This window comes from Papio anubis, chromosome 1 (genome assembly GCF_008728515.1).
Source record: "Papio anubis isolate 15944 chromosome 1, Panubis1.0, whole genome shotgun sequence".
Lineage (NCBI taxonomy): Eukaryota > Metazoa > Chordata > Mammalia > Primates > Cercopithecidae > Papio > Papio anubis.
This window is the reverse complement of record NC_044976.1, coordinates 112,932,678-113,050,694: the sequence shown is the minus strand read 5'-3', so window position 1 is coordinate 113,050,694 and position 118,017 is coordinate 112,932,678. Positions and strand designations below refer to the sequence as shown.

Here is a 118,017-nt window from a genome sequence, read left to right as displayed (position 1 = left end):
GGCTGGAGAACTTGAGGCCCAATATAATTTCACTACGCTGGCCCAGTTTCTTCACTTACAAAATTGGAGAGTTGAATTAGGATATATCAGATTTCTCAACCTTAAGGAGATTTTTAAAAGAATAATATCAAATCTAGGCATTTTCAACTAACACTGGAATACTGTAATTTTGGAAACCTTGGTTTACTCTACGAAAGACTTATCACAATTTTTCTTCTTCACTTTTTTTTCTTAAAAAGGAGGCAGGGAAGGTAGGTCACTAACATGTGGCTGAAGCAAGCTTGGGAAAACCAATTTTAAATGACAGTATTTTTTCTAGCTAGGACAACTAGCAAGAGTATAAATAATTGTAAAATGTATATGAAAAAGAAAGAATTATGGACTTTGTATCTTTCAAACTATCACATCATATAGAGGCCTAGGTGATAGTTTGAGAGAGAAACAAAGTCCACAATTCTGTTTCTTTTTCATACACATTTTACAAAATTTTGTTCCAATATTTGACCCTCTAATAACAGAAAAGAGGAAAGGATGTTTTCTGGTGAGAACTGCTAAATAGCAAAATAAAGCTAAGTAGCAAAATAAAGCTACGGAAATAATGAGAAGGTACCTAAAGAAACTTAATTATTTGGAATATGAGGGAACGTCCTGTGCATCTCTGTGCTATTAAGGTTTCTGTTCTGATAAGCAATACTTAAGGTCACTGAAAGGCCAACATAGTTGCATGAGTTATTTGATATCCATAAATACATGAGAAGAGGCCAAGAGGCCTTGCTAGTGATCATTTTGCAAAACTGAGCATGTCCAGCTCCATGAGAGCACAGAGAGAATCAATGTCCAGTTTCCAAGTGGGAAGGGTATGCTTTGTAATACTTTTAAAAGTAACTGGGCGGTGAAATGTGACCCTTTACCTTAATAAAAGAGAGCTGGAACTTCAGGAACATACAAAATAGAGATAAACATTCTTTCCAGTTGCAAAAGGAATATAAGAGGGTTCAGATTCATGAACCAAGAGTTGAGTTGACCATTCTTATTTGCAGTTGTATTCTACCACATGATTTACTTCACACTTGCACCAAAATAGTCTATTATAAACTACTGATGTTGGTGGGGAGCAGGGGTGGGAATGGGGAATGGAGGGGAGGAATGAACTTAGTCTCTTACCTAGTATAAATTCAGATTACCATCAACTTGTAGAAGCCATATGAAGTAAAAATGGGTAGCACCTGCAATATTGGGTCTTAGAGTTGTATTAAATGTTTCTAAAGATAGAGGCATCTACGTGCCTGATAGGGGAGGATGTGGTTGTAGCTAGCAGTTGCCTACTAGCAGGCTCCTTTATTTGCAGCAGCCTGAAATACCCAGGTTAGGAAAGGCAATCTTCCCGAATGGATGCTGTGGACATGATACAATTGGCGCTATCGATACTTTCTGTAGGAGCTTGAAATGTGTGGATTATAATTCAGTCTGAAAGAAAACTTGCACATTATTTGAAAACATTTTCTTGTAAATCAATTCACATTTACAACTGAGACCCAACATTCCTGATAGGAATATTTTTGTAAATCAATGGTATAAAGTGTAAAGACATGTTGAAAGTTAGATCAAGCGATCTTTTAAGTGTATGCTTGTTTTGCCTGTGAAGCTGAGGAGTTTGACATTTACTATTAAAGTCCAAAATGAAACTAGCATGGCAAATGAAGTGATCCTCCCACCTTGGCCTCTGAAAGTGCTGAGATTCCAAGTGTGAGCCACCATGCCCAGCCTCAAACTAAATCTTGAATGAAAGCCTGAAATGAAAGAGATGAACGTGGAATTAATCTGGTGTGAAACTTGTTGGGAACTCCCACTTCTTCCCAACCTTTTCTTCACCCTACCTCCTCCTCCTTCCTTGAAGTTGGGGGACAAGGGAGGAGGAGCAGAACCACAGCCATTCAGCCTCTCCTAAAAGTCTCCTTTATACTCCAAGGACTGAGCAGCATGGCTTAAAAACTACTAGTGACTGTGCATGGTGGCTCACGCTGTAATCCCAGCACTTTGGGAGGCCAAGGTGGGAGGATCACTTGAGGCCACACTTGAGGCCAGGAATTCAAGACCAGCCTGGGCAACATAGCAAGACCCTGTCTCTACAATGTTTTAAAACTTAGCTAGCCCCGCACCTGTTGTAGTCCTAGCTATTCAGGAAACTGAGGCAGGAGGCTCACTTGAGCCCAGGAGTTTGAGGCTGCAGTAAGCTATAATGGCACCACTGCATTCCAGTTTGGCCCACAGAGTGAGACCCTGTCCCTAGTGGGGGGAAGAAAAGATTTAGTTTAAAAAAAAGATTTCATAAGTAAAAGTATAAAAACCACTTGACTTCACCAATCTACTTCTACGACTATCTATCAAAGTGGGAATCATTAGATCACAACCTCAAGTCTAGTCCAGATCCCAATATTCTATAGACACAATCATGTTCATTGCACTCTACATAATAGTGAGATGGTGTATAATATAGTGCTTAAGAGACCCCATTCTGGAGCCAGAATACCTTGCCTTGAATGCCCCTTCTACCACTTATTAGTTGTCTGACCTTGAGCAAGTCAACCTCTCCATACCTGAAGTTTTTCAACTGTAACATGGAAGAAATAATAGTTCTTCAAAAGACTATTGTGAAAATTAGATAAGTTAATATATAGTAAAAACATCATCAACAAGAAACAATAAGTTAGAACACTATCTAGCACTGTTTTTATTGCAGGGACCCCATAGTATGCCTCCCTCTCTCCTGTAACAGAACATAGTACACTGCTGAAGTACAGCTTGTTTTGTTTAAAGCAAATTGCTGAATTTCAGTTCCATTCCAGGGACAGGAAATAAAGTCAGTTTGTCTCACGGAAAAGGATGTGTCTTAAAAATTTGACTTCTTTATTTTTAGGCATGTAGGGGAAATTACTACTGACGGGAAAATGAGACTGAATGTAGTAAAGTACCATAAAATGCCTCATCATTCCACAGGTTTGGTTATGCTCCAAACCAAAACGCATTCCTTAAGTATAAAGGAATTGTTATACACCTCTAACAGGATGACAAAATCTATGGTTGCTGCTGGCAACTATGTTCCAGTTCTATTCCTAAACTGGAAGTTGTAATGAACTCAGAACTGCTCCCACTGAAGCAATGTAACAAAAAAAATGGAGCTGGCAGTTTACCGACAGTCACCCTCAGCCCCACAGAACCCTTTGGTATGCTGTCTTCTCAACCACAACTTACTGTGGTCATTGAGGCATTGAAGGATGTGGGGTGATGAACAAGTTGGAAAGAGGTGGGAGCCCCAGCAAGTTTCACAGCAGGGAGGGAGACCTGCTATAGCAGAATGGAGGTAAAGGCTTTCTGGACAATAAGGAGCCAAGCACAGCAATCTGTACCGTTCATTCCTGTACAAGGTCATCTACTTCCCGCAGATCCTCAGGTATCTCCAACTGAATGAACTACAAGAAATCTCTTATTTAAAAAGTACCTTTATAAAGTTGATATTTGGATCTTAGAATGATTTCCCCTAAAATAATGTTGTAAACAATGGTTAAGTCCCTAGGTTAGCTCCAACTGATGTGGTCCATCACATAGCTGAAATATCTGCACACCAATCATTTCAAAAGACATAAAAAATAGATGGGGGGCTAGGGGAGGGAAAACATTAGGAGAACTACCTACTGTAGGTGATGGGTTGATGGGTGCAGCAAACCACCATGGCATGTGTATACCTATGTAACAAAACTGCACGTTCTGCACATGTATCCCAGAACTTGAAGTATAATTTTTAAAAAAGACATAGAAAACAATATTTTCGCTGAAAACTAAAACAAAAATAGAATTAAATGAGCCTAGTTTATCTTACATGCTTATGCCTGAAGAAACGCGTGCTTAATTAGAGAAAAAGAATGAGTAGATAGATTTTTCCCATTAGAGGGAATTTCTGGGCGTTTTTCTTGAAGGTTGCAGACGATGATACAACTGAGATTTTTATTTTTGTTTTGCTTTAAATTCAGAGTTTGTTTCCTGGTGATAGAAATAATACTTGTTCATGGTAGAAAATGTACATAAGCCAAAAGAATGGGGTAAAAATCATCATCATCACACTACCCAGAAAGAATAAGAGTGTAAACTACTCAAGCTGCTTTCAATGCTTAGAGTGATATGTAAATTAATACTTTTCTTTTTTTACAAAGACAAGATTATACCATATATACATTGTTGTAATATTATTTTCACTAATAACATTTTGTGAATGTTTTTCATGTTAATATGTATTCATCTACATCATTATTTCATTGTGTGGCATTTTACTTTACGGTTATACCATGCTTTATTAAATCTTTTATTGTAGACATGTGGGTTTTTCCTGCCTTTTGACTATCATAAAGGTTTAGCTACAATAAACATTCTTGAACTACATTTTTGATTACTTACATGAAAATTTTCTTAAGAAAGTCATAAAAATAAAGGCACGGTGGATCACGCCTGTAATCCTAGCACTGTGGGAAGCCGAGCCAGGCAGATCGCTCGAGGTCAGGAGTTAGAGACAAGCCTGGACAACATGGTGAAACCCTGTCTCTACTAAAAATACAAAAATTAGCCAGGTGTGGTGGTGTGTACCTGTAATTCCAGCTACTCGGGAGGCTGAGGCAGGAAAAATCGCTTGAACCCAGGAGATGGAGGTTGCAGTGAGCCAAGAGCGCCCCACTGCACTCCAGACGAGGCGACAGAGCAGGACTCCATCTCAAAAAAAAAGAGTCACTGAATGTTTCCGAACTGAGAATATAATGATCAAGTGGTTTTTCAGAAGATTTAACCTGGTGGTATTATACAATATGGATTGGAGGCAAGGGAAATAATTAGGAATCTATTGCAATTATCCAACTTTGAGGTAACTAATGACTTATTGGGTAGAATTACATTGGCTTCTAATAACCAAAAAAAAACTGACTAATCAGTGACTAAAACAAATTTATTTTTCTTTTCTTTTCTTTTTCTTTTTCTTTTTCTTTTTTTGAGACAGAGTCTCGCTCTGTCACCAGGCTGGAGTGCAGTGGTGTGATCTCAGCTCATTGCAACCTCCACCTCCCGAGTTAAAGCAATTCTCCTGACTGAGCCTCCCGAGTAGCTGGGACTACATGCCGCCACACCCAGCTAATTTTTGTATTTTTAGTAGACACGGGGTTTCACCATGTTGGTCAGGATGGTCTCGATCTCTTGACCTCGTGATCTGCCTGCTTCGGCCTCCCAAAGTGCTGGGATTATAGGCATGAGCCACAGTGCCCGGCCATTTTTCTTATGTATCAAGAAGTCTGACTGGGCATGGTGTTGCATGCTTGCAGTCCCAGCTACTCAGGAGGCTCAGGCAGGAGGATCACTTGAGTCCAGGAGTTCTGGGCTATAGTAATCTATGCTGATCAAGTGTCCATACTAATTTCAGCATCAATAGGGTGACCTCCCAGGAGTTAGGGACCACCAAGTTGCCTAAGGAGTGAACCAGCCCAGGTCTGAAGCAGAGCAGGTCAAAACTCCTGTGCTGATTAGTAGTAGGATCACTCCTGTGAATAACCACTACACCCTGGCCTGAGCAACATAGTGAGACCCTGTCTGTTAAGAAAACATTCTTTAATTAAACAAGAATTCTAAATATGGGAAGTCCTGGACTAATATGGTGGCTTTAGGATGGCATCAGGGACCCTAATTCTTTGTTTCTGTTCGGATACTCTTTATGTGGCTCTAGTCCTGCTCACCATTTGTGTTAAAACAATGGTTGGTTTGGAGCCCCCTATCCACATATTTCCTTTTTCAGGCAAGAAGAAGAGGAAGGGCAAAAGGCAAAACATATGCCAGCTGAGCTGGTCCCTTTTAAAAGAATTTTTGGAGACATCCCACCCAGCAATTCTGCTTACATCACATTGGCCAGGCTGTGTCAAATGGCCACTTCTAGCCACAAAGGAATCTAGCAAATGTTGTTTTTTGGCTGAGCACATTAATGCTCAAATCAAATTTTTTTGTTTGTAAGAAAGGTAGGAAAAATGACCTTTGGGTAGGCAACAAGGGTATTTACACAATTGGAATGAGAAAATTGGAGGGTAACTTATATAAAGTTAGGAATTACTGAAGGAGGAGCAGGTTCATGGAGGAAGATGCTTAGTTTGGATATATCAATTTGTGGATACTGTTGGGAAATCCAGCTGAAAATGTAACAAAAAGGAGTTGGAAAGAAATGAGCAAATATTTTGGTTCAGTAACACCTTTGTAATGTGTTCCAATATTGTTGATTGAGAGGTTGGCCATAAGGCTAAACATTAAAATATTATTAAGTTTTGCCAACAAAAAGGCTTGTCCCAATTTTCAAAAAGAAATAGTTAATAGTAAAAAGATCCTTTGGTTTATACCCATAATTCTGCTGCTAATCTGAAATGCCAAGCTGGTCTTCAATATAAGCTGTTGTAATTTAAAATTTCTGCTGAGTCTAGCAGCGTACTTTCTTTACCTAGAAGTAACCATCAAATATTTAGTCATAACTGGCCGGGCGCGGTGGCTCACGCCTGTAATCCCAGCACTTTGGGAGGCTGAGGCGGGCGGATCACGAGGTCAGGAGATCGAGACTATCCTGGCTAACACGGTGAAACCCCGTTTCTACTAAAAATACAAAAAACTAGCCGGGCGTGGTGGCGGGCGCCTGTAGTCCCACCTACTCGGGAGGCTGAGGCAGGAGAATGGCGTGAACCCGGGAGGCGGAGCTTGCAGTGAGCCGAGATGGCACCACTGCACTTCAGCCTGGGCGACAGAGCGAGACTCTGTCTCAGGGGGGAAAAAAAGACTGTGTGTTATTGTGGAAAGAGCGTGAAATTTGGGTCCAGAGAGCCTTGGTTTTGCCATTTAGGATGAACAGAATGACTTTGAGTAAGATACCAGTCAGAGCCCCAGTTTTCTTATTTGGGAAACAGATATAAGGTATTACTTGCCTTACAGGATTGTAATTAGTATCAAATAATGTTTGCAAAGTGTTTTACATACAATAAAATGTTATACAAAGCAAAGCTATTGTTCCTGTTATAACAATAAGTAGAGAAGTGGTAACTGAACACTCTGGAGGACAGTTGAGTTTCTGTAAGACTTGAAGTAAATTTACCACTTAATTCATTAAACTGTCAACTGAATTTCTGCTAAGTCAGATATATTTCTAATAAAAACATGCATTCCTGCGCATGTGTGCGTGCGTGTGTGTGTGTCTGTTGAGAGCTTGGTGAATGTACCAGCATATTCACCAACCACAGAAAGCTGTTCGTGTGATGTGAAACCCTGAGGATCGTAGCTTCAGAAACCAAAAAGACTTCACTGTGTTTCACTAGGGTGGGAAATCACCATCAGTGGTCACATCGTGTACTACACTTGCCAAGGATCCAGTCTGTAGGAAGATTTAGAGAGTATTGAAATGCAGTTTTTGAACCACCACAGATAACTTCTAATCCCAAAGTAAAGACTGAAAGCTTCACCTGTTTTTCACTATCAAATGCCTCAAGCTATAAATAGGTCCAAAGCTCATCTCTCTCCACTTAGCAGAGAAGGGTCAAATTTCAGGGGGCAAAGCAAAATAATAAAATGAATGTCAGGATATTTTATAGTGTCAGTCAGTCACCCACGGTCTCCTCTCTCTTCTTTTCTACCGTGCTATCCTAGAATCAGGGATTTCAGCAACAATGCCTCTGTTCAAACGCGCAGGTAGGTGTACAAAGTATTTGGAGAGCTCAGGTTTTGTTTTTTTTTTTTTCATATGCAACTGTTCCTTTAGCTACCATATCAGCTTTGATCATTCTTTATTTGGGGTTCATGATAGCTTTAAAATACATTTCTGGAAAACACAAAATATTTTCAAGGGTTTTTTGTTTGTTTTTAGTTTTGGTATGTGGGTAAGTTTCTAAAACTGTTATCATGTATGTTGCATCTTTGATGATCCCAGTAGAAAATTCTGTGAAATATTTAATAACTAGTCTGCTAGTCTAAACAAAACCTGTGCTGCCATAGCTTTGAGACAGTTCCTACATAATGACTCTAGCTATGGTATTAGCTGAAAATCATGTACATGACAAAAATAACCCAATGTGTGTATTCCGATAGTTCATGAGAATAGCTTTCTGTTGTCCAGGTTTGTACACAGAGTAATTTTTAAAATAATAATGTTATAATTTTAAATGATAAAAGCAATACATGTTTCACATGAAATAGAAATTGTGCTGAAAAAATAAAAGTAATAAACATTCATTTTGAAAGTTGGGGAATTCAGTACAAATAATAATTTTATTTCTTATTTATTTTTTTGAGACACGGTGTCCCTCTGTTGCCCAGGCTGGAGTGCAGTGACACGATCATGAGTCACTGCAGCCCCAATCTTCTGGGATCTGGTGATCTTCCCACCTCAGCCTCCTGAGTAGCTGGGACTACAGGCACGTGCCACCATGCCCAGCTAGTTTTTGTATTTTTTGTAGAGACAAGGTTTCACTATGTTGCCCAGGCTGGTCTCAAACTCCTGGGCTCAAGCAATCTGCCCACCTCGGCCTCCCAAAGTGCTGGGACTACAAGTATTAGCCACTGCACCCAGCCAAAAGTAATACTTTTAAAACTCTGCACATCCATTATACAAAGATAGCCACTCTTAACATTTTAGTGTTTTTTCTTTTCAGTGTATCTTCTGTGCAAAATTAAAGAATTTTTTTTAAAAAGACACTGTTACGATTATATTGCACATGTAATTTTATATCCTGCTTTTGGCAGGATAATGTTTTGGCTTAACTTTACAACTTATCCATTTACCATGGTATCCCAAACTTTTCCTAAAAAACATTTTAAAAGACTGCATATTCTATTTTCTTAACTAATTCCTTAGGTTCTTTATGGTTTTGGGGGGTTTGTTGTTGTTGTTGTTTGTTTGTTTTAGAGACGGAGTCTCGCTCTGTCACCCAGGCTGGAATGCAGTGGCGCCATCTCGGCTCACTGCAAGCTCCGCCTCCTGAGTTTACGCCATTCTCCTGTCTCAGCCTCCCGAGTAGCTGGGACTATAGATGCCCGCCACCATGCCTGGCTAATTTTTGTATTTTTAGTAGAGACACGGTTTCACCATGTTAACCAGGATGGTCTCGATCTCCTGACCTCGTGATCTGCCCGCCTTGGCCTCCCAAAGTGCTGGGATTACAGGCGTGAGCCACTGCGCCTGGCCTCTTTATGGATTTTTATAAGTATAAATGTGTTCTGACAACAATATTGACACCTAAAGCTTTTTCCATGTTTAAGGATGATTTTCATAGGATAGCTTCTCAAATGGTTGTTTGGTAGGTGTTACTAAATTGTTTACCAAATGAGCTGTCAACATCATATGAGCGTTCCCATTTTTCTTCAGATATTTTTAAAAATCATATTTTATAGAGAGTGCCTTTTAAAAATGTTAAGAGACATATTAGAAAAGAAAAGAAAATGAAGAGCTGTATAAAGACCATATTCCTAAGCTTTCTGATGCCAAGTGTAGACAAGCTGGAAGACTGAGCTGAAATAACAGCAATCTACATGCGTCTACCCCAAAGCAGTGATTAATAGCCACCGTGATTACAGAAAGTTGTTCACATATTTTATCTTGTTTTATTTTACTTCATACAGCTGAAGAGAAACGTGAGTATTGCATTACTTTTGCTGCCATTTGTCAGAGTATTAATTAAAGAAAATATACTGTTCCTTAATTCAGAAACATGGCTATTTTTCAGCAGTGTTTATTAAATAATAGCCTTGAAAGTCAACAGAGATTCGTAATGACCATAGCTATCCCATAGCATAGCAAATAAGCTCATGGCTTTTCTGGATTCTAGTGTGCGTATATAGATAGATAGATAGATAGATAGATAGATAGATAGATAGATAGATTTTTTTTTTTTTTAAAGAAAACCTCATGTGGCACTTTTATTTATTTATTTATTTATTTAAAGATGGAGTCTTGCTCTGTAGCCCACGATGGGGTGCAGAGGTGTGACCTTGGCTCATCGCAACCTTCACCTCCGGGGTTCAACTAATTATCTTGCCTCAGCCTCTCGAGTAGCTGAGATTACAGGTGCCCACCACCACACCTAGCTAATTTTTGTATTTTGAGTAGAGACGAGGTGTTGCTATGTTGGCCAGGATGGTCTCGAACTCCTGTCCTCGAGTGATCCACCCACCTCAGCCTCCCAAAGTGCTATGATTACAGGCATGAGTCACCGTGCCTGGCTTTAAAAACCTATTTTAGATAAAACCGTAACTTTAGTTGTCTATTCCCCTCAATCTCAAATTAGACTTGTCCTTTTGCTGACTGATAGTAGGTTTGCCTCTGAATTCCTTTGGGAGATGAGATGTGGCAGATGAAAGGCCTACAACCTTGTCTTTCCTACACATTAATAAAGCACTGCTGAGAAACAAGCATGTTTTTCTGGACCTGTTGGGTTAAGAAGCAAGCATGATATTCCTCTTCTCAAGAGTCTTACGCTTCCGGTGTTAATGATAGTAATCTCCAACTTCTGGACGGTACTGCATAATTTTAAAGTATTTTTTGTGTAATCTTCATAACAATTCTCTGAAATTGACATTATTATTATTAACATTCCCCTTTATGATGATGAACACTGAGGCTCCCAGTTATTATGTGGTTTGCCCAAGGCCATCCAGCTGTCCTACACACATTTTCTTTTTTTATTTTTATTTTTCTTGAGACAGTCTTGCTCTGTTGCCCAGGCTGGAGTGTAGCAGCATAATCTCAGCTCACTGCAACCTCCACCTCCCAGGTTCAAGCAATTCTCCTGCCTCAGCCTCCTGGGTAACTGGGATTACAGGCACGTGCCACCACCCCCAGCTAATTTGGTATTTTTAGTAGAGACAGGGTTTCACCATGTTGGTCAAGCTGGTCTCAAACTTCCGACCTCAGGTGATCCGCCCACTCAGCCCCCCAAAGTGGTGGGATTAGAGGCGTGAGCCACTGCGCCTGGCCTATCTACTTATCTTTTGAAATATAAGTTTCATTTTTTCCTTTCCATAATCACCACCATTCCCTGAAATATGTTTCATTTGTTTGTTTGCACTCTGTTGCCCATGCTGGAGTGCAATGGTGCGAACATGGCTCACTGCAGCCTCAACCTTCTGGGCTCAAATGATCCTCCCACCTCAGTCTCCTGAGTAGCTGGGACTTCATGCATATGCCACCATGCTTGGCTAATTTTTGGAAAAAAAAAAAAAATTGTGGAGATGAGGTTCTCACTATGTTGCCCAGGCTCCAAAGTCTCAAACTCCTGGCCTCAAACAATCCTCCCACCTTAGCCTCTCAAAGGGCTGGGATTACTGGTGTGAGTCACCATGCCAGGCCCACTCCCCGAGGTATTTTTGAAAAGCAGAGCTCTTGAATTAGAGTCAAATTTCAGCTGTGGTTACATGAAGTCAAAACAAGTGGTTGATTCAGTGGAAGGAAATATCAACCATATAATTTTTGGTCATCACATAAGCTACTTCTCAAGAGTAGAGTTTCTACTTTTCAACTGTCTATAGTGGCTTAGAGAGATACAATCTTAGTAAAAACAATACTGTTTTAAAATAGGAAACAAATAGAAATGTGCAGTCCCAGACAATGAATGCTTGTTCTGGAAAAGCCAGATATCAAGCAAGTAGGATTTGGTTTCTGGGCATCCATTTCCATACTGTCCTTCCTGAGGCCTCCAGCACTATTGCTGCAGACCCAGCATGACTGACCAGTTGCATCATCCTCATTCTCATCTTCATAACCAACTGTCCTATTTCTATTTACCCTTCATGGTGCATGCAGCCTCTTCCAACTTCTGCTTGCCACTCTCCCTTGAGATGCATGTGCTTGCTCGTGATGCTTAGGAAGAAGTGACATTATTTCTGGGGATCAGTTGGCAGTAGGGTGTGGAGGCATTCTCAGGCCATCGAATGCATTTACTTGGTGTTCCATTTGTTCCTTCATGGATCATGGTGCTTGCCAAAGGACTACTGATAGCATCCAAGGATGCATTTCAGTTTCAGGTGTTTGAGTTTAACAAGGCAAATAGATGCATGAAGTTTGGCCAACATAGTGGGCTTCTCTGTTAACTTTGCTGTAACAAACCAGGTTTTAAAAACTGGCTGACCTGACTTATTGTTGGGGAAGTTATGAATCAATTCCTATCATCTCCAATGTACATTACATCACATACTAAGTCATATCATTTATCATCTCATTCATAGTCCAAAGCTAACCCCACACACCAAATGTCTGTTTGAACAATGCTACACATTACCTCTTTCAATTTAATCTGGTGCTTTACTTGTCTTAAGGCATTTCCACATACACTATCTCACTTCATGTCACAACAGCCTTGCCGGCGAGGTTGGGTAGGTATTAGTATTCCCGCTTTACAGATAAAGAAATGGAAATAGAGGAAGATGTAGGAGGTGTTAAGTGCAGAGCAGGGAGCTTGAACACATGACATCTACTTAATTTAGAATAGAAAATATGGACTTTTGCAGGTCTGTATAGACATTCATGGGTGGGGGCATCTTTCTCTCTGCATACAGTTTGCTCTGTCATCCTGTGGGGAATGTTTCTGTCTTCTACTGTTGCTCCAAATAGCTAGCTATTTGCCATTGTCATTATTGCTACCAGCTATTTGCTGGAAATACTAGGAAAAGTATTAGAGGTAATGATTATTCAGACAGGAAACACAGAGGATCTGGAGAACACAGTGGAACTTAACAGAAAGGCAGATACTTGATGGCCATCACCATCCTATATGATGACACTGGTTTTCTTTTCTTTTCTTTTTTGAGACAGAGTTTTGCTCTGTCACCCAGGCTGGAGTGCAGAGGTGCAGTCTCGACTCACTGCAACCTCTGCCTCCTGGGTTCAAGTGATTCTCCTGCCTCAGCCTCCTGAGTAGCTGGGATTACAGGTGTGCACTACCATGCATAACTAATTTTCGTATTTTTAGTAGAGACAGGGTTTCACATGTTGGCCAGGCTGGTCTTCAACTCCTGACATCAAGGGATCCACCCTCCTCGGCCTCCCAAAGTGCTGGGATTACAGGGATGAGCCACCGTGCCCAGAGACACTGGTTTTCTTACATCCTGAGGGTCTTGGGGTTATTCATTGCCAAACTAAGAAGCATCCTCTCCCCCCATTTTAAGAATGGGAAAATTAGGGTATATACAAGTAAACTTGGCCTTCCAAGGGTCATTCACTACTGAGGCCCATGTCCACAAGAAATGGGACTTCCAGTACCAGGTAGTAAATGTCAGTGGTCCCCTCGCTGCATACAGCAGCATATCACAAAGTTGTCTGGATTTGAAGAAAACAAGGTTTGATGTGTGAGAGAAACACAGTATCTGTCTTAAGTAGAAGAAAGGCCCTAAAGTACACATTTATTTCTCAGAACTACTTAGATCACTGGAATCACTGGTTCTCCTTAGCAAGAGAAACTCCAAGGACCAATAATCCTATCCACATCTTTAAAACCATCGGAAAAACTCCACCAACCTAATGGGAAGAACTGTGCTGCATGGTTCAAACCATGAAATCAAACTTAGCCTTGCCAGAAACAGGTGATCTTACATGAGGTGCTGGTCCTACAAGAGCCCAGTCTCATCTTTAGGACCATCTTTAGGACTATTCTGATATGTGCTATGAGAATCTGACCCATGTTTCTGAGAGCATATTTTCAAGGTACCCACACAGAAACCCACTAAAAGGAGAACAGGCACTGAGCTCTGCGGTGTTTCAGGGACCCTGTTTGGAAAGCAGGGGAGCCATGCACGCAGCACAGTCCCTGTCTCATGCCTTACACATAGCAGAAACTCTCAGATGACTTTTGAAAAGGGGCTTGAACACTAATGTGAAAACCTCTTTTAGAAATTGATGATGCAACGCGCAGCTTTGCTGAAAAAGTGTTTGCCACTGATGTCAAAGATGAAGGAGGTCGTCAGGAGATTTCCCCCTTTGATGTGGATGAGATCTGTCCAATTTCTCATCGTGAGATGCAAGCACACATATTCCATCTGGAGACTCTGTCCACCTCCACAGAAGCCAGGAGGTAAGTGGTGTAAGCGGAATGCTTAGCATATTGGCACCTAAGGAGGGGTATCTGCCAGGGAAGATACGGTTTAATTTATTCAAATGATGTTCAATTCAGAGGAAGAACTCTGCCAGAGTTAGAAATTCCTAAGGCTGGGCACAGTGGCTCACAAGTGTAATTCCAGCACTTTGGGAGGCTGAGGTGGGTGAATGACTTGAGGACAGGAGTTTGAGACCAGCCAGGTCAATATGGTGAAACCCTGTCTCTACTAAAAATACAAAAATTAGCCAGGCACGGTGGTGCACACCTGTAGTCCCAGCTACCTGGGAGGTTGAGGCAGGAGAATCACTTGAACCTGGGAGGCGGAGGTTGCAGTAAGCCAAGATCGCCCCACTGCACTCCAGCCTGGGTGACAGAGCGAGACTCTGTCTCAAAAAAAAAAAAAAAAAAAAAATCCTTTTCCCCCCACACTGGATATGCTAGAGTGAGTAGAGAGAGAAGCCAATGATGAAAAAAGAAGAAAGCAGTGGGCCTCCTATCTCGTTCACATCTCCCTTGATTGAAGCCTCCCTACCCATCTAAGCAAGAGGACTTCGAGATACCATAGAATTATTTCAAACCAAAGTGGGCAAATGGCTGCTGTGAACATATTCAATTTACACACAACGGTTATATAAACTGGGACACAAGAGCCTCCATCTTCAGACTCTGTCCCTAGCCAACCTTAGTGTTATGCTCCCTGGCGTGAATCCTGCCTTCCAGTTAGTCTGACCACCTCCTGGCCTTAGGAATACTGCTCTCTACTTCTGCCCTCATGCCCTGCCCATCCTATGTCTGTGATGCATACTTGCTGCCTCCCCCAAGCGGTCTTTGAAAATCCCTCTCCACCAAATCTATTTTCCTTTATTTGAACCACTCTAGGATTCACTACCGGCCACACTTTAGTCCTCAAACCTCAAACCTATACTAACCACTTTGTTGGAATCCTCTCCTTAAGTCCTCTCCCGATCCCACCAGCTTCATGGGGAAAAGACTATTCTGCTGTCTTTCTCTTGGTTTTACATCTTTAAGGAAAGAAGAGCAATCCACCTCCTTTGGTGTCCCCCATAGGACTTAACACAGGACTTGGGTCAAAGCAATAAACTTGGGTCAAACTCAACAAATACTTGTTGATTTGAGAAAATAACATTAAATACCTTGTAAGTTCCAGGTACTCTGCTAGGCATTTTGTACACATTAAATCTCATAGAAATCCTATAAGGTATTCATTTTTGCACCATTTTTTTAGGTGGGTCAATGGGAGCTCCTTTATCCATGTTTAAGAAACATGAATAAAATGATACAGGTAGTAACTGATATAACCTGTGTTTTCTGTAGTACCTAAACTGCCTGTTCAGCTGGGAGTGGATTGCCTGGGAAGAAGGGTGTCATGGTGAAGGTCTTCTAGGATTGCTAAGGCTCTTCCAAGGTAGACCAGGGACAGGGGCACACTGTCATGTGTCTTCAGTGATTTCTCCTCCCACTATGCTTGGATCCTGTTTCTGATACCCAACCACATTTTAAATTTTACTTTTTGTCCTCAGAATAAAATAGTATAGAGAAACATCTATCTGTCACAGTGAAATGCCTGATGAAGACAAAATTAACTCTTACTTTTAAATTTCGAACCCAGAAAAAAGCGTTTCCAAGGACGGAAGACTGTTAATTTGTCCATTCCACTAAGTGAAACATCTTCCACCAAACTGTCCCACATTGATGAATACATTTCCTCATCTCCAACCTACCAGAACGTGCCTGATTTTCAGAGAGTGCAGATCACTGGTGACTATGCCTCTGGGGTGAGTTGGTCCTTGCCACTCAGACTTAGCAACCAGGAAGCCATTCAGCTTGACAGTTCTAGTGCCTTACCTTCTTCTCCTTCCTGTTGAGAAGGTGTTAGCTCACCTGTACTTTGTTACACTTCATTATTGCATTTCACTACTAATATGGTATGTCTTATATTTCTGTTGTTTTTATCATCCCACATAATGTATCCTCTGTCTCATTTGCTTGCACATGGAGAATATGGAGTAGAATGCAGTGTGTATGTTACAGAATACAATGGACAGATTTTGGCAAAAAGGATCAAAGAGAGCAGTAGAGTGGTCAAATCTCACTGATGTTATCATAAATCAGAAAAGGGAGCCTCTGGGGAGGCACGGAGACTCTGGGGAAAAGAAAGACCCCAGCAGACCTAGGATAGTGAGAAGGGTTGCAGATAGCATAAACCAACCAAAGAAAACAGATCCAGAGAAAGAGAGAGGGAAGAGAAAAAAGAAGGAATCAGAGAAAAGAAGGAAGAGGAGAGAGGGGTTAGAGAATCCTAATGAGGCTATTGTGTTTTGAGGAGCTGAACTCTCCAATTTCATTGCAGATGGTTACATAGTAGATCATTCCTTGGAACAGAGTCTAGTATGCCACAGGGATAGTAAAGGCATGTCACAAGCAACTTGACCTGCTTGTCTCATCCAGAACAGTTGGTCAATTAATAAATCTCTGCCACGGGGACTTGCAGAATCAGCATCATATTGGTGAAACTGCTGTGCAGCCATCAGTCGATGCTCCAAATATAGTTTTAATGACTAGTGCTGGGTCCCCTTCTCATGTAACTGACCCACTTAGGGTCAGTCCTAAGATACTTAAAAGTAACAGAGCAATTAAATGCACCTCATTCTTGCTTACTCATTTTCTGTATAACATGGGTGCTCTCTAAATGTCAGGGGGTTTAGGCACTAAATAACTAAAAAGAAATGCCTAATAGAGATGAGTACAGGGGAAACACAGTTTGGAGGACTCCAGAATTCAAAATAACGTAAAAATTTGAAGATAAATGTCATACCTGCATGCTTGATAGAAATGAAAACAACAGGCTGGGCACGGTGGCTCACGCCTGTAATCCCAGCACTTTGGGAGGCCGAGACGGGGGGATCACGAGGTCAGGAGATCAAGACCATCCTGGCTAACACGGTGAAACCCCATCTCTACTAAAAAAATACAAAAAACTAGGCGGGCGCCTATAGTCCCAGCTACTCCGGAGGCTGAGGCAGCGTAAACCCGGGAGGCGGAGCTTGCAGTGAGCTGAGATTCGGCCACTGCACTCCAGCCCGGGCGACAGAGCGAGTCTCTGTCTCAAAAAAAAAAAAAAAAAAAAAAGAAATGAAAACAACAATAAAAACAAAGAAGTTAGGAGGACGAACAAAATGTACAGAAGTCAAGGAGTAGCTTCCCCTCCTGTGAAAGCTGGAAGGCACCTGAAACCTTGACCTGGAGACTGGGAAAAACGAAGTATGTTGCTGTACCTGTTGGTTGAATGTGGGCTGCTGAGCAACACTCTACGCTCTACCTGATTGTAGTCTGTACCCAAATTAGTCTTCACCCTTGCAATTTAAACAGAGAGGCAAAGGGGAAACCAGGGCTCAGTTCCCAAGATCATTAATTCCTGCTAAACACTTGATTCAATTTAATCAGTCTTTGTTGAGCATCTATTCTGTGCTAGGCTTTGTGTGCTGAGAACATGAAGGTGAATAAGACCCAGCTCTCGTTCTTGAGGACCTGACAGACTAGTGGCCTATTAGGTGGCAATGAGCTACACATGCCATTGGAAGCATGGAAGCAGACCCCCAGACCTAGCACCTGTGCCAGACTCTTTTGGCCAAGGTCAGCTGGTCTTTAAAATAGTTAAACTAATTCAGGATCAATATCTGGACCTTAAACTATTGGGGACAAGCATATGTTAGTCCCAGAGTAAAAGTCTTTGGGTTCTGATAATGAACATTCAGTGATTTCAAGTTATAACTACTTGGGCACGCCTGCCTGGCCCAGTCAGGAGTTGGGAATGGGGACAGGGGAAATTTCCCGCAGCTCTAATGAGGCTTTCCCCTAGAATCTCTCAATTTTTACCCAGAAATAAAATCATCTAAAAGACTAACTTCTCACACAATGATGTTGTGATCATCATAGCTGAAGAAGGCAGTGCATGGGTTTGAGAGATTTGTGACCCCTTATTCATCCCAAAATATTTCCCTCACTGACCAAGTGGTTTGAATTCTCACAATTTGAGTCACATAGTCTTTCAGTTGAGGTATTGTCTTTGTTTTGTTTTGTCTTTTTGAGATGGAGTCTCGCTCTGTTGCCAGGCTGGAATGCAGTGGCGCAATCTCAGCTCACTGCAACCTCCACCTCCCAGGTTCAGGCGATTCTCCTGCCTCAGCCTCCCGAGTAGCTGGGCCTAAAGATGCGAGCCACCACGCCCGGCTAATTTTTGTATTTTTAGTAGAGACGGGGTTTCACCATGTTGGCCAGGCTGGTCTTGATCTCTTGACCTTGTGATCCACCCACCTTGGCCTCCCAAAGTGCTGGGATTACAGGCGTGAGCCACCACGCCCGGCCTGAGGTATTGTCTTGTACTTAAAATATTCACACGCACTTGGAAGGAAGAAAGTATATACCATGTTAGAATGGATTCTTTTAATCTTATTTGCTAGATAATCCCTGCTATGTAACAAAAACCAAAAACAAATACAGGACTATAAGGGAAAGACTCGTAGGACAGGTAAGTTTGGTACAGACGAAAAAGCTAGAAAAGCTTCAGGACCTGCTCTGGGAGGGAGATTTTGGTCCCAAGTCAATGAAGAAGCAGCAAGGTGAGTGGTGAGGCTCAGAATGGGCTGCGATACACAGGAGAGCTGGGAGGTGCCAAGGATAAGCTTTACTAACTTCTCAGTTTTTCATGGGATAATTCTGATATGCTGAGTTTTTTTTTTTTTTGCAGGTTACAGTTGAAGATTTTGAAATTGTTTGCAAAGGTCTGTATCGGGCACTATGCATACGTGAGAAATACATGCAGAAGTCATTTCAGAGGTTCCCTAAAACCCCTTCCAAATACTTACGCAACATTGATGGTGAGGCTTGGATAGCAAATGAGAGCTTCTATCCAGGTAACAATTCTCTTACATAATGTATGAAACATGTCTTTTATTTAAACTATTAAATATTAAATTTAAAATATGCCCCTAGATTATAAGTAATCTAGTCTAAAAATACCATAGTAATAGTCATCTTTGGCCCCATTTCCTCATGCGTCCAATCACTTGATTCAGTCTGCACAACATCTTTCTGAACTTTTTCTCTTCACCATTCCCTAAACTGTCATTCAGGCTTAGCCTTCTCCTTGTCCAGATAATTACAAGAGCTTCCTAACTACTCTCCTAAATTTCAGTCTCACTCTTTTTTGGTTCATCTTTACTTTGGTGCTAATTTTTAAAACATAGATCTGAGCACATCCTTCTCCTGACAAGAACCTTTAGCTGCTCCTTGCTACCTATAAAGCAAAGTCCAGTCTTTAGCCTGGCATTTGAGGCCCACATCCTCTCGCCCCCTAACTACATTTTATTTGTTTGTTTGTTTTCCGAGACAAGGTCTTATTCTGTTGCCCAGGCTGGAGTGCAGCGTCATCCTCTTGGCTCACTGCAACTTCCACCTCCTGGGTTCAAGCGATTCTCCTGCCTCAGCCCCCTGGGTAGCTGGGATTACTGGCGTGTGCCACCATGCCTGTCTAATTTTTGTATTTTTTGTAGAGATGGGGTTTTGCCATGTTGGCCAGGCTGGTCTCAAACTCCTGGCCTCAAGTGATCTGCCTGCCTCAACCTCCCAAAGTGCTGGGATTACAGGCATGAGGCACCACACCTGGCCTGTTTATTTTTGAACTTGCACACTCAACCTATTTCTTTTCTTTCTTTCTTTTTTTTTTTTTGAGACGGAGTCTAGCTCTGTCGCCCAGGCTGGAGTACAGTGGCACGGTCTCAGCTCACTGCAAGCTCCGCCTCCTGGGTTCACGCCATTCTCCTGCCTCAGCCTCCCGAGTAGCTGGGACTACAGGCGCCGGCCACCACGCCTGGCTAATTTTTTGTACTTTCAGTAGAGATGGAGTTTCACCGTGTTAGCCAGGATGGTCTCGATCTCCTGACCTCGTGATCCACCCGCCTCGGCCTCCCAAAGTGTTGGGATTACAGGCGTGAGCCACCATGCCTGGCCCACTCAAGCTATTTCTGAACTTACTTTCTCTGCTCCATCTTTATACTCTTGGTTCCGGTTGGAAATAGTTCTCGTTCCCTGCATAGTTCAACACTTTCCTGCTCCTGGATTGCTGCTCTGCTTCCCTGTGCCCAGACTGTCCTTCCTCTCACTTACTCACCACTTGTCCAAGTCTCTAGAGCCAACCCAATCTTTCAAGAGGCAGCCTAAATACTATCATTTCTTGCCTTCTGGATAGATGTAAACTACATGTTCTGACTTTCTATAGCACTTTATTTACTTATCTCAGTTTTTACTTTCTGCCTTGTAGAAAGTTAAGTACATATTTTTCAACAATAAGATTTTAATAATTTTACAGATTTCTATTGTATAACTGGAACATAATTGACTTAATTCCTATTTTTAAGCAATTAAATTTCTGACTTTTTAAAACTTGTTTCTAAAAAGGGTACAATAAGCATCTTTATATACACATCTTCCTGTAATTGTCTCATAATTTTAGGATTACACTCCTAGAACTAAAATTTCTGGGGAGGCAAATACTTAAGATTTTTGACGCCAGGTGCGGTGGCTCACGCCTGTAATCCCAGCACTTTGGGAGGCCAAGGCAGGCGGATCACGAGGTCAGGAGATCGAGACCATCCTGGCTAACACGGTGAAACCCCGTGTCTACTAAAAATACAAAAAATTAGCTGGGCATGGTGACGGGCGCCTGTAGTCCCAGCTACTTGGGAGGCTGAGGCAGGAGAATGGCATGAACCTGGGAGGAGGAGCTTGCAGTGAGCCGAGATGGCGTCACTGCACTCCAGCCTGGGTGACAGAGCGAGACTCCATCTCAAAAAAAAAAAAAAAAGATTTTTGAACTTCCAAATTGTAATATTATTAAAGATTGCCAGTTCCACAACTTCCTGTCTGTAATTCCTTTTAATATTAAAATTGTATTAAACATGTCTCCAGTTTGGTAACTCATAACAGTGGTTTACCCATCCTCTATAATATTGACATTTAGTTTGTCTTGTCTTTATTTCCCCCAAGTTATGCTTTAATAATAATTATATCATTAATAGTGAGCTATTAATCCTTAAGTATAAGGATTTCAAAATTAATATTTGATGTAGCAACATGCTGCTTCACTTCTCTTAGGTTCCTTTTCTCCCAGTTTTGAATAGGAAATGCGCAGACTGTTTTGTTTTGTTTTTTTTCTATGCTATTTTTCTCACTTTGGCTGCTGTAGGCATCACTTGCGAACAGGAGACTTTCCGATGCCTTCCTTGGGCACAGCAGTGAAGAGGCATAAATGACCATACTTGTTGAAAGTAAAAGGATGCATTCTTAAAGGCTCTGACAGTGTGAAATATGTTCATGACTTCCTTAGGCTGAAACCGCTAGCAGTGGAAAGAAGGGAACACATCCACTTAATCTCTTCTCAATTCCTTTAGTAGAAATTGTATGTGCTTTAAAAGGTGGGAAAAATAATTCTCATAAGAATTATTACTCTTACAATAATAATTTATTTTGTATCTCTTTTTTACGTTAAAACCACTTTAGGTGGAGCACAGAGGATTCTTAGGAGAGTGAAACTATTCTGTATGATACTATAAGGGTGGATATATGTCATTATACATTTGCCAAAACCCATAGGCTTTGAGTGAACCCTAATGTGCACTATGGACTTTGGGTGATTATAAGGTGTTAATGTAGATTCATGTGTTGTAACAAATGGACCCTCTGATGCAGGATGCCTAGAGTGGAGACTGGCTGTGCGTGTGTGGGTGCAAGGGCTGTGGGGAAACTGCATTTTCTTTTTTTTCTTTCTTTCTTTTTTTTTTTTTTTTTGAGATGGAGTCTCACTCTGTCACCCAGGCTGGAGTGCAGTGGCACAAACTCACTCACTGCAACCTCCACCTCCTAAGTTCAGGAGATTCTCCTACCTCAGCCTCCTGAGTAGCTGGGACTACAGGTGTACAACACCACACCCAGCTAACTTTTGTATTTTTTAGTGGAGATGAGGTTTCACCATGTTGGTCAGGCTGATTTTGAACTCCTGACCTCAAACGACCCACCCACCTTGGCCTCCCAAAGTGCTGGGATTACAGGCATGAGCCACTGTGCCCAGTCTGGAAACAGCATTTTCTACTTAATTTTTCTGTGAACCCAAAACTGATCTTTAAAAGCCTATTTCAGAAAACACTCTAAATTAAGCCTAATAAAAAAGATTGGCTTAAATAAGCTAAACTCTATTTTTTTTAACTGTAGTTTGACTTTTATTCTTATCTCATTATCTAAGACCTAATAATATGCTCTAAACAGAAAGCCTTTGATGACCAACTTCAGTAAATAATGAAGATTGTTTGTAAGTAGTATATGGATTACTTTATGTAAACAGTTCTTCCAAATAAATTGAAAAATCATTCTTACACTAGATAACATATTGTTTTATTTTTCTTTTTTTGAGATAGGGTCTCCCTCTGTCACCCAGGCTGGAGTGCAGTGGTGTGATCTCAGCTCACTGCAACATATGCCTCCCGGGTTCAAGTGATTCTCCTTGAACTCTCTACTCCTAGCCTCCTGAGTAGCTGAGATAACAGGTGTGCACCACCACAGCCCAGCTAATTTGTGTATTTATAGTAGAGACGGGGTTTCACCGTACTGGTCAGGCTGGTCTCAAACTCCTGACCTCAGGTGATCCACCCGCCTCGGCCTCCCAAAGTGCTGGGATTACAGGCACAAGCCACCACACCTGGCCAACATATTATTTTTATAGTTGTTTTATGCTATGAAGTCACCTTTGAAAAATAATGCAAAAATAAAGGTTAGCTTAATTCCAGATAATTACAACTTAAGTACTGGATTCCAAGCTAAAGAGATGTTGTAGTATTTCAGATTTTGGTTATTTTTTTATGTGGTCGTTCATCCTATGTGCTAATATATTACTCTGTGCTTGATTGAAAAAGTCTTTACTCCTCCTGTGAAGAAGGGAGAGGACCCTTTCCGAACAGACAACCTTCCTGAAAACATGGGCTATCACCTCAAAATGAAGGACGGTGTAGTTTACGTCTATCCTAACGAAGCAGCAGCCAGCAAAGATCAGCCTAAGCCACTTCCTTATCCAAATCTGGACACCTTCTTAGATGATATGAATTTTTTACTTGCTTTAATTGCTCAAGGACCTGTGTAAGTGTTTAGCGAGACCTAAACAACTAGTACTATGACTACTGATAGTAAGACTAAGTGTTTACTAAATGCTTACTATGTTCAAACACTATATTAAACCCTTCATGCACATTGTTCCTTTTATTCCTTACACTTGCTCTGTGAGGTGGTTATTTTCATAATTCCAGTTTTATGAGCTAAGACTTTGATGCGTTAAGTAACTTGCCAAAAGTGACACAGCTGGCTGAGCCAGGATTTGCGCTTGAATCTGCTGACCCCAATGCCAGGGCCTTTAACTTTGAACAACACTCTCTCCACGGAGTTTTAAGATATCTTTCCAAGTTCTCCCTCATTATTGTGTCCAACATTGTTGAAAAGATTAAGCCTTTGGAGCCCACTACTTCTCAATGAGATTAACTGAAGAGTAAACTGAAAGGTTTGTTCCAATAATTATTTCCTAGGAATGATAAAGGTCCTGATAGTTTTGAAATTGTGACTGTTTTCCTTGAATGTCTGAAACTTTTTGGAGTTATCTAATTTTATTTTTCACAGTAAGACCTATACCCACCGGCGTCTGAAGTTCCTCTCCTCCAAGTTCCAGGTCCATCAGATGCTCAACGAGATGGATGAGTTAAAAGAGCTGAAAAACAACCCCCACCGAGATTTTTATAACTGCAGGAAGGTAAACATTTTAGTTGCTCCGAGGTAATTCCTGGGCAAAAGCAATTCAATTATTTATTGAGAAGCGCAAGAAAACAGTGTGTTTCTGATTAATCTAAGATTTCTACAGGTTTGGTGGATTTTAGTAAAAGCAGATAACAGATTATGTCTAATGGGTTAGAGTTAAGTGCCATTTCTACTGTTTTCCCCACAGAAAGGTTTGCCACATTTTTGGCATAAAAAATTATAGTTATCATCAACAACAAAAATAACAACAACAACAAAAAAATCAAAAATGACCATTCTAGCATTTGAAAGATCTTCCCTCTAGTCCTTTTTCTTTGAATTCCTGACTGTAAGACCTTGGAGGAAGTGACAACATATTTTCATTTCAGTCCTCATTTGTCAAATTGGGAACTACATCTGCACAGTCCAGTTCACATGAGGATTGTGAATATCAAATGAGCTAGCCTAGAGATTGTGAAACCCAATCAACTAGAAACACTTCCAAGATGTATTCTGACCATTAACATGATTACAAGGAAGTGGGAATAGGAAATATATTAGCAGAGATTCAGGCCCAAATCCTGGCTCAGCTGCCTATACAACTTTGGACTAATTACTTAATCTGCTGAAATTTCAGTGTATAAAATTTAGTTATAAGAATATCTACCTCATAAAAGCCATCACCGTGTCATGGCTTCATAATTTCAATCCTTTATCCTTAGAGGCTGAAAGTTATGGTAGTGACTTCACTTCCAGCTGTGTTTCAGGAGTGAAGAATGGTCCTGAAGAATGTGTGGATCAGACGTAGGAGGTAAATTGGATGCACAGATACACGGAAGAAGCAAGCATTATTATTGCATCTAGCTGAACCTTCCACATCCTCACATGGGCACATCACAGTTGTAATGAGTTTTTTATTGCTGGACCACCTCCACCAACTGTCAGCTCACATCCTCATTATTTACTTTGTCCCAACACAGTGGGATTTGCAGCACCATATCCTCTAAACAGAGTATCATAACTAAGGCTGATTGATGTTTTTTCTTTCTTTGAATGTACGTACAGGTGGACACTCATATCCATGCAGCCGCTTGCATGAACCAGAAACATCTGCTGCGTTTTATTAAGAAATCTTACCAAACTGATGCTGACAGAGTGGTCCATAGCACCAAAGAGAAGAATCTGACCCTAAAGGAACTTTTTGTGAAATTAAACATGCATCCTTATGACCTGACTGTTGATTCTCTGGATGTTCATGCTGTAGGTTGAAATGCCAATGTCAGTTTCACTCTAATACTCAGAACTTCACGTGTCTTTCTCCTACAAGCCCTCCCTTCTCAGAGCTCTTTTAACTGTCTTGGCTTGCCATGATGCCTGAAAGTACCACAGACAATTTTGAAGTTTGCTCATTGTCACCTGTCCCAAATTCCATTCTTGGAGCCCAATGCCCTCCCCCACTACCAGACCCCAGTTCTGCTTGACTATTTCCTAGCTCTCTGTGTCCAGACCGCTCTGGTAATAATACATTTCTGCAATTTTTTCCTGATTCAGGGACGCCAGACCTTCCAGCGTTTTGATAAGTTCAATGACAAATATAATCCTGTAGGAGCAAGTGAGCTACGGGACCTCTACTTGAAGACAGACAATTACATTAATGGAGAATATTTTGCCACTATCATCAAGGTGAGGAGGAACCAATCAGACCATGGTACTCAATCAAGAGTTGAAGAAAGGAAGAAGGGAAGGAAGGAAAGAAGGAAGGAAGGAAGGAAGGAAGGAAGGAAGGAAGGAAGGAAGGAAGGAAGGAAGGAAGGAAGGAAGGAAGGAAGGAAGGAAGGAAGGAAGGGAGGGAGGATGCTATCCCTGGGGCCAAACACCACACAAATGAATATAAGAATTTCTTCTGAAACATCCACTCTAATGATTTTTAAAGACCTCTATTCCTAAGGTAGAGAAATTAAGGGTGTGGTTTTGAGATTGATTAAGGACCTAGCCTTTTCAGATTCTGAAAGGAAGAGTTAGAAAAGGAATCTCCGGCCGGGCGCGGTGGCTCAAGCCTGTAATCCCAGCACTTTGGGAGGCCGAGACGGGCGGATCATGAGGTCAGGAGATCGAGACCATCCTGGCTAACACGGTGAAACCCCGTCTCTACTAAAAAATACAAAAAACTAGCCGGGCAAAGTGGCGGATGCCTGTAGTCCCAGCTACTCGGGAGGCTGAGGCAGGAGAATGGCATGAACCCGAGAGGAGGAGCTTGCAGTGAGCTGAGATCCGGCCACTGCACTCCAGCCTGGGTGACAGAGCAAGACTCCGTCTCAAAAAAAAAAAAAAAAGAAAAGGAATCTCCTCTCCCTAGACCCCAGAGGAACTTGTGGGAATTCCTGGCTTGGACTTCTCCCTTGGCTTTGCAGGAGGTAGGTGCAGACCTGGTGGAGGCCAAGTACCAGCATGCTGAGCCCCGCCTGTCCATCTATGGCCGCAGTCCTGATGAGTGGAACAAACTGTCCTCCTGGTTCGTCCGCAATCGCATCCACTGCCCCAACATGACATGGATGATCCAGGTCCCCAGGATCTAGTATGTACCTCTAGAAACTCTAGAGCCTGCACTTGTCTCATCTGCTTCAACTCCCCTGTATGAACAAGGAAAGTGTTGCCCATCTAGATAGAAATCAGCTTTGTTAAAACAGCATTCACTATTGGGTCCTGAATGCTTGGTTTTGTGCACTCTGGGTACAGCGCTCTTAACCACAGACAGGAGTTAGGAAGATCATTTCAGTTCAGTCCTCTAGCTTTATGAAGATCATAAATAACTTACTGAGAATGATTAAAACTAAGATAGAATAAGAACTATGTAGTTTGGTATACATTGTCTTTCACCTGGTCTTCTCTGTGTCAAGTCCATTCTTTCCCATGCTTATCTCTACTGGGATGTGGCTTTCTTGTATCAGAACCTTTACTACTGTCTGTCAATTGTCCCACCTACAAGTGCTCAAGTTCTCCACAATCAAAAAGTATTTATCAATGGTATTGCTGAGGATGTCATCTCCCTTTCATACCCCCTGCTGTCATTCATCACCTTCAGGGATGGCTTCTCTTTCCGTTTGTTCAGTATCATTGATCTTTTACCTAACTTAGGTGTTTATGTATTTTCTGGCTACCTGTCTTTGTGTTCTGTGTCACCTACTGCAATGCAAGAGTTTCATCCCGTCTCTTTAACCAAAAAAGTAATTTTTTGACTAGGATAATACTTCCTGTCTAATAGGCAGAGAGGCAGTAGGTGGTTAGGAGTACAGATTCTGGACCGAGAGTGGCGATACTTGAATCCTGGCTCTACCATTTCGCTGTGTTACCTTGGGTTAAGTCATATCACCCCATTGTGCCTTAGTTTCATCATCTCTAAAACAAGGTTAAAAACAATACCTAACTTATTGAGTTGTTACGAGGATTACATTAGCTAATATTTCTGGACACTTAGAAGAGTGGTTGGGATATATTAACTGCTCTATAAGAGTTTGTTAAATTGCAGACCAGAGGTATTCTTGGAAATCATTTAATGCTCACTGTCTTGTAGCTGCACACATATATTGAAACTTTTATGACATACTTGCTATATTCCTCTATGAGGACTTAGCTGTGAAGGTTTAGTTTTCTTATGACAAAGATTTGTAAAAAAGTTGGGGGAATAGGGTCCACCAAAAAATTTTTACTTCCTATGTGCAGCCCAAACTGAATCCCTCTCTGTAGGGGACCAAGAAGAATGTATGAGGAGCATGGACCTAGGATAGACATACCAAGTCTTTTCCTGTGCATGACATTCGGTCCTCTGGTTCCCTCATACTGGGGCTATCAGTCCTAAAAATCATTTTTTCTCCTAAATTCTCTTAATTCTTGCCTCTAGTGATGTGTTCCGTTCCAAGAATTTCCTTCCACATTTTGGAAAAATGCTGGAGAATATTTTCATGCCAGTGTTTGAGGCCACCATCAACCCCCAGGCTGACCCAGAACTCAGTGTCTTCCTCAAGCATGTAAGCATGACCCTTCAGGCCTTCATACTGCTGCTCATGAACCAACCTCCCTACCTGGTCATGACGAATTCTTGGTGCTTATCTCTTTATGTTTGGTCTGTGCCTTTGGACCTGAAAATTTGTGTGAGGACTGGGAACCTGCAGTTGGACTGAACCCATTGCATGACTCACTTTTCCTAACAGATCACTGGCTTTGACAGTGTGGATGATGAGTCCAAACACAGTGGCCACATGTTCTCCTCCAAGAGTCCCAAGCCCCAAGAGTGGACATTGGAAAAGAATCCATCTTACACTTACTATGCCTACTACATGTATGCAAACATCATGGTGCTCAACAGCCTGAGAAAGTAAGCAAGAGAGAACTGGAGCTAGGAGGGTCTATTTGACACAGCTCTTTCCACATATATTGGCACTAAAGGTGGTCAAGGGTCTTATGCATCACTGTGATGGTTCCAACTGGCCCAAATCAGAAATTTCCTTCTCTTAACTTTTTTCTTCAGTTTATTTACTTAGGGGCAGAGATTGATATTTTGATGCTTTCAATAACTTTCACAGTTCATTTTTTTGGGGGGGAAGTTTAGGAATTTATACTAATCATTGTGTAATTAATTATAACACTTCATATATTTTACCCTTCTTGATATATTTGGGTAAGGAATAAGTAGAGGAATATTATACTGGGGTTTTCTGGAAACATTTCTCCCTTAAAGTTTGAATAGAATAGAATATAATAAATGATGAGATGTTGATATTTGTAAATTTCCTGTTGAGACTGAAGGTATTTCCATCCAGGCAATCAACACTTGATTTACTTCCTTACCCCTCTATCCTCTGCTGCCTCTTTTTAGAAACTTTGTATTTAGGAAGAGTTAAGATTATGATTTGGGACTGTTTTGCTGAATCCTTTGGACGGCTTACTTCCTTCCAGAGTGTTCATTTTTCTACTGAATTTTCTTGTGAATCACTCCATACTCAGAACCTGTGATTCCAATAGCAGTTCTATTTCCCCAGGGAACGAGGCATGAATACGTTTCTGTTCCGACCTCACTGTGGGGAAGCTGGAGCCCTCACCCATCTCATGACAGCATTCATGACAGCAGATAATATATCTCATGGCCTAAATTTAAAAAAGGTGAGTTGGAAGCTCTCTTCTTAATTTTTACATTGGAGCTAGAGGAATCTTTTTTCCCTTAGCCAACCATACTGTCACAAGTCATTATCGACACTGGAATCATATTCAAGTAGAGCATAAAAGATTTTTTAGTTTAGTGCAGTTCATTCTACAGAGAGAAGTAAAGGGACTTGTTCAAGATTACCTTGCTAGTTGCTGTTAGAGATATGTTAACACAGATCTCCTGACTTCTAGCTTAGAATCCTGACAAGGGTAATAATTCAGAGATGGCCTGGCTTTCCTTAAGCTAGTTTTTGCCAGATTTCTTGTTATAGCATGCTTCAAGATGTTTTTTGTGAGAGTCAGAACTTTCTTGTAGAGAAAGGGGGAAAAAAAGAATGTTTCAAGGCAAAGTCTTTTGCCTGAGACAGACCATCTAACGTAGGCAATTATAGATTGAATAAACAATCTGGTTTGACTCACTGCTTCTGAAAATTAATGTATCCTAAATACATTTATCCCAAATAGCATTTACATTGAAAAACTCCTAAATTCTCCTTACTAAGGGACTTGAAGAACAAGTGATAATTTTGTTGAAAGCTGAAGCTTAAGGTAGATCATGAGATTGTAGTGTTTCTAGTTTGTATTTCTTTTTCAACATCTTTACGTATTTTTTCACTTTTCTTTTTCAGAGTCCCGTGTTACAGTACTTGTTTTTCTTAGCCCAGATTCCCATCGCCATGTCACCACTAAGTAACAATAGCCTATTTCTAGAGTATGCCAAAAATCCTTTTTTGAATTTCCTTCAGAAAGGGCTAATGATCTCACTGTCCACAGATGACCCAATGCAATTCCATTTTACCAAGGTATAGTATGGACTTGCGCAATACAAGTGTATTTTGCTGGACTGTTGTTTCCCATCCAGAATTTGAAAGTCAAATAAAGGTATTTCATTATTTTCTTTTGTGCAGGATACATATTATTTATTAATTCATTCCTCCTTTTTCCTCATTTAATAATTAACTGCAGGAGCCCCTAATGGAAGAATATGCTATTGCTGCACAAGTCTTCAAGCTGAGCACCTGTGATATGTGCGAAGTGGCAAGGAACAGTGTCTTGCAGTGTGGAATTTCTCATGAGGTAGACCTGTCCTCAAATGGCTTCCCTTCTGAGTATAGGGTCTGCTAACTTGAATACCGAAAAAGTAGTTGGGAAACACATGTGGAAAAATTGGCCCACGAATCACATGCAGTTACTATGGACAAGGACTAGAAGGGATTATTCTATCTCTTTGCCTATGCCTTTTGGGCAAGGGAAGTAAAATACACTTGATTTCTCAGCAGACTGTGAACACTGAGGCACTAGATGAGTGCTTTTAATGGTTTATTATTATTATTCTTTTGTCAGTGGCTAACATAAGGAAGGAATTTTTGTAAAGAATGCAATTATTGTCTATACCAGTGTGAAAAGAGACAACAATAATTCTGCATCCTTTTCTCTTATAGGAGAAAGTAAAGTTTCTGGGCGACAATTACCTTGAGGAAGGCCCTGCTGGAAATGATATCCGGAGGACAAACGTAGCCCAAATCCGCATGGCCTATCGCTATGAAACCTGGTGTTATGAACTCAATTTAATTGCTGAGGGTCTTAAATCAACAGAATAAAAAAAAAAATAAACCAAATAATAATATGAGTGAGAATTTCATTGTAGAGTTTGAATAATAATAGTTACCTGTTAATTGAGTCCCTACTATAAACCAAGGACAATATTAGATGTTCCACTGATATTATTTCATTTAATCCTTCTCACAACCTTTATAAAGTAGACATTATTATCTCCATTTTGGGGAAATTAGTACACTAAAGCTAATAAGGTTAATAACCTGCACAAGGATATACCTGGTGAAGGGTAGCAGTGGGAATGTAGGTTTCTCTGACTGTAGTCTCTATGACTTTCAGGCAAAATATCTAATAAAGCTGGGCAAAAATACAAGCAAATGACTTTTTGGGAGATAGGCTTCTGGTTTATAGAATGAAATTTGCTTAAGGCACTTAGAACCATTAAAAAGTCCTTTGACAAGGTATAAGTGAATAGTGGCTTTTTTAGACAAAACCAGAGGGTGTGCCTTAATATAAAAAATCAGTACTTCTGAGTTAGTATACTCAGGGAGAATTTATCTTACAAAAGGATTCTTAGCTTTAAGGATGTAATTGACAATAAGATTATAGTGAGCTAAACTGGTACATTTTAAATGATTTTGCTTACCAAAGTAAAATGCACATATAACTTTTAAGAAGCATGCATATTACTCAAGGTCAGGTGAAATTCCAAATGGGCAGATGATACTTCCACACATACAACTGTGTTGGCATCTAGTGGCTGGGCTGACATTTCATTCAATTTACTCAATAAACAATTATTGATCAAATAGCTAAATTATCAGGTACTATTCTAAATACCAAAGGTATACAGAATAAGACTTCATTCCTATCCTCTAGTTGTCCTCAGCATGAAGTTACAGTGTGGCTATAAGTAAAAAAGAGAATTTTGTGAGATGTCTTCAAAAGTTATGAACTTTTTTCTTTTTTATGAGACAGGGTCTTGCTCTGTCACCCAGGCTGGAGTGCAGTGCAGTGGTGTAATCACAGTTCACTGCAGCCTTGGCCTCCCAGGCTCAGGTGATCCTCTTACCTCAGGCTTCCGAGTAGCCAGGACTACAGGCACATGTCACCACACCTGGCTAATTTTTTAATCTTTTGTAGAGACACGGTTTCACCATGTTGCCCCGGCTGGTCTCAAACTCCGAGGCTCAAATGATCCACGTGCCTTGGCCTCCCAAAGTACTGGGATTATAGGCATGAGCCACTGCGCCCAGCCTGAACTTTCAAATGGAAAAAAAATTGAAAGCAAATTCCTGCATGTTTCTATATTCTATACAGGCAGCCATAAGCATAGGTGTAACCCTGACGGCATGTTTGTACTAGCTCTGGTGTAAGAATCTCTTCCTGATTTCTTAAGTTGAAGTTTTGTTTGTTGAGTATTTGTAAACCCTTTAAAGAACCAGATTTTATTTTACCTTGGCCTCCTCCTCATCAAAATAGTACAAATTGCTACATTAAACACTGTATTCTCAGACTTCAGAGGGCATGAACTACCATTATGTATATCTCCATCTTACCCATGAGAGGGCAGTACAATACATACATGTGAATTCATTTATTACATCTATAAATTTGGTTTCATATGTGATACTTGGAATTCAACCTGCCTCATTTTGCCAAATAATCTTCCTGAATGCAGAGGACAAAAAATACATTTCTGGGCTGGGTGCAGTGGCTCGTGTCTGTAATCCCAGCACTTTGGGAGGCTGAGGCAGGAGGATTGCTTGAGCTCAGGAGTTGGAGACCACCCTGGGCAACATAGTGAGACCCTGTCTCTACAAAAAAATAAAAACATTAGCCAGGGGTGGTGGTGCATGCTTATAGTACTAGCTACTTGGGAGGCTGAGGTGGGAGGATTCTTTGAGCCTAGGAGGTTGAGGCTTCAAGTGAGCTATGATTGGGCCACTGCACTCCAGTGTGAGTGACACACAGAGACCCTGTCTCAATAAATAAATAAAAAGATACGTTAGATAAGATTTTTTTTTTTTTTTTTTTTTTTGGTGGGGGAAGCCCATAAAGATCAGTGTTCAAAATTTACTACAAATAGTATCCACATTTATTTCCTAATTGGGACATGATTTTTTTTAAGTATGTCATTACTTTTTCCCCCCATCATGGAATGTAATTTCTGTTTTACTGTCTACAGGTCATAGTTTCACAGCTGTTTGGGATATGCTGCCTTTATTGTTTGGGTTAAGTTTGCTTGTGACAGTCATCTGTGATACGTAACTAAACACCTCTCTTTCTGGTAGTCTTCTATTTTGGTGCCTCTGTGTGAACAAATGTAGGAAGAGTTTGGTCACCAGACCCAAGAGGCTCTGGCTGGGTGGGGTGGGGTGGGGTGGGGCGGGGCGAGGCGAGGTGGGGTGGTTAGCGAGTGCCTGGGAAACAGGCTCAACAGATCCTTGTCCCGCAGCCTCGGTGAAACTGGGTTACAGCTTGCAGTAGGCACAACGCCATGCACATACCTGAGTAAGAGCGTGTTGCAGGCGGAGCGCTTAGGCATGTGTGTCTCAACAGGGCGTGGGGGCTGACCTCACGCACTGGGAGTATCAAGGCACCCCTGTTCTGAGATTCCAAGCCTGAGGTGCTGCGAGAGTTATTTGCTTCTCTTGACGTTTCAAATTGGCACCGTAGTGCAATTGTTTGCCCACTGAGGTCAGCCTAGGAAAGAATGCTTGGATTCCCTGATTAAGCCAGGCTTTATCTTGTTGAGTAGTTGTGAAGAGTAAACCTTCACATAAAGCGTAGGACCGTCGCCGTGGGCCCGATGCGACGGCAAGCGAAGGCGATGGAGCTCTGGCTCGAGGGCTCGGCCGGACGACGGTGGCACCGATCGCCCGCCTGCTGGAACTGCAGTGACCGAGGTCCTGGCAAGGTTCTGGCCATTCAGTGGACTTGAGGTGTGGAAGTTCCTCGCACCGCCGGCCGGGGCGGTGTTAGGGGCGGGCGTGGCGGGAGGGGTGGGAATAGAAGCCAATAAGAACTGAGTCTTGCCAAACCGGGCGGGGCTAGGGGTGGGGCTCTAGCCGGGGCGGAGCCTTTGGCAAGGCTTGCGGGGGCGGGACGGAGCGGACCCGAGTGAGACCTAGGAGACTAGCCTGGCCACAGAGACAGCGTTGAGGTCCAGACAGGTAGGAGTCGGGGTCATTCGGTGCGGGGTCTCAAGTCGCAGGGGCTTGGGACTCTCGGGGCGGTTGGCATCACCCCTCTGGGCGTCGGGCGCGGAGCTGAGGCGCCGCGGTTTAGTCCGCGGAAGGTGCGAGCCGGGCTGGCGGAGGTGGAGTCTCCGAGTCCCGCTGTCTCGGCACCTCCCCGGTCCGGAGGAGCAACCGGGTGTTGGGCCCAGCTTTGGGACGTGTACTCGTGGCCGCACGGGTTGCGGCGGAGCCTGGCTGAGGACCTCCTCGCTCACCTCAGGGGCTTGGGGACCCCTAGGCGGGGCGCCGCGCTCTGCTGGGGAAGAGGGAGGGAGCGCCCCACAGCCCGGGGAAAGGCGGGCTTTCTCCAAGATTAGCTAGTGAGCTTGAACTTCGACATGCTGGGACGATCCACTTCCAAACAATTTTTTGCTTTTTTTTTTTTTGGTGTTTTGATTCTTAACAGCATCTAATAAGCACAATACCGAAAGTTGTCAAGTATAATTTTAATTTAAAAATCTGACAATGGAACACCTAAGAGCATTTGAGTAACTAGTGCTGTATAGCAGTTGATGATTAGATTATGAGTCAAAAGGCTCAAGTCTAGGGCCAGAACCCACGGAACCAGATGTGATACCTCGGTCAAATTAACTTCCTGGGCCTCCGTTTCCGTAGCTATGAAACTGGTAAGTTCATGCCTATGGGCATTCTCAGGGCCAAGTGAGATGAGTGAGAGTATTCTACAAATCTCAGATATTTGAATGTGCGTGTGGAATGTATATATTCTGTGAAGCAACTACTAAGGTACATAGTAGGCGCTTTACAAAACTTTACCCTAAAGCTAGTGATTCTCCTGCAGTGTTTTAGATAAAGTGATAGATCCTTGCTTACTGTGTAAATAAGTTGTTTAAACTTTTCCCACAAAGTCACCATTGTTTGAGTGTGTTCTATTTTTAAATGATTGATGAAATTTTCTAGAATAGCGCAGTGGTGTTATCTATACACTGCTGCTGAATCATTTACCACGAAGTCTGTAGCAATCAAATAATCTACTTCTTTGCCTTAGCTAAATAGTTGTAGTTAAAGATGCTTGCTAAAGTAAGCTGGGAATATTGCTCCAAATCAAGACTTTCATTTGTTTTTGTGAATTGACGGGCTGCTTATAGGAAGATTTAAATGTTCCAAAATATTGTTAATATATGTTTTTTTCATACAGTCTTTATTATAGACGTTTTTATTCTTTACTTTGGATATGTGTGCAAGGGATTTTAGGGGGGAGATGGGAAATACAAAAGAAAATGGCAGTTTTGTAACCCGTTTTGCTGGGGATACTTGTAGGCCTGTTCTGACTTTGTCAGGCAGAAACCAGGAAATGTAGTAATTATGTGTCTTGGTCTTTCATTAGTTGGTGTGTGTGTGTGTGCTGAATGTGGCAGTGCGTTTTTTAAATGCAGGAATAAAGGAAGAATATTCATTTTTCTTATTGACAATAAGCAGTTTTCTAAAGCTGGAAATTATATTGCGTTTAAATGATCTGTAGTGAGTCTTAAGTTATAGGCAAGATTTTTAGGCCACTGGATACCAAGATCAAATTAAATGAAGTAGTAGAGGGAAAGTTACTAGTGAATGTAATTTTTGTGTATGTTGCTTTAGAAGTTTTACTTAAACATGTTTCAACAATTCAGTGGAGGATGGGTCTTTTGAAACTACTTTAAAACATGAGTTTTAAACATGTACTCCATGTATAAATTTTTCTGTGATTTTACAATTTGTTGATCTTGGAAGTCTGAAACCTTACATTTACATTGTTTTTTGAGGGCCTACTATGCAATAGGCACAAGATTATATTTATGTAAGAGCAGTATGTAATTCTTTTCATCTAGGAGATTCCATTCTACCAAGTGAGCTAAAATAAGTACCGAAAAAACAAAAGCTGTTTTTAAAGCGGATGGTGACAATAACGACATCGACTAACATTCATTGATACCTACTCTGTGCCAGACAGTATTCTAAATTCTTTACATGTATTAGCTTATTTAATCCTCACAACAGCACCATAAGAGATGTTAATTATGATCATCTCATTAAGAGGCATAGAGAGGTTGAGTAACTTGCCCGTGATTAGACAACCTAGATAGCAAAGGTAGAATTCAAATCAGTCATACTCCAAGGACCTGGTTGTAACCTTTGCACTATACTGAGTTTCAAATTCTGTGAGTGAGATACAAATGACATCTAATAGGTATTTTAAAAGGAGGTCTATAAAAAACTATTTCAAAAAGAAGGAAAGAAAGAGGAAAAAATAAACTGGTATTGCAATATATAGATGAAGGCATGTCCAAGATACGATTTAATTACAGTTTGTGTGTAGGAACCCTTTTTTTTGTTGTTGCCAGTGAATGACATGGTGTTGATTCTAAGCTCTCAGTCCCTCAGTAACAACAGTTATGGCATTATCTTAACAATATGAGGTGCTTATTTTTCATTAAAAAGCACCTCATAACTTCTTTCATTAAGAAGTTAAAAATATCTGTTCTCAGACTGTAAGTTAAGTGTTAGATTCAAGAAAAGAAAATGCTTCCCTATCTTCAAGAAGCTTATAACCTGACATGTAAATAAGTCCCTACAATTTTCAGCATGGTAAGACCTGTAAAGAAGTATAGATTTATATATGTTTGAAGAGATGCAAGAAAAAAAAAAAGAAGTATAGATAGAGTTTAACCACTGATGAGGAAAAATCATTCTACATGTGGTAGGGAGGACAATTAGAGAGAAGATATTACATTTGGCTTTGAAGGATGAATAGGAGTTTGCTGAAACTGGATCAGGAAACAGGTGATATGAATAAAGAACAGGGATAAGTGTGAAAGTGTATGGTATGTTTGAGGAATGTGTTGTAGTCCATTGTCACTGAAGGCCAGGGTGTACAGAAATGGGTGGTTGGGCTAAAGGAGATGGTGCCTGGAAATAAGATGAAAAAAGAAAATTGCAAAGCTTCCTTGCTGATTGCATTAGGATCACTAAAATTGCTAGGTAATGTGGTATTTCACTTCCCTTCACTTGTAACGATGAAATGAGTAATTAGTTCAGTTTGGCAGAATGTTTCACTAAAAAATACGGTGTTAAAGGTGCTTTTAATACTTTGAAGTACAAGATACGTTATAAGACAACATTACAGACTTAGGTAAGTAAAAAGTTAAGATTTAGGGCCAGACGCGGTGGCTCATGCCTGTAATCGCAGCACTTTGGGAGGCCGAGGCAGGTGGATCAAGAGGTCAGGAGATCGGGACCATCCTGGTCAACAGGGTGAAACCCCGTCTGTACTAAAATACAAAAATTAGCCGGGTATGGTGGTGCATGCTTGTAATCCCAGCTACTCGGGAGGCTGAGGCAGGAGAATCACTTGAACCAGGGAGTCGGAGCTTGCGGTAAGCTGAGATCGTGCCACTGCACTCCAGCCTGGCAATCTGTCTCAAAAAAAAAAAAAAAAAAAAAAAAAAGTTATGATTCAGAAAAAGAGGGAAAAAAGTCTTCTGGTGCTAGGTCATGAAGAGCCAGAGTATCATGCCAAGGACTTTGGACTTGATTCTAAAGACAATGGGGAGCAGTGAAGGATTTTAGATATAGGTATTTAGGAAAGATAACCTGAAGATGGTTTGGAGGCTGGATTGGATGGAGAGAGACAAAAGGTAGGGAGATAAGTTAGGAGGCTATTGCTATTGAAATAGTCCAGATAAGAGAGGATAAGGGCCTGGAGTAGGAAAATAGTAATAGGGATGGAGAGGAGAGGATAGATAGTGAAGGTGTAGAATTTGACAGGGCTTTAAAATCAGTTGGCTCAGAAGGTGAACAGAAAAGTAAATGACTTGGTTTTTTACCTTGGAAAACTGTTTGGATGAAGGGTCTTGTTTTATTTTTTAATGTTGGAGGAAGATAATTGTTTCCATTTTGAACATGTTGAGTTTGAATTATCTTTGGAGATGTCAAGAGAGGATCTAGAGTCCAGAAGCCAGACTAAAATTGGTGATTCAGATTTCAGAGGTAACCAGTAAGTGTTAATTGAAACTGTAAGAGCAGATGAAATTGCTCAAGGGAGCATACAGAATTAGAAGAGAAGAGGGCCAAGAGGGCCAGAATTAGAAGAGAAGAGGGCCAAGAATAAGTGACTTGCTTTGTATAAGTAGAAGGGAGTATTTATGCTAATTTTGTTCTATAAATTATTATAAAGCAATGAAATGGGTTTTACTTGAAAGTTGAACAACTTTTACATCCAAATGAGTCCTGTTCTTTTAAAATTTCATTTGGGAGTCACTAATTTATTCCAGAAGTAGAGATGCTCCTCAATTTTCGATAGGGTTATGTCTGAAAAACCCATCATAAGTTGAAACTGTTGTTAGTCAGCATATGATAAACTTACGACGGGTTTATCCGAATGTAACCCTATCATAAGTTAAGGACGGTACTGAGCACATACAACTTTGGCATCATCATAAAGTTGAAAAATCATTAATTTAAAACATCAAGTCAGGGACTATCTATATTGCCCAAAGTATTATTGGAGCTTCTCTTTGTAAAAAGCTTTATAGCAAATTCACAGCTACACAAGAACATTGATCTTCTGGCTTTATTATGGAATTATTTTTCTGTCTTTTTATTTGTGTGGCACATATAACTTATTTACTTTTTTTTTTTTTTTCCAAGAGACAGGGTCTTGCTCGGCCACCCTGGCTGGAATACAGTGATGCAATCATAGCTCACTGTAGCCTGGACCTCTTGGGCTCAAGGGATCCTCCTGCTTCAGTCTCCTGAGAAACTAGGACTACAGGCATGCACCACCACCCCCTGCTAGTTTTTGTTTTTTATTTTATTTTTCTTGAGACAGAGTCTTGCTTTGTTGCCCAGGCTGGAGTGCGGTGGCGTGATCTCAGCTCACTGCAACCTCTGCCTCCCAGGTTCAAGTGATTCTCCTGTCTCAGCCTCCCAAGTAGCTGGGACTACAGGCGCACACCACTACGCCTGGGTAATTTTTGTACTCTTTAGTAGAGATGGGGTTTCACCGTATTGATCAGGCTGGTCTCGAGCTCCTGACCTCAGGTTATCCACCCACCTTGGTGTCCCAAAGTGCTGGGATTACAGGCGTGAGCCACCGCACCTGGCCTGACCCCCTGCTAATTAAAAAACAGTTTTTTTGCCCAGGCACAGCGGCTCATGCGTGTAATCCTAGCACTTTGGGAGGCCGAGGCGGTGGGTCACTTGAGTCAGGGGTTTGAGACCCGCCTGGCCGACATGGTGAAATCCCATCTCTACTAAAAATACAAAAATTAGCTGGATGTGTTGATGCATGTCTGTAATCCCAGCTACTTGGGAGGCTGAGGCAGGAGAATCACTTGAACCTGGGAGGTGGAGGTTGCAGTGAGATGAGATTGCGTGATTCCACTTCAGCCTGAGAGACAAGAGTGAAACTCTATCTCAAAAAAAATTTAAATAAATAAATATTTTTCTTTTGTAGAGGTGGGATTTCACTGTGTTGCCCAGGCTGATCTTAAACTCCTGGGCCTAAGCACTCCTTCTGCCACAGCCTACCCGAGTGCTAGGATTACAGGCATGAGCTACTGTGCCCAGCTTTTTTTTTTTTTTTTTTTTTACCATCAATCAAAGCTTTAAAAGCATATTCCTATCCCAACACTGGATCTTTAGTTCTTGGAAATCATAGACAGAGCTTAAAAAACAACGAAAGACTGTGTCCCCATGCCTGTAATCAGCACGTTGGGAGGCCAAGATGGGAGGATCGCTTGAGCCCAGGAGTTCTAGACCAGCCTGGGCAACATAAGGAGACCTCGTCTCTACAAAAAATTTTTAAAATTAGCCGGACATGGTGGGACATGCCTGTGGTTCCAGCTGCTTGGGAGGCTGAGGTGGGAGAATTGCTAGAACCCGGGAGGCAGAGGTTGCAGTGAGCCGAGATCCTGCCATTGCACTCCAGCTTGGGTGACAAGACAGGAAAAAAAAAAAAAGACAGAATAACTATATGGTCTTCTAAGGCAAGGGTTAGCAAATATTCTGTAAAGGGCTAGATAGCAAATATTAATATTTGTGTGCCATACGGTCTCTGTCACAACTACCCAATTCTGCCAAAAAGCAGCCGTAGACAACACTTAAATGAGTAAGCATGAACTGTGTTCCAATAAATCTTTATTTATGGACACTGAAATTTGAATTTCATATAATTTTCACATCACAAAATGTTATACTTATTTGATTTTTGCCCCTAACCATTGAAAAATGTAAAAACCACTCTTAACTCAAGAGGCCTTGCAAAAACAGGCAGTGGGCCGGATCTGGCCCACAGGTAGGCCATAGTCTGCCAACCCTAAGGGATCTTCTTTGAAATACTTAAATTCGTAAGCTTGGTTTAGAAAAAAATCATGGTTCTTCGAAATTATACCTCCTGTTTTTAAATTCTAGTACATTTCTTAAAATAATTAAAACATTTTCATTCATCTTCCATTTCTCATTTAAATGGAAAATACTCCCTTTACTCATTTGGAACCTGAGATACAGAGAAATAGATTAACTTGTAGAGTCAGAATAAAGAAGTATGTTTGAAAAATATTTTTTGATATTCAATATTCTTTACTGAATCAATAAAACATTGATCTTTTTGCTTCGGTGAAAGTGGGGACATTGAAGCCTGGGTGAAATAAAAGACTTGAAGGGGTGTTCTTCACTGGTTCCCAGAGGATTAGACAGGATGGAATTTTTTTCTCTTTTTCTTCTTTGCCCTGAATGAATAATTTTTATCCTAAAGATAAGAAAACATGACAATGTCTCCACTTTATAAGCAGTATAGCAAATTTTAAGACTGAAGGATTAAGTAAATGATGGTAAGAGAAGAAAATTTAAAGGACTGACGTTTTCACATCTATCCCTGGTGTTTACCTTTTCCTTTTCCCTTTTCCTTCTTCCTTCTTCCCTCTTCCCTTCCCTTTTCTTTTCTTGGTCTTTCTCTGTCATCCAGGCTGGAGTGCAGTGGCACTCCAGTTTACTGCAGCCTCCAATCCCTGGGCTCACGCGATCCCTCCACCTCAGCCTCCCAGTTAGCTGGCACTACAGGTGCACGCCACCCAGACTTTCTAATTTTTTTTTTTTTTTTTTTTTTTGAGACAGAGTCTCGCGCTGTGTCACCCAGGCTGGAGTGCAGTGGCGTGATCTCGGCTCACTGCAAGCTCCGCCTCCCAGGTTCAGGCCATTCTCCTGCCTCAGCCTCCGAGTAGCTGGGACTACAGGCGCCCGCCACCACGCCCGGCTAGTTTTTTGTATTTTTAGTAGAGACGGGGTTTCACCATGTTAGCCAGGATGGTCTCGATCTCCTGACCTCGTGATCCACCCGCCTCGGCCTCCCAAAGTGCTGGGATTACAGGCTTGAGCCACCGCGCCCGGCCCAGACTTTCTAATTTTTAAAAAAACTTTCTGTAGAGATGGAGTCTTGATACATTATCTAGGCTGAGCTTGAACTCCTGGCCTCGGGATCCTCCCATCTCAGCCTCCCGAAGTGCTGGGATTACAAGTATGAAGCCATTATGCCTGGCCCCTGTTTTTGAGGAAGAAACTCAAGATTTTTTTTTTTTTTTTCTTATGAATCTTAGACTTCTGGTTAGTGGCGTGAAAATAGAGTTTTTAGCATTCAGTTCAGGCAATATTAATCCATTTATATTACTTAAAGGTTACTTATGCTCTACTTTTTAAAGTTAAATTTCTAACTTTCATAGTTTTCATGGCAGTGATATTTACAACAAAGGATATGGAGAGAAATTATTTGTTTTCCTTCAAGTTTGAATTCATAGAAATGACATGTTTGCGGATTTTTTATTTGGATGTTAAAATTCAGGACAGATTGGTGGGGGAGAGAGAGAGTTATTTTTGCTGCTGCTTAAAAGGGATTTGCATTTTTCTCTGTCTTTTCTTCTGTTGGAGTGAAAAAACAAAATCTCCCAGCTGTGTGGGATGTGTTTGAATTGGTTACTTAGCAATGTAAAGCATAATTTTGTATTTAAATATTTATCTGTACTCTTTGATATTCTGATTAAATAAGGGTCTATTAAGGCTGTAATAATAGAGCCTTCTGTGAGGAAATGACATAGCCTGCTGCACAACAGTATTTACTGAAAATTTCCTTTTCCCTGGGCCCTATTTAAACTATAAGGGGTAACTTGGAACAAAAGAGGAAAATTATGTGAATTAGAGTGATGGTCAGTTGAATCATGAGTGTAATGTGATAGCTATCGTTGTATAGTTATATTGACATAAATCAGGATTAAGCAAAGTGTAGGAGACTTTTATCTGCTGTTGTTAAAAATGGTGAGTTGTTGAACCAAATTTTATTTTTGAACTTTGCGTTCGTCAAGTGTGATATTTTCAAGAGTCTAGTGATAATTGTATTTTTAAATCAAACTAGATCAATTTGCCTTTCAAATTTGTTGTTTCATTATTAGAGGAAAAAAACAAAGTAAAAAATACAGAAGTAGGTGCAATAACTGGATCTGGAAGAACAAAACTGTTGAGGGAAATGGTCACCTGAGAAAAAGTATAATACTTTGAATGAAGATTATTTAAAATATGGCTTTATCAAATGGGCAAAATCTGAGTAAAATGACAGACCCATGTCTTCATATAATGTTGCAAATGAAAATTTAAAATCCTTAAAATTAAAAAGATTCTTGGAAACATAGCATACTGGACTTTTAAATAAGCCCTTCAAATGTTTTCAAAGAAATAAAAAGAGATAAAGTTATCTCAGTTTCCTATTTATTCAAGGATCATTCCTGAGAAAGATTATTGTCTCATTTAGTTGTATATCAGTGGCATAAGGGAAAAATGACTACACATCTCTTGAAAAAAGTATTCATCTAGAATTCATGGATATTGTGCTCATGATTTTTGACACTAAATGAGCTGGAAATTAAAAATTATACTTCTTAGTGATGACATATCTCTATTCTTTACCATTGTGGGACATTTCAGCAGTACTTGTAAGATGGTTAGAGTCTGGTACAGATTTTGCAGTCCAAATCGATGGAGTTGCTGATATCATTAAGTTGTACTGTGCTTTTAGGTAGTGAAGATAATAAGGAGGATTTTCTTGTGTTGTTTAAATTTAACCACAGCTGTATGGGCATATTTACAGAATTTTAAAAAATAAATTGTTGATCCTCAGAAATTAAACTGGGAAAAAACTATTAATTATGAGCAATTGAATAGCAAATGTGATTAGAAAATATAAAGCAGTTATTTTAAGCATTGTTTGAAGCTACTACTAACAGTGTTCCCTCCCCCTTGTCCAGCCTCCCATGCAAGTCTCACACTTGTGTTTTAGTGAGTATCTCCTCAAAGCACCTTCCAGCACTCAAGGGGAGGGAGGGAATTAGAGACAAACTTACAGCCAGTAGTCAAAACAATACAGCTGAAAGTATAGACATCCTCCTGCTTTCTTCTGACTGTCCAGGGCAGCAGGAAAGCTCCTTGGAGCTTTACCTCCAGCAAAAACAATAAGCTGGGTGTGGGTGAACATACTGCCCAGCAAGTCACTGCTGGGCTCCATTTCTGTCCTGTTTGTTCTAAGGGCTAAGAGTGCTGTTTGAAACTGCTGCTTTATATATTGCAAAGCTTTGGAATGCACAGAAAACTTTCTGAATCTCATGAATATATTGAAAGTTGTTAATTATATTAAAGGAAGCTTGCTGAGTAACCAACGTTTAAAATATTTTATTGAGAGTTAACTGTAGCTATTTACTATATCGTAATGGAGTTTGATAGTTGAGATAAGGAGCTAAGCAGATTTTATGAATCCAGAATTTTTCTAGTTGAGAGTCAATCTTGGTCAGGCATGGTGGCTCATGCCTTTAATCCCAGCATTTGGAAGGCCAAAGCAGGAGTACCACTTGAGCCCATGAGTTTGAGACCAGCCTAGGCAACATGGCGAAACCCAGTCTTTACTAAAAATACAAGAAATTAGCTAGGCGTGGTGATGTGTGCCTGTGGTCCTAGCTACCCGGGAGACTGAGGTAGAAGGATCGCCGAAGCCCAAAGAGTGAGGCTGCAGTGAGCTGCAATTATGCCACTGCAGTCCCTCCTGGGCAACAGGATGAGACTTTGTCAAAAAAAAAAAAAAAAAGAGAGCGAGAGAGGGAAAGGAAGGAAGGAAGAGAGGGAGGGGAAGGGAGGGGAGGGGAGGGAGGGAGGGGAGGGGAGGAGGGAGAGTAAGAAAGAATCTCATTGGGCAGATATTTTTCAATATTTTAGAATAACAAAATTTGCAAATTTGCTGCTTTTGGTGGTCTAGTGAACTACCTTTGAAGCTATATGCTGAAGGATTCCAAAAGACAAGACATTGTTATGGCAAATGACACTTGGTACTATTGTCTATATCTGGCTACTGTATCTTTCAAGCATCACTACTGCACCTTTGTTTATGAGACAGAGTCTAGCTCTATAGCTCAGGCTGGAGTGCAGTGGTGGGATCTCCACTCACTGCAACCTCTGCCTCCTGGGTTCAAGCGATTCTCCTGCCTCAGCTTCCCAAGTAGCTTGGATTACAGGCACCGGCCGCCATGCCTGGCTAATTTTTTGTATTTTTAGTAGAGACAAGGTTTCGCCGTGTTGACCGGGCTGGTCTCGAACTCCTGACCACAAGTGATCCACCCGCCTCTACCACCCAAAGTGCTGGGATTATAGGCGTGAGTCACCGCGTCTGGCCACTACTGCATCTTGAACATGGCATTATCAGTAAAGAAAGTTTGACCAAAATAAAATGTAGAGATATTGTTAGTTCTTATTACTATTACCAGACTTTTAGTTGTTATTTTCCTGAAGAGAAACCTGAAACATTAAAGAAAAATATTTGACCAAGAGATTCGTTTGTGCCCCATCACATCAATACACTTGATCTTAGCCAAAAGACTGAGAAGCAATGCATCACATCAATAATTGAGTTTAATGTGCACTCCAAAAAGAGAATGAATTCTTGCAGCTTAGTTCTTCATTTACTTTGAAGAATGATTAATTGGCATTGCTTATCATCATTTAAACAGTTTTAAAAATAGAGGCAGGGTCTCACTATGTTGCTCAGACTGGTCTTGAACTTCTGGGCTCAAGCAATCCTCTGCCTCAGTTATCATTTTGTATTAAGACAAAGTAACTGTTGCAAAGTAGTACTGCCATTCTTTCGCCCCTCTTGTGAGCTGTAGCACCTTTCTTCCATCAGACTTTCTCCTCCCTCTTCTGTGTATTTATTTTATCTTTCATTATTTTTTGCTGCAGTTTTAAAAAATATCGATTTTCCCCAACTTTAAAATGTTTCATTTGTAGTTGTGTCTCCTTTTTGTTTTTATTATCCCTCTTATTGAGTTTCAAATAAATGTTGTATTCATACTTTGTCCATTTCCTCACTAATTTTCTTTTTAATTTTGGCTGTTATGTGCCTTCACCATCCTTTAGAAACCATTTATTTAATGCCCTCTTAGCAAATGCAAGGATCCTTTCTCAGTCTTTATTCTCCTTACTTGTATGACACTGGTTTGCATCTTTCTTTTCTTTTTAGAATTTTTTTCTTCTCGTGATACTATCCTGGTTTTGTTACCCCTCACCAGCCTTTCTCCCACTCTTTATCTGACGCTCTCTTTTCTTCTCATCTATGGTCCCTAATCATGATGAATGTTCTCAAAGGTTTTTTTCATAACTCTTTGAAAACTCTCTGCTTAGGGAACCTGTGTATTCTTGCACCTTTCCCCCCCACACTTCCTATTTTAAACCTTCCTTCTCCTAAAACCTTTGGTTTTTGTATCTCTCACTTTACTCTCAGCAGATAACCGTGGCTGTTAAAATAGAAAATAGAACCCATCAGATGGAAAGTTCATCAGTGTATTAGCCGCTAAACCTGGAAATTTACCCGCACTCTTATCTTTCTTTTATCATTTACCTTCTGTTCCCGTGGAAGACCTGTCCGTCTTCCTGGCAGATGCTGATAATCCTTCCAGGTCCTGTTGGAGGCCCATGCTCTCTCTCCTTCTTGAGGTCTTTGCTTTACACCCTTGTTTCTTTTCTTACCTCCTCTTTAGCAACTCTTTCCCACTGTATTTAAACAAGATTAAACTTGTTTAGGAAACAAATTTAGAAAGCTTTCCTAGACTTCACGTTCCTGTCCAGCTCCACTCTATTGTCCACTTGCCTACTTGGATAAACTCCTTGAATGGATTGTCTACAGTTGATATTTGCATTCTTTTTTTCTCATCCAATTCTCAATTCACTTATTTTCCTTCAGCCTCCTCCATGCCACGGAACCTGCTCTTGTCCAAGTCCTAATGACCAACAGACACTCCAGTTTTTAATCTTACTTGACCTTTTGACAATGTATCTGTCATTATTGACCACTCTTTCCTTCTTGATAAAGTCTCTTCCTTTGGCTTCCATGATTCCACACATTGATAGTATTTCTACCATCTTTTGTCTACTTTCATGACCATATGTGATACATGAGGACTTACCTAAAATGTTTGAGAACTGACTTATTCTTGATTACCAATGTTTTGGAGTTTATAAAGCTTAATTCCAACAAAACATGATGATGTATAAAAATAATCTTAAAAAATAACATATGATAATAGAGTAATAAAGTAAAAATAAATATGGTATGGTAAGAAACAAACAAACGAAAGAAACAAATGAGTTTGAAAAGTTGACATGGAAACCACAGTGAGATGCTACTACATACCAGAATGGATAAAATTAAAAAGACTCACAATTCCAGTGTGACTGAGGAGTGACTGCAACCACTTACATTGCTGACGAGAGTGTAAATTAGTACAGCCTCTTTGGAAAACTCTGGCAGTGTCCACTTAAGTTAAACATATGCCTACTTGGCCAGGTGCGGTGGCTCAGGCCTATAATCCCATCACTTTGGGAGGCCAGATCACTTGAGGTCAGGAGTTCGAGACCAGCCTGGCCAACATGGGGAAGCCGCATCTCTACAAAAGCTAGCCAGGTGTGGTGGCATGCACCTGTAGTCCCAGCTACTCAGGAGGCTGGGGCAGGATAATTGCTTGAACCCAAGAGGTGGAGGTTGCAGTGAGCCAAGATTGCACCACTGCACTCCAGCCTGGGCAACAGAGTGAGACTACATCTCAAAAACAAAAACAAATAAAACCCAAAAACATATGCCTATTCTATAACCCAGCAATTCTACTCCTAGATGATACCCAAGAGAAGTGTGATTGTGTCTATCAAGATACATATAAGAATGTTTAGGCCGGGTGTGGTGGCTCATGCCTATAATCCCAGCAGTTTGAGAGGCTGAGGCGGGCAGACAAGGTCAGGAAATCGAGACCATCCTGGCCAACATGGTGAAAGCCCGTCTCTACTAAAAATACAAAAAAATGAGCTGGGCATGGTGATGTGCGCCTGTAGTCCCAGCTACTTGAGAGACTGAGGCAGGAGAATCGCTTGAACCTGGGAGGCAGAGGTTGCAGTGAGCCAAGATCACACCACTGCACTCCGACTGAGCGAGCCTCTGTCTTAAAAAAAAAAAAAAAAAGGATGTTTATAACAGGCTGAACACAGTGGCTCACTTCTGTAATCCCAGCACTTTGGGAGCCTGAAACAGGAGGATCGCTTGAGGCCAGGAGTTTGCGACCAGCTTGGACAACATAGTAAGACCCCATTTCTACAAAAAAAGTTTTTAAACAATTAGCCAGGCATGGTGGCACACACCTGTGGTCCCAGATACTTGGGAAGCTGAGGTGGGAGGATCACTTTAAGCCCAGATGGCTGAGTTGGCTGTGAGCCTTAATTGTACCATCGCACTCCAGCCTGGATGACAGAGCAAGACCCCATCTCTGAAAAAAAAAAAAGAAAAAAAATTGTTTGGAACGACTTCATAATAACCAAAACCTGGAAACAGTTTGCATATTAGTCAACAGGAGAATGGATAAATAGATATTGGCATTACCATTAAATGAAGTACTATACAGAAACAAAGAAGAAAAACTGACTGCTATATACAACAACATGAATGACATATATATTTTATGTTGTTGGTTTTGTTTTGTTTTGTTTTGTTTTGTTTTGAGACAGAGTCTTGAGTCTTGCTATGTTACCCAGGCTGGAGTGCAGTGGCGCGACCTTGGCTCACTGCAGCCTCCACCTCCCAGGTTCAAGCAATTCTCCTGCCTCAGCCTCCCAAGTACCTGAGACTACAGATGGTTGCCACCACACCCAGCTAATGCCCTTACTGTGTTTTACATGGCACTGTGAGGGATATGAGATGTATTTAATAACCATGTTACTGCAGTTTTACTTTTGTTGCTCTTTTATTGTCAAATGAGTTAAAATATGCAAAGAATATATAATTTTGGAATCTCTTCTGAAAATTTGAGAAATACATCTTCTGGCTTTTAAGCTTTAGAATGAAATAGAAAGTTACATCGTACAATTGTTATGAATGTGTGTTTTTTAAGGAAGTCTGTTATGTCTGCAGTCTGAAATTCCTGAAAATTGCATCTTTTTTTTTTTTTTTTTAAGACAGACTTTCACTCTTATTGCCCAGGTTGGCGTGCAATGGCACGATCTCAGCCCACTGCAACCTCCACCTCCTGGGTTCAATTCTCCTGCCTAAGTCTCCTGAGTAGCTGGGATTACAGGCGTGCACCACCATGCCCGGCTAATTTTTTGTATTTTTAGTAGGAACAGGGTTTCACCATGTTAGCCAGGCTGGTCTCGAACCCCTCACCTCAGATGATCCACCCATCTCGGCCTCCCAAAGTGCTGGGATTACAAGGCATGAGCCGCAGAGCCTGGCCAAAATTGCATCTTTTTGTGTAACTCTGAATTAAAAAAAGCAGGATACAATATATACACTGTAATTGCATCTGTATAAAAATGTGCTTAAAAAACAGGAGATATACCAAAATGTTTCAGTGACCATGTTGGAGGTAGTAGACTTACAGGTATTTTTCTCCTGTTTTCTCTGTTTTCAAAATTTCTAAAAAGTAGTAGTATTACTAGTAGTATTACTTTGTGACTTTTAAAACTTTTTTTATTGCTTCTTTTTAGCTTTTGGAAAATTTCTTCAACCTTTGAATACTTTAGTAATGATTTTGCTGCCTTTATTTTCCAGTGTCTTGCTAAGAGCTTACCAAGTTTGAATTTGTGGTTTAAAAACTAGGTTTTATTGGCCAGGCGTGTCGGCTCATACTTTATAATACCAATGCTTTGGAAAGCTGAGGCAGGAGGATTGAGCCCAAGAGTTCAAGACCAGCCCTGGCAAGACAACAAGACCCTGTCTCTATTTAAAAAAAAAAAAATTAGCCAGATGTGGTGGGATGCTCCTGTAGTCCCAGCTACTTGGGAGGCAGAGGCAGAAGAATTGCTTGAGCCCAGGGAGTTAAGGCTACAGTAAACTATGATCACACCATGCCTCTGGGCAACAGAGTAAGACTGGTCTCAAAAACAAAACAAAACAAAAACACTAGGAAAATACTAGGTTACATTAAAGTTGTTTTGAAGCAATTTGTATAGCTGCAAAGTTCTAGTTTGGGACAGTTATTTTTTACTTTGGAGGGGATTTTTAAAAGGATAATTAAGTGAAAAGTACCGGGTGCAATGGCTCACACCTGTAATCCCAGCATTTTGGGAGGCCAAGGTGGGCGGATTACTTGAGGTCAGGAGTTTGAGATCAGCCTGGCCAATATGGTGAAACCCTGTCTCTACTAAAAATACAAAAATTAGCCAGGCATGGTGGCAGGTGCCTGTAATCCCAGCTACTCGGGAGGCTGAGACAGGAGAATCATTTGAACCTGGGAGGTGAATGTTGCAGTGAGCCAAGATCACGTCACTGCACTCCAGCCTGGGCGACACGAGCGAGGCTCTGTCTCAAAAAAAAAAAAAAAAAAGTAATTATGTGAAAAGAGATATTTTATTTAATTATATGGGCAATTAATAACATTGCATTAACATAATTAAATTCTAAAAGTTTAATGTTATTAAAGTTAGTTTTACATGTAATTTTCCACACTGTGGCATTTTGTAGAACTTCTGCTGAAATTTCTCATTTGACTCTTGTGCCTAAGCTGTCTTTAACATTTAGCTACATGTCAGCTCTTTTTATCCACCAGGTGGGAGTCAGATACCAGTCCCTGTGTCTATGTACTTCCCTAAGTCTGGGCATATGCCTCAAGCACTTTGAGTGGTTATCTTGAGGTTTCAGTCCCTGGCTCGAGGTAGGCAAGAGGTACATCCCTCTTTCCTTATAGGAGGCAGGGAAACACACCACCTAGTTTCTTTAAAGAAGTCCTCTCTGTTGTCCCTTGTAATCCTCACAATTTAAGAAATTGTAATTCTTCTCTTATACAGCCTTGAGAAGGATAGTGAACTAATGTCAGCAGAGCCAATTTTTGGCAACCTCACTTTCTAAGCCTTGCACTTTTCTTAGAATGTGGGGGTATTCGACTTCTATTGTTTTGGTTTTGGCCTTTGAGGCCCTGCTGAAACTCGGAGAACACAGGAAAAGTTGCATTTGACATCCTGTTGCGTTAGTTTATATTATTGTTATGTCTACCAACTAACAAGTAATATAATATATAGTGGTTTAGTGCACAAACTTTGGAGTAAAGCAGAACTAGGTTTGTGTGTGTTTGGGTAATTAACCAGTTCAGCTTCAGTTTACTCATTCACAAAATAATAAAACTTGCTACTATTGTAGGTAATAGTAACTATCTGTTAGGGTTGTTGTAAGAATTAAATGGAGGCCAGGCGTGGTGGCTCACGCCTGTAATCCCAGCACTTTGGGAGGCCGAGGCGGGTGGATCACCTGAGGTCAGGAGTTTGAGACCAGCCTGGCCAACATGGTGAAACCCTGCCTCTACTAAAAATACAAAAATTAGTCAGACATGGTGGAGGGCACCTGTAATCTCAGCTACTTGGGTGGCTAAGGCAGGAGAATTGCTGGAACCTGGGAAGCAGAGTTTGCAGTGAGCCAAGATGGCGCCATTGCACTCCAGCCCTGGCGACAACAGCGAGACTCTGTCTCAAAAAAAAGAAAAAAAAAAAAAAGAATTAAATGTAGTAATGAAAGCAAGCAGATACATAGCATAGTGTCTGGCACAGTAAACACTTAATAAGTAATAATTATTTAAAATACATGCTAAACAGGTCAGGCGTGGTGGCTCACACCTGTAATCTCAGCACTTTGGGAGGCTGAGGCAGTTGGTTCACTTGAGGTCAGGAGTTACAGACCAGCCTGGCCAACATGGCAAAACCCTGTCTCTACTAAAAATACAAAAATTAGGCAGACGTGGCAGTGCATTCCTTTCACAAACATTACCTAATAGTATAAATAAGTGATTTAGAAGCTAACTAAATGGCTTGAGAAACCAGAAGAATATTAGAGAGTATTGTCACCAGGCTGTACAATAGTGGATTATTGAACCTGAGAGGCAGAGGTTGCGGTGAGTGGAGATCACCCACCTAGCCTGGGTGACAGAGCAAGACTGTGTCTAAAAAAAACCCACATTGTACTCCATAAACATATACAATTGGAATTGGTCAATTAAAAATAAAAATTAAAAAAGAAATAGTTCTTCCTTCTTCTGAGTAAACAAAGGAAAGGGTTGTTTACATTTTATATTCATACACTTTTGGCCACCTGGTTATTTTAGCAGACCCCTGAATATTCTCTCTCTCTCTTTTTTTTTTTTTCTTCTTGAGACAGAATCTCACTCTGTTGCCCAGGCTGGAGTTCAATGGTGCAATCTCGGCCCACTGCAACCTCTGTGCCTCCTGGGTTCAAGCAGTTCACCTGCTTCAGCCCCCTGAGTAGCTGGGCTTACAGGCCTGCACCACCACATCCAGCTAATTTTTGTATTTTTAGTAGAGACAGGGTTTCACCATGTTGGCCAAGCTGGTTTCAAACTCCCGACCTCAGGTGATCCTCCCACCTCAGCCTCCCAAAGTGCTGGGATTACAGGCGTGAGCTACCGTGCCCGCCCTAAATATTCTCTATTTACCTAGGTGAAATGGTGAACATTAAAGCTAATGCATGTGTAAGTTAGAATACCTTATTATGGACTCATGATCTCCCAGAGGTGCACAAGATTGTACGTTAGGATGTGAAAAAAACATTAAAAATGTTACTTGTATTCATTTTCATCTAAAAATAAATTAAGCCTTACTAAATATTTAATATACAGTTTGACACTGGTGCTTTCTCTGGATCAGACTTTATATAAGCAATGATCCCCAGGGGAAGAGTAGGCATTCCCTCAAACAAAACGGAGTTGGCGGTGACATCCTCACTTGTTTGTTCACTTTTAGCTGTTGCAACATACAGCAGTTCATATGTGTCCAAGTAGGTGGATTTACAGATTATATCTTAAATAATAGAATCATTATAATCCTTTGAAAATGAGAAGTGTCACAGTCATGAAAATATATCACATACTAGTTTTCTGATTACGTTATGGAAAAGTATTTTTTAAAGTTGCCAATCTTAAAGTAAGTCATACCATTTTCCTTTTCCAAAGAAAAGTGTTCTAAAATTGTTGATTTTCTGTAATGACAAGTGGTTGTCAGCAAAAAATTCTCTTAAACATGGTCAGTGTGTTCCTACAAGGTAAACATGATGTTTCAACAATGAATGAGAGGCCACGCGAGGTGGCTCACGCCTGTAATCCCAGCACTTTGGGAGGCTGAGGCGGGCAGGTCATGAGGTCAGGAGATCGAGACCATCCTGGCTAACACAGTGAAACCCCGTCTCTACTAAAAATACAAAAAATTAGCCGGGCGTGGTGGCGGGCGCCTGTAGTCCCAGCTACTCGGGAGGCTGAGGCGGGAGAATGGCGTGAACCCAGGAGGAGGAGCTTGCAGTGAGCCAAGAATGCGCCACTGCACTCCAGCCTGGGAGACAGAGCAAAACTCCATCTCAAAAACAAAAAAACAAAAAAACAATGAATGAGAAATTGTTTTTCTAAAGAAATATGATTTGCAGACAGAATTTGATATTTGGTAATATATCAATTACTACTTAATGTTGCCCAAAACAAAGAATGTGTTATCTTTAAAGCTCTCCTATCTACACACTTAGATTTTGAATCAGTTTGTTAAAAGTTTTTAAATATTCAGTTAGTTTGAAAGTACAGATGATAAACATTAGAGAAGATGAAAACTTAGTCAAATTCCAACAAAAATCCATACTTAATTTAAGGTAAATAGAATTGACAAATAAGTATTCTGATTCAGTCAGTGAAGCTCTTCTTTCATTGTCTCCATGTATTTGTGGTGAGTTGCCATTTTCTATTACTGTGGCATTTTGTATTAGTTTGCTAGGGCTGCCATGACCAAATACCGCAGATTGAGTGGTTCAAACACCAGAGATTAATATTCTCACAAGTCTGGAGGCTGTAGAAATCTAACATCAAGGCGCTGACAGGGTAAGTTTCTTGTGAGGCCTGTTTCCTTGGCTGGTAGATGGCAGTCTTCTCCCCGTGTCTTCACATGGTCTCTCCTCTGAATCTGTCTGTGTCTAGATTTCCTCTTTTTTTCTAAGAACACCAGTCATTGGATTAGAGCCCACCCTAGTCACCTCATTTTAACTTAACTACCTTTCAAGAGATCTGATCTCCAAATCCAGTTATATTCTGAGGTGCTGGGGGTTAGGACGTCAACATATGAATTTTCAGGGGACACGGTTCAGTCTGTGACACCCTTAGAACCAAGTATTGAAATAAACTGAATTTTAGACTAAATCTTTGAATCACTGTACCAAAAAAAAACCACGTTTCATCACATTGCTCTTACTCAAAATATTTGTAGTTAAACTTCAGTGAGAATGAAATGGTTATTATACCCTCCTTTTACATATTTAATTTTTACTAATTTAAACTAGTAAAATGGTTTTTAAAATCTCATACTTTTAATTTTTAGTTTCAGTATGCTTTATAATGTACATGATATTATAGTTTTATGTTTATAATTTATAAATAACTATATATAAATCAATTGTTTTCTTCATTGGAGACCCCTAACTTAGATATTGCCCCTTCTCAAAATGTCTTTCTATCCTGAAGGTAGTATGTTATGTGCTATTAAATTATGCTTTTCAAATTGCAACAATGTATATGACCTTAGAAAGCCATCTAAACTTGCTAAGCCTCAGTTTCCTCATCTAGAAAATGAAGATATCTTCCTCTAAGGATTGTTATGAGGATTGAATGAGATTATGCATATAGTGCTTGGCAAATAGTAAATATACAAAAAACATTCTTATTGTGGTGTGAATTATTTAAATAAGTTATTTTGGTGTTACTCATATTCTTAAACTATTCTAAGAAGCTTCCCGATTCTACAAATGGGGCAGCTTCAAATCGTTGGAGGCACTTAAAGTAACAGGCACTGCAAATTTTTCATCAGCCTTTTCCTTTTAAGCATTCTTATACTTAGGATTTTGTCATTCATTCAACAAATATTTACTGAGGGCTTACTGTATGATGCATACTCTTCTGGGTGCTGGGGATACAGTAGTAAAAAGGCTTACATTCCAGTGAGGGAGAGAAGTAAATAAGCAAATAAGTAACACAATTTCAGATAAATGATAACTTCTATGGCGAAAACATGGCAGAGTGTGGACATAGAAAATCGTGTTGGAAAAGGAGCTTTATTTTAGATAGAATGAACAGGGAAGGTGAAAATTGACTAGAAATAGAAAATGAGAGAGGAAGAAGTGATAGTGGCCTGGTTTAGTGTGTGAACAGTACAGATGATAAGTGGTGGGAGTTTCATTTGTTTTAAAGGTGGAGCTAACAGGAATTACTATTGGGTTTGTAATGGAGATAACACCTAGGGTCATGTAGCTGTGGCAAATAAACCCTCCAGTAGTACCCATTACAATCAGTAAACAGCAAAGAAAAGGAATTGTAGTCATTTGGAAGGTTTTATGAATAGTGCGGATAACCAACCATGTAACACAATCATGAAGTTAGCGTTATTCTAAGTCTTTGGCTTATGCCTCAAAATTCTGAATATAATCTGCATTATATCAGCTATCATTTTTCATTCTTTCATTTTAAAAAACCTGAAAAAATTTTCATGACAAATATCACAACAGACTTGATAGAACTGTTAAAAGGATTAAATTTACTTTTTAAAGAATCTTACATATTTCTTGATTTGCCAATAGGTAGAGTAATGACTTGAGAAATTTGTATTATGTGTTATAAGCAATATTAGGACTTTATTTAAAGTTTCTTTGTTATTTTGGGAACCATTTTTAGTTACTTATAAGGCTGTTTCCTCTGATAGGAGTGAGATAAAAGGCTGGTATCCTGTATGTGCTTGCTTTGAAGATTTGTTATTCAAGGAACAGTCAACAAGATGATAGAGGTTTGAAAAGTAGAAGCCTGTTTGACACTTTTTCCTCTATTAGCCTGGTCCTTTATTATTTGTTTTAAAATATGTTTAGCCACATTTAATGAAGAATCTTATGCAAGATATATTCCTGTGGGCTTTATTAAAAATGTATTGAGGCTTTCAATTAAATAATGTGTTAATGTAATAGAAAATTGAAAAAAGCAAATAATGTGAATAGTGCAAGTTCCCACCCAACTTCCTGAGCAGAATTTATGTTGTTCATTGTTTTTCCCTGACACAAGCCTTAGCATCCTCTGCTATAACAAGTTCAGGAGTGACATTCTGAGATTGAGGTTTACTTTAGGTCTTCTAAGACAGCATTGCAGAAGCATTTGCTTGTCACTATTCATGCTACCTCCCCTTCAGTCTTATCCCTGACTTTCCTCTTTTTCTAAGTGTCGCCAGCAAGAATGAGTGTTAAGAGTCTTAAGGTCATGGAAAAAACGTACACAGGTATTTGCTGTAAGGCAAATTCAGAATTGGAAAAGTATAACAATATGCAAATAGGTGTAATAGAAGCACACAGAAGGAGTGATTAACTCTGGGGAGAGGGCTAAGGAAGCTTTCACGGAAAAACTTTCAACTGATCTTGAAAGTACATGGTGTATTCAGAGAGAAATTTATAGTACCTGTCTTTTATTGAGCAGTTACTATATTCCAGTCACTGTCTTAAACATTTTATTTACTTTATCTCATATTTAATCCTCACAACCTTATAAATATCTGTATCTGTTGTGCCAAAGGATGTTAAGACATACATTCATTACTTAACTTCTTGGTGCCTTATTGTCTTATCTGTAAAATGAGATTTACAGTAGTATCTACCTCATGTGGTTGTTACAAGAATTAGGTGAGTTAATATGGATAAAGTTAGTAGAGCTATGCCTGGCTCATATTAAGTACTCAGTAAGTATTATCTGTAAACATTGTGATCATTCTACAGATAAGAAAACAAGCTTAGAAGGGTTAAGTAATTTGACTAATGATATACAACCAAGAACCAAAGCTGTTGGTATTTAAACTCTGTAACTCAAACATTCTAACTTTGGACTGCTAATAGTTCCAGACTATTTGGCAATATTGGAAAATATGTAGCTGGTGAGTAAGGCAAGTGGCAAGTATCAAAGCTCGAATTAGAGGGTGAAAGACCTTATATGTCATATTTAGGAGTATAGACTTTCTCTTCTCTCTTGCACACCATGAAATATTTACCTGTTTAATTTTATTGGCCGGGCGCGGTGACTCACGCCTATAATCCCAGCACTTTGGGAGGCCGAGGCAGACAGATCACTTGAGGCCAGGAGTTTGAGACCAGCCTGCCCAACATGGTGAAACCCCTCTCTACCAAAAATACAATAATTAGACGGGCATGGTGGCATGTGCCTGTAATCCCAGCTACTTGGGAGGCTAAGGTAGGAGAACCACTTGAACCGGAAGGCAGAGGTTGCAGTGAGTCTAGATTGTGCCACTTCACTCCTGCCAAGGTGACAGAGCAAGACTGCATCTCAAAGATAAATAAACAAATAAATAAATATATAATTTATACCAGAAACTAGTTTAGTGGCAAAATTATGATCATATTTTTGTATGCATCATAAAAATACAAGTTTTGTGTACCTGTGACATTTTAAAATAGGTTTAAAACTATACAGTTGGCTTTTCTCAATTGTTTCATAAATATTTGTTGGCTATTGTATTAGTCCATTGTGCGTTGCTATAAAGGATTACCTGAGGCTGGGTAATTTATAAAGAAAAGAGGTTTATTTGGCTTATGGTTCTTCAGGCTGGACAAGAAGCATGGCACTAGGATCTGCTTCTGGTGAGGCCTCAGGAAGCTTACAATCATGGTGGAAAGTGAAGGGGGAGGAGGCGTGTCACATGGCAAGAGAGGGAGCAAGAGAATGAGAGGACGTGCCAGGCTCTTTCAAATAACCAGCTCTTATATTAACTAATAGAGCAAAAACTCACTTTTTACCTTAGTGAGGGCATTTAGCCATTCATGAGGGATCCATCCCTGTGACACAAACACCTCCCACTCAACCCCACTTCCAACATTGGAGATCAGATTTCAGCATAAGATTTGGAGGGGACAAATATCCAAACTCTATCAGCTATATATTTGTTTTGCCATTATGTTAGTATTGCCTCTAATTGCTGAGTTCAAAGTGATTTTTTTTTCTTTTTTCTTTCTTTCTTTCTTTTTCTTTTTTTTTTTTTTTTTTCCAGAAAGAGTCTCTCTGTTGCCCAGGCTGGTCTCTTGGGCTCAAGCAGTTCTCTCACCTTGACCTCCCAACAGGTGCTGGGATTACAGGCATGAGCCACCATGCCCGGCCAAAGTGATTTATTCTGTTCACCTAGGAATGGCTTTCCTACCTTCAGATAATCTTTTTATCTCTTTCCTGCTCTCTAAAAAAGAGATTTTAGAAAGTTTTTTTTTTTTTAAGGAAGCCAAACATAAAAGGAACATATTCTTTCTTCAGAATTTCTGTTCATTCTCAACCTAATAATAGCAATCAGTAAGCAACAAATTGAGACATAGTACACAGGCACTCAAAACTATTAAATAACTTTAATAAAAAATCAAAGGCTATTATTAAAATATCTGCATGTGTTTTACTCTTTAACAGCAGTTGCTTGTTATGTTAAAATTGTGTTAAGTTTTGTGTTAAATTGTGATAAAACATTTTTAAAAATTATGTTTTTGTGTATTTTTCCAGAGACTGAGTTTGTTCTGTGTTGATATGTAAAAGCCTTCGGGTTTCTGAACAGTTTCAGTGCATGAAGTTGATCTAGCTATGGACTATTTTCTTTAAAGATTGGTGTCCTCACATCTTTTCTCTGAACTCCTGCTTAGCACTGAAGTGGACCTTAATGTCTCTAGAACAGATGCTTTCCACAACTTTCTGACCATACCTCACCATGGTCACACACACATGCACACACACACATCCCTGAAACAAACGTTTCTGAAGCAATACATGCAGTGTACTCTAATGTATTCTATTCTACACTATTTTGTTTCATTGACTTTAAGACTTCCATTTAGGATGTAGAAGGATGTAAAAAGACCTTTGCTCTGATAGTAACAAGAACATTCTAGACAAAATAAAAATCATATATTTCTCTGGGGCTAGTGACTAGCAGTGTATGCAAATAAACTTCCATGAACTGATTTTCAAAGTAAAAATAGCCCCTTGTAAATGAGCAGAGAGCCACAGGAACTTTTACACCTGGGACAAGCACATGATCTGGATTTGAGTAGCTCTGACATAGATGGTAAGACTTTATGAAATCAGACAAGCCTTAGTTAATGGTGTAAATTGTTGAAATTGAAATGTAGGTTGGAATCTGGAAGAATCTCAAATGGAAAAACAAACCACTTAGCCCAGGAATTATCTGCTGTGTCCTCTTTCTCCCAGCTTTTGCTAAAAAAGCAGCATTGAAGGAGGACAGGAGAGATACAAAAAATTGTGTAGTCCCACATATTATGCAGTAATGCCCTGCCAGAGTTGATTACAGAGGTGAACCAAAACTATGTGAAACTGCAGCCATGCTCTTTCCAGCTTAATATTGATAGGATTAAAAAGGCAGTGGTGGCCAGGTGGTTCATGCCTGTAATTTCAGCACTTCAGATTGCTTGAACTGGGAGGCCGAGGTTGCGGTGAGCTGAGATCACGCTATTGCACTCCAGCCTGGGCAACAAGAGCAAAACTCCATCTCGAAAAAAATTAATATAACGGGTGAAGAGATGGAGTGTTTCAAAATACAAATGAGAATATAAAGAAAAAAAAAAGAACCAAATAGAAAATTAAGAGCTGATAAATACAATAGCTGAAATAAAAATTCTTTTTTTTTTTTTTTGAGATGGAGTCTTGCTCCTGTTGCCCAGGCTAGAGTGCGATGGAGCAATCTCATCTCACTGCAACCTCCACCTCACGGGTTCAAGCAATTCTCCTGCCTCAGCCTCCCAAGTAGCTGAGATTACAGGTACCTGCCACCGTGCCTGGCTAATTTATTGTAGTTTTAGTAGAGGCGGGGTTTTACCATGTTGGCCAGTCTGGTCTCAAACTCCTGACCTCGTGATCTTCCCACCTCGGCCTCCCAAAGTGCTGAGATTACAAGTGTGAGCCACCACGCCTGGCCAAATGGCTACATCATATAGCAATCATATGTTAAATTTTGTAAGAAACTGTCTGTTTTCCAAAGCGGTTGCACCATCTTACACTAGCAATATTTGAGAGTTCCAGGTGCTCCAATCTTTTGTATTGTCATTCTTTTAAATTTTATCCATTCTAGTGGGTGTGTAATTTTAGAATCTTGTGTTTTAATTTGCATGTTCTTGGTGACTAAGGATGGTGTGCATCTTTTCATGTGCTTTATTGGCTACTCATCAATCTTTTGTAAAGTGTTCAAATCTTATTCATATTTTAGTTGTGTTGTTTGACTTTTTTAGTGTAATAATTGTTTACATATTCTGGATTTAAGTCCTCATGCAGATATTTTTTCCTAGTTTGTGGCTTGCCATTTATTTATTTATTTCTTGCCAATTAAGTCAAGTTGATTGATAGTGATATTCAAGTCTTTTATATATTTACTGCTTTTCTGTCTATATATTCTTTCTTTTCTTTCTTTTTTTTTTTCTTTTTCTTTTCTTTTTTTTTTTTCTTTTTTTTTTTTGAGACAAGGTCTTGCTCTGTTGCTTAGGCTGGAGTGCAGTAGAGTAATCATTGCTCACTACATCCTTGACTTCCCAGGCTCAAGCGATACTCCCACCTCAGCCTCCCAGGTAGCTGGGACTACAGATGCACGACACCATGCCCGCCTAATTTTTTTTTGAATTTTGTGGAGACGGGGTTTACTATGTTGCCAGGGCTGGTTTCAGATTCCTGGGCTCAAACGATCCTCCCACCTGGGCGTCCCAAAGTGCTGGGATTACAGGTGTGAGCCACCGCACCCAGCTCCATTTCATTTTTAAGCCAATGTCTTAAGTGAGCAGAAGGTTTTAATTTTGATGAAGTCCAGTGTATCCATTCTTTTTCTTCATGGTTAATGTGTTTTGTGTCCTAAGACATCTTTTTCTTCCTCAAAGTCATGAAGTTTTTTTCTTCTAGAAAAAGTGATCTATTTCAACTTATGGTTTATGATCTATTTCAACTTAAATTTTGTAAATGTTATGGGTAAATGTCGAGGTTCATTTTTTTTTCCAGATAGATACCTATTTGTTCCAATGCCATTTATTGAAAAGATTATTCTTTCCCCAGCTTTGTGGAAATCAATTGAGTATATAAACATGAGTTCATTTCTGGATTCTGCTCTTCTGCTGATCTTTTTGTCTATCCCATCAACTAACATACATTGTTGAGATTACTGCAGTTTTATAATAAGTCTTAAAATCGGGTAGCGTATGCCCTCCAGCTTTATTCTTTTTGAAAATTATTTAGGCTATTCTAGATTCTTTGCCTTTCCTTATAAACTTGAAAATCAACTTGTCAATTTCTACAGCAAAGCCTGCTGTGATTTTGTTGAATCTATAGATTCAACAATCTAGGGATTGTGTTGAATCTATAGATCAATTTTGAGATAATTTTTTATTGTAACAAAGTTGAATATTCCTAGCCAGGCCCAGTGGCTCACGTCTGTAATTCTAGCACTTTGGGAGGCTGAGGCAGGCAGATCACGTGAGGCCAGGAGTTCAAGACCAGTCTGGGCAACATGGCAAAACCACATTTTAATCTCTTCTAAAAATATAAAAATTAGCCAGGTGTGGTGGCACACACCTGCAGTCTTGGGAGGCTGAAGCAGAAGAATTACTTGAACCTGAGAGGTTGAGGCTGCAGTGAGCCGAGATCACACCACTGCACTCCAGCCTGGGCAACAGAGCAAGACTCTGTCTCAAAAAAAAAAAAAAAAATTGAATATTCGAGAACATTAATGTATAATATCTGTCTATGTAGTTATTCTTTTATTTTTTACTCTGCATTAGCTTGTCATTTTCAGTGTACACATCTTGAATCCCTAAGTATTTCTTTTTCTTTTGTTTTTTTTTGTTTTTGTTTTTGTTTTCGTTTGAGACAAGGTCTTGCTCTGCTGCCCAGGCTGGAGTATAGTAGCATGATCTTGGCTCACTGTAGCCTCCACCTCCTGGGTTCAAGCGATTCTCGTGCCTCAGCCTCCTGAGTAGCTGGGACTATAGGTGTGCACCACACCCAGGTAATTTTTTTTTTTTTTTTGATTTTTTTTTGTTTTAGTAAAGACAGGGTTTTACCACATTGCCCAGGCGGGTCTCAAACTCCTGACCTCAAGTGGTCTGCCCGCCTTGACCTCCCAAAGTGCTGGGATTACAGGTGTGAGCCACCACACCCGGCCACTGTTTCATGTTTTTATGCTGTTGTACATGCTATTTTAAATTTCATTTTCCAATTGTTTATTCTTAGTGTGTAGATGCACAATTAATTCTTCTATACTGACCATGTATTCTGAGACCTTGCTAAATTCTCTTACGAATTCTTATATCTTGTAATACAGATTTCTTAGAAATTTCTACATTTACAATCATATTGTTTGCAGGGGAAAAAAAAACCAAAACAGCTTCTTTTACAATCTCTGTGCCTTTTACTTAGTTTTTCTTGCCTTATTCATTATGTTTTTGTTGTTGTTGTTATTGTTGCTGTTGAGACAGGGTTGCACTCTGTCACCCAGGCTGGAGTGGTGAGATCTGCTCACTGCAGCTTCAACCTCCCAGACTCAAGCAGTCTTCCCCTATTCCCACCTTAGTCTCCTGAGTAGCTGTGACTACAGGCCCGCACCACCACGCCTGGCTAATTTTTGTACTTTTTGTAGAGACTGGATTCACCACTTTGCCCACGATGGTCTTGAACTGCTGAGCTCAAGCCATCTGTCCTCCTTGGCCTCCCAAAATGTTAGGATTACAGGCATGAGCCACTGCACCTGGCCTTTGTAAACTTCTTTTACAATGTTGAATAAAAGTGGTAAGAGGAGACATCCTTGCCTTTTTCCCATACTTAAGGAAAAAGTATTTAGTCTTTACCACTTATTGTGATATCAGCAGTGGGTTTTTTTATTTATAGATATTTTATCAGATTGTAGAAATTCTGTTCTGTTTCCGATTTGCTGAAAGTGTAAATTTTTTCAAATGCTTTTTCTTCATCTATTAAGATAATTTATTATTATTATTATAATTTTTGAGACAGAGTCTCACTTTGTCGCCCAGGCTGGAGTGCAGTGGTGCATTCTCGGCTCACTGCAAGCTCTGCCTCCCAAGTTCACGCCGTTCTCCTGCCTCAGCCTCCCGAGTAGCTGGAACTACAGGTACCTGCCACCACGCCCGGCTAAGTTTTTGTATTTTTTAGTAGAGACGGTGTTTGACTGTGTTAGCCAGGATAGTCTCGATCTCCTGACCTTGTGATCCGCCCACCTTGGCCTCCCAAAGTGCTGGGATTACAGGCGTGAGCCACCTCGCTCGGCCTATTAAGATAATTACATAGTTTTCTTTATCCCATAAACATGGTTACTTTTAATGTTAAAGCAACCTTGCATTCTGGTATCCTTTCTGTATATTTATTTATGGGTTTGATTTGCATATATATATATATAATTATTATTATTTTTTTGAGGTGGGAGTCTTTCTCTGTCACCCAGGTTGGAGTGCAGAGGCGTGATCTTGGCTCACTGCAACCTCCACCTCCTGGGTTCAAGTAATCCTCCCACCTCAGTCTTCCAAGAAACTGGGATTATAGGTGCACACCAGTATGCCCGGCTACTTTTTGTGTAGAGACTAATTTAGAGACAAAAACTACTTTTTGTGTACTTTTAGTGGAGACTAATTTCGCCATGTTCCCTAGGCTGGTCTCGAACTCCTAACCTCAAGCGATCGGCCCTCCCCGGCCTCCCAAAGTGTTGGGATTACAGGTGTGAGCAACCGCGCCCAGTGGATTTGCTAATATTTTAGACGGACTTTTGCATTTATGTTCATGAGTTATATTATTCTGTATTTTTCTTTTATAAGTTTTTTGCCCAGTTACCTAGTAGGGTAATGCTGGTCTCACATAGAATGAGTTGAAATGGTTTCTACTTCCTCTGTTTTCTGAATGAGTTTGTATATGATTGGTATTATTTCTTTTTCTTCTCTTATTTTTTGTATTAAGAGACGGTCTTGCTCTGTCACCCATGCTGGAATGCAGTGGTGCAGTCATAACCCACTGCAGCCTCAGACACTTTTTTTCTTCACTTTGCCTAGAGTTCTGTCAATTTACTAATGTTTTTAAAGAAACAGTTTTTTGTTTCATTGATTTTTATCCTATGTTCATCTATTTCATTAATACTCACTCTTTATTTTCCTCCACTTTCTTTGGGTTTACGCTTTTTTTCTTCTTAAGGGAGAACTTTAAATAATTGATCCTTTTGAAGATATTATTAGGTGTAATGGTGACACTCAAATTTCAGTACATGATGTAGAAGACTATGATGTTGAAAAGGTTGGTACATTTTGTGCAGGATTAGCAATGAGACCATTTAAACAAATGTTAAGGTAGAGCACCTAACCTAGAGAGAAATTTAAAATAATAATTTGAAACTTTATGAGGTAAAATGTATTCCAGTTTTTTTTTGGATGGAGTCTCACTCTATCGCCCAGGCTGGAGTGCAGTGGCACGGTCTCAGCTCACTGCAACTTCCGCCTCCCAGGTTCAAGCGATTCTCATACCTCAGCCTACCCAGTAGCTGGGATTACAGGCGCACGACACCTCGCCCGGCTAATTTTTGTATTTTTTATTTTTGGTAGAGGTGGGGTTTCGCCATGTTTGCCAGGCTGGTGGTGTTCAACTCCTAACTTCAGGTGATCCGCCTGCCTTGGCCTCCTGAAGTGCTGGGATTACAGGCTTGAGCCACCACGCTCGGCCATGTTCTAGTTTCAAATATCAAGAAGTAGTATCCTCACTTAGTGTTTTTAAACTTTTTTATTTTATAAGATTTATTTCCAAATAATTTGGGATTTTCCAGATATCTTTTTGTTATTGATTTCTCTTTCAGTTCCATTTTGGGCTAGAAAACATTCTCAGTATGATGTCAGTCTTTTAAAATTTATTGAGTCTTATTTTATGGCCCAACATATGGTCTACTGGTGAATGTTTCATGTACACTTGAAAAGAGTATGAATTTTTGGTGGCACGTGCCTATAGTCCCAGCTACTTAGGAGACTGAGGCAGGAGAATCGCTCGAACCCAGGAGGCTGAGGCTGCAGTGAGCCGAGATCACACTAGTGCACCCCAGCCTGGGCAACAGAGTGAGACTCTGTCTCAAAAAAAAAAAAAAGAAAAGAAAAAAAAGAAAGGAGTATGTATTTTATGTTTGTTGAGTAAAGCATTCTAAAATGTCAAGTTGATTGATAGTGATATTCAAATCTTTTATATATTTACTGATTTTCTGTCTATATGTTGTGTCAACTACTGTTGAAAAGTTATGAAATCCCCAACTAAAATTGTGGATTTGTCCATTTGGCTTTTTAGTTCTGATATTTTCTTGCTTCTTACATTTTTGAAACTCTTACTAGGTGCATGAGCATTTAGAATTGTTAGGTATTCTTGATGAATTGCCCCCATTATCTTTTTGTAATGTCCCTCTTTTATCACTGCTGTTATTTCTTGCTCAGGAGTCTACCTTGTCTGATATTAATGTAGACAATCTAGCTTTCTTATGATAGTGTTTACTGTTTGTGTCTCTTTAACAGATCTGTCTCTTTGTATTCAAAGTGCATTTTTTTATGAACAGCATAGAGTTAGGTCTTGCTTTTTAAATTAAATTTGATAATCTTTGCCTTGTGCTTAGAGCTTAACCTATTTATATACAATATAATTATTGATATAGTCAGATTTAAGTGTACCATCTTGCTATTCATTTTCTGTTTGTTCCATGTGGGTTTTTTATTATTGTTGTTACCATTCTTAGGGTTCCCCCTCCAACTCCCCTGCTTTTTTGGCATCAATTTTTGTTTAGAATTCCATTTAATCTTTTTTTGTTGACTTCTTAGCTATTCCTTTTTTTTTTTCTTTGTAGTTTCATTAGGGTTTATAACACAACTTTAACCCATCATTTTTAAATTATATATAAAGTACCACTTCATATCATATGTAAAGTGATTTCTTTTTTCCTTTTTTTGTCTTTTTAAAAAAATTTTTATTTATTTATTTATTTATTTATTTATTTATTTATTTATTTGAGCTAGGATCTTACTCTGTTGCCCAAGCTGGAGCATAGTGGCGCAATCTTGGCTCACTGCAACTCGCTTGCTTCAAGCGATTCTAATGCTTCAGCCTCCTGAGTAGCTGGGATTGCAGGCATGTGCCACCACACCTGGCCAATTTCTGTGTTTTTAGTAGAGACGGGGCTTCACCATTATTGGCCAGGCTGGTTTTGAATTCCTGACCTCAAGTGATCCACCTGCCTCTGCCTTCCAAAGCACTGGGATTGCAGGTGTGAGACACCACGTTGGCGTGAAGTGATTTTTAATTCAGTTCCATTGTGGGTTAGAGAAACTTACAACACCATACACAATTTTCCATTCCTACCTTTATGCCCTGGTCTTACATTTATTTCCACATACATTGTTGTAAATTTCACAGTGCATTATCATGTTTACTTTAGTCAAGTCATCTTTTAAAGAGATTAATAAGAAAAAATATGCCTTTTATATTTATCCACAAGTACCATGTTTTGTTCTCCTCATTCCTTTTTTAGATGCAGATATCTATCTGGTATCATTTTTTCTTCAACTTGAAGAACTTGAACATTTTTACGTGATGCTGCATACGAGTTAAACGTGCTGATATTTGCATTTAAAATGGGCACTAAATATAGATAAATGTAAAATTTCTGCTAATAGCATAATTTTCTTTTTTTACTTAAAACAGTGTTAAATAGAAAATAAAAAAACACCACAAGTTGAAAGCAAGGCTGCAGAAGAAAAGAAAAAGCTTTATGTGTACCTTTAAAGGCACTTTTACTACCTTTTGAACAGGGACCTTACATTTTCAATTTGTACTTGGACTCATGAATTATATCACTGACTCTGAATGCAGGTCTGCTGTTGACAAATTTTTACAGCTTATGTTTAACTGAAAGCATTTTTATTTTGCCTTCATTTTGAAGATTGTGTCTAGAATTCTAGATTTGCAGTTGCTGGGTTTTTTCCTAGCACTTCAAAAATTTTCCTTGTTTTCTGGCTTACCTTGTCTACCCTGTATATATATATTTTCTCTGACTTCTTAAAGAATTTTCTTTTTATCACTGGTTTTTAGCAACTTGATTATGGTTTGCCTGGTGGCTTTCTTTGTGTTTATCCTGTTTGAGGTTTGTTGAGCCTCTTGGATCTTTGGGTTTAGAGTTTTCATCAAATTTAGAAAATTTTCGTCTGTTTTTACTTGAAATATTTGTTCTCTGTCCCCACTCCCAACCCCTTCATTTCTGCGACTCCAGTTATATGTAGGGTAAAGCAAAACCACTTCATGTTGTCCCAGTGAAGCTCTGTTTTTCATCATTGTTTTAGCTTTTTTTCTTCACTTTGTGCTTCAGGCGTTTTTAAAAACAGGTTCTATTGCTACTTATTCAACTTTATTGGTCATTCCTTCTAAAATAACTAAAATCTGCTCTTCAACCCATCCAGGGAATTTTGCATTTCAGATAGTATATTTTTAAGCTGCAGAAGTTTTAGTTGTTGTCTTTTTTTATATCTTCCATTACTCTACTTATGTTCACGTTTTCCTTCAAATTTATGAAAATATTTATAATAGCTGAATTGAAGTCCCTGTCTGCCAATTCCATCATGTCTGTTGTTTTGGATCTGTTTCTTTTATTTTGTATTATTTTGGTTCTACTTCTTTTTTTTTTTTTTTTAGACAGAGTCTTGCTCTGTTGCCCAAGCTGGAGTACAGTGACGCAATCTCAGATCACTGCAAGCTCCGCCTCCCGGGTTCTGACCATTCTCCTGCCTCAGCCTCCCAAGTAGCTGGGACTACAGGCGCCTGCCACCACACCCAGCTAATTTTTTGTATTTTTAGTAGAGACAGGGTTTTACCATGTTAGCCAGGATGGTTTCGATCTCCTGTCCTTGTGATCCACCCGCCTCAGCCTCCCAAAGTGCTGGGATTACAGGCGTGAGCCACCGCGCCCGGCCCGGTTCTACTTCTATTGATTGATTTTTCTCCTGGGTATAGGTCTTATTTTCAGGTTTCTTTGTATGTTTAGTAATTTTGATTAGATGATGGACATTTTATTTTATTTCATTTTATTTATTTTTATTTATTTTTTGAGACAGAGTCTTGCTCTGTCTCCAAGGCTGGAGTGTGGTGGCACAATCTCGACTCACTGCAACCTCCACCTCCTGGGTACAAGCAATTCTCCTCCCTCAGCCTCCCAAGTAGCTGGGATTACAGGCATGTGCCACCATGCTCAGCTGATTTTTGTATTTTTAGTAGAGATGGGGTTTCACCATATTGGCCAGACTGGTCTCGGACTCCTGACCTCAGGTGATCTACCCACCTTGGCCTCCCAAAGTGCTGGGATTACAGGTGTGAGCCACCACGCCCAGACATTTTAAATGTTACGTTGCTGAGTGTCTGGATTTAGTTGTCTTCATGTAAAAATTATTGAATTTTGTTTTTGTGGATACTTAAATTTCATAAGAATCAACTTCATCCTTGTTAGGGTGGCTCTAAGATAGTCTTTACTCTAGGGTTAATTTCATCCTACTGGTAAATCATGACCTCTTGTTTTTCTACTGAATTACCTGGGCGTTCAATGAGGTTGCTCCTCTGTTGTTGGACTTTGAAGGTTTCCCAGAGCTGGGTGAACCCCGGGTTAGCTTAAAAATCCCCCATAGTTTTTCTTTCTCCACTAGTTGTTCATTGTCTAGCCTCATGTAGTATTACCCTATGCATTAACAGCTTAGTATTCAACCAAAGATTCAAGGGGACTCTATGTAGATTTCTGGAGCTTTTTCTCTGTGTTGCTCTCTTTTCTGATACTGTGCCCTGAAAATTCTGTTTGCCTCAGCCTCTCCATATTCCAATCTTGTTATCCTCAACTCAGTAAGGTTGCCATGTCTATTTGGGTTCCCCTTCCTGACCCTACTTTCTGGAGTCTCCAGGGAGAAAGCTGGGCCATCATAGAACCTGCCTCATTTTTCTCTCTTCTTTCAGGGATCACAATCCTAAGCTGTCTGTTATCCAGTATCTGAAAGCACTTATTTTATATATTTTTCTGGTTTTATAGTTATTAATGTGGGAAAGGCAAGCCTAGTTCAGCTACTCCATCATGGCCAGAAGTGAAGTTTTCCTGGTCCCTTTCATCATATTTCTTCTTCTTTTTTTTTTTTTTTTTTGACAGAATCTTGCTCTGTCGCCAGGCTGGAGTGAAGTGGCGTGATCTCGGCTCATTGCAGCCTCTACCTCCTGGGTTCAAGCGATTCTCCTGCCTCAGCCTCCCGAGTAGCTGGGATGACAGGTGTGTGCCACCACGCCCAGCTAATTTTTTATATTTTTAGTAGAGATGGAGTTTCACCGTGTTGGCCAGGTAGGTCTCGTTCTCTTGACCTTGTGATCCACCTGCCTCAGCCTCCCAAAGTGCTGGGATTACAGGCGTGAGCCACTGCACCCAGCCAGTTTTGTTTTTAATTGAGGTAAAATTCACTATTTTTACAGTGTACCCCTCAATTATTTTGTAAATCAGGTTTTAGAATGTTCCAAATTCTTCCAAGTTATTTTTCCAGATGCTTATATCTAATCAAATAAAATATTTTAAAAGACTTGGAGTGAGAAACTTGCCCTATCCAAGACTTGAATTAGTAAAATAGAGCATCAGTATCCTCTTTCCCAAAGATAATTTAATTTACTTGAGTGAATTCAGATTGGTTTCTCTTAATATGTTAAAAACACAAAATTCTATATATGATAGGTTATGTTATAAATTGTATTTTAAGCTGATAAACTACAGTTGGTATATTTCTTGGATGAAAATAAATACACAGAAGAGCAATAGAAAATAAAAAGAAAGGGACATGATTAAGAGTCATCTCAAAGTATGCTGTTTGAATAGGCTTCTAAAAATCATGCTTGGCCGGGCGCAGTGGCTCACGCTTGTAATCCCAGCACTTTGGGAGGCTGAGGCAGCTGGATCACCTGAAGTCAGGAGTTCAAGACCAGCCTGGCCAACATGGTGAAACCCCGTCTCTACTAAAAATATAAAAAACTAGCTGGATGCGGTGATGGGCACCTGTAATCCCAGCTACTCAGGAGGCTGAGGCAGGAGAATTGTTTGAACCTGGGAGGCAGAGGTTGCAGTGAGCCGAGGTTGCACCATTGCACTTCAGCCTGGGCAACAAGAGCAAAACTTCATCTCATAAAAGAAAAAAATCATGCATGAGTTTTTATGTTTATACTTCTATTGTTCAGGTGAGGAACTGAATGACCGCTGTTGTTTCTTTTGTTGAAATTGCCCATTGTGGTTGTGTGTGTTCTGCCTTCTCTTTTTGTGAGTCTCATCTGACTTCAGTAGTTTTTACTTTTTATTTTTATTTATTTTTATTTATTTATTTTTTTTGAGACGGAGTCTCGCTGTCTCCCGAGCTGGAGTGCAGTGGCCGGATCTCAGCTCACTGCAAGCTCCGCCTGCCGGGTTCACGCCATTCTCCTGCCTCAGCCTCCCGAGTAGCTGGGACTACAGGCACCCATCACCTCGCCCGGCTAGTTTTTTGTATTTTTTAGTAGAGACGGGGTTTCACCATGTTCGCCAGGATGGTCTCGATCTCCTGACCTCGTGATCCGCCCGTCTCGGCCTCCCAAAGTGCTGGGATTACAGGCTTGAGCCACCGCGCCCGGCCTCAGTAGTTTTTAATAGCTGGAAAAGTCTCCGACTCATTTTGTGCTATTAAAAGAAAAGACAAAATGATTCTTAAAATTGTTGAAACTGTTAGATTTTCTCAACCTCTATTTCTGTTAGAACTGTTAAAGCAAACTTGAGAAAGCAGTCTTTAGGACAAGTATGCAAATAAGTTGACTTTCGAAAGTTTTCAAAAGACAAATCTTGGGAGAGATCTAGGATTTGAAAGTTGGGCCAGCACTTAGGAGTTAGGATGTCCACCAGTAATGGAGGTTAAGGCAAGAAACTGGGAAGATGAGGAATGGGATGAGTAAGATCTCGCAGGCTAGGAGAGCCATGGGAGAGGAGGCACTGAGAAGCAAGGTGGCTCAGAATATAATTAGGTTAAAGGGACAGATGTGAAGTTTCTGTAAGAAAACAACTGAGGTGAGCAATTCTTATTTTTGAATGGGACAAAATCACAACCTGTATGTGAGAATAGGCAAGCCACATTATAAAGCGTGTAAGTTAATTTGGCAAAAATTGGAACTGTTAATCAGCTCTAAGACAGATTTTCTGTGTTATCAGTACAGTCATAGATCTAGTTAAAATTCATTAAAGTGTTTTCATTTTTGAAATAGTTCATTTTTTGAAAGCTATAAGTATTAAAGCATACATTTAGGAGAAAGTAAATACCTACCTATTTTATGAGAGTCTTACCTGCCGTGCTACTCTGTTCAACTGAAACACCATCAGTATACATCATTTATATTTGTGTGTGAATTCTGTAGATTTAGCCATGTTCCCAGTCATTTGACTTTTACCTTTTTTTTTTTTTCTTTTTATGAGCTGGGGTCTCACTCCATCACCCAGGCTAGATCACAATGCTGTGATCATAACTCACTGCAGCTTCCAATATCTGGGCTTAAGCAGTCCTCCTGCCTCACCCTCCCACCCTGTAGCTGGGACTGCAGGTACATGCCACCATGCACAGCTAATTTTATTTATTTATTTATTTAGTAGAGATGAAGTCTCACTGTATTGCCCAGGCTGGTCGCAAACTCCTGGCCTCAAGTGGTGCTCCTGCCTCAACATCCCAAAGTCCTGAGATGACAAGTGTGAGCGACCACACCCAGCCATGTTGCCAGTAATTTTCAAGTTAAAAATTGTTTTTAGCCCTGACAATTTTCATCTTTTTTTTTTCTCAATTTGAGCCATTCACACTTAAGACACATTAACCAGAGAAGAATAAAGAAAGGGTTAACAAGGACCACCAAAAACCTCCAGGAGCTTCCCAGGAGCTGGAGAAAAAAAGTCCTATCTTGTCTATAGTGAAGAAAACTTGAGTCTCAAAGACACCCTAAAATCCTAGGAATTCCCTATAAATATCAGAAGCAAGAAAAGAATTTTCAGTTTTAATAATCAACAGTAGCAGATTAGATCTTTAAATTGTATGCATTCGTTTTTTATCAAGAGTTCTGTGCAACAGTTGTGGTGTTTTGGGCTTTGGGTATAGTTATTATTTTCTCATCCACATGAGGTTAATTTCTTAAAGTTTTTTGGAAGTTTTTTTTGTTTTTTTTTTTTTTTCATCAGACTGTCACCAAAGTTTATTTGCTGGCAAAGCTGGTTTTCCCACAGATTTGTAGGTAGGAATGGTTTAAATGAAAATTGATGGAAGTCTTAGTTAGCAGTTGCTCTGCCAAGAATAACATTTTTGTGTGCTTTCTGTATGTGACAGTTTTGGTCAGCTGTACTGACAGAGCTGGGCTAAGATATTTTCCTGCCTGTTAATCAAGGCCACACAGACAAAGCTCAAGGAAGGATGATCCCTGCCTCAGGAAGTTTTGAATCAACTGCTATTTTTAACAAGTATACAGTAGAACTTGAGATCAGGTCTTTACTCAGTTGGTAGGAAAAGTTTTCCACTGAAGCCTACATATGAGGAAATGGTTTATGGGCCTGAATGAAGCCTCTGTGTGAAAAGAAGGAATGTGACAGTGGCTGTAAGTATTTGTGTTGATTTGGGTCAAGGGTGTGGTAGCATAGATGTGGGAAGTCCAGTCATCAAAATAGGTTATTACATTTTAAAGCAACTGATAGTTAATGGGCACTTTGAGTTGTCTTTCGTGTATATGGAATCCTGTGCTGCTAATAGTAAAGTTGAAATAGGCTATATGATGGGCTGATATTATTAATCAACGTAGGACAGGAGGAGGAAGTTGGCTATTGGTGTGTTTCCATGCTAACTGGCTCTTCCTGTGGACATACATAAATTTTGGGGGGTTTTTGAGATGTAATTCTGTGTGTATATATGCTCCTTATGATACTCCATTGCTCCTTGTTTCATTAAGAGAAGGTTTCATAAAGAATTAATGTATGCCTAGGTGCAGTGCCTCATGCCTATGATCCCAGCACTTTGGGAGGCCAAGGGGGTAGATTGCTTGAACTCAGGAAGTTCAAAACTAGCCTGGGCAATATGGAGAAACTCCGTCTATACAAAAAATACAAAAACTTAGTCAGGTGTGGTGTCACGTAACTGTAGTCACAGCTACTCAGTAGGCAGAGGTGGAAGAATCACTTGAACCCAGGAGGCAGAGGTTGCAGTGAGCCAAGATCACCATCACTGCACTCCAGCCTGGGTGACAGAGCAAGACTCTGTCTCAAAAAAAAAAAAAAAAAAAAGAATTAATTTATTACAAAATAATATTGTATACTACTATGTATAATTTTTTCTAAAACCTCATTCTACCTAACTTTAGGAAATTAAATATGGCAGAACATTAAAGCTGACAATTTGAAAAATGCCACAAATAATGTTTTGTTAGTATTATTATCTCACCATCTTAGGAGTGCCTTTATGTAGTTGAATCACTTAATAGATGACAGGTATGTTTTTACATGTGCAATGTATATGAATTATGTAGGAATAGGTGGGCAGTGTTTCAGTGGAGTTTTAAATTAGGAAATTATAAAATGTGTTAACATATTTTTGTGTCATTTTCACAGGATTATTCAAGATCAGGTTGTAGCCATTTTCAACAAGGATCACTGATCAAAATTGTTCTTTTTACAAAGAGATTTACAAGTTAAACATGAAGGGAAAATACTGGAATCATTTGGATTCTGACAGGATAAAAAATACAATATTTCACATTTACTTGTAATGGAACCTTTGTAAGATTAATCACTTGTCATTCACCCAGTTGGGAACATGGATGTTGGTTTTTCTCGTACTGCTGTTCAGACACTGTCAAGAAGCCACTGCAAAAATATCAAACAAAAAATTTCTCAATGGGAAGGAAGGGCTAATATATCTAATCCAGAAAAGTGGTGTCCAAAGGACTTTGGAGTGAGATATAACTGTCACCAAGCGATCCTTCCTAAGAAAAATCCTATAGCTGAGAGAAAGAGCAAAAACTTGGATGTAACCAGCTGTGAGAATGTAGGTCTGGATATAAATGAAGATACCAAAAGCCATGATCAAAGTGAGAATGAAAATAAGAAACAGGAATATGATGATACACACTTCTTTAAAAATGAATCAGAATCCAACTGGGTATGTTCTCGGGTCAAAGAAATTGAAAGCTATAAAGAAGATGTCTTAGATCCGGAGACTTCATTACCTCCAGGAAACTTCTATACCTCACAAATACTGTGGAAGAAAATAGAAGCACTTCCCCCAGATAAACTCTTAAATTTGGCTTTAGAACATTGTGACTCTTCAGAAAAAGAACTGAACTTCAGAGTTCTGGATAGTTCATACGGAATAACCAAGAGCTTAGAAAATATTTACTCTGAGCCTGAGGGGCAAGAATGTGGACCTTCCATAAATCCTTTGCCAAAACCTCGTAGGACATTCAGATATTTATCCGAATCTGGTGTTGTGCCGTATAAAGAAAAAAACTGTGACAAAAAATACTGTGAAAATAATTCTTGTGCACAATCTTCTTTGACCTCTTCTCAGGAACCTGAACCAAAGAAATATGGTGGAAAAATAAGAGGAAGATCTAAAAGGTATGTTTTTATCCTACAGATAAAGACTTGTAGGTATTTTCCTTACAGGATTATTGAGCTTCTTTTTCCTTTTCAAACCAGTTTCCATTTCCCAGCTTAGGTGGTGGCCCTGATTTGAACATGCAGGTGTTGATTAATGTGGAAGGAAAATAAGAGAAAAAAGTAGAAATGTAGTAATGTCTAAGATAATCTACTGACATAAGAGCATCGGAACACCTTCCATTTTATTAATATATCTTTAAGAATCTGGGCCAGCGCCGGGCATGGTAGCTCACTCCTGTAATTCCAGCACTTTGGGAGGCTGAGGCTGGCAGATCACTTGAGGTCAGGAGTTCAAGACCAGCCTGGCCAACATGGTGAAACCCTGTCTCTACTAAAAATACAAAATTAGCTGGGCGTGGTGGTGTGCACCTGTAGTCCCAGCTACACAGGAGGCTGAGGCAGAAGAAACACTTGAACCTGGAAGGCTGAGCTTGCAGTGAGCTGAGATCGTGCCACTGCACTCCAGCCTGGGTGACAGAGCAAGACTCAGTCTCAAAAAAACAAAAAACAAAATTAATCTATAGGAGCTGGGTGTGCTGGCTCAATCTCAGCATTTTGGGTGGCTGGGGCAGGAGGATCACCTGAGGCCAGGAGTTCAAGACCAGCCAAACACTAGACAGTGCAACATAGTGAGACCCTGTCTCTGTAGGAAAAAAAAGAGAAAAAATTAGCCAGGTGTGGTGATGTGTTCCTGTCGTCCTACCTACTTGGGAGTATTACTTGAACCCAAGAGCTCAGGCTACAGTGAGCTGTGATCACTTCACTGCACTCCAACCTGGGCAGCAGAATGAGACCCTGCTTCTAAAATAAAATAAAATAAAAATTAAATTAAATTTAAAAATTCTGTAGGGAAGCAGTAACATTCTTCCACTTCATTTAGGGCATGCTGGCCTCAGCCCTACTTTTCCTTACTAAGTGAACTTAATAAAGGAGCCCAATGTAGAACATGAATATGATTGGCTGCAAGCATCCAGTTTTCTCATGGTGTTTATAAGGCACAGCCTACTTCATTATTCTTAGATCTCTGATAAAACACCTTTGTAATTTTGCATACAAGTTCTGTACTTATTTATTTCTGTCTCCCATACCAATTTAAAGAAGATTAGAATTTTCTGTAATCCTAGCACTTTGGGAGGCTGAGGCAGGCAGATCACCTGAGGTCAGGAGTTCAAGACCAGCCTGGTGGTCATGGTGAAACCTTGTCTCTACTAAAAATACAAAAAAGAGCTGGGCATGGTGGCATGCACCTGTAATCCCAGGCGTAACATCCCTAGAGCAATGTAGAATCACTTGAACCTGGGAGGCAGAGGTTTCAGTGAGCCAAGATTGTGCCACTGCACTCTAGCTCGGGCAACAGACTGAGATTCTGTCTCAAAAAATAACAATAATAAAACAATCAAATAAATAAATAAAAATGTTTAAAAATAAAGAGAGTTTTGAAAGATATAACTTTAAAATATATCTATTTTCTTAAGGAAATCCTTTGAATTTGAGGATATTCAGCACTTTCGAAATCGGAACACACAGACGATTCATGAAGAACTTGGAAAAAATTCTGGGTCAGCACTTTATTACACACAGTCTGAGGACAATATCTATGAAGATATCATATGTAGGTGTTGACAACTTTGCAATTAAATTTGATGATTATGTATTTGGTGAAGCCTTTAATTGTAGGATGGTTTTTTCTTCTATAATCAAGCATATATTGCCCTAGGTTTTTCTCTTTAGCATGGAAACCTTTGGTGTATAAATTATTTTATTCTGTAATGAATTTTACAACTAATGTGATAGACTGCTCAGCTCATAAGTAGATTTTTATAATATAGCATTTTGAGAATTCTTTTAGCTCTGTTGGACACATAAGTGGCTTTGTAAACTTAAATTGCTTTAACCCACATCCCTACAGCAATGTCGAATAAGAAAGCTGAACATAGTTAGCTTTTTCTTTCTTTTGCTAGCTGTGGTTATCTTTGCATTTAGTTATGTTCATGTAAGCATTTTTTAAAATTATTTTTTAAGATCCCACCAAAGAAAATCCATATGAAGATATTCCAGTGCAGCCTTTACCTATGTGGAGATCCCCTTCAGCGTGGAAGCTACCACCCGCTAAAAGTGCTTTTAAAGCGCCCAAGGTATAACCAGATAATTAATTGAAGAAAACATTAGAATCTTATTCATGGTATCTACAAAAAGATTAAGGGTGTTTAACTGGGGCCAGAACTAAGAGGCACCGAAATGTAAGGTTTAATGTTGGTGGTGGTTTTTTTGTTTTGTTTTGTTTTGTTTTTGGGATAGCATACAGCCTTTTTTTTTTTTTTTTTTTTTGGTGGTTGTTTTAACACCTCAAAAATAATTGAATATATATGCCTTTAGACAGCCATGAACTTTTCAGTTCACTTTAGTTCCCACTTTCCCTATTAATCTACGTCAACCTATGACCATTAAATTACCTTCCTAGTCCCTGAAAGCATGCAAGACGCCTAGAAGCAAAGGCTCCCTAGAGTTCATAAAAACTGTGAGCCATTGTTTTCTGGGAATTTGATTACCCTGTAGTGGAACTTTGGATTAGAAACCTGAGAAACTTCTTTATAAATGGTGAGAAAGAAATTATGTTATCTTCATTTGAAATGATTTTAAATGAAATACAGGATAAATGCGTTTCTGGAATAGCTTTGACTTTGTATGATAACACAGGGATTAACTAGATGATGCTGGCCAGGCGCAGTGGCTCACACCTATAATCCCAGAACTTTGGGAGGCCGAGGTGGGAGGAATGCTTGAGCCCAGGAGTTTGAGACCAGCCTGGGCAACCTGGTAAAACCCCATCTTTACAAAAAAAAAAAAAAAAAAAAAAATTAGCCAGATGTGGTGACACGTGCCTGTAGTCCCAGCTGTTCAAGGGGCTGAGGTGGGGGGATCGCTTGAGCTCAGAGGTTGAGGCTGCAATGAGCCATGATCATGCCACTGAGTTCCAGCCTGGGTGACAGAGCAAGACCCCATCTCAAACAAACAAACAAACAACAACAACAGAACTAGGTAATCTTACCAGTACATCTTATCCTGTTTTAGCTCCCTCCCAAACCTCAATTCCTTCACCGGAAGACTATGGAAGTAAAGAACTCACAAGCTTATTTGCGGTCAAAGCTCACAAAAGATACCACTTTGCCGGTCACTTTAACGGAATGGAAGCTTTTCCGAGCTGGTGAAGTTGCAAACAGGAAAATGAAAAATCTTCCAAGGGTAAAGACTCCAGTGCTTTCATTCTTTGACCCTTACTTCAGCATTTCCATGAATGAGAATAAGTAAACTGTAGACTGGAATGAATAATAGGTTAGAACTGACCTACTGGGATTAGAAGACTTGGAAGGCAGCGTTACGTTTTAAATTTTTGCTCATGCTAGAAAAGTGCATGAATGGCTTTTGCCAGAGTTTCATTATGGATTTGTAAAGTTGATTTAGATGGGGACTTCACTTCAGTTACTTTAGCTCTCATTAAAATCATCTGCCTATTTCAAGGAAGCACCAGAATCTTATATAAAAGGGCGTTCTCTCAGGATGGCTTCAGTGTTGTTCTAATTCACTCATTCATATCATTGCCAAAGTGAGTTCAGTTTTGTGCTTGAGTTTACAGATTTTCAGTAACGAAAAAGTATATGCCATTTATTTGGGGCAAAAATTTCCAAAGAAAAAAACAAATCTATTACTTGGGAATAGAAATTATCAGCAATCATAATACGTAAATGACTTCTCCCTCAAGGGAGAAAAGGCGGTAAGTCTGTACATCATCTCTACTAGAAGCATTGCAACCAAAATGAAGAAATTGAGATTACTTGCAGATAGACATATATATTTTTTTTCTTACATGTTTACTTATTTTGTAGAGACAGAGTCTCGCTATATTACCCAGGCTGGTCTTGAACTCCTGGCCTTAAGCGATCCTCTTGCCTTGACCCCCCAGAGTTCTGGGACTGCAGGTGTGAGCCACTACACCTGACTGATAGACATTTTCTTTTAGGAGAAATACTTAAGGAATTATATGAAAAATTTTTAAACTTTCTCTGTTACTTTGTTCTGCTGTAATGCAGGGTGTTATCAGGATTGTCAAAATACTATGCAAATATTCTACTGTAATGAAGAAATCAGATCACTTAAATATTATTCTTTCTTTAATCCCATCTGAATTAGCTATATATGTTCATTTAACATGTAATTTTTTTTTTTTTTGAGATAGAGTCTTGCTCTGTTGCCCAGGCTGGAGTGCAGTGGTGCAATCTCAGCTCACTGCAAGCTCCACCTCCTGGGTTCACGCCATTCTCCTGCCTCAACCTCCTGAGTAGCTGGGACTACAGACGCCCGCCACCATGCCTGGCTAACTTTTCTGTATTTTTAGTAGAGACGGGATTTCACTGTGTTAGCCAGGGTGGTCTCAATCTCCTGACCTCGTGATCCACCCACCTCGGCCTCCCAAAGTGCTGGGATTACAGGCTTGAGCCACTGCGCCCGGCCTAACATGTACTTTTTGTACCTGATTTTAACATTAAACAAAAGTCACATCTATTTCTTGGGTTAGTAACTGTTGATTGATTCCTTGGGAAATATTCTATTCCACAGTTTAATTCTTATGATCAGTTTTCTGCCCCTTCCTCTTTACTATGTGAAAAGTTAAAGACATAGAGGTTTTTTAAAGCTAAACTGGGCCGGGCATAGTGGCTCACGCCTGTAATGCCAGCACTTTGGGAGGCCGAGGCAGGCGGATCACGAGGTCAGGAGATCGAGACCATCCTGGTTAACATGGTGAAACCCCTTCTCTACTAAAAAATACAAAAAATTAGCTGGGCATGGTGGCAGGTGCCTGTACTCCCAGCTACTTGGGAGGCTGAGGCAGGAGAATGGCATGAACCCGGGAGGCGGAGCTTGCAGTGAGCTGAGATCACACCACTGCACTCCAGCCTGGGCAACAGAGCAAGACTCTGTCTCAAAAAAAAAAAAAAAAAGAGCTAAACTGATCTTTCTTAGTGAAAAAAAAAACAGTAACTGTTTATCTTTCTGTGTATGATGAGGAATATTTTTTTAAAAAGAGGCTTAACTGCCAGGCATCTTGCAGTAGCTCCGTCCTCCGGTAGATCATGTTGGCACAACAAAGCAGCCTCCCACATGGTCAAGAAACGACAAATTGTGTGTTCATAGGGAGAAGAATGCAAACACCTTAAGGGACTGCGTTTAAGATGTGGTTCTTATAATGGCATTAACAAATATTTAGGAATCATGGATTATAGAGTTTAATGAGACCCAGGGAGGCTTTACAGCACTTCTGATTTCATGCCTCAATATTTTATGTATTATGGATCTCAAGTACTCGAAGCTTTTTCTGTATCTGATGATAGGTGATATGATCTAACTTTTCCCTTTCTAATATTTTTCTGAAGGTTTTCGGAGATGTGAGGAGAAAAAAATGATTATGAATTTTTAATTGTCAGGCAGGAACAAGCCATGACAGCATTTCTACCCATGACCCTCCTTGGATTAAATCTTGTTAGGATGTCCCTTATGCAATACAAAGTTTGGCTTTGGAGTATCTTGTAGAACAACATTCCATAAGAAAGTCCATTTTCATTTATTTCCCCTTTAAGGCCTCCAGCTGTCCCTGGAAGGGAAACTGCCTCACAGTTTCACCTCACTGATCTAGTCCATTTGCCTCTTCCCCACTCTTCCGTTCCTTCCCTGCTGTGGAATCCTGTGTCGGATTGTTTGCTAGAGTACATTTCCTACTGCCTTTATTGTTTGTGTTGTGTGTACAGCAGTATGATTTCCATCATTTCTTAGGAAGAATATTCTACAGTATTTCTTGCAACTAGGAGGCTCTTCTTCCTAGCTCATGACAGAAATTTAAATTTATCACTTTATCGCATAGTTTTAGAACAGTTCTCTTTCCTTTATACTTGAATATACTTTTGATTCTACTTTTCAAATGCAAATTAACAATTATGCTATTTTGGGTCATTATGTAACCCAAATATATATTTATTTCCATACCTCTTTCCTATAGCTCTTAGTACTTTTTAATTTTAGATTCTCTTATTTGTTTTCTGTAATGGTGATATTTAAGAACATTGGCAATTTTTCACTTGCGTTGCAGCGATAAAAATCTTTAAGAGCACAAACTCATCCAAAAATGTGGTAATAATCTGTGTATTGGAAGCATGTGTTTCTTACATGGTTTTTTGGGGGTGGGTGGTTGGCAGGGGACGGTGGTTTGCACTGGACTGATTCACTGCCTGTTGATTGCCAGGATGGCTAGAGAAACAAGGACAAAAGAGAATACAAGAGCATTTTTCTCGGGGAACTTTATTGGTTGTTATCATATATAATGTTCCTAACAATTGTAATTCTGGGCATTAACTATGTTAAATCAGGATTGATACTTAAGAAAAGCTTGGAATTTTAAGAAAAAAAGAGAAATATTTATAGAAAAACTAGTCAATTCCTCCTTTTAAAAGTACCTGTTGATCAGCTCTGAATCTCCTCTTTTTTACCACATTCTGTGTGTGTCTCCTGTCTCTCTTACACACACATATCTCTCCCAGCAGCAAAGAAAACTTTCTAATGAGTAATACTTATGAAATGGAGAGAAGCAATTATATAACAATTTAAAAATAAATGGTCTGGATTTTACTTGCTTGAGAAATAGATTGATGAGTGGAAGAAAAAACATAGTTTTTGTATTTCAGTATATTTGGGTCTCGTAATTTTATGACATATTTCTGAAATAAATGGTAATGTTAGTACTCTTAGAATATTCCCTTTGACAAAAGCTTTCTAAGTATGTTTATCCGCTCCTTGGGAAGAATTTCTGGGAGCAGAAATAACTGTGCCTCACCTTGCCTTTTAGATAAATGAGTGTTCCACTTCCTACTCCAGGCAAGTGAGAACTGGAGTTTAATAGTAGAGGCTTGATCACTATACAAAGGGCAATAGCCACATTTCCTGCATGTTGTGACATGGAGTGACAAGGAATCTAAAAGCCTGTGCTGGGTTCATACGACATCCTTTCCCATTTTCCTTCCCCATGTTATGTGGACTTGGTATTAGAACAACGTATCATCTAATTAAAGGTCATCATTTTAAATCCAAAATTCAAAAAGGTAAAGGTTTCTATTTATAAAATAGGTCTTTTCTCTGAATAAGAATCCTTAATAGATTAATATCATCAAACTGTGAAACTTTTGGGTGTTGGTCTTAATTTGTATTTTTCTGGTCTTTTTTCAGCTTGTATTAAAAATAGATGACATATTTGAATCTAAAAGAGGGAAGAAGAAGGTAAAGTTACATTCTTACACTGGAAAGGAATTACCTCCAACAAAAGGTAAGAATTGTTTTCTGTTTCAGCTATCCTGTAGCTGTCAGGATGTAAGAGGAGAATCACCATATAACTTAATGTTTGATATGTATTAAAAATTTTGGCTTAACTTTCCTGTTATCCCACTTAAGCATAAACTTCTTTAAGATAAGGGATTGTTTCTCAAATCCATTTTATTTAATTTTGTGCCAAGTAATAACTATTGGATGAACAAATAAAAAATGCAAAAATAATCATAAACCAATGATACTAATTTTCATAGACAAATTGAATCACTATTTTGTAGTCCTACTTTGATTTATAATCATTTATCTGTATAGACTCTTTTGTTGTAGGTATGAAAACATTAGTCTTACATAGACTGAAGGTATGTGGTACTCAACTTGTAATCATTTAATAAGTTTTATCCTGGCCAGGCATGGTGGCTCACGCCTGTAATCCCAGCACTTTGGGAGGCTGAGGCAGGCAGATCACAAGGTCAGGAGTTCGAGACCAGCCTGACCAACATGGAGAAACCCCGTCTCTACTAAAAATACAAAAATTAACTGGGCGTGGTGGCGCACACCCATAATCCCAGCTGCTCAGGAGACTGAAGCAGAAGAATCACTTGAACCCAGGAGGCGGAGGTTGCAGTGAGCTGAGATCACGCCACTGTGCTCTGGCCTGGGCAACAGAGCGAGACTCCATCTCAAAAAAAAAAAAAAAAAAAGTTTTATCCTTCAGATGCCTAGATAAAATTTATATTGTTAACTAAGAAATTGTCAATATTTATAATAAATCATTAGAACTTTCTTAAAAACTTATGCAAGATTCTTAACGCGGTTGTCTGGGAATATGGTTTGGCTGTGTCCCCACACAAATCTCAACTTGAATTGTATCTCCCAGAATTCCCACATGTTGTGGGAGGGACCCAGAGGGAGGTAATTGAATCATGGGGGCCAGTCTTTCCCATGTTATTCTCGTGATAGTGAATAAGTCTCACAAGAACTGATGAGTTTATCAGTGGTTTCTGCATTTGCTTCTTCTGATTTTCTCTTGCTGCCACCACGTAAGAAGTGCCTTTTGCCTCCCACCATGATTCTGAGGCCTCCCTAACCATATGGAACAGTAAGTCAAGTTCAGCCTCTTTTGTTTCCCAGTCTTGGATATGCCTTTTTTTTGAGATGGAGTTTTGCTCTTGCTGCCCAGGCTGGAGTGCAATGGCATGATCTCAGCTCAGTGCAACTTCCATCTCCCGGGTTCAAGCGATTCTCAGCCTCAGCCTCCCAAGTAGCTGGGATTACAAGCGTCCACTACCATGCCCGGCTAATTTTTTGTGTTTTTAGTAGAGACGGGGTTTCATCATGTTGGCCAGGCCGATCTCAAACTCCTGACCTCAAGTGATCCACCGCCTCAGCCTCCCAAAGTGCTGGGGTTACAGACGTGAACCACTGTGCCCGGCCTTGGGTGTGTCTTTATTAGCAGCATGAAAATGGACTAACACATCTGGCAAATATGTAGAATTTAGCAATTTTTGTTTATAAGTTCCTTAGAAACAACAGCTAAGTCATAGCAAAGGAGAATATTTCTTCTTTTTGCAGACTTTTAAAGATAGAATTTTCTTTTCTTTTTTTTTTTCTTTTGATATAGAGTCTCACTCTGTCACCCAGGCCGGAGTGCAGTGGTGTAATTTCAGCTCACTGCAACCTCTGCCTTCTGGATTCAAGTGATTCTCCTGCCTCTTCCTCCTGAGGAGCTTGGGATTACAGGCGCATGGCACCACACCCAGCTAATTTTTTCTAAGTTGAGATGGGATTTTACCATATTTGGCCAGGCTGATCTTGAGCTCCTGACCTCAAATGATCCACCTCCCTGGCCCTCCCAAAGTGCTAGGATTACAAGCATGAGCCACCACACCTGGCCAGAATTTTCTTTTTTTTTCTTTTGCTGCTGCTTTTTTTTTTTTGAGACAGTCTTGCTCTGTCTCCCAGGCTGGAGTCCAGTGGCACAATCTCAGCTCACTGCAAGCTCCGCCTCTCAGGTTCACGCCATTCTCCTGCCTCAGCCTCCCGAGTAGCTGGGATTACAGTGCTCACCACCACGCCCGGCTACTTTTTTGTATTTTTAGTAGAGACAGTGTTTCACCGTGTTAGCCAGGATGGTCTTGATCTCCTGACCTCGTGATGCGCCCGCCTTGGCCTCCCAAAGTGCTGGGATTACAGGCGTGAGCCACTGCGCCCAGGTATCTCTAAGTAGGTTATTACCGAGCCCTTAATTTATTTGTAGTCTATGCCTTATGGATTAGGAACATTCTAGTAAATTTGGCTCTACAACAAGCTTTTGAAGAGCCAAACAGTTTTTTGACTGTATTAATGTTGAAAAGAACAAAAAATCCTCCAACTTCTAGCCAACTTCTGCCGTCCAAAACAAAAGTAAAGAAAAAAGGAGCAGCCTCTACATTGTAACCCTTCACTTATGGCTCAAATAAAATAAGCATTTACCTTTCCCTACCTCTGACCAACTCCTCCAGTGCACCAGAGAAATTTCTCTCATGCCTGAGGATCTCCTGCCTTTATCATCACAGTTCTCAGATTTTCATTTTCTTTCTTAAGCTTTTGTCTGTATATCAACAATGCCTAATACAATAGATAATTATATTTACCTACTCTGAAGTCCCTGCTAGAGTTTACTGAATATATTCCAACCTGAATATTTGTTGATTTTTTTTTTTCTTTTCTGAGACAGAGTCTCACTCTGTCACACAGGCAGGGGTGCAGTGATGCAAACATGGCTCACTGTAGCCTCAACCTCCTGGGTTCCAGCTTTCCTCCCACCAGAGCCTCCTGAGTAGCTGGGACCACAGCCTCATGCCCACCACACCCAGCTAATTTTTAATTTTTTATAGAGACAGAATCTCACTATGTTGCCCAGATTGGTCTTGAATTCCTGGGCTCAAACGATCCTTCTGCCTCGGCCTCCCAAAGTGCTGGGATTATAGGCATGAGCCACCATACCTGGCCCTAAATATTTCTTAACTTTCAGTTTTCACGTATTACAAAAGGACTTACCAGCCTTCATCAATTCTGTCATTATAATTTTGTGTGTTGAAGTCTCATATTAAAAGTGGACTATCTGGTACTTTTTCGATCCCTGTGGATTCTCAGTAGATTTTTCTCTTGCCTCATTCATTGTCTTAGAATACAGGTCATCAAAACCCATAGATGAGAATATATTAAGCCAATTAAGTAATCTTTTATAAGGACTTTTCTAGTTATATTGCCTTTTCTCCTTTTCTTCTGTCTTTTCTTTCTTTCCAAGCACTTCCTAAGTTTCTAAGAGGTACCTGGTCCTAAGACTATAGATAGGACCAGGAGCTCACAGTGTTCGTTTCTTCCTCTGAATAATATGTTATAGCCACACTATACTTTTTGTCATGGTGGTTAATTTTGAGTTATAAAACATATGTAATATGCAGTATTTAAATAAGCGCTTTTTCTGTAACATCTCTTATGTGTCTTTCCCACCTAAGAATAGGCAGCATTTATTTTAATGTTCTCTTATTCCTTATTATAAAATGAAAAGCCAGAGTTTTCCAAACTTCCCCCTTGCACACTTAGAAAATTTCATGTGCATGCAAATACATTTTCTACACAAATACTCTTACACTATTCAGGCTTTGTATGCCTTCCTTTTTTAAAAAGCTTAATTAATGTATTTCAGAGCTCTTTCAATATCAACACATAGAGATCCACATAGCTGTACTGTATTTCATTGCATAGAAGTAAAATAATTTTATTTAACTAGTAGACAGTTTAGTTGTTTCTAACATTTTATTTAACCTGTGGATATTTAAAAGTGTGTGTGTGTGTACATAAAAATCTTCAATGCTGCAAATGTGTCTTTTACTTATATTTCTATGTAAGACTATTTTTGTAGAATAAGTTCCTAGAAGTGGGCTTAATCACAGAACATATGGATTTAAAATTTTGGCCAGGCATGGTGGCTCACACCTGTAACTCCAACAGTTTGGGAGGCTGAGGCGGGTGGATCACTTGACCCCAGGAGTTTGAGACAAGCCTGGGCAACATGACAAAATCCTGTTTCTACAAAAAATACAAAAATTAGCTGGGTGGCTGGGTGCGGTGGCTCACACCTATAATCCCAGCACTTTGGGAGGCCAAGGCGGGCAGATCACGAAGTCAGGAATTCGATACCAGCCTGACCAACATGGTGAAATCCCATCTCGACTAAAAAATACAAAAATTAGCCAGGCATGGTGGCACACGCCTGTAATCCCAGCTACTCAGGAGGCTGAGGCAGGAGAACTGCTTGAACCCAGGAGGTGGAGGTTGCAGTGAGCCAAGACTGTGCCACTGCACTCCAGCCTGGGCAACAGAGTGAGACTCCGTCTCAAAGAAAAAAAAAATTAGCTGGGTGTGGTGGCACACGCCTGTAGTCCCAGCCTACTCGGGGGGCTGAGGTAAGGGGGATCACTTGAGCCCGGGAGGCAGAGGTTGCAGTAAGCCAAGATTGTGCCACTGCATTCTAGCCTGTGCAGCAGAGTGAGACCCTGTCTCAAAAAAAAAAAAAAAAAAAATTGTAACTGCTGCCAAATTGTTCCACAAGCAGATTGTAACAGCTTATGTTTCTACAAACATCATTTGAAAATACCTCTTTCCCCATAATCTTCATCAATAAATACTATGCTTTATTAAAGCTTTTTATGGCAGTATCATGGTTGAAAATGTATGTCTTGTTTATTGTTTTAATTTACATTTATTTCATTATGAATTTGGGCAGTTTTCATGTTTATCAACAACTTACAAATCTTTTTCTATGAATTGCCTGTTCCCACCCTTTATTCCTTTTTCCTGTTGTGCTTTTTCTTCTTGATTTGTAACAATTTTTTGAACATTAAGAAACAGCCTTATATCTGCAATGTGTTTACAAATATTTTCCCAGTTTATCGTTCACTTTTTGAGTTTAATACTGACTTTTAAATTAGATACAAGTTTATATAATCAAACTTCACTTATGACTTCTAGGCCTTGTTTTTTTCTGATACATTTAAATGTTTTCCCTTTCTTTGCATTTCTATTTTGCTTTAACTTTTCAAACTTAATCTAGAAATGTTTCATTTATTTATTTTAAAAGCTGCTTTGTGTGTGTGTGTGTGTGTGTGTGTGTGTGTGTGTTGCCTGTGTGCTCAGAATTATACAAAACACTCCCTTGTGAAAACAAGATAGCTCCTTATCTCCAAAATACTTAAAATATGATTGGGGAAAATGAAAATAGTTCAAAGCATTATGAGTACTATGAGAATTTGGAGTAAAGAAAAAATCAATATGGACTAGAAGTAGTTTAGAGGCATCATAGAAGAGGTAGGCTGACTTAGTAATATCTCTCTCCTAGTTCTCATGGTTTCATGTTGTTCTAAATTTATAGTCTGGTTGGTGTTTATATTCTTGGTTAGCTCTCTTGGTGTTTGCCTTTGATACTTTATTTGGAATATACAGACAACTATGTGGATATAGAAATAGAATCCACTCTGAACTAGACTTCTTAAAACTGGTCTGAAATGCAATTAGTTTCTAGAATTAGGGATGAGAGGAGAGCTGAGGAGTGAAGTAGGGTGTGGGAAGAAGATGTAGTAGAGGAGTTTCCTCTTTGAGCCTTTTACTCTCTTTTGATAACTATCCCAACCTGATACACCCAAGTGGTTTGGAGACAGGCTCAGCAGCTTTATTATTCCTTACTCCAAGTCCCCAGGTTTGTGGGTTTACATTGTTCTCATCCTCATGTACTTCCTCCTGTTGGACAATACAAATGGAAACTCCTTCTCTCTTTTTCAGGTGAAACCAGTGGGAACGAAAGTGATGCCGAGTATCTGCCAAAGAGTGAGTGAGTCAATGGAGCTGCTCCTGTTCTTGTGATGATCATGGGTTAGGTGGAGTGGCACCTACCTTTGTGATTAAGCATGTTTTTCCCCACATGAAGTTCCATTTTGTAGGTGATTTCCTTATTTTCAGAACCTGTTGAGGTTTGGAGAATTAAACAGTCAGAATTAAACACTGTCAGATGTTTGACAGCATTTAAAGTCTCCCGTGGTGGAGTGAGGCTGAACAGTGTGGTTCTTATGATGGAGTATTCTTAGGGGAGCGGCAGAGAGCTGCATGTCCAGACATATATGCAGTAGTTTCCTGGCAGCCAAAACAGAGTGTGTGAATCATTCTCTGAGCAGTAAACATCTGATTTTTTTGAAACGGAGTCTCCCTTTGTCGCCCAGGCTGGAGTACAGTGGTATGAGCTCGGCTCACTGCAATCTGCTTCCTGGGTTCAGGCGATTCTCCTGCCTCAGCCTCCTGAGTAGCTGGGACTACAGGCACGCGCCACCACACCAAGCCAATTTTTGTATTTTTAGTAGAGACAGGGTTTCACCATGTTGGTCAGGCTAGTCTTGAACTCCTGACCTCATGATCCTCCCATGTCAGCCTCCCAAAGTGCTGGGATTACAGGCATGAACCACCACACCCAGCCAAATATCTGATTTTTTTATAGCCATTCAAGTGTAATTATTTAAGTAACTTTGATACCTCTGACATTGAAAAAGGAAACATCTATTTGTTATTTATAGGCATTTATATTCCAGATTATTGTACTGTTTACTTTCTAGTAGAATATAGAATGCATCATGCTTTTTTGACTCTATTTGTCCAAGCACTTCATGGTGCCTTCATCCTTCATCTAATGATGATGTTATCTAGTTATCACAGCAAGTTATCTACTTTCTATTTAAGCGACTGACATACTAAGCCGTGTAAAAAGTAGAAGACGTACATTATCAAAGCTGAGTACAGGGCAGTTCCACTTCCAATCTGACACCCTAATTTTATGATTAATAGTCTTGTGCTTCCTCCACTGGCCTGAATTGCTTCAGGTGTTTGATTCTGTAGCCTGACTGAAGGTGAAATTTAATAATCATCAGGTTCAGTCTAGATGTGTAAAGATGACTAATTTAGGGCTGTTACTACTGAGAAACAGGACCTAAAATTTTCTTGACTTGAACTCAGCCCTTTGACGTAAGTAATGTTTTGCCTAGAGCACTGAATGTACTGGATAATTCTGGGGAGCCATTCCCGGATGCAGTTTTTAAAATGTTCTTAATATTTTGATCTATAGTATAATTTATTTTGGGACAGAATGCATTATATCAAAAAGAAAGGAAAGACAATTAGAGGTTGAGTCTATCAGTGGCTCAGAATGACACATAAGCAAATCACTGGGACATGTAGACTATTCTGCAAGTCCACAGTTTCCTTCAGTGGGGACCACCCTAGATTGCTCAAAATTTAGAGATAAATGAGAATAGAGGATAGGTGCTATCCAGTTTTGATTGATATTGCTATGACTGTTTAAATAGTATGCTTCCATAATTTTATTATTTTGAGAAAGTCTGCTGATGGATATCTTCTTCCACTTAATATTTTTCTCTTGCGTCTAGCACCATTTACTGATACAAGCATATATTCATTGTTAGTAATATATGGCAAGGAGGGAAGGGAACTGGACAGTTTTTTCAATGTGAGGATAATTTTTGTGTTAATTTATCAAACTCACCCCTTTCTGTACTTAGGACTCAATTATTTTATCAAATCTCTGCCCCCTGCCCCCTGCCACCTGGCACCCTGTGATTTCATGGCATTCCCAGCAGTAGCATCTGTTGTCAGTCTAGCACTTTTTCGTGACATTTTCCATGTGTCCTGGTGTGATGCCATGGAAGATGGGATAGCATAGATTATTTGTTGGGACATACATAAGTATTGGTTGGTACATGGAATGTCAGTCCCATTGCTGGCCAGAAGTGGAATAAGGCCCCTGTGCACTTGTGAGGGTCTGCACCTATTCCCCCTAGTATGTCACAGCCCTAACAGATATGTCTATGCGTCAGATACTGGTTATTCAACATTCATTCCGCAGTGACTGTGTGAAGATTAATCCTGTGTGGGTCATGACCTCTGGTGCTGGAAGGAAGGTAGGGCTACAGAGAGAAAACATTGCTCCATGATTTCATTACAGATCGCCATAAACGCTTAGCACAACTGCAACAGTCTTCCAAGAGGAATCCTCACTACCAGACCTTGGAGCGGGATCTTATTGAATTACAGGAGCAGCAGTTGTTTGAACTTTTTGTGGTGGTGTCTCTACAGAAGAAACCATCAGGAATAAGCTATATTCCCCAGGTCATACAACAATTCCCCGGCAAGGTAGGTACAAGGAGGCCAAGAGGCATTCAGGAATGTTCCTGTGTCTCTGTGTACATTTATTTCCTGTCCCCTTGGTTTTTGTTATCTCAGCCAGTTTTTACCAGTACTTGTGGTAGGATCTGGTGGCTTTGAAAACATCTTATGTTAGGCAGGAGCTGCAACCCAGCAAAACAAAACAACTCATTTTCCTAGTTTTTTAAATTTTTGGCTCTGCCATTTAATAATCTTTAACAAGTTACAAAACCTTAGTTTTCTCATCCTTAAGGAGGGGAATAATAAATGTGACAGAATAGGGTAGTGGTTTAGAGCATGTACTCTGTGCAAAAGCTCTGCATTTCCCACTTACTAGTTCTGTGACTTTAAGAAGTTACTTTTCTTTCTCTTTTTTTTTTTTTTTTTGAGACAGAGTCTCGCTTTGTTGCCCAGGCTGGAGCGCAGTGGTGCATTTTCGGCTCACTGCAGCCCTGCAACCTCCACCTCCCAGGTTCAAGCCTCCTGAGTAGCTGGGACTACAGGCATGTGCCACCATGCGCAGCTAATTTTTATATTTTTAGTAGAGACAGGATTTCACCATGTTGGCCAGAGTGATCTCGAACTCCTGACCTCAAGTGATCCGCCCGCATTGGCCTCCCAAAGTGCTGGGATTACAGGCGTGAGCCACCATATTGTGTCTTCGTTGTTTAATTTGTAGAATGGGGGTAATCACAATAGTATCTACCCCTCTGAGTCATAGTGAGGATTAAATAATTTATATAAGGCACTTAGAACAGTGTCTGGCATATAGTAAGCTCAATATGATGTTATCCATTATTAGTAAGGATTTAGTGAGTTAATGTATATAAAGTGCTTAATGCCATCCCTGGCACATAGTAGGTACTCGATAAATGGTAGGTATTAATTTTTGGTAGCCATTATTATTAACAATAATATTTGATTTCTCTACCTTTTTAAAAATAAAATCATTCATTCATTCAAATATTTTAAAAATACCTAATATTTGCCAGGATTAGATGATGGGAGTACTACTGAAAAAGATCTTAGTCTCTGGTTCACAGAGCTTATTGAGCCTGTGAACCAGTTAAGCCCACAGACATGGTTGGGTTTCTTTTGCTTTGGATAGTGTTTGTGTAAAAGTAACAACAATAATTTTTGTTGCCAACATTTAACAATCAAATTTCACATACAAATCTGTATTTCTGCCTTTTCCTGAAAAACTGGAAAGAATGCCAACACAGCCTGCATTCCTAAGTGTCAGGAATGGGTTGAAGCTTAATAAGGAGCAGGACTTCAGAGCAGGTGACCAGTGTAGTTACATAAGGCCGTCGTCACTCAGAAGGGCCCTGCGTGTAGGGTTTAATGATCTACAGTCACCATCTTGAAATGCTAAATAATTTTAGCTTTGAATTTGTGTTTGTAAATGAAGTCTGATAGGAAAATTGGGCATGTGCCAAGGTCTTAAAGCCTGAGTTCATGCATGGTGTCACCTTCTGCTGCTTCCCTAGGATGAGTTCTCTTGTCCTGTTCTCCACTGCCCGATTCCCTGGGTCCTTTCTACCTCTACTCAGTGACTACTGCCACCTTCTCCCCCCGGCTGGGCACAGGCATTGGGAGGGTTAGGATCAGGCCAGCATTGCTCTGCAGCATCTCCAGGCAAGGCATGGGGAAGCTTTCCCAGGCCTGGGCTGGTCGTGGGTGACTTTTTGGGGGTTGCTCAACTGCTGTGGGTTGGAATGGTGGCCCCCATGGGAAGGGGAGATGCCTGGCTTAACTTCCCAACCCCCAGTGGAAACACAGAGTCTCAATTCTGCAGCTACCCGGAGAGGAAACCCAGTACCTCATGGGCCACTTGTGTACCAAATTGCAGACTACAGCACCTGGGTGTCTGTGAGAGTCTACACTCATCCCCCAGGATCCTCATGCCTAAGGGAGTGTGACGTTAAATAGCAAATAAAAACTCCATTACAGAGGCCACAGAAGAAAAGATGTTTTATGTTTAATTTTTTCTGCTTTTTGGACAAGAAGCTCCACATTTTCATTTTGCATTATGCTGTCTGAATTACGTAGTTTTCCTTAGTAAGGAGTGATCCCTTTAATAGGGACATTTACTCACTCTCCTGCTTATTACTTGGACCACTTCTCTCATTTCAGTTACCTGCTTGGCCACTTTAGGACTTTTGGGTTTATAACCCTGAGTTACATGTTTCACTAAAAAAGCTGATGAAGTACAACTGTACTGGAATCTAAGAGGCGTTTCCTGCATGGATTCTCATTTTCAAAAAGTCCTCAAAAATATCCCTACAGTAAATAATCAGTAAGTTTAATTTCTCATAAAATTTCTCAGTGTAGCCTGAAAGTACAATGTCACAGCACTGTTAAGTGACCCAGAATGGCTACATAGTTTGGATTTTTAAGAAATTAAAGGGACCGTGCACAGTGGCACATGCTTATAATCCCAGCTGGTTGGCCAGCTGAAACAGGAGGATCACTGGAGCACAGGAGTTTGAGGCCAGCCTGGGCAACATAGCAAGACCTCCTCCTCAACAACAACAAAAAAGAAATTAAAGGAGAGGTCATTTTTACTAGTTATCTGAAGGCAATATGGTAATTAGACTTCAGGGCTTGTTTTTATAGAGGACAGGTCATACTAATTTCTAAATGTCTGGTTTACTGAAATTTAGACTGTCACATAGGTACAGTACCAGATTTATGCAAAAGGGTCTTCTATGCTAAAATTTTACAAGAAGTTGCAAACCAGCAATTAGGTAGCAAAGATTCTATGCTAAAGGAAATGATTATATATGGGGTGGATTCTCAAAATAGTGTCTCTTATTTTTTATTTCTTTTTTTTTTTTTTTGAGATGGAGTCTCGCTCTGTCACCCAGGCTGGAGTGCAGTGGCCAGATATCAGCCCCCTGCAAGCTCCGCCTCCCGGGTTTACGCCATTCTCCTGCCTCAGCCTCCCGAGTAGCTGGGACTACAGGCGCCCACCACCACGCCCGGCTAGTTTTTTGTATTTTTTTAGTAGAGACGGGGTTTCACCGTGTTAGCCAGGATGGTCTCGATCTCCTGACCTTGTGATCCACCTGTCTCGGTCTCCCAAAGTGCTGGGATTACAGGCTTGAGCCACCGCACCCGGCCTATTTTTTTTTTTTTCGAGACAGGTTTCTCTCTGTCACTCAAGCTGGAGTGCAATGGCGCAATCACAGCTCACTGCAGCCTCATCCTCCTAGGCTCAAGAGATCCTCCCACTTCTCAGCCTCCTGAGTAGCTGGGACTACAGGCATGTGCCACCACGCCCAGCTAACTTTTGCATTTTTTGTAGAGATGGGGTTTCACCATGTTGCCCAGGCTGATCTCCAACTCCTGGGCTCAAGTGATACGCCCACCTTGGGCTCCCAAGGTACTGAGATTACAGGCATGAGCCATTGCATCTGGCCGTATCTTTTCTAAATAATATTCATCTACCATTTCAAAGCTTCTTTGATCATTGATTGGACAGTGTGTTGAGCTGACTAGGTTTTTGTTCTCAGTACATTGAAGAATGAATTTTTATCTTATGTCCCACGGTTCATAAAAATACTGGGTTCCCATTAGTTTGTGAATCCTGAATTAAGATATTTCCTCTTGATAGGAAACTTTTCACTAATCTCTCTTACAGTAGATGCTGAGATATCCACAGGTACCATTTCTCAGTAAAAATGGGATTCTTTGTTCTCAGTAACTGTTCTCAGTTCATCTTCAGTGATTTCCAGAACTGACTTTTTAATTTTGTTAAGCAGTACAAAACCATGCTGAGGCTTATCAGTAACTGCCCAGGCTTATCAGAGACCTTTTTTCCTGAGATGAGACTGAGTTTTTTATTTCTGTTCCCCACTTACATAGTATAATTCAAGTCACCTATTTTGAGGGTGTTTGAGGGTGTTATCTTTTTCAGGACGATCATGGCTATAAGCAGTCCAAAGACACAGAAGAGAGGCTTAAAGTTATCCCCAAATTTTGTTTTCCTGATTCAAAGGACTGGATGCCAACCTCAGAACTCAAGAGGTAAATGGGCGAATTTATCTAATTTATATTCATTAGAACTGCAAAAATAAATCAGAGTATTTGAGAAATGAGTAGAGCCATTAGTGAAGCTATGTGAATACTGTGGCAAGTCAAGGATGTGGTGGGAGGAAAGGAAGAAGCAGTATTAGAACATTTCCTATGTGGGGCTTAAAAAAAGAAAAACATGGAATAATTTCAGTGTCAAAAGGAAAACAAATTTGAGAGTCACTTCGAGGTTGCCAGTTCAACAACAACAACAACAAAAAGTTCTATTTTACGTGCAATCAAAAATGCTCCCAAGTGTACAGAAAGGAAAAAAGACTTGGATTTTGAGACTCAACCTAGAAACAGAGATAAAACAGAGCAAGGTCTTCATCTTCATTTTCTTTCTCCTTCAAATTAACAGAAGAATCCACAGCCCAGCTTTTATGTTCCCCTGTGGAACCTGTACAAAGGGAGGCTCCAGTTTGGGAAGTGTAGTATATTAAGAAAGGAAGTATTAAAGAATTTCTTCCAGGTATCTAGAAGAAATTGCTATTTTTAATTAATGAACTGTCATAATCTCTGAATTCTGCTTGTAAATATTAATAGATGCCTGCTTTGTTCAAAACTGTAATTATTGATGATGCCATTTAGTTTGAAAAGCTTGATTTGTTGAACCATATCACATGGTAATGACCTTCTGGATAATAGCCTCAGCTGTTGCTTAAATAGCTCTGCACTTCAACTTCGCATTGCCTCCAGACTAAGCTACTGTCTCTCATAAGCAGTTTAGCCTGATTGACACTGTCATCTCTCAGCCATCACTGTTGATGCCCTTGTGTTGTCAGTTGCACTGCTACCTTTATAAACAGCGCCTTTCATATTGACCTGGCTGCTCTGTGGCTGGCTTTCCCCCACAACGAGTTATATATGTTTATTCTAGAGTATTTGGGAAATACAGAAGAGTAAATAAAAAGCAGAAATTGCAGATCACTGGCAATCTGGTTACTCAAAGGTAATCACTGTAAATATTTTGTCATATTCCCTTCCAATCTTTATTTTTAGCCAAATACAGATATGTATATATTGTTCAGGTTTGGATTTAGGCCAGGTGCAGTGGTTCACACCTGTAATCCTAGCACTTTGGGAGGCTAAGGTGGGAGGGTCACTTGAGGCCAGGTTTGAGACCATCCTGGGCAGCATAGCAAGTCCCTGTCTCTACAGAAAATACCAAAAAGCTAGACAGACACGCTGGTGTGCAGTTGTTACTCAGGAGGCTGAGGCAGGAGGACCATTTGAGCCCAGGAGTTCAAGGTTGCAATGAGTTATGATTATGCCATAGTACTCCAGCCTGGGCAACAGAGCAAGACCCTGTCCAAAAAAAAAAAAAAAAGGAATGGAGGGAGGGAGGAAGGAAGGAAGGAAGATAATAAATATGTCTTCAGAAAATGAAGTTCTGTTCAGTGAGACCCAGTCTCTTTAAAAAAAAATTGGACTTTGCCAGGTGCTGTGGCTCACGCCTGTAATCCTAGCATTTTGGGAGGCCGAGGCGGGAGGATCACCTGAGGTCAGGAGTTCAAGACCAGCCTGGCCAACATGGTGAAACCCCATCTCTACTAAAAATAAAAAATTAGCTGGGTGTGGTGGCACATGCCTGTAGTCCCAGCTACTCGGGAGGCTGAAGCGGGAGAATTGCTTGAACCCGGGAGGTGGAGGTTGTAGTGAGTGGAGATGGCGCCACTGTACTTCAGCCTGAGAGACAGAGTGATACTCTGTCTCAGAAAAAAAAAAAAGGGGGGACTTATTTGATTATCGAGTCTGAGTTTCTTTCTTGGGCATATTTAGGTTTTCATTTGTAAATTATTAACGCATATCTTTTGCCCATGTTTCTAATGAGGAGTTGATATTTTCCTAATAATTTTTATATATTAAGGATATAATCCTTTGCCTATCACTGCTCTATACAGCCTCTCAGAACTAAAGAGAAGAATTTGGAACTGGGAAATGACATATCAAAAGTCTTTGTAGCTTACCTGTTTGACTAAATTGGGGATTCAACAAAAGGAAAATAAGACCAGGCGCAGTGGCTCATGTCTATAATCCTAGCACTTTGAGAGGCCGAGGCAGAAGGATTATTTGAACCCAGGTGTTTGAGACCAGCCCTGGCAAGATCGTGAGACCTTATCTCTACACAAAATTAAAAGATTAGCAGGGCATGGTGGCACACATATGTAGTTCCAGCTACTTGGGAGGCTGAGGTGGGAGGATCACTTGAGCCTCAGGAGGTCAAGGCTACAGTGAGCTCTGTTTGCACCACTGCACCCAGCCTGGGCAACAGAGTGAGACTGTCTTAAAAAATAAAAATAAAATTTAGGCCAGGCGTGGTGGCTCACGCCTGTAATCCCAGCACTTTGGGAGGCCGAGGCGGGCGGATCACAAGGTCAGGAGATGGAGACCACGGTGAAACCCTGTCTCTACTAAAAATACAAAAAATTAGCCGGGCGTGGTGGCGGGTGCCTGTAGTCCCAGCTACTTGGGAGGCTGAGGCAGGAGAATGGCAGGAACCCAGGAGGCGGAGCTTGCAGTGAGCTGAGATCGCGCCACTGCACTCCAGCCAGGGGGACAGAGTGAGACTCCGTCTCAAAAAAATAAAATAAAATAAAATAAAATAAAAATAAAATTTAAATGAAAATAAGCCTGATTAATACCTAGAGTGGATGAATAAGAAAACAAAAGGAACCAACATCAACAGCTTATCCCATACCTATTCTCTCACTCCAGTACAAGGCAAGATATTCTTAAGGCCTGGGCATTCATTCCTTAGGAGGAATGTGACTTGCAATGAATGTAATATTATGCCTCCTCTTAGATCACAAAATGACTACTGTTGGACTCTAGTTTTCAATTGTTTGTTCCATGGAGAATGCCATAAGTGGTTGTTTGGATCCTAAACTAACTATTGGCTCTTTTTTCAGTGAAACATTCTCCTTTGTCTTGACTGGTGAAGATGGAAGCCGGTGGTTTGGTTACTGTAAGAAGCTCTTGGTAAGTATCAGATTTGTGTTACTTACCAGGACAGGGTTGGTCAAGGAACAACTGAGTCAGAGTAGGAACTTCAGAAGCACTATCTCTAGATGAGTTTGAGGGATGCTCAATGACCTGTGTATTAAGGAAGCTGTATTAGCGTTAAACAGCAAGAGCAAGGTGGGGGTTAACCATGGAGTGTTCTAGAAAAGAAGGGGTATGGATTTATTTTATTTGTTTATAATAGAGAAAGTAACTGATGACATAGTGGCTGAATCTCATCTGGATATATTTGGAATAGAGTACAATGAGCTACTCGAAGGAGCTCTGAGTTACTCATCAACCATATTAGGGCTTTTTTCTTGCTGAGGTGGCTTCACTAAACCTAGAATAAATCATGCTATCATTTTTAGCACTTTTCACATCTTTTAGTGTTCACTGAAGATGAGAGCCTTGGTTACTGCTCTGTACTAAAGAGTAGTAAAAGATAATTAATAGACCAAATCAATATTAATAAAAACTTACGCTGCTTGATTTTTTTGTTGTTGTTTCTATCTTTTAGCCAGAAGGCAAAGGAAAGCGACTCCCTGAGGTATACTGCATGGTTAGTCGCCTAGGCTGCTTCAATCTTTTTTCAAAGGTGAGTGGAGAATGAGCTGTATGAAAAATGGTGTCCTTTTTGATCTCGCAATGTTAAGTGGCATAGACTTTAACATACTACTTCAGAAAGGTTCCCTATTAGTAAAGTAGGAACCACATGCCTGAAGGCTTAAACTTACATCTCTAATCCATTTGCTGTTGCTATATCATCTTCATTTTGGTTTGCTAGAACTTTCAGCTTAAGGGAGAACATAGTCCAAAGCTTATCTTGTCTTGTGTCTTTCTTAGACCAAATTGCAGGATATCATTGCCACTGTCACTTTCCTTGCCCCTCCCTTAGTGAGCCAAAAAGGGGCTTCTTCTTCAAAAATATGTTGATTTATGTTAGTAACTTTTCTTCAGGGTATAATGATACCTCCCAAGAGATATGATGCTTATTTAACTTTTATTGATTGCAGAAGCTTATCTGTCTTAAATTATATTTGGGTTATTTTAAAGTTTGTACACCAGGCTGGGCAGTTCCTGTAATAGCATTCTTTTATGTTTTTTAACTTAGTCCATAACAAAATAACGCTTTGCATGTATAGATTCTGGATGAAGTAGAGAAGAGAAGAGAAATGTCTCCAGCCCTTGTTTACCCATTCATGCGAAGTGTCATAGAGGCTCCTTTCCCAGCTCCTGGACGCACCATCACAGTTAAGAGTTATCTCCCTGGGGCTGGAGATGAGGTAAGTTAGCTCATTTTGAAAAGATTTGATAGCCACTAAAAAGCAGGACTTATATTAGTAGGCAGTTTCCAGAGCCCAAGGGGATAGATTTCCCTTTTCCATAAACTGTAAAGGATATGTTTTATTTCCATAAAGCAATGGAGAAATATCCAGCTGACCTGTAACATAGTTCTTCCTAGACCCAGGACCCAGAGATTTTCTACCATACATAGACTGACTCCCTTTGTAATGACAATTTCAATGTGATAAATGAAGACTGTATGTACTGTTGTCAGAAGGAATAAAGGATCTTGATTTACAGAACAAAAATAAGCTGTTGGGTCCTGGCATTAGTATAGGAAGCTTCACAGACCCTGTGTAGCAGACCCTTCTTGAATTTAACTTATGTAAGAATAACAGGATCCATAGCGTTGGCACTAGGGATTGTTTTCCAACATTAGCTCACATGATTCAAATTCTTGCATTTCAGTCCATTGAACTCTGCCGACCACTAGATTCCCGATTGGAACATGTTGATTTTGAATGTCTCTTTAAGTGCCTGAGTGTGTGTCATCTCATCCGCGTCTGTGCCTCTCTCCTTTTGGAGCGTAGGGTAATCTTTGTTGCCAACAGCCTAAGGTAAGAAATAAGTGAAATATGTTACTTCACACTGGTGTTTTATTTGCTCCAAATTTTAAAATTGGAGCTTTTTTTATTATTATAGTTTAAGTTCTAGGGTACATGTGCACAACGGGCAGGTTTGTTACATATGTATGCATGTTGGTGTGCTGCACCCATTAATCCATCATTTACATTAGGTATTTCTCCTAATGCTATCCCTCCCTCCCTCCCCCCACCCCACAACAGGTCCTGGTGTGTGATGTTCCCCACCCTGTGTCCAAGTGTTCTCATTGTTCAATTCCCACCTATGAGTGAGAACAAAAATTTGGGCATATTATTAAAATGTAGGATCAGTCTCTCAATTAGCTAGTGGTATATAGTGGCATGGATAATTTCAAATGGTAAATCATCAAAAAGCCACTTGCATTAGGGTATACAAATGACTTTTTTGGGTTATAATAAATTTCCCTTTTAAATGCATTTTGCTTACCCTATTGTCAAAAGTCGGTAATACTTTTCTAAGTACACTAATTTTTCTCATGAGAAATTGTGGAGATGAGCTGGATTGAGATTGAACATTTTCAGTAAATTAAGTTTAAATTTTAACTAAAATGTTAAAAAATTAATGACTGTTCACATAGTTTTTAATCTGTGATCACTAACCAGCATCAATTTTTAATTCTTTAACATAATAACTGAAATGTCCTCCTTATGTTGCTCTATATATGACACCATTTGTTTTCTCCTCTGGCTAGCACCCTGTCAAAATGTGGCCATGCTGTGGTAGCTACACTGTATCCGTTCACCTGGCAGCATACCTACATCCCAGTCCTGCCAGCATCTATGATTGACATCGTCTGCTCACCTACTCCATTCCTTATTGGAATCCTGTCTTGCTCCTTACCACAGCTCCAGGACCTACCCATTGAAGAGGTGAGATGGAAGAATAGAACCTAATATTGGAGCACTGAGAAGTAAAAATAAGTAATCTTAAGAGTGGTGGAATTGTTATTAATTAATATAGTTATTATTACTACTTTATGCTATTTATAATATTTCTATTATATTATAATATTGTTGTTTATAATATTTCTAGTATTAAGATGGGAAAATTTGATAGTACACATAAATCCAAACCTGTATCTTATTTACAGTAGTAACCTTGGGCTCATTCTTGTGTTATTCTGAAGGGTACAGTACTCTGGATTAACTTTAAAAATTATTTCACGGCCTGGCATGGTGGCTCATGCCTGTAATCCCAGCACTTTGGGAGGCTGAGGCAGGTGGATCACTTGAAGTCAAGGAGTTTGAAACCAGCCTGGCCAACATGGTAAAACCCCATCCCTACTAAAAAGACAAAGATTAGCCAGGTGTGGTGGCACATGCCTGTAATCCCAGCAACTTGAGAGGCTGAGGCAGAATTGCCTGAACCCAGGAGGCGGAGGTTGCAGTGAGCTGAGATCATGCCACTGTGCTCCAGCCTGGGTGACAGAGGGAGACACTGTCTCAAAACAAAAACCCAAAAAACTTTATTTCAAATAAAACACAATATAGATACATGGTTAAAGCAAAATGTACAGATACATAACCAGCATTAGAATGGAATGGAAATATTACCACAATGGAATCAGTGCCAACCCCCTAGAAGTCCCCATCATGCCTCTTTCTAATCTCTGTTTCCATCCCCATCCCCATCCCCCACCAAAGGTAATCATTATCTTGACTTTTATGGTATTCATTGACTTGTTTTTCTTTATAGTTTTACCCCTAGGCATTCCTCCCTAAGCAATGTAATTCAGCTTTGTCTGGTTTTAAACTTGATATAAATAGATTCATATGGTATATATATTTTTGCCTGGCTTCCTCTGCTCAATATTATATCTGTAAGATTGATCTATGTTGATGAGGTCAACAATAGTTTGATCATTCTAATTGTATATAGGATTCCATTGTGTGAATGTACCACAATTTTCTTATCCATTCTACAATTGAACATTTGAGTTGTTTCCAGTTTGAGGTTGTTATGAATAATGTTGCTATAAATATACATGACTCCCAGTGCATACACACATAATTCAATGGGTATATACTTGGAAATTGAATTGCTGAGTCATAGGGTAAACATATCTCCAACTTTAATAAAGTTAAATTGTTTTCCAAAGTAGTTGTGCCAATTTAAATTCCCTTCAACAGCGTATGAGAATTCCTGTTGCTCCACGTCTTCACCATTACTTACTGTCATCAGTTGTATAATTTAGCCTATCTGGTGGGTGCATAGTGTTATTCACATTGTGGTTTAATTTGCACAAATTTAATTTAATTTGATTCCTGTTGAGGTTGAGCATCCTTCTATTTATTGGTCTCTTGAATATCATCTTTTATAAAAATCTTTGTCTCTTTCCATTACATTGTTTACTCTCTTGTTTTGTTTTTGGTTTTGTTTTCGTTTTGTTTTGTTTTTGAGATGGAGTCTCACTCTGTTGCCCAGGCTGGAGTGCAGTGGCGTGATCTCAGCTTGCTGCAACTTCTGCCTCCCAGGTTCAAGCAATTATCGTGTCTCAGCCTCCCAAGTAGCTGGGACTATAGGTGCACGCCACCAAGCCCAGCTAATTTTTTGTATTTTTAGTAGAGACAGGGTTTCACCACGTTGGCCAGGCTGGTCTCAAACTCCTGACCTCAAGTGATCTGCCCTCTTCGGCCTCCCAAAGTGCTGGGTTTACAGGTGTGAGCCACCACACCCAGCCCCTATTCTCTTATTGTTTAAGATGTTTTCTTTTTCTTCTCTTCTCTTCTCTTCTCTTCTCTTCTCTTCTCTTCTCTTTTCTTTTCTTTTTGAGATGAAGTCTCGCTCTTGTCTCCCAGGCTGGAGTGCAATGGCACGATCTTGGCTCACTGCAACCTCTGCCTCCTGGATTCAAGCGATTCTCCTGCCTCAGCCTCCTGAGTAGCTGGATTACAGGCGCCTGCCACCACGCCTGGCTAATTTTTGTATTTTTAGTAGAGACAGGGTTTCAGCATGTTGGCCAGGCTGCTCTTGAACTTCACCTCAGGTGATCCGCCCACCTCGGCCTCCCAAAGTGCTGGGATTACAGGCGTGAGCCACCGCGCCTGGCGTTAAGATGTCTTTTTATGCTCTGGATACTGGCCCCTTTGTCTGTGGCTTGCCTTTTCATTTTCAAAAATGATGTTTTTTAATGCACAGAAATTCTTAATTTTAATGTGGTTAAAATTATCAATCTTTTTCTTTATACATGATGTTTTTAGTGAGCTGCTTAAGTTACTTTATATTAACCTCATGAAAATATCCTTCTATATTGTCTCTTGGGCCTTTCATTATTTTGCCTTTAACTTTTGATTATGAATCCTCCTGGAACTTGATTTTTGTGTGTATAATGTGAAGTAGGGGTTGTTTCATTTGTTTTTATATGGTACCGTCTGTGCCGATACCACTTACTGAAAAGACTGTTCCCTGTTACTCCACTGCCTTGTCCTTCTTTAAAAAAAAAAAAAAATTATTTTGGAAACTTTAAACATATGTAAAAGTAAACAGAAGAGTGAAATGAATCCTTGTGTACCAGTCACCTCACTTCAGTACTTATCAAATAATGGCCAGTCTTTACCCTTACCCGTTCCTCTTTCCCATAATATTTTGAAGGATATCCTGACACAATTTCATCTCTAAATATTACAATGTGAATCTCTCTAACATAAGGGCATATTTAAACATAACCTCAATACCATTATCACACCTAAAATATCCAACAATTCCTTGATATCAGCAAAATCCAGTGTTTAAATCTCCAGTTGTCTCACAAACTTTTAATAATTTGTTTAAATCAGGTTCAAAACGAAGTCCACATATTGTACTTATTTATTCGTTTATGTATTTATTTAGAGACAGGGTCTCATTCTGTCACCCAGGCTGGAGTGCATTGGCGCAATCACAATCAATGCAGCCTTGACCTCCCAGACTCAAGTCATCCTCTCAGATCAGCCTCCCAAGTAGCTGGGACTACAACTGTGTACCACACGCCCAGCTAATTTTTAAATTTTGTGTATAGACAGGGTCTCACTGTGTTGCCAGGGCTGGTCTCCAACTCCTGGGCTGAAGAGTTCCTCCTGCCTCGACTTTCCAAAGTTCTGGGATTACAGGTGTGAGCCATTGTGCCTGGCCCCACACATCGTATTTAGTTGATACGTTTTTAGTCTCTTTTAATCTATTGGTATGCATGTCATCATTCTTCTGTTTGCAATTTATTTTTTGTTGTGTTGATTGGCTAACTTTTAAATGGGCTAAAACTTTGAGTAAATTTTGTTTAAAACTATTCTCATTGCCTGTATTTGTCTGTGAATGTCTCTGGTTGAACTTGCCTGGCTCCTTTATTTCATAGGTGCTGATAGTTGATCTCTGTGCAGACAAGTTCTTACAGGAGGTGAGTGCCAAAGGAGGTAATTACTAATGTTTTAGGATAAATGTCTACTGTAGATAATTGGACAGACAATATGTGAAAGTACTTAGAGAATATGACTCAGGCAAAACTTTAGTTCCTACACATACTTGAGTTGACACCATGGCCAATCAAGCAAGATCGACCTGAAAAATTTGGCTTCAGTTTATAGCTGCCTATCCCAAAGGAAGGAGGAAACATAAATGTGTCATTCTCAAAAGAGGTAAAACCACCCTTCAACTCCAGGTGGGTCGACACATAAGCATCTAATTTAATTACATTTTAAAAGCATTTATTAAGCACTGATTGTTTCTAGATACTCTGTTAGAATGTAAAAATGAGTAAGACACAGTTTGAACCCTTAGGTCTTACAGACTAATGCGGAGAAACAGACATACATAAAGTTTTAGAAATTATATAATAGAAATTTGTGCAAGGTACAGTAGGAGCAAGAATGAAGTGACCATTTATTCTTAATACTGAAGTGGAAAGGAAGAGTTCAAAAGCCTTCTTAGATCAGCCCTCCAGATATAACCTGTGTGTCGGAGTGTGAGCTCTGAAACACAGGGTGAAAAGAAGAGTGTTTCCCAGGACATTTTCAGAATGGATTAGCTCATCACGTTTGAAATACAATTTATTTGTGGATGATCTTCATAATATAATAGAAGACTTGTAGATGAGAGAGATCTGGTGGAAAAGTGCCAGAAAATTTTATAAAGTATATTGTTTATTTGTTTAATATAGTTAAAATATATACACCATAAACATGAAAGATTCTTCATGTAGGGAAGGAGACTTCAGACTGACTCTTTAGCCAAAATATATAAAGTCACTTGTGGAATTTTGGAGAAATAACTAGGGCATATTTGAGACTTAATCCCTCAAATCTCCTACAAAGAAAAATCTCCATTTTTTTTTTCTTAAGGTATCTGATGAGGATGAAATTCTACCACCAAAACTTCAAGCTGCCCTGATGCAGATTTTGGAAGGACGAAATGAAATCTTGACTCAGGAGCAGAATTTTTCACAAGGTATGAGACAAGTGAGCCAAGGACTTAAGGATTAAGGTAGTAAATATTTACTGAATGCCCAGCACTATGTTAAAGGATATACCAAAGTAGCATTAGATTGCCTGCGCCTTGAAAATCTTATAATCAGCTTCCTTGCTTATCCTCAATATGCCAGGTCCTCTTCTATTTCAGGACCTTTGCACTTGCTCAGTTACATTTATAGAATGCTATTCCCGCAGATATCCACATGACTCCTGCCCTTTCTTCCTGTAGGTCCATGCTCACGTCACCTTCTCACTGAGGCCTTTCCTGACTGTCCTATTTTAAATTGTACCCATTCCCCTAGTGCTCCTTATCCTCTTCCCCTTGCTTTAATTTTCTTCAAGGTCTTAGCACTATTTCATATGCTACAGCATAAGTTCTGTGAGAACAGTGGCTTTATTTTGTTCTCTATCTCCAGTACTTTAAACAGTATTCAGTAAGTAGGTACTCAATAAATACTTGTTAAATAAATGGGCAAATAATATTTATTGGGTGCTTATACTGTATCAGGCATTATGCTAAGCACTTAACATACATTTTGTTTTATCTTTATGAAGCAGGTATCATTATTTAATCCTCATTTTACAGATGAGAAAACTAAGGCTATGTACTGACAAGGAATATTAGGGAAGGAGCAGGGCTTTTTTTGTTTGTTTTGGGTTTTTCTCTTTTTTTGTTTTTTGTTTCTTGCTGTGTCACCCAGGCTGGAGTGCAGTGATGCAATTATAGCTCACCACAGCCTCAACCTCCTGGGCTCAAGCAAGTCTCCTGCCTCAACTGGGACTACAGGCATGCACCACCACACCTAGCTAATCTTTTTATTTTTTGTAGAGACAGGGTCTCACCATGTTGCCTAGGTTGATTTTAAACTCCTGGTCTCAAGCAATCCTCCCGCCTTAGCCTCACAAAGCACTGGGATTACAGTTGTGAGCCACCACACCTGGCCTAGAAGGAGCAGATTTAGAGGAGTAATAAAAAGTTTAGTTTTGGATGTTACAGTTTGAGATACCTATTAGAAGTTTAATACTTAAGCAGACATCCAACTAGAAATGTTTTAGAAGAAAGATTTGGGCTAAAAGCAAACATTTAGAAATTGCTGTTATAAAGCTGTGGGACCAGATGAGATGATCGTATAGAGTGAGTATTGTTAGAAAATAACAAAGGTTTAAGGATTGAGCCCTCTGTTGGTTGTAAATGGCGTGGTTAGATTTCCAACACTTGGAGGTTGGAAGGAGGAGAACTATCCAGCAAGGGAGACTAAGAGGAGCAGCCAGTAAAGGAGAAAAACCAGGAAAGTATGTGTGTAAACTGCCAGGAATGTGGGCAGGTACAGTGGCTCACACCTGTAATCCCAGCACTTTGGGAGGCCAAGGCAGGAGATTGCTTCAACCTAGGAATTCCAAACTAGCATGGGCAACATAATGAGACCTCATCTCTACAAAAAGTGAAAAGAAAAATAAAAAACAAACAGGAGTGTGACATTGCAGAAGTTGAGCAAATAGAATACTTCATGAAAAGAAGAGTAATCAGTTATGCCTACAGCTGCAAAGAGACCAAGTATGGTGGGACTAAGATTTGACCAGTGGATTTGACAGTATGAAGACCTTGATAACAGCAGATTCAGTGGAATGAGGGGAAGAAAGTGAGATGGGAGAGGGTTCAAGAGAGAATTAGAATTCCATTCAGCCGATTGATTGTAAAATTTATTATTTATTATTTTTATTTTTATTTTTGAGACAGGGTCTTGCTTTGTTACCCAGGTTGGAGTGCAGTGGTGCAATCATGGTTCACTGCAGCTTTGACCTCCTGAGCACAAGCAATCCTCCCACCTCAGCCCACCATGTAGCTGGGCCAACAGGCGTGCACCATCACACCTGGCTAGTTTTTTGTATTTTTTGTAGAGACAGGGTTTCACGATGTTGCCCAGGCTGATCTTGAACTCCTGAGCTCAAGCAATTCACCCACCTCGGCCTCCCAAAGCCGTGGGATTACATGGGTGAGCCATTGCGCCCAACCATAAAATTTAATTGGATGTAAAAAGGGCCAGGAACAGCCAAGGCACTCAAAAAAGAACAAGGTTGGAAGGCTTGCACTACTAGACATCAAAATTTATTATAAAGATAGTAATTAAGATAGTTTGGTTTTGGTGCAGAAATAGAGCAACAGAAGGAATACAGAGTGCGTATGCATAAGGAAACTTGATTTGTGTCAGTGCCAGCGTTGTGTATCAGTGGAAAAAGGATGGATCATTTAATGATCCATGGGCTGGGCACGGTGGCTCGTACCTGTAATCCCAGTACTTTGGGAGGCGGAGGTGGGCAGATCACTTGAGGTCAGCAGTTTGAGACCAGCCTGGCCAACATGGTGAAACCCTGTCTCTACTAAAAATACAAAAATTAGCCAGGTGTGGTGGTGCACACCTTTAATCCCAGCTACTCAGTATGCTGAGGCAGGAGAATCACTTGAACCCGGGAGGTGGAGGTTGCAGTGAGCCAAGATTGTGCCACTGCACTCCTGCCTGGGTGAGAGAGTAAGACCCTGTCTAAAATAATAATAATAAATAGGACAATTGGTCTTCTATATGAAAAGAAATGAATGTGGATGTACACCTCATACTATACAGAAAATTAATTCCAGTGAATTTAAAGACTTAAATGTTAAAAGCAAAGCTTTTGAAAATATTTTTGAAAGAATAGAAGAAAATTATTTATGTCAATAACACAGTGGTGGGGTTCTTAAAAACATGGCACAAAGAGCAGAGACCATAAAGGAAAAGATAGGTTAATTTGACTGTGTTAAATCTTTAAATTTTCTTTTCATCAAGGGACACCATGGAAAAGAGATCTTAAAAACTAGTTACAGACTAGGTGAAGACATCTTCAACATATGTAGCTACCAAATGAATAGTGTCTAGAATTAATTTTTTTAAAAAACACCTGCAAATCAGTAAGAAAAAGATAAACAATCCAATAGAAAAATGAGAAAAAGACAGGAACAAACATTCAAAAAAGAAGAAACATGATAAGCATATAAGTAATTGAAGAGACATGCAACCTCACTACATCATTTACATTCAGGGAAGTGTAAATGTAAGCCACAGTGCAATACCATTTTTTATACCCACCGTATTCACAAAAACTAAAAAATCTGTCCAGGCACTGTGATTCATACCTGTAATCCTAGCACTTTGGGAGGTCAAGGTGGGAGAATCACTTGAGCCCGGGAGTTCAAGACCAGCCTGTGTAACATAGCAAGACCCTGTTTCTACAAAAATAATTAAAACATTAGCCAGGAGTGTTGATGTGTGCCTGTAGTCCCAGCTACTCAGGAGGCTAGGGTGGAAGGATCACTTGAGCCCGGGAATTTGAGGCTGCAGTGAGCTGTGATGGTGCCACTTGCACTCTAGCCTGGGCAATAGAGCAAGACCCTGTCTCAAAAAAAAAAAAATTTAAGTCTGACAATATCAAGTGTTGGTAAGAGTATGTCAAGTAGTTCAACCACTTTGAAGTTGGCATTATCTAGTAATATTAAAGGTGTACATATCCTACAACCCAACAATGTAGTTTGTAGATACATACCCTAGTGAATCTCTTGTACATGATCACTGGGAAACAAGTTCATTAGTTTTCATAGTGCCAGTATATGTGATAGCAAAAACTAAAAACAATGTGAATATCCATTTTCAGGAGAATAAAGCTTTAATAATGAATTTTTTTTGAGATAAGGTTTTATTTTGTCAACCAGGCTGGAGTGCAAGTGGTGTGATCATGGCCCACTGCAGCCTTGACCCCCTATGCTCAAGCAATCCTCTGTCCTCAGCCTCCTGAGTAACCGGGACCACAGGCCTGTGCCACCACACTCAGCTAATTCTTAAATTTTTTGTAGAGATGGAGTCTATGTTGCCCAGCCTGGTCCTAAGCTCCTGGGCTCAGGTGAGCTGCCTGCCTCAGTCTCCTAAGTGTTGGGATTACAGGCATGAGCCATTTTAGCTGCACCCAGTTAAAAATGATTCTTAAAAACATATATTGAATAAAACAGTAAGTTGAAGAAGACTACAATATTTTGTATACCGTTCAAAGACATACAAAACCTAATAATATGCTATTGGGGTTTTATATGTGTATAGTGAAACTATAATGCAGAGCAAGGGAATAATAAATCCAAAATTCCATGGTCACTCTATTGGAAAGTAGGAGAAGAATGCCATTAGAGAGAGTCACACAGGAAACTTCAAAGATATTAGTAATGTTCTGTTTGTAAGCTTTGTTTGTGGTAGAGAATTTATTCATTTCATTGTTGATCTTATAAAATACTCATACATATCAAAGAATATGTAAAGTATATACATTAAAAAGGAAAGAATAAAGAAATTATAGAAAAACATAATTTTTAAAAGAAAGAAAATAAGACATAACAGTGAGGCAAAAGTGTTGAAGATAAATGCAGTGTTGGGGCTGGGTGTGGTGGCTCATACCTGTGATCTCAAGCACTTTGGGAGGTCAAGGCAGGATAAGTTCAATACCAGCCTGAGCAACATAGCAAGACCCCATCTCTACAAAAAAAAAAATTAATTAAAAAAAAGAAAGATAAATGCAGTGATGGACATGGATTCTCAGCTGCAGAAGGAAAGAGATGAGAAGGAAGGGAGGTGGACAAAATATAGCAAAACCCTAGATTAGAGTCAAAGTGTAATTCAGAAAGAGACCTTGGAAATCACCTGGTCAGCCCTGCTGGCTGCCCAGATGTGGACAGGCCAACTGAGAAAAGTGAGCCACCCACTATTATGCAACTGCTTTATGGTAGAACTCTGACTAAACTTAGGTCCCTGATTCCCATCCTGAGTGGATTCCTGGGAAAAGAGCAACAGACAGTGTGAAGGGTCGCGGGGGGGAGGACTATTTGGATATGGAAGAAAAAGAGGGAGTGTAAGTTGAATATGAAGTTTGAGGCTGGAACCTGGAAGGCAATATAATGTAGTGTATTATAGGGATTAAAAATCACCTGACTTGTGAGTCCAGCATCTTCACTTACTAGATGGGATGACCCTAGAGAATTTATTTAATCATTTGGCATCTCAGTTTCCTCTGTAAAAGAAAAAAATAATAATAGATTATTATGTTTGTAAAAGCACTTAATACAGTGCAACTTCAGCCCTCAAATCACTATTTTTATGGAATAATTATAGTGTAGTATGAAATGGCAATGTCACCAAGGCATGGTGGCTCACATCTGTAATCCCAGCATTTTGGAATGCTAAGGTGGGAGAATTGCTTGAGCCCAGGAGTTTGAGACCAGCGCCTGGGCAACATAGCAAGACCCTGTCTGTATTTTAGGAAAAAACAAATCTTTATTTAAAAAAATGGGACTATTGAGAGGGAAACTGATTTGGTGGGGAAATATAATGGATTTGGCTTTAGATATGTATTGTTTGTTTAATTGATTCATAGTCCAAGTTCCAAAAAGAACCTGATATAGTGACCTTTAGACAGATGGAACTTATGTGCTAATGGGACAACCAAATGATAACCACCCATAGGTAGCCTGAAAATGTAGAAGGTGAGATCACAGGGCTGGAAAACTAAGGTTTGGAATTACAGTATTATCATAGCCAGCTCTATCTCTGTGCCAATTAGCCCTTTAAGGAAGGAGTGTTGAAGAAGAGTGTCTGAGCACCATGCTCAGGAAGAGAAAGAAAGGACAAGAGAAAAATAACTGCTTTGTCATCAAGTCAGGAAGGGAACCAGGAAATCAGAAGAGCATAGAGTTGTGGGGGACAAAAGAACTGAGGAGGTAGTCAGCACAAATGCAACATGGAGCTTAAAGGAGATAAAAATAGAAGAGCAGATTAAATTTGGCTGGCTCTCACCAGTGGCCTTTGAAAGAGCAGTTACAATGAAATCAACAGATGTGCAAGCCAGTTTGCAAGATGTAGAAGGAGTATGTATGGAAAGAAAATGAAGGTAAGGGTAGAATCAATTAGCCTTTTCTAGGTCATGGAGAAAGAAAGTGAAGAATGAACACTCCTAGATTTATTCTCAGTCCTTTGATCTATAACTTCTTAGGCATGACTTCCATAACCAGAGCCAGCGTTTACAGATACAGATAACTGAGGAGATTTTTTCTTTTTTTTTTCATGTTGCAGCAGATGTGACACTCAACTCTCTGGTGTCTGAAGCATTTGTCAGGTTTTTTGTGGAGTTGGTAGGACATTATTCTTTGAACATGACTGTCACGGAGCGTGGGGAGCGTGTTTTCCAAAGGGAACCATTCCGTAAGTCTCACACCTCCCGAAGTGTACGCCACTTCCTGGATCTCTTCATGGAGACTCAGATGTTTGCAGGATTCATCCAGGACCGAGAGCTCCGGAAAAGTGGAGTTAAAGGTCGGTTTCATTATTAAGTTCTCCCTCTCTATTTAGTGAATACCTTGAAAGATTTTACTATATTATGAATAAAAAGTATTGTAAAGCAACAAGGACTCAAAATCCGAGTTGTTTATTATGAGAATTGTTTATTTTGTAATATTGTTTTAGCCCTGGAAATAATACACTGGTAATGAGCACAGAGTTTTATGTAATTCCCAGTCTGGAGTGTTAGACAGTTTCACCAACATGAGTTTTTCCTTGTAGGTTTGTTTGAGGTCCGGGCCATCCAGTATTTGGAAACAATTCCTGAGTCAGAGCCCAGTGGGATGAATAGAATTTTGCGGAGTCTTGGTAAGTTGCTGTGTTTTCTTGTTAGATAAATGTTGCTGAAGACCAGGCGCAGTGGCTCATACCTGTAATTCCAGCACTTTACGAGGTCAAGTAAGGAGGTTTGCTTCAGGCCAGGAGTTTGAGACCAGCAATGGGCAACATAGTGAGACCCCACTGTACACAAAATTTTAAAATTAGCTGGACATGGCTTGGCATGGTGGCTCACGCCTGTAATCCCAGCACTTTGGGAGGCTGAGGCAGGTTGATCACCTGAGGTTAGGAGTTCGAGACTAGCTAGCCTGTCCAACATGGTGAAACCCTGTCTCAACTAAAAATACAAAAATTAGCATGGCTTAGTGGCAGGCACCTGTAATGCCAGCTACTTGGGAGGCTGAGGCAGGAGAATTGCTTGAACCCAGGAGACAGAGGTTATAGTGAGCAGAGATCACACCGTTGCACTGCAGCCTGGGCGACAAGAGCAAAACTCTTATCTCAAAAAAAAAAAAAAAAAGTAGGCATGCTGGCACATGCCTGTAGTTCTAGCTACGTAGGAGGTTGAGGCCTGAGGGGGATTGCTGGAACCTGGGAGTTTGAGGCCTCAGTAAGATGATCTTGCCATAGACAACAGAGTGAGAATCTTGTCTCTGAAAAAAATAAATAAAAATTTAAAAAATAATAAATAAAAAATAAATAAATAAAAATAAAAAATAAATGTGGTTGAAAAAGCTTTGCGGTAAGTGGGCCTCATCACAAAAGCTTTATAATCAGATCAGTAATATAGCCTTAAATAGGCTGACCATAAACCATGATGCTAGTTTCAAAGTGTTCTGGAGAAAAAGAAGCATTTTTCTCAAAATTTGGGATCCCTCATCAGAGTGGTCTGTGGGGCCATTTCCCAGAGATGAACCTCTCTGATAGAAGTTTATTTATTTCATGATATGTTTGTATATCATGATTATTAATCTTTTCTAGGACACATTCCTTGGAGAAATCTTATAAAAACTATGGTCCTTTCTCCCAGAAAAATGTATTTACAGCATATAAATAAATTTTGCGTATAATTTTAGGCTGCTCATGTACCCCATGAAGTCTATCCTTGGTACTCCAGATTAAAAACACCTGGTTTAGAGGGACTTCTGAGGCAAAAGAGGATTTCTTACAAGTCTCTAATTTTCTACTTCATAAACACATTTATGATTTTTCAATAATAGTTCATTATCTAGTATGATATAAGAGAACAGGGGTGCGGCTAGCCTAAAATTATGAATAACCTATATTCTATGATATTTATATTTTGTCTTTGAAATATATGCCCCCTAATTAGGCCCTGTCCTTCACTAGTTGACAGACCATGGACATATTAGGCCTTAGGCTGTTATTTCATCTTTATACTATGGGGTTAGATTAGATCAGTGGTTCCCAGCTCTGACTACATTTTATAATCTCCAGAGAACTTTAAAAAATTTTCCCCTGGGCTCCAGGAAATCTCTGGGGAGAAGCCAGGTGATTTTAACCCATAGTCAAGGTTGAAAAACACCGGATTACATGATGTCTGAGTTCTTTTTGACCTCTGCAATTAATTAGACACATGGGGTTTGGGGTTCGTTTTTGTTTTGGTTTTGCTGGTTAAACACATCAACTGAGTTTGAGATGTCAGCTTAACTCTTGGGCTGTTCTGAATGACTGACCAGTTAACCCCCTGCCTCAAATAATGTACAATAAATAAAAATGAATTGAGAGTTCACTGTCCTTTTCTTTCCCTTTAGGAAGTAAAATGAAATTTCTGCAGAAGAAATGAAACCTCTGATTGTCTCCATCCTGAATATACAACAGAAAGTGCCAAAGAAAATATTTTTCCAAGGGTCAGGATCCCATGAAGTATTCTTCAAAATTCTTGAAATTTTAAAAGGTTAAAGAGCGAGTCAGGCTGTCGGAGGAGGATTATCCTGTTACTGCTGTAGTAATTACTGGAGAATTGTTGGGAATGGTCTGGAACCAATGCCATCTTTACTCTGTCTCCATTTTTTTCTTTTTTTTTAATAGCAGCCTTTTCTATGTAATTCTTGGGCTCATTCTCTGTTTTGTGCTTCATCTATGAAAGTAGTTGTCTTTCACAAGGAAAAGCCTTGTTGTTACATTTTTAAAAATAGCTCAAAGATGAGAATAAGGAGAGAAATGCTGAGTTTAACATAGTAGAGAGACACGATGGAAATGGAGAACACTGGCCTTATACACGTAATTCTCATCACTGAACTATCATGGCAGCTTTAAATCCATGGGCTGTTTGACCTGGGCAAAGGAATAGACTCATCACATATCTCCATTATTTTGTCTTATATTGTATCTAGGGGAATCTCAGGAGGAAGCCCTACTTGTAATATTATAAAGTACTGTTATTAAGTACCTTATAAAATTAGACATCTTGCAACTCCTCCTCCAAATTGTGTAGCATTTGAGTAGCTTGCTTGTCCCTCACATGTCAACATTAAACTTTGTGGAGGCTGGATCCAGTGGCTCACGCTTGTAATCTCCACCACTTTGGGAGGCTAAGGCAGGAGTTTGAGGGTAGGAGTTTGAGACCAGCCTGGGCAACATAGCAAGATCCTATCTCTACAAAAACATTTTAAAAATAAGTAAATAAATTTAAACTTTGTGGAATTATAACTATTATGAAAATGTCCTCTCAAGGGCATGGGAGCCACCTTTATTTTTTAGTGTCCACCATGTGCCATGCACTGTGGTATATGTATGCATATCATCTCAACCAATCCTTAAATCAACCTTATGAGATAGATATTTACATCTCCATTTTACTAATAAAGAAACTAAGGCTGGGTGCTGTTACTCACGTCTGTAATCCCAGCACTATGGGAGGCCAAGGCAGGTGGATCATTTGAGGTCAGGGGTTCGAGACCAGCCTGGCCAACATGGTGAAACCCTCTACTAAAAATAAAATAAAAATAAAAATTAGCTGGGCGTGGTGGCAGGTGCCTGTAATCCCGGCTACTTGGGAGGCTGAGTCATGAGAATTGCTTGAGCCCAGGAGGTGGAGGTTGCAGTGAGCGGAGATCGCACCACTGCACTCCAGTCAGGGTGACAGAGTAAGACTCCATCTCAAAAAAAAAAAGAAAAAAACACAAATTCGAAGAAGTTAAATAAGTTGCCCAAAGTTATACAACACAGAACTGAAGCCAGGACTTTTATGGACACAAAGTTGGTTAGTCCTCCAGATGGAAATTTCATCTCAGTAGGATTATATAGCTATTTATTTTATTAATAAAAATTTTCTATTAAGTGTACCAGAGCCACTTTTCAGCTCTGAGGATAAGGGACTTTATATATATATGCCTAGATGAGACTTTTTATTGCCCTAGAAATGCTGAAATTTTTGCTCTAATTAGACTCAAAATATGAACATTCCTTGAACATATACCACTTGGTCATCCAGACCTTTAATATCTAAAGTAGTAGTAGTAGTAGTGATTGGAAAGAGAAATTTTTCAGTGATGGTGCAATGTTTTGTGTGTGTGTGTGTGTGTGTGTGTGTGTGTTTTAAGATGGAGTTTCGCTCTTTTTGCCCAGGCTGGAGCGCAATGGCACGTTCTCGGCTCACTGAAACCTCCGCCTCCTGGGTTCAAGCAGTTCTCCTGCCTCAGCCTCCCGTGTAGCTGGAATTATAGGTGCCCACCACCACACCTGGCTAATTTTGTATTTCTTGTAGAGACAGGGTTTCACCATGTTGGCCAGGCTAGTCTCGAACTCCTGACCTCAGGTGATCCACCCACCTTGGCCTCCCAAAGTGCTGGGATTACAGGCATGAGTCAGTGCACCGGGCCTGTTCGTTGTTTTTTTTTTTTTTTTTTCAAATTAATGGGCAAATTCAAGTTCAGATGGTGCACTTTTCATTTATTAATGCTATAGCAAATGTCAGTTTGTTTCTTCAGTTTCTGCTGATGGTTTCAACTGGCACAGAAAGTATTTATTCAACCTTACAAAACTGTTAAGTTGTATTGTGATACAGTTTATTGACTTGTACAGTATTTCATTACAACCCATTCAGGTATGCATGAACCTGAAGCAGAACACCATTTAAGACTGGTGCTGTATAATATAATTCCTACAGATGTGGGTCCAGGGAATAGAACTGAGCCTTTTTTTAAATGTTAAGCAGGTTACCCTAATGGGGCTTCTACTAGACATCTCTCCATTTGGTCTCTTTTTACACTCCAACCCAGCGGGAACAGTTAATAATTGGATGTTTATAAAATGGGGGTAAAAGGGTTTACTGTGATGGATCCTGGCTATCCCTTTAGGAGGAGACCTTTGCTTCAGGAATGCTGTCTTCATCTTTGCAGCCTGAAGCTGCTTCGTTTCCTTAGGTCTGTTGTGTTTTGTTTCTGTAAAGTGTTATGAATTCTGGATATTTTTGTAAAAGAATCAAGATTTGTATAAAATGTTGTTTACAGATCTTTTAATGAATAAATACATAAAAACCCCACAGATCCCTTGGAGAATTCTTAAGAGGTAAAGATCTTTTATGTCACTTAAATCTACAGCTAGCACATTTACCTAATGGTACTTAGGTAATAAGAATTAGTCTTAGATTGATCAGGCTTAATAATGGAGGTCAACATTTCGAGGCTCTTGGCAGACAAAGCCTGGGTCTAGACCGCACACTGGGCAGGGTATATAGTCTGACAACTTTATTTGGTCTTTAACTGCTTAATAAAAGGGAGGCTGCTTAGTCCAGGAGCCATGAAGAAGACAAAGTGCATGGGCAGCAGCTTGAATGGTTCGGAGACAGGAGTGCCATTCTATTACCGTTTAAGTCCTAAAGGCAAAATGACAGGATTTTTAAGGAACTGAGGTTCCTTTTGATACTCAGACCATAAAGCTTCACAATTTTAATTGGAGACTGGCGCCCAATTCTAGAGCCTCTTTAAGAATTGTACTTATCCAATGCAAAGGTTTTCAGGGTGGCGAGGGGGGAGGATAGTCGGGGTACAGCAAGGAAGTAAAAGAGGAACGACCTGGGGTGCAGTGGCTTACTCCTGTATTCCCCACATTTTAGGCCTAGGCGAGAGGATAGCTTGAGGCCAGCCTTGGCAACATAGGAAGGCTCCAACTCTACAAAAAAATTTTAAAATGGCGGGGCGCTGTGGCTCACGCCTATAATCCCAGCACTTTGGGAGGCCGAGGCGGGCGGATCACGAGGTCAGGAGATCGAGATCATCCTGGCTAACACGGTGAAAATACAAAAAATTAGCCGCGCATGGTGGCGGACGCCTTGTAGTCCCAGCTACTAGGAGGCTGAGGCAGGAGAATGGCGTGAACGCAGGAGGCGGAGCTTGCAGTGAGCCGAGATCGCGCCACTGCACTCCAGCCTGGGCGACAGAGTGAGACTCCGTCTCGGAAAAAAAAAAAAAAATTTAAAAATTAGCCAGGCGTGGTGGTGTGCACCTCTAGGCCCAGCGGCTCAGGAGGCTGAGGTGGAAGGATCGCTTGGGCCTGGGGGGGTTGAGGCTGCAGTGAACTATGATCGCGCCACTGCACTCCAACCTGGGCAGCAGAACAAGACCGTGTGTCCATAATAAAAAAGGAAAGAAGTCCGGCACAGAGGAAGAGAAGATTAAGGGGAGACGGTGGCAGTAAGCAGAGGTGGGAAATCAGTTATCTCTCCCCGTCAAATCCTGCAGCCAGTTCCCTCCAAAAGTGTTAAGGGGCTCCCGTTCCAGATATCAATGTTTTGGAGGAAACGAAAAGCCCTAACTTCAAATCGCCACCATTCGCTGGCAAAAAAAAATACAGTAAGCAGAAGACAGGAAATTGAGGCCTTCCGCTGACGCAGTGAAGCCAAGACTGACGTCACGTCCGCCCAAAACAAAGCAGCCCGGCAATTTCTAGATACCGGGCGGACCTGCCTTCAAAATTAGCAACTGAGCATGCGCGAACGTCAATCTGCAGGGAACGCGATTACATCAGTGTCAGACGCTGGCGTATCTAAATAGAACTCAGTTTACGCAGACGCAGAAAACGCAGGCAAACCTGAGGTCCTCAGAATGGCGGGCACGGGTTTGGTGGCTGGAGAGGTTGTGGTGGATGCGCTGCCGTATTTTGATCAAGGTTATGAAGCCCCTGGTGTGCGGGAGGCGGTGAGTGCGGGGTGTCTTTGTAGCTGACTCACTGTTCGCTGGCTCGGTACCGAAAGAAACATGTTACAATTTGCCGCTTCTACCCTGGCCCCAATTCTCTTTCTAAGGCTGCAGCGCTGGTGGAGGAGGAAACTCGCAGATACCGACCTACTAAGAACTACCTGAGCTACCTAACAGCCCCGGATTATTCTGCCTTTGAAGTAAGTATGTCTTGAGCCCGGGTATGAACGAGGATTCCTGTGAACCTTTATTTTGGATTGAGAGCTTCAGCTACGTAAAAGTGATTTTTAAATTCCAGTTTTAACCATTGCCTGCATAGGTATCAGTCTGTTGAAAACAGCTAGCTAGATAAGTCTTCTCCGAGGTTCTTATTCTAAGATCCATAGGAAGACTTTCTGGGACTCCACGACTCAATGCAAAAATTTGTGGCTACAATTCTTTGAGATAGGATCCACGCGTAAATTCTCAAAGGGACCCTCTCCTGCCAAGAGTCACTCTACAGCAGGTGATCTAGAATTTTTTAATATGTATAAGCCTAATTACCTAAGCTCTTTAGAACCACTGGAGAGTGGCGTATTAAAGTCTAGTTATTTACCAAACGTTTGCGGTATGACTGAAGGGACAAACCATATCCAAGTGTATACTACTCTTTTCTCAGCCTTCTCCTTTTTTCTATAATCTGTCCGATGTTTTTATTAACACATTTCTGATTAATGTAGGCAAGAACTTTCCCTGATACGAATACTTTCCAAGTGCTAGGTGCCATTCTAGATTCTGAAATCATAGAGATA

General features: G+C 40.1%; 3 protein-coding genes across 9 annotated transcripts in view; all 3 read left to right on the top strand.

Annotated features, from left to right (window-relative positions):
- The first annotated feature begins 7,580 nt into the window (after positions 1-7,580).
- AMPD1 (adenosine monophosphate deaminase 1) lies at positions 7,581-30,802 on the top strand. Its single transcript, XM_003892442.4, has 16 exons — positions 7,581-7,743; positions 9,670-9,681; positions 13,931-14,111; positions 15,766-15,931; positions 18,904-19,069; positions 23,120-23,339; positions 23,871-24,000; positions 25,050-25,244; positions 25,536-25,667; positions 26,396-26,559; positions 27,883-28,009; positions 28,193-28,356; positions 29,021-29,141; positions 29,813-29,986; positions 30,150-30,260; positions 30,626-30,802. The coding sequence occupies exons 1-16, from the start codon at positions 7,722-7,724 to the stop codon at positions 30,782-30,784; spliced, it is 2,244 nt and encodes a 747-aa protein (XP_003892491.1). The 5' UTR covers positions 7,581-7,721; the 3' UTR covers positions 30,785-30,802.
- A 2,999-nt stretch (positions 30,803-33,801) lies between these two features.
- On the top strand, positions 33,802-115,571 carry DENND2C (DENN domain containing 2C). Of its 5 annotated transcripts, XM_031652167.1 has the most exons (20): positions 33,873-33,916; positions 34,389-34,608; positions 73,250-74,257; positions 75,775-75,911; positions 76,322-76,434; positions 77,372-77,542; positions 81,569-81,665; positions 87,491-87,535; positions 89,715-89,902; positions 93,837-93,946; positions 96,904-96,973; positions 97,515-97,592; positions 98,140-98,280; positions 98,750-98,898; positions 99,636-99,813; positions 103,272-103,313; positions 104,254-104,359; positions 110,523-110,762; positions 111,009-111,095; positions 112,841-113,996. In XM_031652167.1, exons 3-20 carry the CDS (start codon positions 73,455-73,457, stop codon positions 112,870-112,872), a joined length of 2,787 nt encoding a protein of 928 aa, XP_031508027.1. In that variant the 5' UTR covers positions 33,873-33,916; positions 34,389-34,608; positions 73,250-73,454; the 3' UTR covers positions 112,873-113,996. The 5 variants fall into 5 exon arrangements, with proteins under 5 accessions (XP_031508031.1, XP_031508026.1, XP_031508027.1 ...); XM_031652171.1 differs by lacking the exon at positions 34,389-34,608 and having other exon boundaries at positions 33,802-33,916; positions 110,526-110,762; positions 112,841-115,571; XM_031652166.1 differs by lacking the exon at positions 34,389-34,608 and having other exon boundaries at positions 33,802-33,916.
- Positions 115,572-117,065: 1,494 nt separating this feature from the next.
- The window catches only part of BCAS2 (BCAS2 pre-mRNA processing factor), a 33,968-nt gene continuing 33,016 nt past the window's right edge, over positions 117,066-118,017 (top strand). The window contains exons 1-2 of one of the 3 annotated variants that reach the window (XM_003892435.4): positions 117,066-117,226; positions 117,334-117,426. In XM_003892435.4, the coding sequence (XP_003892484.2) occupies positions 117,134-117,226; positions 117,334-117,426 (186 nt within the window). In that variant the 5' untranslated portion in view covers positions 117,066-117,133. The remainder of the gene's footprint in view (positions 117,227-117,333; positions 117,427-118,017) is intronic. The other 2 variants (XM_021922440.2, XM_021922461.2) reach the window with 2 other exon arrangements.

What these genes read in the sequence shown, in the direction of transcription:
- AMPD1 (XM_003892442.4), top strand. Translation starts at nt 7,722, where the DNA reads ATGCCTCTGTTCAAACGCGCAG. An exon ending in TTAATTGCTCAAGGACCTGT is followed by an intron (nt 23,340 to 23,870) that starts GTAAGTGTTTAG and finishes TATTTTTCACAG; the next exon opens with TAAGACCTATACCCACCGGC. An exon ending in AGTGTGGAATTTCTCATGAG is followed by an intron (nt 30,261 to 30,625) that starts GTAGACCTGTCC and finishes TTTCTCTTATAG; the next exon opens with GAGAAAGTAAAGTTTCTGGG.
- DENND2C (XM_031652166.1), top strand. Translation starts at nt 73,455, where the DNA reads ATGGATGTTGGTTTTTCTCGTACTGCTGTTCAGACACTGTCAAGAAGC. An exon ending in TGCCGAGTATCTGCCAAAGA is followed by an intron (nt 87,536 to 89,714) that starts GTGAGTGAGTCA and finishes ATTTCATTACAG; the next exon opens with ATCGCCATAAACGCTTAGCA. An exon ending in GGAGCAGAATTTTTCACAAG is followed by an intron (nt 104,360 to 110,522) that starts GTATGAGACAAG and finishes TTCATGTTGCAG; the next exon opens with CAGATGTGACACTCAACTCT.